The 143,624-nt window shown below is 44.4% G+C and overlaps 4 protein-coding genes and 2 pseudogenes across 8 annotated transcripts in view; 4 read left to right on the top strand and 2 right to left on the bottom strand.

Annotated features, from left to right (window-relative positions):
* The window catches only part of HNRNPH1 (heterogeneous nuclear ribonucleoprotein H1), a 9,170-nt gene extending 5,118 nt beyond the window's left edge, over positions 1-4,052 (bottom strand). The window contains exons 1-4 of one of the 5 annotated variants that reach the window (XM_073221743.1): positions 3,880-4,052; positions 3,272-3,400; positions 1,772-1,927; positions 1,422-1,565 (exon numbers count right to left, since the gene is read on the bottom strand). In XM_073221743.1, the coding sequence (XP_073077844.1) occupies positions 1,422-1,565; positions 1,772-1,927; positions 3,272-3,368 (397 nt within the window). In that variant the 5' untranslated portion in view covers positions 3,369-3,400; positions 3,880-4,052. The other 4 variants (XM_073221744.1, XM_073221747.1, XM_073221746.1 and 1 more) reach the window with 4 other exon arrangements.
* A 34,585-nt stretch (positions 4,053-38,637) lies between these two features.
* On the bottom strand, positions 38,638-41,381 carry CBY3 (chibby family member 3). The gene is given in 3 exon segments (XM_073221522.1): positions 38,638-38,716; positions 38,718-39,320; positions 40,506-41,381. Coding segments are annotated over 3 exon segments (747 nt in total). The 5' UTR covers positions 40,571-41,381.
* A 12,413-nt stretch (positions 41,382-53,794) lies between these two features.
* LOC118969053 (large ribosomal subunit protein uL30-like) lies at positions 53,795-54,402 on the top strand (annotated as a pseudogene).
* Positions 54,403-56,381: 1,979 nt separating this feature from the next.
* On the top strand, positions 56,382-84,729 carry CANX (calnexin). The gene is made up of 15 exons (XM_017666951.3): positions 56,382-56,554; positions 70,087-70,263; positions 70,525-70,598; positions 71,089-71,147; positions 71,596-71,737; positions 72,171-72,252; positions 72,759-72,951; positions 74,350-74,539; positions 76,784-76,897; positions 77,197-77,353; positions 78,460-78,675; positions 79,335-79,454; positions 80,296-80,422; positions 80,561-80,637; positions 82,418-84,729. Exons 2-15 carry the CDS (start codon positions 70,090-70,092, stop codon positions 82,469-82,471), a joined length of 1,779 nt encoding a protein of 592 aa, XP_017522440.1. The 5' UTR covers positions 56,382-56,554; positions 70,087-70,089; the 3' UTR covers positions 82,472-84,729.
* A 1,549-nt stretch (positions 84,730-86,278) lies between these two features.
* Positions 86,279-142,976, top strand: MAML1 (mastermind like transcriptional coactivator 1). The gene is made up of 5 exons (XM_037002010.2): positions 86,279-86,932; positions 133,242-134,651; positions 135,843-136,067; positions 137,495-137,591; positions 139,513-142,976. Exons 1-5 carry the CDS (start codon positions 86,585-86,587, stop codon positions 140,490-140,492), a joined length of 3,060 nt encoding a protein of 1,019 aa, XP_036857905.2. The 5' UTR covers positions 86,279-86,584; the 3' UTR covers positions 140,493-142,976.
* On the top strand, positions 99,373-99,581 carry LOC118969065 (U2 spliceosomal RNA; annotated as a pseudogene).
* Positions 142,977-143,624: the final 648 nt, after the last annotated feature.

Genomic DNA, 143,624 nt, shown 5'->3' with positions numbered 1-143,624 from the left:
GAAATGATTCTTCTTATAGCTTTAAATAAACCAGAATTTTAACTTTAGGTGAACGGTATGCTTTCAACAAGTACTCTTTAAATATGCATTGCAGTAATATGAAGTTCCATTATTACAAAGTATTAATTCTTAACACACCCCATGGCACAGTATATATAAAAAAGAACTTCAACACAGGATGCATTAAGAATTCAACAATTAACACTCTTATCTATGTAACTTAATGTTGAGAATTACAGAAGAATTTAATAAAGTTCAAGCATTAAATACAACAGTTTTACTAAATTCAAAACACCTTTTACCTCATTGTATATTTCAATGTTTTTAGTGGAACTTCAATTAAAAAATAATTTACACATTTAAACATTTTATATACAAATTGAAACAAAGCGTAATGTCATATAATTGACAAACATACAATCTAAACTTTCAACAAATAACTGATCTACACAGCACAATCATGCACTCTTATTCTCTAACAGTAGTTATGATTCACTTCTGGAAATTCCGTCTATGAAAAATCCTTTCCGTGGATACATTCCCAAGCTTACAAAAAGGACTTAAAGCACTTTCCTAGAAGATATGAAATTATGTTCATATTTAACGTTGACAGATAGCATTCAATTCTCACCAATTTAGACAAAAACAATCAAAACAGACGACTTCAAAAATTCTGGCAAATATTTAGGAGTTGATAGTTATCTATTAATGAGGATTTTCATACATACTACACTGAACCATGAAAGGATTTAATTCGTTTATCACATCACAAATATTAATAGTATTTAAATACATGATCTAACATTCTGCTAAACATGCAATTATAGGCTCTTCAGCATAAAAACATTCAAATACTTTAGGCCCAGAACAGTTTCATCCTGTTTCAAATTACTGAAACTATGTTCAACCTACTCTTACAGTAGAATGACTTTCAGAAGTTAATCATTACCTCGCTAAACCACTTGCTTCCGTAATAGTTTTTTTTTTTGCATAAACAGAATTAGACCTTTAGAGACATTTCTGGTCTAATGACCCAGTGTGTCTTACAGCACAGACACTTGTAATAATTAAAGCCACCTAAGTCAAACTAATCTATTATTAAGGGATCTTACCTTTAAACTTGAAGTACTTTAACAGCATTGTGAGGAAAGCAGTTAAGTTGTTGAGGATAATCCTCAAAGACTTACTCTAAACTACAATACTAAATATAGGCAAAGAGTTAACATTTTGGAAGTATTTCATTTCCACCTTTAAGATGGGCTTAAATTATTTGAAGGTCTCCAGGAAGAAGAAAACATTAATTCATGTGCATATACTCAAAACTTGTTTAAATAATCTAACCTACTCCGACTTTGAGGTCTATTAAATGTTGCCAGAAGCTAGCCAGAACTCACTGCTCAGGAATGAACACGACTACATACCTGAGAAGAACTGAACAATTTCTTCCTTGCTACATCCAAAGGGGAGTCCTCTAAGTCGTACAAAGCCATCATTGGCCGTGTCAGGACTATTTGGACCAGTATGCTTCAACACCCAATCCATTTCAACGTTGTTTGACTTGAATACTGAAAGAGGTGCTTAGAATTAGTCAATTTTGGAAAGTTAGAGAAAAAAGTTCAGACTTCCTGGGTCTTTAGATAATCTAGGAAGAGCTGCCATAAACTCCCTTAGATGACCATTTCCATGCGGTCAAATACCTAAAATTCAGAAGGGGTAAAATACATCTCTATGTGTTTAATATTTACTGTTACTAGGGCAATGTAAATCAAACCTTCAACATATCTGTGTCCCATAGTTTCTCTGTCTTTTTTCAGGGCCAATTTGACTTCATCTTCTGATTCAAGTTCAACAAAAGCCTCGCCACTCGGTCTGCCTTCTCTGGTGTAGATGAAACGAATACCTTGAGCCCCATTTTGAATTTTGCAGTCTGAAAAGAAAACAACTGTCAATACATAATAAAATTAAAAATCACCTCTGGTTGATACAGAGGAAATGCTTAATGTCCCCACTACAAAGCAGATCATCTGCAAAGCTCAAAATGACCAAGATATACCAATTCTTAAGGTTTTCTCTGTTAAGTAGGCAATTGTCCTCTCCTGCTCAAACTTTGTTATTCCCCATATTCCCAATCCATCATGAATATCCAGTATTCAAACCAGTCTCTTAAAGTTCTCTCTTAAGTCCTTGCCACCAAAGTGTCTCCAATTAAACATCCTTATTAATTTAGCAAAGTCAAGTGTGGACCTTGTGATTTTCATTAGGTTTTCTAAACGCAATTTCGAATTTTGGTTCTAGGCATTTGACGGTTTTACCTTACTGGCAGCAACGTTACAATTTCTCCTTGGAATCCAAATTGCAGGGCCATTACTCACCTGAAGGGGGTCAGTGTTATCAAGCTAAAATGCTCCCAGTTGCAGTTAAAGTCAAACCCAGTCTTGCCCATTGTCAGGTGGGTTCCAGTGTACTTGGTTCTTGCTTTACAGGTCGTTTTCTGTTCCCAACGCTAAATTCAGGTAAGTCAATGCTACAAATGTCCTTCCAAAACCTGTAATTTCCTCCAAATATTTATCAGTCTAATCTTACCCTAACAATGAGAACAACGACATTTGGGTGCAAATTTTCAGGAAACCTACATACTGGAAAAAAACTACATAGGCAACAAGTAGACTTCCCTGGGCTTCAGTGTCCCCATCTGTTCAGTGAGCCAGTTCAAGAACTAGATGAGCAAGAACTCTTTAATTACCACTCTTGATTAGGAAAACTGTCTGAAATTAATGACATTTTTTAACTTTTGACAACGGTTACACTTTGAAGATTTTGCAAAATGGTTACTTGCCCAGCTACTGGGCAATTTTCTCAAGATGGGGGTCGCATTTATCCTTTCGAAAAGACTTCCAAAACTCGATAATATGGGCGAATGTAGTTACCACATTGGTTTTCTTGTGAAACCTTCCTAAGAGTGTATATTAATAATACCTTTTAAAAATTGTTTAAAAAAACAAAAGACTTCCACAGACAAAACTAGCAATTAAATTATCTGCCCAGAGGCCCGCACTCCCCCAAGAGGGCCGGCGGGCGGGGCTTTCGCAATTTCCATTGCGTAACAGCCGCCGGCCCAGAGCAAGCAGCCCTGTGGGAACGGCTGCCGCCCGCGCTCCGCCAGGGGGCGCCCCGGGCCGGCCCGCCCCGCGCCCGCCGCCTCTCCCCGCCCGCCGGCCTGCCCGCCCCGGAGGCCTCGGCCGAAAAACTCCCGCCTCTGCTTCAAACTCACCAGAAAAAAAACGCTGTACTTCGTCGGCCGAACAAGACCAGGGCAAACCCCGGACCTTCACCACGAACCCTTCTCCGCCTTCCGTGCCCAACATCATCGTCTCCAACTGGTTCCTCGCGTTCAAACAGACTGCAAAGCGGGAATGGGGTCGTCCCCGGGTAATGTTAAAATGAAGCTGCCCTCCGCCCTCGAGACGCCCCGCCGGCCCGCAGCACCCCGGTAATACCGAGACCGTGTCGAGACGCCCAACCCCGGCGACTCCCAACACCCGACACCCCCCTATCCGGCGGTCATGCCCCTGAAGCCTCTCTGGGAACCAGGCCCCGGAGACCCAAGCTTAGAGGGCCCCGGGCTAGCGCCAGCGTGGAGACAAGGAAATGGCGGCGGCCGCTTCCGCTCCTCCTCCGACATCTCACACAATAGAGTCGGCGCGGCCTACAGGCCTCGCGGCCCCGCCACGACTCGGCGAGCCACTCCTGGCTCCGAGCGGCAGCCCACATCTTGCCAAGGACCCCCAGGCTTTGCAGAGGGCTGGGGGTAAGCAATCCTCGCAAAAAATAGCATCCTCGGGGGCCATCGGGCGCCAAAGACAGACGACAAACACCCACCTACACCAACCACTTTGGCGTGGCTGAAAAGAAATGGCCAGTAGGCGCCTGCGCAACCTAAATATGGCCTTTTTGAACAACTTCTGCGCACGCGCAACCAGGTACCCGCACCGCCCACTTGCGTCACACGAAGATCGAACGCATGCGTAACTTTCTGAGCCGGCCTTCCTCCTGCCAGCAAGTTATTATGCGCCCGCGATTTGTGATCAACCTCTTCACCGCCATTAACTCGCCAGGCATTTCTGCGCCTGCGCCTTCCCGCGATTATTAAACGAGCCTTCGCCGGTTAGCATTGTTTCCTGCGCATGCGCCTTCTTCAAACCGTTCTCGCTTTACCCACTAGAGGGGGGAGGGGAATGGCGGCAGTCAGCTCCGCGTAGGGGCAGCTAGCTTGGTAGTCCCAGGCTTTGGGTTGTAAGAAGGTGACTGTTTTCCTATCCCTACCACAGCTTGTTATCCGCGCTCCTAGGCAACTTTAAGGGACAGGCGGTTTCCGCCCTCGCGCCGCGTGTACTCCCTTTCTCCCAAAGCGAGCCTGTCACCCTCGGCCTCCTGGGGGCTGCTGCGGACTTAACATCCCCGAAGGCACCCCCGCGGCTCCTGGAGCACGTCCAGACCGTGTGTGCCTCCACTTGCCCTTACCTGCCGCTGTTGGGCCTTGGGCCCCGACCGCGCAGGGTCCCAGTGCTCGGGTCTCAGTCCTGTACCCCGCTTTTGGCCTAACGTACTCGCACCCTGCGAACCCCGCTGCTGCGCCCCCGGGTCGGCGGGCCCTGAACGCCGTGGGGCGCTCGCACGAGACGGGTAGCGGGATGCCGCGCCTCGAGGGCGCCGGAAGAGTCCCCGGTGCGCGCCGGCCTCGGCCCTCTGGGGCTGTTTCTCGCTTAATTCTCCCAAGACTAAGTAGGTACCGTTACGTCCGTTTCCTGGGCAGAGACACTGGGAAAGGACCCAAGGTCACCCCGTTGTGCGCACAAGGCACAGAGACGGTAGTGTTCACGGTTTCCAGCAGCACTGTGGGAAATTGTGGCCTCCCAGGCGTCCCCTTCTCTGATCTTGCCTGGCCGCCACCTCGGTGTAAATTAACAAGGCAGTGTTGGTCAATGGATGGTTTTAGTGCTACCAGGCAAGATGCGGGCAAAGCACGTCCCTGCCCCCAGTACAATAGTCTGGAAGCCAAGTCCAGTTTTGACAGGTTTCTGAAAAGGAGAAGACATTCAAGGAATAATGGGGGAGGGCGATCCAAGACAAGATCCCAGGGCCGGATCTTGAAATAATCCTAAAAGGCCATGTAGGCCTAGGCAAGGGTGTTCACGCCAAGCTCACCGGAAGGCATTCGGCTGGGAACAACAGGAGGTATTTGTCAGGAAATTTCGGTTGCTGGGAGTGGGGTTTGGGGGACGACACAGATGTAGCAGGCAGAATGAACTGCCTGCCCTCAAGTCTAGAGGGAGCTAGTGAAAATGGAACGCAGCTCTGTCTCTAGATGATTCAAAAGCAAGGAAAACAATTCTTGGTCTTGATACTCTCTCCAAGCCATCAGAAAGCCACCTCCCAGAGGGAAAAACCCTTATTCCCTGTAAAAAAAAAAATTATGTTACCTTCCAACAATGTGCCACACTTCTAAAATGTTTATTTTACCTTATTTTTCCCAAAATTGCCTGGGATTTTCTTTGATAAGTGTAAATGTAATACATAATCATCATAAAAAGATTAGATTTCCTTAGGGTAGATTTCTAAAAGTAAAATTATTCATGAAAGGATTCGAGTGTTTTAGGGCTACTAATAATAAAGGTTATAGAACTTGACAACCCTCTGTGGTGTGCAAGGGTTCCATATCCCCCAGTTTGCCTGGCACTGAAATTTCCTTTCCTCTAATCTGCTAATTGAATACTAAGAAAAACCGTATCTTTATTTGCATCTGCTTGATTACTACTGAGGAAGAATAAATTTTCTACATTCATAGCTAATTCCCTCATATAATCGTCAGTTCTACTTCTTTCTCCAATGATCTTTTGGTCTTTTGGTCTTTATTAAGGCTATTAACCCTTGGCAATAGTTGTCCCATTTTTCTGTTCACTTGCTTTTAGTTGTTGTTTGTTTAATGTTTGACAGAAGCTTTTAATTTTGATGAAGCCAAGCCGTAGATACTTTTGAATTTATGCTTAGAGAGCCCTTCCCCATACAGAGATGAAGCACATATGTGTTCATCTAACTTTTTCTTCAATTCCAAAGCACTTTTTCACAGTTTAACTTCTCTAAATTAGGGATGTGTCTTAAAAATCAGTGGCATGTTGTAGTTTAACTGGCAGCATTTTTTTCTTAGTAATACATAAAATAATGGTGGGTCTTAAAATTGATGACATCTTAGACTTGGTGGTATCTGGTATGTTCTACTTTTTATTTAATTTTTGTGATAGCCATTAAAATTGTTTTCATCATTTTCTTATGCAGAAATGTTTGTGATATGTAAGGAATAAACAATGCAAAACTAACATATCAACCATGTAGAACCGTGTTACTACTACATTAAAACACTGGCTAAAGAAATGCAAATTAAATAAAATAAGAATCTAATACCTTCTGCCACTAATTTTCCAAGTAATGACCATTAAAAAGAGTCAGCGGGAAAGAATTCAGGGAGGTGCCATGCATGCACTTTGGCTGAAATGTAAATTGGTACACTCTCTCTGAAGGGCTATTGGCAATACATTTAAAGTTTAAAAAACAGACATCCCTTTTGACCCATACATTCCACTTCACTTTTGCACAGATTTAATTACAAGACTGTTCACTGCAGCACGAAATGTAGAGATTTCAGAAAACAACTTAAAAGTGTGTTGACATTGTTTTTAATGTGAAACCTTCATAAGAGTGTATATCAATAATACTTTTTTAAAAAAGTGTGTGTTGAATGAATTTCGGTACGTCTTTATTATGCACTCTCACCTGGGGCAATATCGTGTAACAGACAAAAATTGGTTGTGGGGATGTGGAGTTGAGGGACGAATACATCTGAGCTATGCTTCCTGGCCACAGTACCCTAAAAAGATACACAGCATATCTATGCTATTAACATTTCATGAGGGAGAAATAAGGGAGGAAAGGGTCTAAAAAGGCTCCTTCAGGTGGCGCTCATGAAACAAAAAGTTGTCAGAAACTGATCTATATAAATGGAATACTCCAGTTATTAAAAATGATGCGTAAGTATATTTGCGGGAAGATATTTACAATATTCGTTCAGTAAAAAAAAATTAAACTATTACAGTATGCCTTTTTTCTGAAATGTGTAATTACACACATGCAGAGAAAAAAAAAATATATATATATATATATACATATTATGTATCTGGAAAACATAAACCAAAATGTTTATTGGGACTTAACTGTAGGTGGCGGGAGTGTGGCGGTTTATTTTGGTTGTGGTTCTCGGTATTTTCAATTGTCTTTATGCTGGTAATACGTTTTACTAGTAGCTATAAAACTACACTTCCGTGAGTGGTCAGGACCGAGCGCCAGGACGCGCGTTTCTCCCCTCGCTGCGGGCACCGCCGCGCCGGCGGCCCTGGGTCGTGCTCAGGAGCGGGGGCCACATTTTGAAGCTAGAGACTGAAAGCCACGGAGGGTCCCGGTCCGGTGCCGCGTGACTCTGCCCTTCCAAGTGCGACACCAGGGGCTGCGTCCGCCTCGCCCGGGATCCGAAACCGTGTAAACTTCTCGGCGCGAGCGCGGACGCTTGTGCGCTGGAAACAAAGGCGCGTTCAGCCGCGCCCGGCGCGGGAGGCGGAGCGGCCGGGCCCGCCCGCAGGAGGGGGGCCGCCGCGGACGCCGGCCTGGAAACGGGAGCCCAGCGCGCCCTCTTGGGTTGGCTCGGGGCATCTCCTCCAGGCGGCGTGTGACAACCACTGGGCGAGAACCTTCTAGGTAGTGGCCCCGGTTTCCCAAGGCTTCAGCTGGGTCGCTCACCGTGGTTCAGTTCGCCGGTCAAAACGTACTGGTGGCTAATATCAGTCCTTACATTTTTAAATGTTTTATTATAGTAAAATATACATATCCGAAAAGTTTTAACCCTTTTTAAGGTACAATCCAGTGATGTTAAGCACATTCGCCTTGTGAAAATACCACCACTATCCATCTCCAGAACTTTCTCATTTTCTCCAACTGAGACTCTACCATTTTAACACTAACTCCCCAGACTCCATCCCTCAGCCCCCGTTAGCCTCTAATTCTACTGTCTGTCCCTAGGAATTTGCCTGTTCTAGGAATCTAAGTGGAATCCTACAGCTTTTGTCCTTCTGTGTATGCTTTATTTCACTTAACACAATGTTTTCAGGGTCTCTCCATGTTGTAGCGTGTGTCAGAGTTCCCTTACTTTTTAAAACTGAACACTATTCTGTTGTATGTTTACAGTACATTTTGTTTATCCATTAACCCATTAATGGACATTTGGATTGGTTCCACCTTTTAGCTATTACGAATAATGCTGCTCTGAGTTTTTGCTGTACAAGCATATGTTTGAGTCCCTGCTTTCCATTCTTTTCAGGTGAATTGCTAGATCATATGTAATTTTATGTTTAACTTTTTGAAGAATAGCCAAACTTTTCCACAGAGACTAAACTTCACCCTCAATGGATGAGGCTTCCAGTTCCTCCATGTGCTCCCCAACATTGCTATTTTGTTCTGTTTTGTTTATTATAGTAGCCGTCCTAATGAGTGTGAAGTAGTAGCTCACTGTGGTTTTGATTTGCATTTCCCTAATAGTGAATTCGAGCATTTTTTCACGTGCGTGTCAGCTATTTGTATGTCTCCTTTGGAGACATGTCTGTTCAAGTCCTCTATTCAATTGGGTTTTTTGTGGTTATTGAGTTTAGAGGGTTTTATATTTCTGGATATTAATTCCTTATCAGATATATGACTTGCAGATAATTTCTCTCATGACGTGGGTTACTGAGTCTCTGTAATTTTATTCCCTTTTTGGAGGTTCTTTGACACACTGTTTATTAGCATCTTGCATATTCATTCATTCACCCAACAAATGTCCCAGTGCATTCTGTGTGCCATGCTCTGGGCTGAGCACTGCAGGCATGATCACAGAAGAAAAAAGTCCCTGGAGGAGCTTGCCGTTTAGAGCGGGAAATGAACAAAAAATGAATTATGCAATTCAGTCCATGACTACAGATTTTGGCAAGTCTGTGCAGAATAGGGAGACCCCTGAAGTAATTAGGGGATTAGAGAAAGTGATGCCCAAAGTGGGATTCTAACCGGGTCCAGACAGGGCAGAGTGATTTGGAGGAGGGAACTGCACTTTGAGGCTAGGAGGCCCGAATGCAGGAATGGCAGCCTCAGGCCAGACGGGCAGGGAGGGGTGGGCTCTACTCCGCGGCAGGAAACCACGGACAGCTCAGGCTGCCCAGTGAAGGGGTCCGATTTATATCCCCTAAGATTACTCTTGTTGCTGTGCTTCCAATAGTGTAATAAGGAGTCCTCCTTCCTCTCTGCCTACTGCCTCCTACTCAGAGGCACTGCTTGGCCCCGGATGTCATTCCTCCTTCACGTGATGAATGCAGTTGATCTCCCTGGCTGGTCACTCTCACCCAGTCAGACTGATTTTTCCTTTCTTGCAAACAGCTTTATTGGGATATTCACGTACCATACAATTTTTTTTTCATATAGTCACAGAGTTGTGCAATCATCAGCACATTCTAGGTGAGGAACATTTTCATTGCCTAAAAAAAGAACCCCCTTACCTGTTACCAGTCCCAACTGATCTTTCAAAACTGCAAAATCAGACCATGTAACTCCCCTGCTTTAAATCCTTCAGTGGCTCTCATCAAACTTCAGATTGAGTCATTCCTCTGCCCTGGTCCCTCATGATGTAACTCCTATGCATCTGCCCATCTTCTTCTCATTACCCTCCATCCCCTTCTCTACCTGCCAACCATGCTGACCACCTTTCTGCTCTTGTCCAGCCATGGGCCTTTGCAAAGGGGGGTTCCCCCGCCTGCAGCACTCTCTCCCAAATGCTCATTATCACCAGCTCCTTCCCTGGGTCTCTCTCAAATTCCTCTATTCAGTTCCTTCTTAGTATTTTTACACTCTGTGGTTATTTTATTTATGTGATTGCTTTGTCTTGCCTATTCCCCACTAGAATATAGGTGATATGGCTAGCACCAGACGGCGTGCCTGGCATGTAGTCCTGATCAACAAGTAAGGATTGGATGACAGGAGAATTAAGAGAACAGAGAGGACATGTGAAGGTCAAATGTCCTGGAATGGATGAAGGCACAGTTCACGAAGATGGGGAGAGCTCAAGGCAGGCAGAAAGGAAGGAGCATGTCAGTATATTCATTTGAACCTGTTAAATTTGATATGCCTCCAAGACAGCCAAGTGGAGATGCCACATAAGCAGCTGGAGTTTTATGAGTTTCAAGCTAAAAAGAGTAGCCTAGGCCAGATATATATCTGGATCTCACCGACTATAGAGGATATTTAAAATATTCCAGATGCATAAAGGGGCTCACCTTTCATAAAAGGCCCTTCAGGATTCCAACATCAGGCATCACAGACATTTGTTAATGAACTGGGTGGTTGTGTCAATGAAAGAATGAATGAATGAATGGGAGCAACCAGCAGAGGAAACTGAAAAGGAGTGGCTGGAGACATGGACAAAGCCTGAGAAGCACTAGGATGACACAGGAAACAAGAGGACAGGGTTACGGGTGGAAGAGTGTGATCCACAGCATCAAATGCTGGTGAGAGGACTCAAAAGAGAGAGGAACTAAGACCCTGAACTTTGACAATGTAGAGACCACTAGCACCTTTAGCAAGAGCAGTTTAGGTCACACAGAAGGGGTGGGAACCAGAATACAATGCAGAGAAGATTAAGGGCAGGCAAATGCAATACCAGCACAGCCTTCATGGATGTCCTATAATCTGCATTGGTCTAAGCTGTCCCGACCCGCGGGATGAACGTGGGGTGTAGCCGGAGACGCCTGCAGAAATGAAACAAGCAAGGGACACAAAGAACGACCAGCAAGACAGGGTGTCTGATCAAGCTGGCACAGTTTATTGTTTGCAGGCTTAATTTATACAGGTCAGCAAGGAAGGGGTGGGTCAAAAGACAATTGGACCTTGGGTGGCGCCGGCGGGAAGGTGTAGAGGGGTGATTGGGCCTTGGTTGGCGCTGGCGGGAGCAGAGGACCCGGAAAAGAAGCGGGGAGTATGCCATTTTGTGGGTGAGGGCCCTTTGGTCTCCGGCACTAAGCCACTAAGTTTGTGTTAGTAATAACAGTTTTGTGTTAGTTTCCTGTTGCAGCATTAACGGAAAACTAATACAGTCTTTATTCCAGGAAATAAGGTTAGGTCATTTTCCCACAAAGAAGAAAAATCCTGTGACTATATCCATGGGTACTCAAAAAGGCACTTGACCGAATTTCCTACTCCTAATCAAATCACACAGTAAATAGGAATAGAAGGAATATCCTCAGGTATGATAAAGATTATCTACCAAAACTCAGAAGTGTACAGCCACCTGAATGGAGATATTAAGGTTGTTTCCACTGAAATCTGGAGCAGGGATACCCACTACCATTGGAGATTGTGTTGGAGCATCTAGCTAGGCAATGCAGTTAGAACTGGTTTAAATGATTTTGAAGTTCAGTTGGAGGAACAAATGCATTAGTAGATCCCAGAACACAGTACTGTGAATAGAAGAATGTATTGGAGTGGGGCTGGCCAAGAAGTAGATGAGAAGAACACAGAAATAGTTGAAGTTACATACAGGAAATTCAGAGATGGCTAGGAAGGTGTTTCTGTTGAGCGGACAAAGAGATGATTAATTTCATGGATGGTGCTGACATTACTGGCCATGCTTATGGGGAAAAAAGAACAACAAAAGCTGGACTAACCCAGAGGCTATCAACTAGGGGGGATTTTGCCGCCAGCAGACATTGGCAATTTCTGGTGATGTTTTTGGTTCTCACAACAGGGGGCTGCTGCTGGCTAGTGGGTAGAGGCCAGGGGTGGCTGCTACACATCCTATTACACACAGGGCAGTCTCCACAGCAAAGAATTATCTGGCCCCAAATCTCAATAATGCCCTGAAAATCTGAGAAGTCCTATTCTAAAATAACACAAAATGCTAAATATCTTTCCAATATTTGTTCATATAAATATATAAAATATATTTCTGATATATGTTCAAGATTCCAAAATGAATATTTCAGGATAAAACAAAATATTTGAAGAAAAACCAGAAGAATATTTATATACTTCGAGGATGGGAAAAAAACCTCCCTTTAAAAAGTCTGGAAACCAAACAGCCAAAAAGAAAAGATAGGTTTGATTGCACACAAATTTTAAATTTGCCTAGACAAAGAAATAAATAATTCTAATAATAAAATAAGCAAAAAATAGGCTGAGGAAGCATTTATGAAATATATGAAACACAAGGACTCAAAATCCCATATCTGCAATTGTACCTACAAGTTTTTTTTACAGACCAGTAAGAAAACAAGACAAAACCTAAAGCTTCTGGATAGGTTTCAACCACACACATAGTCAGAGGAATGCAAAGTAAAACAGCAGTACGATTGGCTAAGGTTACAAAGTCATTGGAGTCCACAATTTCTTATCCCCAATCCAAAATTCATCAAGTCCTTGTCGGAGTCCAGCTCCAGCGGGGGGGTGCGAAGCCGAAAGGATGAGATGAGTCGGTGCATGGAGAGACAGGACACGGAGTCAGATGGAGGTAGTCTCTCGACAAAGTGTCAATGACAGCTTTATTTATACCATTTTGCACAAGGATATGATTATTTTTTATTTTTCTGATGATTAATTAGTATAGGCAGTTGGTTAATAAGTATAGGCAAGCTTTTTTCTTTCTTTTACTTTCTAATCTATTCATGGCTGGTCAAGCGTTAGACAGGTGATTGTTTTTCTGTTCCTTGACCAAAACTTTTCCTATCAACATGTACTCTATTGTGTTTTACGTATCTATGCAACGCAGTTTCTAAGAAGTGCATGTGACCGTAGGAGCGTGCAGTATGTAGCAATGACTATGGAGTCTATCAGCTCAGGGTGAAATACAGGTCACTTAGTGCCACAGTTAGGTAGGATTCTTTCCCACAAAAATATTCTGAGAGGCTTTAATAAATTTATAATCAATCTAAAATCATAAACTTATATCTTCACCTTATACCCCTTTATAGGGCACAGTAGGCAGCAAACTAAATTTCCCCTTTTTATCTACATTTCTCTTTCTTCTGTGTGGATACCAAAATCTCCCTTACATATGCTACACAGGTCTCCAAGACTCCACTACTGCAGGGACTAAACAAGTTCTTACATAGTGAACAATGCAAGGGCATTCATATCACAGAAACTGTTTCTGTTTTAACTACAAACTTTAAACTATAAACAATCACATCAAATATGATGTATGATTATTCATTTGATTTTTATACTTTATATGTGAATCTAATAAAATGTTAATGTAGTAGGTAAATGCAAGATATAGATAGAAAGCATGATTTAGAACTGTAAGAAAGCAGGTGTAGATGATCAGGTTTGTGCCTACAGACCAGGTCTTAATCCAATCTGAACAAGGGCAACAAAACATCCACAGGTGTAGAAGATTTCTCTCAAAACTGGGGGGGTGAGGTTCTAAGCCTCACCTCTGTTGGCCCCCTTTTTCTCACCTGATGGCCCCCCTGCGACTGTGCCTCTTAGGTTGTTCCTCCTTTGAGGAATCTTACAGGGCCATACAGGGAGATGTAAAGCTGGTAAGTGAGAGAGAAGTAATATTCTTTGAAAAGTTAGTTTTTCACTTCTTTGCAGATTTATGCTCCATGGCTTCTATGCCCAGCACTTGTTTTGAGGTATCTTTACTTTCTGGAAAATTACGGTGCTTGGTAATTTCATGTATGAGGCACAAATTCTAGTAAAGGGCCATAATTAGGAAAGAAGAAAAACAAACTATAGAAGTAGTAGAGGGAAGAAAACATGAGATGATTAATTGTCAACAGGGTTATTCTATTCAATATTTTCTCATGACTCTATTTCTATAAAACTTTCCATCACTAGTTTCACTAGCATTGTAAACAAGGGGGGCATTCTCAGTGGAAATGGGGTGGTCAATGTTTAACCAACAGCAGGTTTCGGTACTTTATGCTAAGATCACCATTTGGCCCCTGCGTGTTCTATTCTTCAGGAGCACTGTCCTGAAAAGCTTTTGGGAAGTTTATGTTCTCATCTTTTCCGTGCTGCTTAGCAAAGGTTAGCTTAGTCTTTGGCAACAATACAAGTAAAAACAAAGCCAATAGTATAATGGAAAATAACAAAATCAAGGTGGGTAATAGAGGGAGCCACCTGCGAAGGCCCCTGATTTGTGGGGTCTTCCTCCAGCCTGAGCTTTGCTACACAGCTTGAGTAGCATGGCTCCCAGCAAGTCCTGAAACCCTGAAAGCTGTTTTGGCTTTGCTAAGATTGAGGCCAATTCATTTAGCAGCAAGATTCACCTGAACTAATACGCGGTTATTTGCAGTCTTGACTCATCTTGCTTGGTGAGGATATTTTCTATAGCCTGCTGCCAAACCCACGAGCCAGTTAGTTAATGTGTTTGATTAGGAGCAGCTGCCTCAGAGCCCACTGGGATGTCATACAATTTCCTAAAATCCAGATGTCTTGCCAATGGGTTCAGCCCCAGGCAAGTTCGCTATGGATTCAATGTGACCAAAGAAATTGACAGCAGAACGTTCTTTGGGGTGAAAGGGTTTATTACCTGGCTTGTTCTCCCAGCGGTAGGTCGAGCACTAGTGTCTCTGCCTCTACACAGAGCACTGGGCCGAGCTCTCTATATAGAAAAATAATGTCTTATTGCCTAAAGGTGTGGAAGCAGTAGCCTAGCAACAGGCCAGTTACATCATCAGGTGGTTTAAGTTCAGTGAGGATCCTGGCCATAGGAACCCCAACTTCCCCGCACCAGAAAACTCCACATTCTGAAACACATGTAAGGATTTTGAATAAGAGTTTATAGATCTGTAATCTCTAGGGCTGGCAAGGATGCAAAGCGAGAGAAGCTTGCATTGACTGCCTTTCAAATATTGAAACAACCTTGCATTCCTGGGATAACTCCTACTCCATCATGATGCATTATCTTTTTACATAACATTGGATTTGACTTGCTAATATTTTATTAGGGTGTTTAAGTCTATATTCACAAGGGCTATTGGTCTGTGATTTCCTTTTTGTCATCTCTTTGCCAGCTATTGTCTGCTTGTGTGAGGTTGGTGTTTATTTCTTCTTGATAAAAATTGACCGGTGAAACCATCTGGGCTTGGATTTTTCTTTTGGGGAAGGTTTGGATAACAAATTCAACTTCTCCATCTGTGTTTCTTTGTAACAGTCTGCCCCAGCAGGCAGGCATCCCCAAAACCTCCAAGGGCAGAGCTTGGTTACATGCTCAGCCCCAGCCAGCCGAGGCCAGGGAGGTGGCTCTGCTGTGTTTGGCTTAGACAAGTGAGGATCTATCCCTGAACCAGGACAGGGGCAGCTTCTCCAAAAGTGGGACCCAGTCACACCTCTGTTAACAAAGAAGTGGGGAATGAACAGGGATTATGTAGGCAACCCAGTGGCTGCTACAGAATGAGACAGGAGAAAGGAAGACAGTTTGACAGACGGAGGAATTACCCCAAGGGGTAAATTAAATCTGGAAAGACTCTCACAAGCCGGTTTGCTGTTTTCCTACAGTAGGAATGGGGCTCCCAGCAGGCATGCTCACAAATTGAAAACAAAGTTTTTCCTATTTAACTCCCAGTGTGTGCCTATCACCCCACTTCCACCCCCTCTGCCTTCCCCTCATATTGGTGCAGACGGCAATGTTCAGTAAAGGCTTGCAACCACTCTTAACTACCATTTGCGATAAGCAACAGAAAAACAAACGGGATGGGGAGAGGCTGGCTTACAGGGCAAGGGGCAGGGTGCCCTCCAAGAGGGAGGAGAGGCTCCCACTACAGCTCTGTGGAGAGGCCTGATGCCCCCAGAGAGCTGCAGCCCCTCCAGGCTGGGGCTCCCAGGGAGGCTATGCAGAGGTGCACCACGGACAGTGACAGGCTAGTTCTAACTGAAGGGCTGTGACCTCGCCCCCGGGCCAGAGTGGGTGGGCTCAAACCATCCTCAGCTCAGTTTGAATGTGAACCAGGACCTTCACCTGCTATCCATCTTTCAGGAGTAAATTCTGGATTCTCAGGACTCACAGTCTCAAGGGAAATCATCTATCTGCTGGTTTGCTAGTTTGCCTGTACCCTGTTTTGTTTCAGGAAAGATCTAGGATGCATTAGAATGGGCTAGGTTAGGCTGCCATAACAACCCCAAATCTCCATGGCCTAACACAACAATGTTGATTTCTCACTGTTCATAGTACCATCCATCCGAGATTGGGCAGATCCTGCTCCATCTCCTTCAAGGGCTGAGGCAGATGGAGCCTCCACCACTGCGACCCTAGGAGGCTTCTGTCCAGAAGTGACATTTGTCCTTCTGCCAACAGCTTATTAACCAAATAAGCCATGTGGCCAAATCTTTTCCTCAAGAGTCCAGGAAACAAAACCTTCCCATGGGCAGGGAAGGAGAAGGACTGGAAACATCAATGAACAATGGGAATGACCACCCTGGGTGGGTCACCTGTGTTCATATACAAAACAGAGCATCTGCTTGGTAGCACCACTAAGTTTCTTAGCCTGTAAACAGTCACCTCAGTCATTACCTGCCCAGTCAATCAATGAATCAGTCAGGAGGTGTGGCAGCGTCCACAGAGAGCCTTGTCAGTCCCACTGCAAGTAACCCCATACCTCACTTACCCTCCAACACCCTCCCTCCAGGTTCTCCCCATTCAGGGCTGACTCTGTCAATGATAAGCCTTGTCTTTTGGTCCTGTAATTTGACAAATAAGTATTTTAGGGTTGCATTATTAAGAAGTCAAATGGGTCTGAGTAATATAAGACTTCCCTTTGGCCCTGGGCTAGCATAAAAGATCAAAGGAAACCCAGGTCAGGCCAAGGGCTGGACAGAGTCACTCAGAGTAGGAAGGAATTGGTTGGGAGTTCTTCCAGCTAGCAGAAGGAACGACGCTGGGAGGGATAGTCACAAGAAGGGGTTAGTAAAGGGAGGAGAGAGGGCTTGCAAGGTAGGCAGTCGGATTCGATGACTACTTCAGAGCCACACCTCCTGGCCTGGTGCTTCACCATCTGTCTCACTAGGGCCTCTCAGCCATTTCAAATCTCCAAGAAACCGGCTCGGAGATGTGTATAGAGATCCAGAGATCTGGGGCACGTCCAAATCCAGTGCACCTTCTCCACTCCAGCAGGTCAAAGAGCCAAGAGGAACACTAGAGCTGCAGGCTCCAGCAAAGAAAGGGGGAGCTGTACTCCAAGGGCCAGCTGGGGGAGAAACTTTGGGCTTCTGGCTAGTGAGGCACCCAGGGGAGAGGAGTCGCCCAGAGTCTCAAAGCAGCCTCAGGAGCAGGAACTTGCGAAACAACCCCAAGCTCTTAGGCGAGCAGGGAAGATGCCGCCCCCCCAGGGCACAACACGCTTCGGGCCGCACGCGTCCAGCAGGGGGCGCGCGACCCCCGCGCTCCCCGCTACGAACCCTGGTGAAGGCAGGCGGGTGCGCAGGGCCTCCGGAGGCGGTAATCGCTTTCCAGGCTCGCTCGCCCATTGAAAATGGTTGAAAACTATTGTCCCTGTGGTTCCCACTGTGGAACTGCATTGGGACGGGGTAAGGATTGTTGCTTTTCATTTTAAACTGCTCTGTAAAGACAAAACATACTGTTGACACCTTTACAAGCTTGTATTCATTTGATGGAGTGTGCTGTCCCGTATCTGATTTGGCCTGGGTTCCCCTCAAAGTGGAGCCTATGAGGAGTTGATTTAGGAGGTGACAGGGAGTGTAAGTGACCAGGAGAGGATAGAGAGCCGACGTAACTCATTCCGAGGTGGCCTTCGTGTTCAGTCCCCCAGGACATTCTGGGCACTCTATGCACCCATTTCAGAACCATCCTCAGGAGGAATTTATCCCTGGGTCCTGACCCCCTCCTCCAGGACAGGCCTGAAGGGAAAGTGTGCAAACCCTGCCCAGCCGGGTCTCCTGGTAAGGGCTGGAATAAAAGGTGAGCGGGAGGGTCTGTGGAGGTGCATATGATCTCAGGAACCCCCCCACCCCACGGGAAAAGGGACCTGAAGGAAACAAGGGGACCTAAGGAAGCCACCTGCAATGACTACCTACCCCTCCACTTCAGGGTCATTTATACTAAGGTGTGTGTTTGAGAGCAATTTGGGGCAGTGGGATTGCTTGATTAAGGGGTAAAGACACATGCAGCTTTGTCACCTGCTGTCAGATTTTCATAGGCAACGGGAGTCTGTCCCGTTTTGCATCCCCCTCTCACCTGCAACCTGAGTGCCTGCTTCCCCACAGCCTTGCCAGCAGTGGATGTTGCAAACTCTTGGTTTTTTGCTGATCTAAGAGATGAGAAATGACCTCTCAGTACATTTTAATTTTGCATTTCTATTATTATGAGCAAGACTGAGCATCCCACTTTATGCATAAAGCTTTTCCTCGCTCTAGGCTTTCCACTGCTTGTTAATTTTGTTAGCAAAAGACAGGAAACACGAAGCCACCATGAGACACCATCTCACACTCATTAGGATGGCTACTATTCAGAAACAAAACAAAATCAGAAAATAACAAGCGACAGAACCCTTGTGCGCTCTGTGGGAATGCAAAATGATGCAGTCACTGTGGAAAATGATGCAGTATGGTGCTTCCTAAAATAATTTGACAGAATACCGTCTGATCCAGCAAATCCATTGGGTATGAACCCTAAGGAATTGGAAGCAGGGTCTCAAAGAGATATTTGTACATTCATGTTTAAAGCAGCACTACTCCTAATAGCCAAAACATCGAAGCAATTTACATGTCCACTGACAGGCGAATGGAGAAACAAAATGTGGTCTATCATACAACAGAATATTATTCAGCCTTAAAAAGCAAGGACATTCTGACATATGCTACAACACAGATGAAACTCGAGGATGTTATGCCAGTCACAAAAGGACACTGTATGATTCCACTTCTATGAGGTTTCCAGAGGAGTTAAAATCATAGACACAGAAAGTAGGATGTTGGTTGCCAGGGACTGCAGAGAGGGTGAAATAGGAAGTTGTTTAATGGGGACAGAGTTGCAGTTTTGCAAGGTGAAAAGAGTTCTGAGATGGATGGTGGTGGGGATGGTTGTGCAATAACGTACATGTTTCTCAATGGCGCTGAACTGTGCCCTTAAAATAATTAAGATGGTAAATTTTACATTATGTAAATTTCACCACAATTTTTTTAAAAGACAAGAAATAAGAAACTATAAATATGAACAACAGACTGTTGTTTACCATTGGGAAGGGGCGAGAGGATGGGTAAACTAGGCGAAGGGAATAAAGAGGTGCAAACTGAAAACTGTAAAATAAGTTAGTCACAGGAATGGAAGTACAACATGTAGAATATAACCAATAATATTGTAATATCTTGGTATGGTGACTACATTTACTGTAACAAGCATCTAGTAATGTATATAATTAATGAGTCCCCCTGTTGTACATTTGAAACCAATCTAATTTTGTATATCAACTTTATTCCAATAAAAAAGAAAATTTCTTCATAAAATAAACAAAATGAACCCCAAAAGATGAGACATTGAATACATAGCAGAATAGATTGTGCTGCACTCACTCAGTAGAACACAGTACAGCTCTAAAAAAGAATGAGACATCTCTGTGTCCTGCTGCCATGTGACCTCCAGGATATGTCACTCAGTGAAGACAGCAAGTGGTTTTACAGGTTTTATAATACACCACAGTAACTAGGAAAAGGTGGAAATACAAATATATAGGCTTATATTTTCAAACAGAAACCATGCAAGGATAAAAAAAATACATAAAAACATTTCCTACAGGGGGAGGAAGGATGAGGGAGAAGAGACAGAGGTACAGCTAGACCTCTTCCCACCTAGCAAGCTTCATAGTTTTGTAACTGAAAACATGTGAATGTGCACACATTAAAAAAAATTTAATCAGTATGGAGTTAGTTGGATTGGTTTCTCTGCAACTTTGATAAATATAGCCTGAGGGGGCATGGCTGGTGATTTTTTAGATTTCTTCCACTAGAATGGGTACAATAAAAAGTTTTTTTTAAATAAAACGGAAAATAACAAGTATTGATGAGAAATCAGAGCCTTCAGACATTGCTAGTAGGAATGTAAAGTGGTATCTGCTTTGGAAAATAGTCTGGCTTCTTCAAAAATTTAAACACAGAGTTAGCATACTCAAGAAAAATGAAAACTCATATCTGCACAAAGACTTGCACTTGGATGTTCATAGCAGCTTTATTTATAATAGCTCCCAAACTGGGAATAACCCAAATTTCCACCAACAGGTGAATGGATAAACAAATTTAGGTATTTCCATGCAACAGAATACTACTGTGTCATAAAAACGAAGACTGATCTGAACAGAAACACAGATGAATCTCTAATTATGCAAAGTAGAGGATAATCGTTTTTTTAAAGTGCATACTGCATTATTCCATGTGCAGAAAATTCTGGAAAGTGAAAACTAATATTATAAAGCAGATCAGTGGTGCCCAGGGGGAAGCATAGGAGGGAAGGAATAGGGGGCATAAGGAATTTGGGGGGATGAGGACAATGTTCATTATCCTGATTGTAGTGATGGCTTCATGGACATATAGATCTTTAAAAATTCATCAAACTCTGCACTTTAAACATGTGCTGTCAATGGTTCATAAAATAGGATGAGATAATAAACAATACTTAAAAATTTTAAAACAACAAATGTTGGATGTTTTGGGTGGGTATCTTCCATCTAGTTAGAAATTCCTTTCTGCTTTTACTTCCTAGTAAGAATTTTTCTTTTAAGTGGAGTACTTACCAAATACTTTTGTGGCATCTATTAAGATTATCATATGGCTTTTCTCATTTAATGTGTTTATATAGCATATTACATGTATAGGTTTTCTGATATTAATTCACCTTTCTATTCCTGGAATAAATTCAACTTGATCATGACACACAATCATTTTAACATACTGTTGATTTTGATTTACTAATAATTTGTGGGGATTTCTGCATTTATCTTTTTCTTAGTAATGTAATTGCTTCTGTCTTCCTGGTGAGAATGGCCAGTGATTTTCTTTTTCACACAGTCCTGGCCTGTCTTTGCTCTCAAGATTATACTGACTTTGAGCTGAGAAAGAGTCTCTTTCTGTTCTCTGGAAGAGTTTGTTCTTTTATGGTTAGAATGATCCGTTCTTTGACAGTTGAGTGTATCTTGCCTATGAAGCCATCTGGGCTTGGTATTTTCTTTGTGGGGAGATTTCTAATTACTAACTAAATTTCTTTAGTGATTATGAAGAAAACTCAGGCTTTCTTTTTTCCCTTCTTTTGAAAAAAAACATATTACAAAATTTTCAACCACATGCAAATTTAGAAAGAAGAGAACCAACCCTCACCCAGCTTCTACAATCAACAACTTATGACCCATCCTTTTTCATCTATACCTCCACACACTTGCCCTCCTTAGGCACATCCTAGACAATTGGGAAACAAATTCCAAACATCTTATCTTTTTTTCTGTAAATATTCCAGTAAGGGTCTCTAAAAGATGAGGATTTTAAAAACACAAAATATAACCTTTGCATATTACACCTACACTAATTTAACAATTCCATAAAAGTGTCAAATAGTCAGTCTATTTTCATCTTTCCCTGATTATCTTATGTTGCCTTTGTTGGTGTTTTTGTTTGTTTTGTTCCATTTGTTTTTAGTTTGTTTGAAAATCAGGGGCCATTATTTGGCTGGTGTGTCTCTTGCTGCTTCATAGGCCTGCTCAGGGCTGGAGGGTCCAGGCCCTCCTATCTGCCTTTCACTTCTCAGGCCACACCCAGACCCTACTCAGGGGTCTCCTGCACCCTAAGCCAACCATTGCAGAGTGTGGGTCTGCTGGTGCAGCCCCAGGACTCAGATCTCGGGTCTCTTTGGGGCGCACAGAGGCCCCAAGACCACACCTCCCTTACTTCAGTTCAGCCCTGGACAAGGACTAGTTGAAAATGGATAATTTGATGGTACTGCAGTTGTGTAAAGTTTTTGTAGGTGCAGCATATTGGGAGGGACCCAAAAGCAGCAGAGAGGCCATAGGTTGTAGCACCCAAAGGCGCAGGGCCAAGCCTCCTGCTCCAGGGCTCCAGGGGCAGCTCATGCCGATTCCAGCCTTAGGCTACTCCTGCTCCCAGGCACCACAGAAACCCCCTCCTTCCCTGTCAGCACTGTTCCTGGTGACCAAGCAGGCTCTGTGGCCTTTGCTCCCTGTGCAGGCCTGTCTGGCTCCCACAGGCTTCCGTGGTAATCTCCTCCCACACGTGTGCAGGCGCACATGGGACACCATGGCACAGACTTCTGAGCAATCTAGCTTCCATTCCAGATGCGTCTGAGAATTGACCCATGCAAGGCCTCCCAGACTGGCCAGGTGAGGGGGCCGTCCTGGTAGGAGCGGTGCCAGGAGCATGAGAGAGAAGACACACATGTGTCAGAGCTGACAGGTGAGGCAGGAACAAGGGTAAAGTGACTGTGGGAAGCTCTTGGGAGCTGAGCTAGATGGGAAAATGGGTCAGGGCTGTGAGCACTTTGCTGCTGGTCAGACACAGGGCAAGCAGGTGGCTTTCCGGCAAACGGCCAGGCCAGCCAAGATCAGACAGCCGGACTCCCCTGGGCACAGCCCACCCCAGCCAGTGCAGGGCTAATGCATTGGTGCTCCCGGGTGCATGACTACCTTCTCCACCTGCTGGCGCTGTACGGACTCTTCGGCCCTCTATCCTACACATGTTCCTACAAGCACTTCTGTTATGGGATTTGCAGGTTTTCTTTCTGGAGAGATACTGATTTTTTCAGATATAGTCTGATTTTCCCTTTTTTTTTTTTTTAACACATGTGTCTTTGAAGAGTGTTTTAAATGCAGATCAGAGTGGTAAACATCTTATTTCACTAAAATAACATGGATCTTACCCACCTGTTCAACTAGCAACTTAGAAACACCTTTCATACATGTGTCTTTAGACATTCTGTCCATTGAAGTTCACAGTGCTGACAATCATTGTTTGAAATAACACAGGATCTGAATCTCACATGCAACTAACATTCTTAGAAACAGCCTTTTTAATACATGCCTTTTTTCTTGAAATATAGTTGATATACGATATCCTATTGATTTCAGATGTACATTGTGACTTGATAATTATATATGTTACAAAATGCTCATAATCAGTATAGTTACCACTGTCAGCATATGAAGAAATTACAAAACGGTTGACTATGTTCTCTATGTGAACTTTCATCTCCATGACTAATTTATTTTCTAATTGGATGTTGGTACATCTTTATCCCCTTCACGTATTTCACCTACCCCACCCCGACCCTAGTTTTCCTTTTAATAGCTGTGCTGATTCTTATGCTCCTCTGGCTAATATTTCATCCTGGACACCAATCTCACCATAAGATCCCCTAACAATTTTTTTCTTTTTTCTAGTGTGGTAAAATGTCATAAAATTGGTGATCTTAACCATTCTTTAGATGTGCAGCTCAGTAGTATTAAATACATTCACTTTGTTGTGCAATCACCCCCACCATCCTTCTCCAAAACCCTTTTCATCCTGCAAAACAGAAACCACTGACCGTGTTTACCGGCCTGTGACAGTCCCAGCTGCTATCTGTTACCTGGCCAGTGGGACAGGCTGAAGGACAGGGTGCTGTGTCTGCAGGTAGAGGTCCTGGTCTTGTCACTGCTGCCTGCTGAGCCTGCTTTGGGTCTGGGATTTGCCCCATTATGGACTGTGTCCTCCCAAATTTGTATGTCAAAACCCTACCTCCCAGTGTGATGGTATCAGGAGGGGGATGCTGGCAGGTGATGAGGTCATGACGTGGAGCCCTCACGGAGAGCTTGCCTCCCACCTCTGCTCCGGGCCATGTGAGGACATGAGAAGCTGGCCATCTGCAGGAGAGCAATCACCTGAGCCTGCTGGCACCCACATCGTGGACTTCCAGCCTCCAGAACCATGAGTTACAAACTTCTGTTGTTTACAAGATACCAAATCTATGACATTTGATGAAAGCAGCCTGAACTAAGATATCCCTAAAGGGTCTGAGTTGGGTCCATCACTGCCACATTTCTCATTGATGCCTACAACCTGGTCTCCTTGTCTTTGCAGCTGGTACAGATCTCACTCCATGCTCTTGGGTATGCAGGAAATACGGTTTTTAAATGTGTTCCTATAATCCAGTTTGTACACCAAACCTTCCACTCTACTGCAGGTAGAACCTTAACTTCAGTTATGTGGCGCTCCCCCCACCTACCTGTCACTAGGATGTATCTAAATGCTGGCCTAACGCTAAGGCATGTTAGCAGCAGGAGTCTCAGATCTCCACCGCCACAGCTCTCAGCCTTGTTCCTCAGCCCTTTCCACCCTGCCTCCCCTAGCTGTATTTATTTTGCCCCTGTGAATACCACTATCTATTGCCATCATTGCCAAAGGTCTCTGAGAAGCAAGGTGCCCGCAGTCACCATTCCAATTTTCTGCAAAGTATGGTAAAGATGCCTTCCTGGCTTCTGGTGGGTAAATATCACTATCCAGAATGGTTAAATGCCATTGTAGAGTCCCGTCATCCCCAAGGACACTAGGGAGCCTGGTTCCATGGCAACATCTCCTGCTGCCAGCCCTTGGCCTGAGGGTCCCAGCCAGCAGCACCTTCCCAGTGCCGCAATGCCCCCGTCACTGTCACATTCTCCTGCCTTCAGGAAGGGAGCAGCTCCTAGATCAAAGGCAAACAGCCAATCTTCTGGTTTCATGTAACAAGCCCTTAGTATACCCACTCCCCTCAGCTTTCAGACCCCTTTAAAACTCAGCCAAGCCAGTCTGGCATCTCCACCTCATGGACTGTTGGCCACCACGGTGTCCCAGCTTCCACAGTCATGTGCTAGCACATAAGGACAAGCTCCAGGTGTTCTTGGCAGGACTTTGAGTTTTCAGTTCTGGGAAATGCTCCCCTATCAACCAACTTTCTGCCCAGTCTTATATATCCCACCCCATCTGGCACCTTGAAGACCCACTCTTAGGTGTGACTCCCCAGCTGCTGTTAGACATGTCATATAACTTTCTGGGTGACAGAGTTACTTCCCCTACAGTAGAGGCTGTGCTTCATTGCTTGGACCATGGTGACAGCCGATCCTGGTTATTGGTCTGGAGGTGATGAGAGGAGGTGATCTTGAGAAGGATTAGCATCATTTTATAAGACAGTCGCCTGAGGTGAGATCTTTGCATTGTCTCCAGGCAAAACATGGCTCTTCTGAAGGGGAAGAGCTGCCGCTGGCCAGGAGGGTTCCAGGGTCCTGGGGACTCAAGGTTCTTAGGAATATCCACCCAGACAGCCCCATGCCAGGCGTTAGGATCCCATCCCTCCCCTTGAAAAGCCCCGACTTCAGTATAGGCCAACCGTTGAGGATGCACAGGTCTTCTCTAGAAGTATTTGGAGCACTAATGAATGTTCAGCCCTTTTCCGCATAGCGATACAGCAGAGAACAGAATACAAAGTCTAATGGAGCTTATAATCCGGTGAGGGAGAGACTGACAATATATAGCAAGTTGAACGGTAACAGATGCTAGAAAACAAAACAGGAGAGGAAGCTAAGTCGTGCTTGTTCAGCTGGGGTGGGGAGAAGGCATGCTCTTTTAAATACCATCACTGGGGAAAACCTCACTGGAAAGGGGCCATTTAAGCAGACAACTGAAGGAAGTGAGTACAATCAGCAAGACCTGAGGAGCAGCCGTGAGGCAGAAGGGAAATCCAAAGGGTGGTGCCCCGGCAGCCAAAGAAAGAGTGTCTCAAGGAGGCGGGGTCGGCTGCATGAAATGCTGCCAATGGCCTGCCGTGAGGATGGAGAGTTGGCCGCAGGATTTAGCAAGGCTGGAGGCCAGTGGCATCCTTGGCAAGAACAGGCTGGGGAGAGCAGGGGTCGGGATGAGAAATCCAAAGTTGGGGGATTTTAAGGTCAAAGAGGGAGAATGTAAGCAGCGTTTTGGAGTTCATTTATAAAGGGAAGCAGAGAAACGGGGCCATAGCTGGAAGGTAATGTAACCACAAGAAAAGATATTTTTCTAAGCGGGAGACCTAGCAGGATCTCTGCTCCCATTTCCCTTCATCTCTCCTCTTGCTGCAGACAAACTACAGCCTTCTCAACCTCCCTCCTCAAGCCCAAAAATACTTTTTGCAAAGCTCTGTTCCCCAGAGGGTTCTGAGCTGTAGGAGACAAAAGCCATAAAGAGTCCTTTATCCCCCACCTTCTGCCCTGTCACTTCCCTCCCTGGGGCAACGAGCTTGGCTTCCTCAGTCAAAGGGTAATATTCTGGAGCTGAAAGAACAAAGTCAGATATCTCAAAATATCATGTTACCCCACTTAATCTAGGCCCTTTATCCGCTTGGATGCCTCCCCACCCCAAACTTAGGGCTGCCTGCCTGCCTGCGGGTGGTCTGGCAGAGCAAATACTTTTCTCTAGACTGCCTGCTTTCAAGTCCCCTGGCCAAAGCACTAGTCTCTAAACTTTAGGCATTCTTGGGTTGCCTTTATGACTTTTGCTATTTCCCCATACCACATAGAGTTTTTACTTCATGTTTTTATGGAAAGCACTTTCCTCCTTTAAAAAATTTTTTTTATTATGGCAAAATTCACACAACATAAAACTCACTTTTAAAGTGCACAGTTCAGTGGCTTTCAGAACATTCACATGTTGTGCAACTGTTCCCATCATAGCTCCAGAACATTTTTCATCTCCCGGAAAGGAAACCCGCACCAGTTAAACAGTCACTCCCTCCCTGACACCCCCGCTCTACCTGTCCCTGGTAACCACCAATCTACTTTCTGTCTTGGGATTTGCCTCTTCTAGATATTTTATATAAACAAATCATGCAATTTGAGGTCCATTGTGTCTGGTTTCTTTCACTTAGAATGGCTTCTCCATTTGTGCCTTCTTATATGTTTGATTTTTTTTTCCTGCTGTATTGTTTGGGTTTCTTCTCATTTCCTTTTCTGTGTATTATTTTAGTTATTTTAAAAGGAAATTTCATTTCACCATTATAATATTTTAAATACTTGTATTTAATCTATTTTAATATAAGTACAGAATTATTAAAATACAGAGGAGCACTGATCAAACATCTTTTCTTTTTTTACAGTCAGTCACCTTTATTCCAGGGCTAGAACAAGGCCACGCACACTGCAGACAGAGGCGCACAGGATAGGGGTTCTCACAGCTGTACAGGGGGCGGGAGTGCTCTGTCCTGCTCTTTCCTAACATACCCCAACGGGAAGGACAGTTCATGCTCATTTCCCCCACTCCCAGTTCTACAGGTGCCTCTCTCTCCTTGAGGGAGAAGTCAGACAGGGCTGGGGAAACTGAGGACAGTCCATTAAGGCCAAACTGGAGTACTCAAGGTGTATGTGTTGAAGACAGGTGTCCACAGCAGTGGCCAGGGGGACAGGCAAGCTGGGTGGGGCTAGCAAGGTGCTCTCCAACCAGTCTGGCTTCTTGCCTCTTTCCAAAGCTCGGCTGCCTCTCCCACTAAAGTTTTTTCCCCACATCTTAAAGGCTCCTAACTTAAAACTTTCCCTAAAAAGTCTCTTGAGATTGAATGTAAATTTAAAGTTAAAAATGAGTTATATATATATTTTTTGACTGTATAGCCGTTTGACTCTGTCCCTCCCTTCACTGTGGCATTCCCCTCCACCCCATCTCTGGCCTAGACAATAAGTTAATGCTAGACACCACAAAAAACTACAGACACAGCAGTGCAGGTTTAATATGCATATACGTAGAATATATAAGCACGCACAGTATGGTCAAGGGCATCTTGGGACAGGCAGGAGGCTGGGCTCACTGGATCCTAGTGATCTGGCTAACAGGTATCCACAAGCCCAAGATGCCAGGATGTTGGGGGAGAGGGGTTCCCATGGCCCCTCCTGGGTGAAACTGGGGATCAGTGCAAAGGAAAAGCCTGTATTTAGCGTTTTCCCTTCTTTCTGGCTTGGGGTGTTTTAGGCGAGGGAGACAGGGAAGGTTGCCTGCAATTTCCATGCTGGGACCCTGTACACGGGGCAGGATTGGAGTTAAAATGAAGGATCTAATTCCCCAACTTCCCTAGTTCAGGGTCAGTATATGCAACAGTCTGAGTAGGGATAAAGGGGCCCTCTCTGCCCTTGCCCCCCTCTCAGGCCCAGTGGGCCATTCATTGTCTTGCAAATGGGTTTCAGCCCCAGGCAAGTTCGCTATGGATTCAATGTGTCCAAAAAAGTTGACAGCAAAACCTTCTTGGGGTGAAAGGGTTATACCCAACTTTATTTCCAGGTGGCAGGTGGCAGGTGAGTCACTAAAATCCCTTTCACTCAGAGCGAGTCTGCATGCAGCAAGCCAGTCTCTGCCTCTGGGCCTCTCTGCACACATAGTCGTTCCGCACAGCCGTCCTCTGGGCCTCTCTCCTCGGCGCTGCCACCACTCCAGCCTCTGCTCAGCTCTCCTGCAGCCTTGCAGCCATGCCACTGTGATGCACCCATAGCACTGGGCGGAGCTCTTTATAGTCAACAGCCATGTATTGCCCACAGGTGTGCAGTGAGCTAGTCAACCAGGTTCAGGTGAGAATCTTGGCTACAGGAACTCTCATTTTATCCACAGCCATGCTCCCAGCACAGGCTCCCCAGAGCAGAGGTGGGGGTGGGTACCCAATACTGGGTGCTCGGTGGGCCTCAAACTGTGGGGCCAGGAAAGGATCCAGTGGTCTCTCTCATTACATCCCTGACTCCACCCATGGCAGGCTCATGAGCACAAAGGGGCCTGCTTGCCCAGGCCCTCCACCCTGAGGGACATCTGGAGGCAACTCCTCAGCCAGGCCAACACGGGGGTGCACACACTGAGCTCAGCTTTCCTCTGCCCCTTTCAGGTGGGCTTGGGTAGCCCCACCTTCCTTCCCAGTGCTTTTCATGAGATCCACCCCCGTCTCCACGTCTCACCCCCACCTCAGCAACCCAATGTAGGAAAATACAGGTGTTTTCTGATCCCACATTTTAGGGATGTGGGGGAACAGGGACAAAAGGGAAGGAGGAGGAATGTACCTTGTCTTGCCAATGGGTTTCAGCCCTGGGCAAGTTCACTATGGATTCAATGTGACCAAAGAAATTTACAGCAAAACATTCTTGGGGTGAAAGGGTTATACCCAACTTTATTTCCAGGTGGCAGGTTAGTCACTAAAATTCTGTTCACTAAAAGCGAGTCTGCAGGCAGCAACCCGGTCTCTGCCTCTGGGCCCCTCTGTCTGCACAGCCGTCCCACACAGCCAGCCTCTGGGCCTCTGCTCTGCTCTCCTGCAGCCTTGCAGCCCTGCCACAGTGACACGCTCAGAGCACTGGGCAGAGCTCTTTATATAGAGTCAACAGCCATGTATTGCCCACAGGTGTGCAGAGAGCTAGTCAACCAGGGCCAGGTGAGAATCCTGGCCACAGGAACTCTCATTTTATCCATATGCCTATTTCTATTTGCATATAAATAGCCTCCATCTTCCCATAGAGCGTGGAAACCAAGCCCCTCCTCCCCAGCCCCTCATAAGGAGAAACTAGATAGACAGAACAGCCCCAGCATGCACACAGTAAGGGGCTTAGGACCAGGTTAGCAAGCGGGTAGATTGGGGTGGGGGAAGGGAATGGTTCAGTGAAGGCCCACCTTCCTCTCCTTCCTACCCCTTGCCTGGGTTTTCTTCCATGGAGGAGCCATTTGATGATCTCTTCCTCAGAGGGCTGCCAGAGAATGTTTTTGTACTTCTTGGCACTGGGGATACAAGTTAGCTTGTTGTCCAGCTCATCCTCCTCAGAGATCTTCAGAACATGGGGTTCTGTAGTCAACCACCATAGGGAGTGTAAGGCTGGAGGCACCAGAGGGAGGGGTGAGCACCTCGGACACTGATGACGTGCCAAAGTCCCCGGCTGCTGCCCCCTCCCAACCTGAAAAATGTACCTTAGGCTAGCCAATCCTCGCACCGCTGTAAATCCAAGCTCTGCCTCCCCCTGCCTTCTTTAAAAACTTGCTGCCTGTCTACTTATGCATGACTTCCCCAGCCTCTATTTCTGTAGACTGGGGAACATCGCCCAGAAACTGAGCTCAAATAAACTACCTGGCCCTTTGTTGCCTCTCTTCACCTGCTTATTTCAGTTAGAATTTATCTTACATTGGAATTTATCTTACATTTGGTGCTGAAAAACCAGGGAAGGAGCGTGAGCGTGGGGCCCTGACCAGCCACCAGTGGCCCCGCCCCCTCCTTCCCTGACCCGGGACCTCAGCCTGCTCTCCTCTGCGTGGACTATTTTCCTGTGAGTCCTCCAGTTCCCCCAGTCTGTTTCCCTTCCTAACTCCATTTCACCTGGTCCATCCAAAATCGTAGCTACGTCCAGGTTTGGGCATCCAGCCCATCTACTGCAGGCATCCGGGATACCTGCCCCTGGCCCTGCGGTGGGGGAGACGTCCCTCACCCAGGCCCCAGGACGTCTGTGGGCATCCGGCCCGCCCCTGGCCCTGCGGTGGGGGAGACGTCCCTCACCCAGGCCCCAGGACGTCTGTGGGCATCTGGCCCGTCCCTGGCCCTGTGGTGAGGGAGACGTCCCTCACCCAGGCCCCAGGATGTCTGTGGGCATCCAGCCCGCCCCTGGCCCTGCGGTGTAGGAGAGGTCCCTCACCCAGGCTCCCAGGACGTCTCCCCTGACTTGGCGCACTTGGGATGCTGGGCGCTCCTCTCAGCAGGATTAGTTGGGAAGTGGCGCAGACATGGGGAACCAGCCCTCAAAAGTGGAGGCTCAGACCCCACTGCGGTGTCTCATTTCTAATTTGGCTACTCTATATTTGTCCTGGGAAGTTCGCAAATAGAAGCCAGTCTTTCTTTGCTCTGAGACTGGGCCTCAGTATCCCTTGGACAACCAATCTCGCTGGCCGCCCGAGGGAACTTTCAATTTTAGCCTCCTCACCAACTTGACTAATTATTACCACCGGAGTGGAAAGTGGGGTGAAATCCCATATGTGCAGGCCTTTTGGACTTTGCACACCCGCCCAGATCTGTGTCTTAAGTGTGCTCCTTCCCAAGTTTTGTTGGCCCAGGCTTCCATCAAGGACCGCCAAGCTCTACCCCTCCTATTACTGGGAGGCTCTTCTCTGGCGGGCTTGGTGGAGGATCTTGGCTACCCCCCTTCCCACTCCTCCAGGCCCACCACGGGGGCCAGTTCCCTTCCTCAATGTTCATGTCCTCACCCCTCCTCCTCTCTCTCTCTCTCTACCATCTTGTTCCCCTTCTCCTCTGGTCTCTCCACCATCTTGTTCCCCTTCTCTTCCAGTTTCTCCATCATCTTGTTCCCCTTCTCTTCTGTTCATGCCACCATCTTGCTCCACAGGTGCCGACTCCCATTTGGATAAAACGGATAAAACTCCCCCATATCCTGGTCCCCAGCTTTCAAGTTCCGCATTGATTCCCAGGTTGTATCCCCCACTACCAGTGTCACCTCCTCCATCCCCTCCTTCAAATCTGCCACTGTCTTACTCACCGCAGCTAGCGCCCAAATGGTCTAGCCCTCCCGTAACCTGCTCTAAGTCACAGCGGTCTCAAGCTCATGTGATGGCTCCTCTGAGGGAGGTGGCAGGGGCTGAAGGGGTGGTGTAGGTTCATGTTCCCTTTTCCCTGGCAGACTTGTCCCAAGTAGAACAATGATTGGGGTCCTTCTCCTCCAACCCCGTAATGTTCACCAAACAGTTTAAATGTCTCACTCAAGCTTACAAGCTCACCTGGCACGATGGACACATAGTCCTCCAATCCACCCTAACTCCAGAAGAATATGACAGTGTCACAGCAGCGGCACAACACTGTGCCAATGAAGCCCACACCACAGATGAACGGGAACCTATGGGCAGAGAAGCTGTTGCTCTACAGGAACCCCTGTGGGATTATAGTTCTCCCGAGGGTGAGGCATGCTGAGATCACATGGTTCACTACTTGTCCGCGGGTATGAACTCAACCGCCCAAAAGGCCATCAATTATGATAAGCTTAGAGAGATTACCCAGAAGCCTGATGAGAACCCATCAGAATTCCTCAAGCACCTCAAGGAAACCCTAGGAGCTTTTACTAAGACTGACCCGCCCTCAGCATTGGGTTCCTCCTGGCCATGCATTTTATAACTCAGTTGGCTCCCGACATCAGGTGCAAGCTTAAAAAGGCTGAGGATGGTCCCCCAGACCCCTCTAGGAGAACTGGTAGATATGGCATTTAAAGTTTTTCATGCCTGACAGGACAAGAGCGAGAGGAGGTCAGCTGCCCGACTGGCAGAACAGACTCGTGCCATAACAGCTGCTCTATGGCCAGCTCATGGAGATCCTCGGGGTGTCCCTGAAAATCGACTTGAACCTCCAGGCCCTTGCTTTCAGTGTGGCGAAGAAGGGCACTGGGCACGGAAGTGCCCCAACCCACGCAGACCGACCAAACCATGCCCCAGCTGCGGTAAGCAAGGTCATTGGAAAGTAGACTGTCCACTAGGAAGTGGTCCTCCTCCGGCGGTGGGGCAAACGCCCTCGAAAGACTACCCTTCAGACCTGCTGGGCATCCTCAAAGATTGAAGACACCTGGACTTGAACACCCCGATCACCCTTGCTGAGCCCAGGGCCAAGCTGTGGGTAGCGGGTAAGCCCATCTCCTTCTTGGTGGACACGGGGGCTACCTACTCTGTTCTCCCCTCCTTTAAAGGGCTTTTATACCCCACCAAAGTCTCCATAGTTGGAGTCATGGGAACCCTCTCCAAGCCTCTAGAGACAGACCTGGGGGCCTGCACTTTTCAAGGTATCCTGTTTACCCATTCCTTTCTAATCATGCCTTCCTGTCCCACCCCTCTGTTAGGACGGGATCTGCTCTATAAGTTAGGAGCCTCTATTTCCCTCCCACCTTTTGAATGCTTAGGTTCCCTCATTGCTTTAGTCGGCGAAGGAGGATTGGACAACAGGGACCTGAGTCTCCCAACTCCCTGGACTGCTGTCAATCTGGTCGTGTGGGACATCTCCACCCCTGTGGTGGCAACCCACCGCACCCCGGTTTTAATACGCCTTAAAGACCCATCCCACTTCCCTTCTCGGCCTCAATTTCCTATTTTGCAGGCTCACTGAAGGGGACTACAGCCTATTGTTAATTGTCTACTCTCACAGGGGCTTTTAGTACTGACTAATTCTCCATGTAATACTCCCATCTTGCTGGTAAAAAAGCCTTCTGGAGCATATCACCTCATTCAAGACCTCCAAATAATTAATGAGGCTGTTATTACCTTACACCCAGTAGTGCCTAACCCATATACTCTTCTGTCTCTGGTCCCTTCCAGTATCTCTCATTTTACTGTACTAGACCTTAAAGATGCCTTTTTCACTATACCTCTCCACTCAGACTCGCAGCCGCTATTTGCCTTCACATGGGAGGACCCTGACAGCTGTCGATCTAGACAACCGACCTGGAAAGTTCTACCTCAAGGTTTTAGAGATAGCCCCCATCTTTTTGGACAGGCCCTGGCAGAGGACCTCTCGTGACATTCAATGGGTGAGAGTACTCTCCTCCAATACGTGGATAATCTTTTACTTTGCAGCCCCTCGAAGGAGGCCTCAGTTCTGGACACCACATCTCTTCTTAATTTCCTGGCAGACCTGGGGTACAGGGTATCCCTGGCCAAAACACAGCTGTCTCTACCCCAAGTTACATACCTCGGGCCAACTCTAACTCCCACCACTAAAGCCCTAATGACAGGCCGAGTGGCTGCGATTAAAGCTCTCTTGCCACCGACTTCAGGAGCTGAGATACTATCCTTTCTAGGACTGGTAGGGTTTTTCAGACACTGGGTGCCTAACTTTGCCCTTCTGGCGAGACCACTTTATGCAGCTGCCACAGAGACTCCTACTGGGCTGCTAACTGCACCCACCGAGGTGGCTTCTGCTTTCAATCAGTTGAGGGATGCATTGCTCTCATCCCCTCCGTTAATGCTCCCCAACTTAACTAAGCCCTTCACCCTATATACAGCAGAGAGGGCAGGGGTGGCAACCGGAGTGCTGGTACAGTCAGTGGGGCCGGGGTACCATCCCATTGCCTTTCTCTCCTAACAGTTGGATACCACCACTAGGGGGTGGCAGCCTTGCTTCTGAGCCCTGGCAGCTGCAGGAAGTCTGACCTGAGAAGCCCTGAAAGTAATGCTCCAACAGCCCATTACTGTGTATTCCTCACACCAGTTACAAGATCTTTTAAGTCATAAGTCCCTGGCCTCCTTGAGTCCTTCAAAGGTACAGGAATTCCATCTTCTGTTCATTGAACATCCACAGGTAACCCTACAAGTCTCTCTACCCCTTAACCTAGCTTCCTTGCTTCCTGTCAGCAATCAGGCAGATCAGCCCACTCATTCCTGTGTAGAGATTGTAGAGGCTCTTGGAAAACCTAGAGAGGGCCTACAAGACGTGCCCCTCAAAGACCCTGACTTGACTTTTTTCATGGACGGAAGCTCGGTGAAGGGGAGTGATGGGGTGCGAAGGGCAGCCTATGCAGTGGTGACTCTGTCACAGGTAATAGAAGCAAACCTACTCCCATCTGGGACCACCTCCCAAAAAAACGAATTAGTGGCTCTTACCTGGACATTACAGCTGGTAGCCGGGAAGAGGGCCACAGTTTATACTGACTCTAAATATGCCTTCCTAATTACACACACTCATGCTGTGATTTGGAAGGAAAGGGGCTTCCTTACCACTAAGGGAACCCCAATCATCAACAGCAGAGCTATCAGCCATCTGCTACAGGCCCTACAGGATCCCAGAGAAGTGGCCATCATGCATTGTAAGGGACATCAGACTGGAAACAATCCAGTAACCAGAGGTAATACTTTGGTAGACGCCACAGCCCAACAGCTGACATCTGAGTCTAGCCAACCCTCTGTGCTGTTTCTTTCCCCCTCTCTATTGCCCCAATACCCCGATGATGAACGGCGACTGCTTCTACATCAAGGGGGGACGTTGGGAGATCAGGGATGGATATACCTCGGAGGATGAATTGCCCTCCCCCAAGCTCAAGGCAGAGATAGCATATCCAAAATTCATCAGTTTCTACACATTGGGCCGGAGGCCATGCACCAGTTTATCTCCCCCATATTTGCCCCTTATGGTCTCCGCAAGGCAATAGATCAGGTGCACCAGACCTGACTACTTGTCAATGCGTCTCGTCTCAGGGTGCTCTGAAGACCCGGATAGCCCTCCACCAGATGAGAGGAACAATCGCCGGACAGGACTGGCAGGTTAATTTCACCCATATACCTAAGCATAAAAAGCTCCAGTATTTACTAGTTCTGGTTGATACTTTTCAGGGTAGATTGAAGCCTTCCCCACCAGCCAGGAAACTGCTTCGGTAGTGGCACAGACATTGGTGGCACATATCATCCCCTGTTTTGGCCTGCCTACCTCACTACAGTAAGACAACGGGCCTGCCTTCATCTCTCGGGTCACTCAGCTAACAACCAAGGCTCTCAATATCACCTGGAACCTCCATATACCCTATCATCCCCAGTCATCCAGTAAGGTCGAAAGGGCTAATGGTCTCCTAAAGGACCAACTAACTAAGCTGTCTCTGGAGGTAAAACTCTCATGGCCTGACCTCCCTGTTGCCCTTGTCCGACTGCATGCAGCCCCCCAGGGGCCCTCCGGGTTGAGTGCATTTGAATTGATGTATGGTAGACCCTTTTGTTTAACACTGATTTGCCTTCTGATCCATCCCCACTAGTATCTCCCATACTTCTCGCTGTTGCGACACTTCCTCAGGGAGCACGCAGACCAGGTCCTACCTCAGCCTGCCTCACTTTCCAGCTCAAAACCTGCTGAAGTCCTCCAACCAGGAGATCAGGTCTTGTTAAAAGAACTCCAACCAAAATCTCTCCAACCTCACTGGACCGGCCAATACACGGTGATACTCACTACGCCCTCGGCAACTAAACTGCTCGGGCATCCTTCTTGGTATCACTTGTCCAGGCTCAAACAGGTGCCCAGACATGATGATTGGGCGTCTTGTGAGGTGGGTCCTCTTAAGCTGCGGGTTAGTCATGTCAAGTGCAACCAGCCAGATGAATAGCCCTGTGGTCTCCAGGCAGAGCTACTCTGCATGGAAGCTTAAGCTCCAACTAGCTCTTCCTCACAGAGCCGAAGCCCAAGAAGTGGGCACCCAAAGTTACCCACGTGTGGGTTGTACTGGTACACACAGACATCTTAAACACTTTCTCAAACCCAACTCTGTGCTTTCTGTATGACCAAATCTCTCATACATGTACTTTCCAGTCCGACATGTATGGGGGATGTCATCCTGAATTAGACACATGTAGAGTTCATGCGGTAGGGGATACAACAAGAGGAGTCTCTGACAACATGTTCACAAGAATACAGGATAGGCTATACATTACCATTAGTGACCCATGAGATCAACGCTGGGAGAAAGGAGCACAGGGCAAGCTATATGATAGTTACCAAGCCTCCCCACAGGGCACAGTTTACTCTTGATTGCTCCATGTGTTTTCAAGTTCCTTCAAACAGCGCATGGCAGAAATATCACACATAAAGGTCAATCAACTGTTGCTGCACAAGTGCTCACCCCTCCTGACTGAGCATCCAGCCGTCAACCAGCCTTAAAACCCCCCACATCACCCCCCCCTCAGCCGGAAGTAGCCAGATTGAGTTGGCATCCATTATAACCAAAAGGCTGGAATGTAAGGCTGGAGGCACTGGAGGGAGGAGTGAGCATGTCCGACACCGATGACGTGCCAAAGTCCCGGCTGCTGCCCTCTCCCATGTCGGACACTGATGACATGCCAAAGTCCCTGGCTGTTGCCCCCCCCCAAACTGAAAAATGTGCCTTGGGCTAGCCAATCCTCACGCCACTGTAAATCTAAGTTCTGCCTCCTCCTACCTTCTTTAAAAACTAGCTGCGTGTCTACTTACGCCTGACTTCCCCAGCCTCTATTTCTGTAGACTGGGAAACATCGCCCCGGGGAACTGCGCTCAAATAAACTACCTGGCCCTTTGTTGCCTCTGTTCGCCTGCTTATTTCATTTGGAATTTAACTTATAGGGAGTAGGTCAGGGCTGCAGATCTCACAGATGTGCTCAGTGTAGGAAAGGCTGTCTTAGTTCAGCTTGTTGCCCTCCAGGAAGGGATGTCCTCCTTGCAGGCCGATCTGAGCTGTTCTAGCTCTTTAAGGGATCAGGTCCTGGAGGAGGCTCCCATACTCAGCCAAGACGCCTCTGTGGCTGAGCGCTCAGGGCAAAGGCACACGGTGTCCCGGGAACGAGCAACATCTGAAGCCTCCTCCTCGGCTCCCGCCATCACTGCTGCCGGGTCAGCCCACCCAAAAGTATTCTTCACCAGAGTGTTTAATGACATATTTGTATTGCTTCGCTGCTTTAATAAACAAGGCTACATTTATATCCGAAGTACCAGTTTAGTAATCCCTAGTCTACTTGTGAAAGCAAGTTAGGCTGAAGCAGAGCATCCACTTCCTCAAAGGTTCACATGGCCCTTGGGAAATGGGTCACAGGTCTAAGGATTCCAGTTTGGGGCAGATGCCAAAATGGCCCATCTACATTCCAAGGGAAAATTCGCAGATTGAAAGGACCTGAACCATCACCCTTGTGGTGTAGCAAATTCACTCACCGACAAAAAACACTCTGTCCAGACCTTTACAAAGTACCCTGCGTGTAGGTGAGCAGGCTCTGCCCATGCCCAAGGGAAGAACACCGATCTGGAACAAGATCCAAATTAGACACCTACAGGAGGAAGGGACCGAGATGACCAGGAGGTGACAGCCACAATTCAGATCAAGGAACTGCTGCTGGGCATGGGCACAGTGATGGTCCAGGGTGGCCAAGTCTTCAAGAGAACACCCGCAGTGCGCACTCTCTGTATTCTTAAACGTTGGCAACAAATTTTAAATGGGTCAAGCAAATCCTATCCGGGTACACAGAGCAGTTGTTTGTACCTAGGTCTGACCCCTCATCCTCTGGAGAGAATGAGGCCTGTAAAAGAGCGTCGCCAAAAGCCGCACAGCCAGGTGGGAAAGGCAGAGCCCAACGGTTCCAGAAAGCTTCTCTCAGGAAACCCCCAGATCATAAAATACACTTACCCTCCACCCAGGCTGAAACCCCTCCAGGAACGCGCCTCGAGGCCAGGCGGGCCAAGAACAAGGTCGCAGTCCCGCCCTTCCCTGCCCACCGCACTGCACCCAAGGTTTCACTGCCTCCAGGACTTCGGCCCCCGAGCCAAGAATGTCACAGCCTGCCACCTCCTGCTATCCCCGCCCCCCGGGCACTGCGGGTTGCAAGCCTGGCGGCTCCCACTCCACGTTCCCAAGGGGCGGCGCACACCCCTTCCTCCACCACCCTATCCAGCCTCCCGTGACCGGCTGCCGGCACTCGGCGCGCCCCAAAGCTGCTGGAGCCTAGCTACGGCCGGCCCCTGCGGGGCGCCACGAACGCGCCGGGACGCCGGAGAGGAGCGAGGCGCGCGTGCGCCGCACGGGCTTTATTGCGTCACCGCGACTCCAGAGCGCGCGGCTCCAGTGGGAGCCCGCAGCTCGCACCTTCGCACTTGCCCATCTTCCCCTGCCAAGCGCTCTGCGGCCGCCGGGCTGGCCTGGTTGTCCGGCCTGCTGCCCCTCAGGTGCAGGCGCGCGGTGGTCTCAGTGAGCATGTCCATGAGCAGTTCCTGTTGCAGCTTCAGGTAGTTGTTCTTCTCCAGCAGCACATGGCTCTTGGCCCGCCGCACCTGCGCCTTCCAGTCCGAGATGGTCGATGAGGACCGCGGCCGCCGCGACCGCACCGGCGGGCCCTCGGCCGTCTACTGGCCGCCGCGGAACACGAAAGCCTCGTTGCTGAGGCGCGTGCGCGGCGCGCCGTAGTTGAGGCCCAGCTCGGTCTGGCTCGTCCGGTGGTCCAGCAGGTAGAAGGTGGACATGGAGGACATGCGGCGCAGCTGCGGGCGCCTCGGCGAGAAGCGCCGTGAAAAGTGGTCGGCCCAGAACTGCCGCAACTGCCCCCGCAAGCGGTTGGCCAGGCCCGAGGCCTTGCGCCCAAAGGTGTCCAGGGCGAGGGGCAGACGGGCCTCGTCCTGCGCACCGGTGCCCGGAGAGGAGCTACCAGGACGCGGGCGACCGGGTCTGCGCCCTTGCCTTCCGAGCCCCAGTGTCCTGAATGATGAAGGCGAGCCAGGGGCGCTGCTGAGGAGCAAGAATCCGGGTAAGCAGCCTGCTCCGGCAGGCTGCCCCCGCACACGGCGAGCCCGGGTGGCCAGGGCTTGACCCTGTGGCTGGCGCTCCGGGCTAACCCGCTGCTGCCACTGAGCCCATCCCTGCACTCTCGCACTAGCAGGGGTCTGAAACAACCTTCTCCAAGAGCCCCTGTGTGTCAAGCCCTGAGGACAGATATGCAGATGAAGGACCACACCCCTGCTCTTGGAGTTCTGGGTCGAGTTCTGGGCGGTTGCTGGGAGGGGTTATGGGCGGGCAGGAGGGAATGATGGCCGGTACTTAAAAGGTGTGCAAGACTGCTACGTGAATTGAGGGTGGGTTAGGGAGAACCTCTAGGCGGAGTGAAGAGCCAGGCAAAGCTTGCATGTTGCAGATGGGAGGAAGAGTTTGGGTGAGGTTGGTGTAGGGTACTCAGCTGGGAATAGAATGAGCTAGACTGGGACATAGACCTGACTGTGGGTACAAAGGCACTGCTGAAGGATTACAAAGCCAGGGCTAGGTCTGGACCTGAAAAGTATTTGGTAGGATATTTAGCATAACCAACTGCATTGCCACGCTCATCATTCAGTTCTTTTACAACCTGGTACTGGCACCTGCTCTGTGCCAGGTCCTGGTCTGGGCAGAGGATCCCAGCACAGCCTGTGCCTGCCCTCAACATACTACTGGTCCAGCTGGGAAGCCAGGTGTGTATGCGAATCACAGTGCAGTGTGCTCAGTGACATCCTGGGGGCATGTGCCATGGACTAGGATCAATGCTTAGGGTGGAGGTAACAGCTTTGTGCAGATTATACATTTTTGTCCCAAGCAGACTACATCCTCAAGGAAGCTGAAGTCCAGATAACAGACAAATCCCATTACCCCCCACAAGAGCTGATTCTATTGTGTGAGAAGAGCACTGTGTGTTCTCTTTTAAATTCCTCCACTCTGCACAAAAGGTGAAAAGAGAAAACTATCATGCCTTAATTAATGAACATACTTATCCTCACATGTAGTGGGGCTGGGGTAGATAGTACTAACCCCTAGATCTGGCACAGGAAGGTGTCTCTGAAAACCCCTGGAGGAACCAAGAGATGAAACGAGGCCCACCCTTGAGGTCGCACCTTCCCGGAGGACCCGTCCCCACAGTAATCCCTGCTGCCCGTTATGCCTTACCTGAAGGACGGGTGGGAGGTGCTGAGCAGCTGCCCTAGGCCTTGCCCCATCTCTGAACCACTCATCTGCTGTCCACCAGCTATGACTCACAATGCCTCCAAGCCAGGCCAGCCCAGCACAGAAGGGGGCTGACAGCCTACCTATAAGATAGACCCTGGGCTCTCCCCTGTATTCATTCAGCTCATTTATTGAGTGCCTCCTGTGCTCCTGACATTGTTCTAGGAAAGTGAAGAAGATTCTCCCTCATGAAGCTATTTTTCTGGGGTGGCAGATTGTCATAAGCAGAGCCCCAAATAGGAATTTGTTCTAGGGGAGTGAAACAAGATAGTCCTCCATGAAGCTTACCTAGGGTGCCATGGGTCAGGTTCCCTGAAAGCAGTCTGAGATGAGAATTCTCATTTGAGTGACTTACTGGGGAAGTGCTCTCAGGAGAAAGGAGTGAGGGAGGCAGGACAGGGTGAAGAAAAAGCTAACATAAGCTAGTGTGGCTTCAAGTGGTGACTAGCTTCAGCTTGGTCCCACTGCATACATTGCACCACTGAGATAGGACTCCTTATCACAGGGCAGCACCCTTTGGTACCCTCCCCTCCTCCTCCCACCCCTTATTTCAGTCAGTTATTGGCAGGGGCAGCTTCAAGTTGTCAACCAACACTTAAAGCATCTATGGGGTACATGCACCACCAGTAAAAGGGATCCGTGGGGCCCCAACTGCATGGAGGACAGAGGAGAAGAATAGATAATAACAATGAAAGGAAAGAAAGAAGAATTTGATCGTGATAACCTTCAATGAAGAAAATAAAATAGAGAAAGAGATTTTAGGACAGATGGAAGGGTAGAATCAAATTTAGACAGTGCTCAGTGACAGTACTTGATGTTCATGCTAGGGCCTGAATGATGAGACCGTAGCTACATGCAGACGGGGCTCAAGGCAGGAAGGAGCCGGGCTTGAGCGATGGACAAGCACCATGTATTGAGACAGTGGAAGGAAATTAAGTCAATCCTCCCCTCACAGCACACCCAGTTGTCATCACCTCTATTTGGCATTCTTGACCCCAAGTGCCTCTTCTTGGTTCTCCCAGTTAACCAGACTCCTGCATGGCCCTACAAAGGGGTACCATATGCTGGGGCAGAGCCACATGGCAACACCACCTCCTGGGAAACTTTTTTCTTGAACATTTTTTTTTCTTGCCTGTACATTTCTTTTTTCTTTTTTTCTTTTTATTATGGTATCCTTGATATACAGTCACATGAGCAACATGTGGTTGCTACATTCCCCCCATTTTGAAGTCTCCATACCCCATTACAGTCACTGTCCATCAGCATAGTAAGATGCTATAGAGTCACTATTTGTCTTCTCTGTGCTATACTGCCTTCCCTGTGACCCCCACATTATGTGTGCTAATCATAGTGCCCCTTAATCCCCTTATCTCTCCCTTCCCACCCATCCTTCCCAGTCCCTTTCCCTTTGGTAACTGTTAGTCCATTCTTCGGTTCTGTGAGTCTGCTTCTGTATTGTTCCTTCAGTTTTTGCTTTTGTTGTTATACTCCACAGATGAGTGAAATCATTTGGTACTTGTCTTTCTCCGGTACTTATTTCACTGAGCATAATACCCTCTAGATCCATCCATGTTGTTGCAAATGGCAGGATTTCTTTTCTTTTTATGGCTGAATGATATTCCATTGTGTATATGTACCACATCTTCTTTATCCATTCATCTACTGATGGACACTTAGGTTGCTTACATATCTTGGCTGTTGTAAATAGTACGACAATAAGTATAGAGGTGCATGAACAGACTCACAGAACCCAAGAATGGACTAACAGTTGCCAAAGGGAAAGGGACTGGGGATGGGGTGCAGAGGGAGGGAGAAGGGGAATAAGGGGCTTACGATTAACACACATAATGTATTGGTGGGGCACAGAGAAGGCAGTATAGCACAGAGAAGACAAGTAGTGATTCTATAACATCTTACTGCACTGGTGGACAGTAACTGTAATGGGGTATGTGGTGGGGAATCTAGTAACCACAATGTTGCTCATGTAATTGTATATTAATGATACCAAAATAAAAATAATAAAAAATGAAAAAAATATATATTGGCATGCATGTATCTTTTTGAATCATTGATTTTGTTTTCTTTGGGTAAAATTCCTAGGAGTGGAGGTCCTGGGTCAAATGGTATTTCTATTTTTAGTGTTTTGAAGAACTTCCATACTACTTTTCACAGTGGTTGCACCAATTTGCAGTCCCACCAACAATGCAGGAGGGTTCCCATTTCTCCGCACTCTCACCAGCATTTGTTTTTTCTTGTCTTTAGGATAGTGGCCATCCTAATTGGTGGGAGATGTCTCATTGTGGTTTTAATTTGCATTTCCCTTATGATTAGCAATGTGGGGCATCTTTTCATGTGTCTGTTGGCCATCTAAATTTCTTCTTTGGTGCTGAACAGTTTTGTTGAGATATAAGTAACAATAAAGGACATATATTTATAATGAACAGCTTGGTATATTTTGATAATTTGACATGTGAAATCACCAAAATCATGATGGAGATATCCATTATCTTCAGAAGCTTCTCTGATCCTATCACTCTAGATTAGTTTACATTTTCTAGAATTTTATATACATGGAATTATTTAGTATGTACTTGTTTTTGCAGTAGCTTCTTGCAGCATTTATTTTGAGACTCATCATGTTATCATACTTATAAACAATTCATTCCTTCTTATTGATGAGTGGTAGTCCATTGTATGGAAAGATCACAGTTTGTTTTCCCATCACCTGTTGATGAAATTTAGGTTGTTTCCAGTTTGGGGGCTATGACAAATAAAGCTGCAATGAACATCTGCATAAAGTCTTGAGTGGCCATAAGCTTTTGTTTCATTTCTAGAATGAATACCTTGGAGAGGAATGGCTGGCTCATGTGGTATGAGCATATTTTCCTCTTTATGAAGCTACCAAACTTTTTCCAAAATGGTTGTACCGAATCCCCACCAGCAGTGAAAGAGTTTCTGTTCCTCCACATGCCAGCACTTGTACAGTAAACCTTTTGTTTTAGCCATTTTAGTGAGTGGGTCTAAATTGTCGTTTTGATTTCATTTCTCTAATGGCTTATGATGTTGAGTGTCTTTTCATGGGCTCATGTTTTACTGTCTTCGGTGGGGTTGTCCAAATCTTTTTCCTTTTTTTTTTTACTGGATTGTTTGTCTTACTGAATATAAGGAGTTCTTTAATGCTGGATAGAAATCTTTTGTCGGATATGTTTTACATTCTCCCAGTCTGTGGCTTGCCTTTTAAAGTTTTAAATTTTGATAAGTCATATTGATCCAATTTTTCTTTTGTAATTGATGCTTTTTTGTCATATTTAAGAACACTTTGGATCGCCCTGCCCAGGCTGTTGTGTCGATCTCGGCTCCAATCCAAGACGGGCCAAACCATGGCGGAGAAGACGCAAAAAAGTGTGAAGATTGCTCCTGGAGCCGTTGTGTGTGTAGAAAGTGAAATCAGGGGTGATGTAACTATAGGGCTAGGTCTTTGGGAGGAGAGTCAGCACTAAGGAACCAGTGTCTCTGCTTGTGAGGCAGATGCCACGGGCCCCTTCCTGCTCCTGTGGCTTTGCAGCTGGAGGCAGAACCTCAGGACCCAGGACAGTGATCCACCCAAAAGCTCGAATTATTGCGGAAGCTGGACCGATAGTGATTGGTGAAGGGAACCTAATAGAAGAACAGGCGCTTATCATAAATGCGTGAGTAAGACTGACAGATCCTCCGAACCAAGTGCTGCAGATACTGCTTTCCTTAATGTCAGCTATCTAGGAATGTTTTACGAGTGACGTCTGGAAAGCTCAATACCTGAGAACTAGAGAAACATGAAGGATCTTTTTTAGCACAAGTGCTCAGTAAACGAGGAAACCAAAGACCAGCTAGATTGCTGCCTCTCCTGTCCTGCACAAGCGTCCCTGAGGACCTCCAGTGTCCACGTGCTGGGCTGATCTGGTTGGATTTATTGGTTCTGGCTGAGAGATTACTGCTCATTCCTGGATTCACGAACTTTACTCTGATTCACCCTGATAATATCACCCCTGATACTGAAGATCCAGAACCCAAACCCATGATCATTGGCACCAATAATGTGTTTGAAGTTGGCTGTTATTCCCAAGCCATGAAAATGGGAGATAATAATGTTATTGAATCAAAAGCGTATGTGGGCAGAAATGTGATCCTGACAAGTGGCTGCATCGTTGGGGCATGCTGCAACCTAAACACCTATGAAGTCATCCCTGAGAACACAGTCGTCTACGGCACAGACTGTCTTCGTCGAGTACAGTCTGAGCAACCACAGCCCCAGACATTACAGCTGGATTTCCTGATGAATATTTTGCCAAAATACCACCACCTAAAGAAGACCATGAAAGGAAGCTCAACTCCAGTTAAGAACTAAGAACAGTGTATGACATGAAGATAACCTTTTGTGCTTGGCCACTGTCTTTCAAAACAGCCACAGTGTTGACGCACTCTTAGCAGTTCACAGGATAATACATGTTGGCTTTCTTTTGTAGAACTTGAGTTAAAGAGGATTTTCATTGTATTTATCCTCTGTAATTTATATAAAATGTATTATTTCCCTATGTCCTTATTCCTTTTCTGATAATTTACAGATGTAGTTTAGTCTTCCTTTGTTATATAAAATGTTGGCCACAAATTTTAGTTATATAAAAGACTACCCATGATAAGAAAGGGCATGTTGTTATGTATTTATATTCAAGAATATAGTAATCCAAATAAAAGTGCTGATGGCAGGACTTTTAGTGAACATACATTAATCAGTTTTTATACTTGAATTCACTTTCCCAAGATAGCTCTTCTAATTTTTATTGTGTACTAGCTGTATATTAAAGCTGATGTATTTACCATATTTTCCTTTTGTGGATTTGTAGCTGTTTAAAGTTTCAGGGGAAATTTCAGTAGTTATTGAATTAACTTAGACTTCATTTTGTTTCCAAGAAAAACCTTTATTTCCTTTTTTGGTAAAACAAAAGTAATCAGGGAAAAAGTAATACAAAAGTAATACAAAGTCAAAAAGAATGGTGTCTGATGAAGATGACAAGTAAATGACCATTGAGTGGCATTCCTGGGTTTCTGAGGACAATGAAACTAAAAGAGATTTTGATGCACTTACAAATTTGCAAAATTATTTTGGCATGTTACTGATCACTAATTATTCATCAGGTTGTAATTCGATTTACCAATTATTGAGGATTTTATTATAGTTCCAAGTTTGTTTAATAATTCAAATATGCACATTTAATGGAACATACTTTTCAACTTCTGAATCAATAGATGTTGATTAAGACATTAAATACTAAAACAGTTTCTCTTGAATAGTTAAAGCTCTTCTTGAATTTCTGAAACTGACAGCTACAAATCATTCTTTGTTCAGATTTTGAATGTATTTGATTTTGGTGAGAATACTCTTGACTCAAAGTGGAAAACTGTACTTCTGCACAGAGCAGATTGAAAAAGGAATACATTACAGTAATGCCCTAAAAAAAAAAAAAAAAAGAACACTTTGCCAAACCAAAGGTCACCAAGATTTTCTCCTCTATTTTCTTCTAGAAGTTTTATGTCTTCAGCTTTCCATTTAGATCTGTGCTCCAGTTTTAGTTAATTTTTGTTTGTAGTGTGAGGTAAGAGTTGATTATTTTTTCATGTAAATGTCAAGTTGCCCAGGTGCCATTTATACAAAGGATAAGCCTTTCCCCCCTAGTTGGCAGTCCTGTCTTTGTCATTCCTTATGTGACTGTGTGTTCATGGCTGTTTCTGGGCACTCCGTTCTCTTCCATTGTTCTGTCTATTCTTGCACCAACACATTTTCTTAATTATTGTCATATATAGTAAGTCTTGATATCTGGTAGTGTAAATCTTCCAACAATATTCTTTTTATATTACTTTGACTTTCTAGGTCTTTTGAACTTCTGTTTAATTTCGATTCCATATCATTGAATTTCCATTCTAATTTTAGAATTAGAATGTCATTTTCCACAAATAAATCTTAATGCTCATTATTCAAAACTCTCTCTTCCTATCATCAGGACACTTGAGAGCTCAAACCAGCCCTCAGAAGATTGTCTGGTGGACATGGAAACAGAGCCCAGGAATATATTACCCAAGCCAGTGATTCATTCTATGCCTCTTCCTCCAAATTGTACCTATGTTATTAAAGCCAGTTTTCATTAATAATCTTGATATTTCAGGCAGGTCATGGGTGACCATGGTATACAGCAACTTTCAATTTCCCTTATTTCTATAAACTACAAAAAGGGAAAAGCCACAAAACTCAAACAAGTCTTTGATGATTTGAACAGGAAAACATTAGTGAGATGAGGAAAAATTCTCACATAACATTTTAACTCCTTTCATAAGCAGACCTTCATCGTGAGGAAATTTAATGAAAACTGCAGAATTTAAAAGATCCATGATAAAAAAAAACAGTGGTTCCTGGTTCCTTTGAGGGACACTTGTTTCAGTGTCTTACCTGAGAAGTGGAGATTTGGAGCCCATGAGGAAAGGAGGGCCAGGTACCCACAGGTCTGAAATTAAGGACGTGAAGTCCACATGGTGATAGCACAGAGGAAAGGGGAAGCGACCTAAATATGAAGTTTCGTTTCCCCAGCACCGCAGGCAAATACCGTGGTGGCTGTGAATGTGAGTGGATTCCTTCTCTTGGCAACCAAGAGGAACACTCCCAAAACCAAGGAAGCAAAATGTTTTCCGCCATGACTATTTCAGCTGGCTTCTGGGATATTCTGTTAGTGACCTTTGCCCTTCCCTGAAACAATGAGGCATTCTCTGTGCTAATATCACTTATAAAGAAAAGAATTGTGCATTTGTATAAAACTTGATAAAAACGGTATTTCAAATGGTACCACGAGATGAATATAGTTACAAGAAATGCACACCCTTCATCCGGCACCTCCATTTCCTGTGTATGGCTTATTCTCCCCGTCTGCAACGTGGCTTTTCAAGAAGAGTAGATTCAGCAGGAAAGGATGCCCACCCCCTCTGTGGTTCATCCTTCTCTTGGGCTTTTTCTTCTTTAGCCCCTCCTTCAGTCTTCCTCTTGGGCTTTGTGGTGGCCACAGTGATGTGGGATGCAGCATTTCAGGGGGCTGTGGTGGTGGTCTTAGGGGTTGCTATTGCTCCCGCCCCTCTTTCCCATGTCGCTCCCAAGCCATTGTGCCTGAAAATCAGTTCCATGCATGTTCTTTAGAATCTGCAAGTGCTCTATGAAAAGCGTATACATTTTCTGTTTTAATAAACATAAATCTGCTCTAGATAACCATCTCACAACCAGGGTGCACCACAGAACCTGGGAGTCTGCATCTGGATTTCAGTGGTAGAGGCAAAGCAGAAAGGCAGGCTCCTAGGAGGCGGGCCTGGGAGCACTGAGCCCCGCTGATGAAGGGATTTCAAAGTCGTCTGAAAAGTGAAAAGTGGAGTGAAAATGTTCATCACCGGGTAACACAGGGCACATGCCCACTGACCTCCAGAATGTCTGCCCTGGAGCACTGGGATCAGATCATAGGGCAAATCGCACTTTTCTTCAGCAGAAAAGCATTTTTTGTTGTCCTATTTAAATAATTTGAATTTCTTTTATAGGTAACTTATAAATTTATTATAGTTTATATTTGTATGAGAGCTGACACAAGTGAGTGTATGCTGATAGGCACTTAACCGAGATGGTGAGGTTGATTAATATTTTGAAATATTAGCCCATGCCTAGTTTGTTGTGAAGAATTCCTTTTAACACAGGTACCTGCTATCATTTAAATCATTAAACTGGCTCCAAATTAGGCTTTCCAAAACTAGCACTCACGTGGTGTATATCAACCAGCCCTCAGCCTTCTACCAGAAGCAAGAAGTCTTCCTTCTTCTCAAGGGGAGGAGATCATGGGAACCTCCCATGTGTAACCAAGTCAGACTGAAGTTGTGAGCAACTTGGGGACCTACTATTTGCAATGAGCATCTGAAGTTGGGGGCAGTCTTGTGGGACTGAATCCTTTACCCATGGGATCTGACACTATCTCCAGGTAGATGGTGTCAGAATTGAGTTAAATTGTAGGACATCCAGCAGCTGTGACCTAATGGAGTGGTATGGAAACCCACCCCACCCCCACCAGCTGGTATCAGAAGTATGAGTGTGATGGTAGTGTGAGCTAAGGAAACACAGGAGAAATGGAGGTTTTTTCTTCACAGGTGTAGACTTTTCTTTCTTTTCATTAAAATTTGTTGACCTTCCCATTTTTCAATGATTTGTTAGTTATTTGGATTCTCAAATGACTGGGCCCTCCCCCAGAAAGTCTGAAGTAATGGTACAGCTTTGGGCACTGGGATTTTAAAAACTTTCCAGATATTTCTAACATGCAGACAAGGCAAACAACCCTTGCAATGTAAAGCATAGAGACCAAGGCAAGCAAACAGAAAAAAAAGCAGCATTTAGAGAAAATGTATATAGAGAAAAAAATCTTTAAGAGTATAATGAACGTAACTGTCTGGCAGAATAAGGAGATCAGCAAATTGTCTTCCCAGAAAATAGTTATAAAACTGGAGAAGAAAAACTTATTTAAAAATGTAGGGCTCTGGAAATTGCCCAGAGGCAAAGGAGAAATTGAGAAAAATGCTCAACTCTGAGAGAGAACAGTGAGAGTCTGTGGCATTCTTGCCCAGGGCTGCTCACTTTCCCCAGCTTAGTCAGCAGGGGCACGTAGCAGGACTGGGCAGGCCACACAAACCAACAGTTTCACTTGCAGAGAAGCCTCACCGGATTTGGAACAAACCACAGTGAAATACATTACATACTACAGAGCAGCTATAATAAAAAAGACAGATGATAGCAAGTGTTGGAAATGATGCAAAGAAACTGAGATGCTCCCACACGGGAATGTAAAAGAGAGGAGCCACTTTGGAAAACAGTTTGTTAGTTTCTTTAAAAGTTAAGCCAGCAATTGTACAACCTTTGTACTACCCAAGAGAAATAGAAACATGTCTGTGTAAAGCCTGTGTACAAATGTTCATAACAGCATTACCTATTACAGCCAAACTGGAAACAATCTAGATGTCCATCAACTATTCAATGGATAAACAAAATGTGATAAAACCATGCAATGGAATATTATTCAACAATTAAAAGGAATGCATTCCTGATACATGCCACACATGAATGAACAGCAAAAATATTATACTAAAAGTGAAAGATACAAAAGACTACATATTGTATGATTCCATTTACACGAAATGCCTAGAAAAGGGAAATCAATACAGGAAGAAAGCAGTGTTTGCCTGGGGTTGTCTGGGAGTTGACAGCAAATGGGCACAAAGGAGCTTTTTGGTGGTGGAGATAATCTAAAATTGCATTATGTAATGGTTGCACAATTCTATACATTAAAAAAATAAAATCATTTACTTAAAATAGGCAAACTATGGTATGAAAATTATATTTCAGTATGGTTTTAAAAAATTTGAGGGTAGAATAAAGACATTTTTAGATGTGCAAAACTGAAAAAAGAAACTTACTATACAGTCTTTCTCAGGAAGCAGTAGGAAGATGTAACTCCCAATTGAAGCAATAAACCAAGAAAAAGGGAAGATATCAGATTATTAAGAGAAAGTTAAAACATACGTTTGTACAAAGAGTTGCACACCATGTCCATAGCAGTTTAATACGATATAGCATAGCCCCCAACTGGAAATAGCCCAGGTGTCTCTTAACTGGTGAATGGATAAACAAACTGTGGCATGCGCATACAATAGAATTAGCAATTAAAAGGAACTGTTAACCAATCTCTCTGTAAATCAGGAAATTAAGGAAAACTTTATTGCTAAAAAAATAACAAACTGGGGAGGCACAGCCCTTGGCTATGAAGCAAAAAGTACGTTCAGAGGAAACTGGGGTTGTTTTTGTAGTAAAAGCTTCTGCCCAGGTTCCTAAGGTGGTCCGGTAATGAGGGATGCAAGCATGTTGCATCCAGATTGGTTGATGTGAGGTGAAGCTGATCGGTATGTCCCATCCAGTCTGTTTTGGCAGTCGCAGCAGGATCATATCAGGGACTGGCTGTACTTTGAAGAACAGACTTCATTTTGCAGTTCTTGCAAGGACACAGACTATGCATACTGTTGACAGGAAGTCTTACCAATAACAAACCATTGATTAACACATGTATTGTATACTGTATTCTTACAATAAAAGTGAGCTAGAGAAAAGTAAATGTTTATTCAAATTGGTGCAAATCTCCAAAAAAATTCCAATATTTTTATTGAAAAAGATTCATATGTAAGTGGACCCATACAGTTCAAATCCATGTTCAAGGGTCAACTATATGCTGTATGATTCCATTTATGTGAAGCTCTAGAAAAGACAAATATTAACTAGAGTAACAGAAAGATCAGCTTTTGCCTAAGGCTGGTGGAACGGATGGACTGGGAATGGGTGTGAGGGAAGGGTGGTATGATAAAAATTGGTCTTTGTTCTGAGTGCCTGGTGCAGAGCTCCTAAAATCCTTGGAATTTCCTGAGTGATAGGAGTGCCTTTTATTATTCATAATGAGCCCTGGTCAACCACACAGAGGTTTATTGCTAACAGAGTGATTGTTGGTGGGCCCCTAGACAGCTTTGGTATAGGGGCCCAGGTGAGGAAGGAACCAAATCAAGTGATTAGAAAGGTGGAACTTTAAGCTTCACCCTTAGTGTCTAGGGAGGGCAGAGGGGTTAGAGCTTGACTGCAATCACCAATGGCCAATGACTTAGTCAATGGAACTAATGGAACTCCACAACAAACCTGAAACCTGGTGTTCTGAGAGCTTCCGAGTCAACGCATCCAGGAGCAGGGAGGCTGGCACACCCAGAAGGAGCTCCTCAGAGAAAGCATGGAAGCTCCTCACGTACACCCCACCCCTTCACACAGTGCCCCATGCCTCTTCCATTCGGCTCTTCCTGAGCGGTATTCTTTTTAATAAACCTGTAATAGTACATAAACTGCTTTCCTGAGTTCTGTGAGATGTTCCAGTGAATTATGAAAACTGGTGGGGGGGTGGGGGTGTTTGCTCAGAACCCCAGAATCTGTAGCCAGACAGGCAGACATGTGGGTAGTCTGGGCAGTGAATTTACAGTTGGCATCTGAAGTGGGAGCGGTCTGTGAGACTAAGACCTTAAACCTGTGGTGTCTGACACTAACCTTGGATCGTTAGTGTCAGATTTGAATTGAAGCAACAGGTGTGGTGTCAGAAAAAAGGCATCACAATTACAGAAGATACCATGTATTTGGTGTCAGGGGAAAAGAAAGAACTTCAGAGGAACCTTTTGGAGTAATGGAAATGTTCTATATCTTCATTATGAGGGTGGTTACATGGTATGTGCTGTACATTTGTCAAAAATCATGGAACTGTACAATAAGGCTGAATTTTTAAAAATGAATTTTCCTAGGGGTTAAGGACACAAGAAAGCCACATCTAGGAGGAGGAGGCAGGGAGGTCCTGGGACAGTGGCTGAGGAGCAGTCGAAGAGAGCCCACTAAAGCAGTACAGGGGCTCTGGGACCTCAGCCAGAACACAGAATGGATAGATTGCCTCCTGTGTTCCAATGGGAGGAGATGCCTCAGCTGAAGGGGTTGGGGACATATTAGTCCCAAGTACATAGAGAATCCAGTTGGTCCAGAATGTAGCGGGGCACTGGGAGGCATGTTAAGCCTAATTAAAAGGCAGTGAGTGGACGTGCCTGATGAGGAAGGGGGCGTATGGTGCAGATGTGCAGAGTCCCAGCGGCTCTGAGAGCCAGGAAGGGTGGCCTCCAGGCCGAGTCCAGCTCCCACGGCGTGAAGCCAGGCTGTACTCCTTTTGCTCTTCCCAGGCTGACATCCATGTGTACTTTCCTTGAGTTACTTTCAGTACATTTCTGTGTTTTATAATCCTAAAGAGCCCCCATACTAAAAGCTCTTAAACATAGGGGGTAGGGGAAGTAATTGTAAAATAAGCCAATATCTAGTACATTTGGTTTTACAAACCAGTGTGAAAAAGACAAAACCTATTATAGGAAAAGGGATAAAGGACATGGATAATTAACAAAGGAAGAAATATGTACGGTTAATGAATGTGAAAAATATTTAACTTTACTGTAATAAGAGAAATGTCAATTAACATAATTCCCTTTTTTGTGTGTGTGTGTGTGTCTGTCAATTTGACAATGCCAGAATTAGTGTGCGTACAGAAAAATGACCATTTTAGGCCTAACAGTAAGAAAGGACTGGCTAGGAACATAGGGCACTCCCTCTGGCTATGTACCCACTTTCTCCTTAAAGCAAAGGAAGGTGGGGATGAGCATATAGGCTGGAGGACAATATAAAAGAAGCAACAGGATATGAACAATGAATTGGTCAAAAATTTGTTTATGGAAGATTTTAAATATATATTTGCCTTTTTTGAAAAACTAAGCACAAAAGCAGAAATTCATTTGATTCTTTATTTAAAAAATAATATACACACATTGTAACAAAATATTTTTCACTTCTAGGGTGTCAGGATACCTCATCAGCATCAACCACTCTTATCAACTTCTCCTGCATCCTTCCAGTAAGCCTGTTTGTTCAAGCTATTATTTTTGAGAACACATTTTCCTTTGAAACATGGAAGGGAAATTACTCAGTGCTTTTTCAACAATAAATGTTGGCAGTTGTTTCATATCAGTACATACATGTGCTCATTGAATGCTTTCCAACAGGGCAGAACCATTATATGGATGACCTATATTTTATTTGGTCAGTTATCTGTGATGGAAGGTTAGGTTGTTTCTAGGATTTGGGTACTACAAAAAATAGTGAATGCACATCATTGTGTGTATTTGTAAACCCAAGTAAAGTATGTGGATATATTCCTAGCTATCATTTATCTATCTAGATATAGACATATTCACAGGGGTGGAATTGTTGGGCCAATATACGTACATTTAAAAAAGGGTATAAACAATTGATGTTGAAAACCATCTTGTAGACCATATCTTAAGGTCAGAATACATTCAACCAAATCTCCCATACCTTCTACATGTAAGAACCATAAGATGATTCTTTCTTTGAGTGAAATACTTTTTAATACCTCAAAGTGCCTTTTGAGTTATCAGGAAACAATCTCTCCCCCTTTTCTGGCTGGAACCATAGAGGGTGTAGAAGAGAAGAAAAAGGCAAACCTTTAGGAAAAAGTAGAGGAATTTCCCGGAGCGGACAATCAAGCACCTGAGGGAAAAAAAAGTTTGCCTAAAAGATGCTTCTAAAGGCAAGGAGGAAGTTTATCTACAAAAAAGCTAGGAACCATCAAAAGAAATATAGGCAGATGGACAGAGAATGATAAGAACAAGGGAAAACTTCTCTGTACCTGTGGGGCCCAAATGGGCATTCTCACCAGGATCGCAGGTATCAATGGTGTGAGGCAAGGATCTGAAAGGTGTTGCAACTTCTTGTCTTCACCAGATCTTCAGTGGCATCTGTGTTAAGCTCAACAAAGCTTCGGCTGATGGGCTGAGGACTGTGGAACCATGTACTGTGTGCGCATATCCCAACCTAAAGTCAGCAAATGAGTGGCTCTACAAGAGTAGTTATGGCAAAATAAACATGCAAATTCCCCTGACAGATAAATTTCCATTGTTCCATCTCTTGTTAAACATGGTGTCATTTGCATAGAGGATCTGATTCTTGAGATCTACAGTGTCAGAAAACATCTCAAAGAAGCAGCTTCCTGTGGCCCTTCAAATTATTATCACGAGGTGAAATGAAAAAAAAGACCACTGTTTTGTCGAAGATGGAGATGCTGGCAACAGGGAAGACCCAGTGGACAGACATATTAGAAGGATGAACTGAGAGGTCTACCGTGATCATTTCTGTAATCTGGTGAGTTAATAAACAGTGGCTTCTTTCAAACTGCAAAAAATAAAATGTCATTCTTAGGGGTTTGTTCTCAAGTTCTTCCTTTGAAGGACATTATGGTTTAGCTGAAAAATCTCTAACAGGATCCTTAGCAGGATCCCCAGTCCTGCTCTGTCTTGGGCCCAGACTGAGGATCCCCAGGATCAGCCAAGCTTAAATTCCCTTTTTGTGGGGAGCTCTACACTTCACCTCCAGTCACCCTGACTCACACTCTGTGTTGGCTTTGGTTCGTCTCTCTCCCTAGTCTCCTGAGTCCGCTGGACCATTCTCCAGCATCAACATTTAATGCTTTTGTTTCTGTACATCCTGCCATTCCTTAATCCTGCCCTTTAATCAATTTCAAGAAGTGGTTTCCTCATGGATTTCATACTTTGTCTCTCTCTTTCAGACTTCCCTGGAATAGTATTAAAATAATGCATCCTAAACATGTAAGTCATGACTCAAACCTAAATCTAAACTATCTCCCTACAAACACCTTGGCTAGCCCTTCAAGGCCTGCTCCCAACTCAGCCCTGCAGCTAACTTCCCATCGCTTTCTCCAGCCAAAATTTTCTTGTACCTGGCATCCCCAAACACAATACCCATTTTCCTGTCTTCACATATGCTGGTCCCTCATCTGAAGACCTCCTCCAACTCTCCACCTATAGAAATCCTGCATATCCTACCAGGTTCTCTCAAGTCTCACCTCTTTCCCTGTCCATTCCAGATGAAAATCTTCCCAACTCAAAACCCCATTGCATCCTCTTTAGTACCACCATCTTTCAACAGTTAGCTTTGCTGGAGTAGCTCTTTTGCTCACACACGCAGTTCCTGTAATTGCATTTGAAGCTCATTGTTTGGAACATATGGCATCCAGCATATTATTCTGCCTTGAATATACACTTCCCAAGGTAAACAGGAAAGCAAAATTCTCTTACACAAAATTGGGTGCTGAGTTGAAGAGCACTAAACTCATGCAAGCACCACACTCCGACTCCTCTTCCCCGTCTAGGTGGCAGGAGGGAGTAAAGATGGCTCCTAGCACAGGTGGTAACACCTACTGATTCTAGACAGAAACCAGGACTATAAAGGTCTGGAAAAAAACAGACCCCTTCCATTTTCTGAGATTCTCAGCATACTGGAAACTGAAGATGCGCTAAAAGTGGATTACAGAAACTCTCATGTTTGACATCTTTCCATTGCACCATCCTTTTCATTCCTGTCGTCAGTGTGTCTCTGTGCCCTTTTAATTTTACCTCAGAGAACATCACAAACTTCAAGTTGAAATAACCTTGGATTATAATATTCTGGACTCTTATATGTTGAGTAACGAGGCGGCCGCAGGCTGCTGGGCCCAGAGCGATGACTCTGCGGGAACCGCGGCGCCTGCTTACACAGCACGGAGCGGCTGACTCCAGGCCGGGTCCAGGGCGCCCGCGTCGGGTTCCGTCGGGCCCGCACTCGCTGCCTTGAGGAAATGACACTTCCCGATGGACATCGGACCTCCCACCCCTTCTGCCCACTGCCATTTGCCCCCTCAGCGAAGGGAACGGGACACGCGTCCCGAGGCCTGGTCCAGGTACCCAAGGGCTCGGACCCGCAGAGGTGGGGATGCAGCGCCGGGCAGCCGGCCCACTAAGGCACCAGCGAAACGCGGCGCGGGAACGCCTGCCAGGCCGGCCTCACCCCAGGGGGCGCGCGCCCGCTGTTCCCGATTCCTCTGCGGCCCGCCTCCTTGCCTCGCGCCCAACCAACAACCACTTCCTGTCCCACTCCCGGCCAATCGCTATACTCCACGAAGAATAGTCCTAGGGGGCGTATGGGAAGGTGCATAGAGAGATGGCAGCACCGACCAACCGCATCCAGGAGCTTGCTCGTGGGGGCGGGACTTGGTCCAGGCTGCAGCTTCTCAGGAGCGAGGGGCGGGCGCGGGGCCGGGCTTCGTGCGGTGGGCTTGCTCGCGCGGCTGTAGCTGTAGCCGAGGCCTCTAGGTTTTGCAGCACGTGACGGTCGGGCCTCCTCAGCCGCTGTCTCCACTGCAGTGCAGGGCCGGGTGTGCTGGCGGGAGGAGGCGCGGGCGCCGCCGGCGGTCCCCCGGAGGCTCGAGGTGAGGAAGGAGGCCCGCGCGTGACCTCGGGCCTGTAAGGACCGTGGGGGTCCTGGGTGCGCGCCGTCGCTGCCGAGGGGACGGGCGTGGCTAGGCGGAAGAGTCGGGGTGGGTTTCGAGGGCCCGGGCCCCGGCGGACGTGCCGGCCGTGAGGGGCGAGGCGTGTGAACCTGGGCCGCATCGGTCGGGTAGCCAGGCCCAGGCCGTACCGCCGAGCCCGGGAGGCGTGGCAGGTGCCCTAGAGCCTTCCATGACCTGGGAAAACCAACTTCTTCCAACGCCTTAGCTTCTAGGGCTTTCTTAGGCCTCCGCTGGCCGCCTTGGACGCCGCGAGGTGGGCTGGAGTAACCGGGTGTAAAGGTCTGGCATGGAGTCGGGCCTAGTGGGTACCCATACCCGTGGAGAAAGGTGACACCGAACCGAGAGGATATTTAGGATTAATGTTACAGGTTCAATATTTAAAAATTAAACCGCAAGGCGCAGACTGGACTCGAGCACCCTGAAGAGTATGGAGAATGTGCTAGAACACGCAGTGGTTGAAAAACTCAAGTCTTAACATTTACATATATTTGGGGGTGTAATATATGTAATCCGGTTGGAAATTCACTGGACGTTAAAATCAGGAAAGGACCCAAAAGCTCAGTGTGAGTAGGTTGTTTTATAGTGGAGAAAACTGAGGCCCAGAGCTAGGAAGTGACTGGCCCAAGGTCATGCCATTAATTTTATGATTACTTTGGGATTATAGCCGAGGGTTGGGCAGTTTTGGTGTAGTGGTTAAGGCCCTGGTTTAAGTCCTTCATTGGCCATTTTGTTAGGTGAGCTTGGCCAATTTACTTACTTACCCTTTGGGCCCTGGTTCTCCCCAGGTAATGGATATAATAATACCTGGTGGAGTTGTTTTTAGAATTAATTTTTTAAGACGTGTTTCAAATAGGACAGGGAAGCCTGCCACATATTAGCTGCTTGATAAATAATGACTGTTGTAAACTGTAGTCTGAATGTTCGTGCTCTACATTGATATCCTAGTTTTTGAGTTGGTTGAGTTCTGGGTTCCAAGACTTGGGAGTCACTAAAAGATGGAAGAAGCTGGACCTGGTGGATTGATTAACTGCTGGGCCTGGTACAAGTGAATGCTGGTTTAGGGAAGTTAAACTGAGCTGAACATTAAAAGCTTGGGAGGACAGAGGTGAGGCACAGTTGAGTCTCTCTACCTCTGCTTTAGGAATTGGGACCTTTTGCTTACTTTTTTAAGAAAGTAGAGTTTTTCTTTTTTTAAAGGGAAGAAATGTATTAATCTTTAAAATCATTATATACCTCAGTTTTCCCCCAGCAGTTTGTAGGTCATGAATAGAATCACTGCCATGTTGTACTTTTGCTGTAATTAGACTCAGCAGCTGACTTAGAGCAGAGGTAGAATTCTGTGGGAGTTCTCCTTTGCACCAGTGAGAGTGCACAAGCAAACAGGCTGGGTAACTGGATCAGGAGACGGCTAGAGTGAACTATGTATTGGTGCGAATGTATCGCAAGACAAACATCTTTTCTGACCTGACCTATCTGAAAAGGGTGTCAGTGTCCCCTCCCCACCTTGCTATCTGATCTCAGCAGTTCATCTAGTACACACTATCTTCCAGGGAGCACCGCGGGTAAACGCTTTGACAGAAGTCGTTGCTGCTGTTTTGGCAAGCACACTGTTGCATCCTTTTAGTGACAGAGTTCACCTTGCCCTGCAAGATAGCCTAAGGGGACAAAGTGGCAGTTGGTAAGCATAAATTCAGGCACAGGAGACTTGAATTTCAGGCCCAGCATGGTAACTGGTTTATGAACCACTTTGGTTTCCACATCTTTAACATGGGGTGAGAAGTCTCCTGAAAAACTTATCGTCAAGGGACTACTGGGAGGGACAGGTACGATGCTGACCATGAAACTACTTTGAATGTGTAAAGAGAACTGTGCAAATAGAAGAATTGGAAGCACATAACTAGGATAATAAAACTGCCAGAACATAGTCATAACCTGTGTAGCTCACTGAACAACTTTGTCAGGGAAGGGCTAGTTTGAATGCTTTGTTAACTGCAACAGATGTACTTTTGAAGTAAGCTTAACTTCGAGCTATGAAAATTATTTGGAGAATTGTTTTTAAAGAATTTAGAGAATCTTCAGCAGTATGTTTTGAGTACTCTCATCTTAGTTTACTGAAAAAAAAAGTGCTGTGGAAAAATTGATTCTGTCAATGAAAAACGAAATTCAAAACTGAACAAGGCAGTATAGATCTATTTTTAAATGGATGAGCTTTTACAATAGAGACCATTTTGAATTTTATGTACTTTCTTTAACCTTTTTTTTTGACTAGCTGCAAGGTGTAGTTAAATCAGAAGATTCAAAAAGTAGTAGTAGTAAAATGTTTATCTGTGACTGGAATCAAATTCCTTTTAACTGGTTCCTTTCCAAATTAAGACTTAAAATTTCTTATTTGACTTAAAACTCCAAGAGTTTTAGAACTTTCAGACTTCAGTGGCATTACTGGATAACACCTAGTAATAATACAAATTACAGCTGATGTCCGGCAGACACTGTAAGCCAAGCACTGTCTCAAGCTCTTCGCATGCATTTTGTTTATACAATGACCCTGAGATGTACTAGTGTTCTCATTTTAGAGATGAAGAAACTGAGGCCCCCAGTTAGTAATTCACCCAGTATGCCAAGTTACTCAGTAGCTAGTGAATGATAGTGATTTCTGTCTTGGTTTTCATCAGTACTACCATGTGTCTCACTGTGACTTGGACTTTTATGTAACTTCTCTTTGCTTTAGTTTCTTCTCGTGTCAGGTGGGCATGATAGAACCTCCAGGGGTTTTTGTGAGGATTAAATTAGATAACCTAAAGTATCTAAACCCCATAACATGTAAATTTAAAAAGGGTATATTAATAGATGAATGGATAACCCACATGAAAGAAAGACTGCAATGTATTTATTTTTAACACCGAGAACATTAGCTAGATTGTTTTTCCTGTTCCTCTTTATGATTTTTCACAGACTAAAGGAATTGGAGTTGAAATGCCCTACTTTCAACAAAGTCCCACAAAGAAAAGCCCAGAAACCAATGGTTCACTGGTGAATTCTACCAAATTCTTAGTGAAGAATTAACCTTAGTGTTTCACAAGTTCTTCCAAAAAACAAAAGGGGAGAATACTTCAACTCACTCTGTGTAACCAATATTGTAACTCTGTGTAACTCTGATACTACAACCAAAGACTTCATAAGAAAAGGAAACTATAGATCAATATCTTTTGTGAAAGTAGATGCAGAAATCCTCAAAATGCAAGCAGACAGAATGTAGCAAAATATAAAAAGCATCCCATGCCTTGACCAACAAGGATTTATCCCAGGAATGCAAGGTTGGTTCAACATACAATAATGAATCTGACATAACCATGTTAAAAAGGACAGAAATCATATGATCATCTCAGTAGACCCAGAAAAGCATTTGACAAAATGCAACACCCTTTCATGATAGAAACATGTAATAGAAAAGAACATTCTCAATTTGGTTTGAGACAAATAATCCTTTCCCTGAGATTTCTTCTGTTCCTCTTTCTAATTTCTCATGGATCAAAGGAATTAGTTGAAGTTTCCCAACTTTGAAGAGACAAAGTCCCACAAAGAAAAGCCTATAACCAATGCCTTTGCACATGAATTCTATGAAATACTTAAGGAAAAATAATATTAATCCTTTACAAATGCTTCCAAAAAATAGGAAAGAAAACCTTAGACCAATAACTTATCTGAAAATAGGTACAAAAATTGACTTAACTGGAAAAGATAAGATGTAAACATTTTAATTTAATGAATTTAGAAACAATTTGAGCTTCTTTAAAAGATTTTTTTCTGAATGGGCCCTTATTGGGGACAAAGTCTTTGCCCTTTTTTTTTGTTGTTGTTATCATTAATCTACAATTACATGAAGAACATTATGTTTACTAGGCTCCCCCCTTCACCAAGTCCCCTCCATACACCCCATTACAGTAAAGTCTTTGCTTTTGACAGGTGACATTTATTATGTCTTGTTTCTGGTAAATACAAAATTTTGTGTTCAATTGAAGGGTCATGTATGTTATTGAATGCATATAGTAAAATAATTTGGACTGTATTTTGGAATGTGTGCTGAGAAGAGAACCATCATTAACCAAAATAAATTAAATTTAGAATTCATATAGAAAAGTAATTGGTAAAAGAGCAGGGGGAAAAAAATCACAGGTAAACATGGACATTTCCATATCCAAATGCTAAAACTTTATATATACCATTGCAAGGAAGATTTAAAGAAGAAAATATAGCTGGAGGAAAGTTTTTCTTGTTAGGTAAAATCATTTAGCTCTGCTAAAATATGTTGGAGGAGTAGGCAGGCATATTAGGCCATTTGGTTTAGTATGAATATTGAAAATGTGTTCATCGTGGTTGTACTAATCTGTATCAGAAAACAAACCATTGCTCATACTATGAGGTGCTGGACTCTGATAGACTTTGTATTATCTTTTTACATTTTCACAGCAAGCCTTTGAGTCAGTAGTACTTTTATCCACACCTGAAAATAGGGAAAGAAGACTCCTAGAAGCTCAGGAGGCTGATCAAGGCCACAAAGCAGAACTGGAGAGTCTGGAACCCAGGTGTCTCTGAATTGACAGGTTATATCACCACATGCACTACTGCCTTGTGAATAAGGAGTTAATTTTCTGAATCATCATCTTTAAAATAAGAAATGTCCATCTCTAGTGTTCAAGATAAATTCATGCTTTTCAGAGTTGCAAAGTTGGATTGAAATATTAAAAGTGGGTGGATTAGGTGTTTTTGAAGAATCCTAACCCTGAGATTTTTGAGAGTTGGGCTTCTGCTCTGTCCTTAGGAAACTAAAGCAAGCCAGAAATAATTTATATTCTGAATATATATTCAAAGTGTGCATGTGTTTGGCTCTTGTTTACTTAGCTTTGTGTACGTTTGTCCATGTGATCCAGAGGGTGGAGCTTCTCTGACCTGTATATGGGCAGATAATTAAATTGGATTACTAAAAACAAAACACTAACTGGAAGGGAGAAAGACTTCCTCATCAAGTTCAAATTTCTAATCCATCACACATTTCTGAGTCTTCCTTTATAATTTTGTGTTTCAGAGAACCAGGTCAGTTTAAAAGGCTGGTTTCTAGACAACTTTGATCAAGTCTAAAGAACCATCTTCATTGATCTAGTAATACATTTAAAAAATATAATTTTGAAATAATTATAGACTCTGCAAGAAGTTGCAGAAACAGTGTGGAGAGGTAGGTCCTGGTACCCATCATGGAGCTTCTTCCAATTGTGGCATCTTACATAACTGTAGTACACTGTCAAATCCAGGAAATTGGCATTGGTACTATCTATCGACCTTACTCAGATTTCACCAGGTTTTACATCCATTTGTGTGTGTGTGTGTAGTTCTATGCAATTTTATCACATCAGTAATTCGTTTTTGAAATTTTTACTTTTTTAGTACTTTTTTTGTAGAAAGAAAACACTAGCATATATGAGTTTATTTTGATAATAACCAAAAAATGCAAAAAACCTGATTTGTGGAACTAACACTGCAGTATAGTCATTAACTCTGAAAACCTGGGCAAATATACACAATGTTATTAAGGTCACCTTATTAAAAAAAAAATTTCTGTCTCCAGGCACCCTGTGTATAGGTTGAGTTCCTGAAGGTCAGAGACCAGTTTTTTATTTGTAACGCTTGTTATCTAGTTGGCACTTGTGAAATTGAATGCAATCAGCAAATACTCCTTTAGTGTCTAACATGTGCCAGGTTCTCTGGTGGGCATCAGATGCATTTTCTGCTTTAACCCCTTTGTAACACAGAATTCCCACTGGCCAAGCTTCAGACTAACAGAAAACAGACTTGAACTCTGCCACAGTGTGCTTTTATCAAAAGTCCAATTGAGAGATTTATTGATGAGGATTTGCAGTCTGCCCCTTTCTCTAGAACTAGATATTCTAAGTTTTATTTTTAGACCACATTCTAGATCAACAGAAATCAGGACTTGGATCATATGTTGGCCCCCTTTAGTATAGCTTTATTGAGCTTTTTTAGTCTTTGCTTGCATTAAGGGTTATGAGACAAAGCCACACAAAACAGATAGTGCATGTAATTTAAGGGTATTTTTGAGAAAAGTTGTCCACTGTCTTGACATACAGATGTTAAAAGATTTCACATTTATGGTGAAACTTGGTTCTCTAAAGTACAGAATTATAAAGGAAGACTCAGAAATGTGTGATGGATTAAAAATTTGAATTTGAACGGGTTATAGGATTTTTAATTGCTGGCTCTCCTGGAGGTCCATGCCTGCAGTAATTTGTAATTTGACCAGGACAGGAATTTAAATGGACCCACTGTGAGACTGCTGTTGTGGCACTGAGCAGCCTCCTTAAAAACATCCACCAGCATTTTTATCCTAGCTCAAAGGGGCTGTGCTGCAGGGTTTAAGGTAACAGTCTTGGAGTGATAAAAATTAGGAAAGAGGGAAAGAAAATGATTCCTAAAAGAAAAATGGAAAACAGGGTGCTCTAAGAAAATGGTGGCTTTTAGGCAAAAAGTAAAAGCATGGGGGAGACTGCTGTGATGGCATTCAGGAGCTGCTCCTTGCCCTACAGGAGCTGAGAGATCTCAGTACAAACTGTGAAAATAGAGTTTCAGGACATATGGTAGATGTTACTTTACTACAGGAAAATGATAGATTAAAGGTACTATCTTCATTCACTTTTATTCCTGCGCATGCCAAGTATAGGAACCGCTTGCTCTGCCTCTGGGGAGGTTGGAAGTAGGGAAGTATGCTGTTCGTTTTTTGAAAGCATTATTGCTTTGTTGTTGAGCTGCTTGTTATTTATTTCCCATTGGTAATCTTAGAAACAGTGGGTGACAACAGAGAAGTATGTCCTCTGCTCAAGATTCAGTAAATGTAAAGACAACTGAAGACTTGAAATTTAAAAGAGAGAAAGGCTTCAGAAATACTCCTAGACATTAAAGTGTTAAAAGTCATTCTCTGTCTTTAAGGCAGAAGCAGTATAGAATTACCAAGTATGGGGCACTGTATTAGGGGGCAGGAGCCTTGGCTTCTGATCCTGATTCTGCCAATAACTGATTTGGGGCAAGTCAATTTCTGGACCTTTCTTCTCAGAAAGGTTGCTATAGTATATTTCAGCCCAAGAATTTTTTTTGGAAGGCCTGGTATAGCAACAATTCGAGGCTTGATAGTGAAGCATCCTTGTCTTTTTTAATAAACTAATTTTTAGAAAAGTTTTAGATTTACAGAAAAATTATGAAGATAGTACAGAGGATTCCAGTATACACTACATCCAGTTTCCCCTGCTGTTAACATGTGGTATATTTATTGCAATTTAATGAACCGATGTAATACATAAATACTACCTAAAGTCCATATTAGACTGCCTATGTTTTTGCCTGCTATCCTCTTTCTGCTCCCAGATGCCATTACTCTGTTGTCATTGTGTCTCCTTAGGCTCCTCTTGGCTGTGACAGTGTTTTGGACTTATTTTTTCTTGATGACCTTGCCATTTTTGAGGACTGTCAATCAGCTTGCTTTGTAGAGTGTTGCTCTGTTGGGATTTGTTGGATGTTTTTCTCATGATTAGACTGAAGCTACACGTTTTGGGGAGGAAGACCACAGATTAAAGTACTGTTTTCATCACATTGTGTCAAGGGTACAGGCTATCAACATGACCTGTCACTGTTAGTATTGACCTTGTCCCCTGGCTGAGGTCTTGTTTGCCAGGCTTCTCCAGTGTAAAGTTCTGCTGTTCCCCTTCCCATACTGCGCTCATTGGAAGGACGTCACTCTGCAGTCCACACACACAGTGGAGTGGGGAATTATGCTCCACCTCCTTGAAGGAAGAGTATCTACATAGATTACATGGAATATTCCTATCTGGGAAATTTGTCTCTCCCTAATTTGTTTATTTACTCAGTCATATATTTGGATCAGTGTCAATTCATGGGCATTCATTTTACACTGTGGGGTGTAATCCAATACCACTTATTTTGTTGTTCATACTGTCCCATCTTTGGCCACACATTTCCGGCTTTACTTAAGTCAGCATATGTTCCCTCCAACCCTTACTAAAAGTGAGGCGGTTTCATATATTTGTAGTAAGTTAGATTGTGTTGGCACATCCTGCATGCTATCCTTGGATTGCTCGACCTCCTAAATGATGTTTTACAAATGTCGTATATAAAGATTCATTCTTTGTGCCATAAAGTTGTATGGGTTTTGACAAATGCATAGAGTCATAGATCTGTAATTACAGCATCATATGTATGGGTTGTGCCATAAAGTTGTATGGGTTTTGACAAATGCATAGAGTCATAGATCTGTAATTACAGCATCATACAGAATAGTTTCACTGCCTTAAAAATCTGCTGTGCTAACCTGACCTTCTCCCCCAAACCTGGAAGCCACAGATCTTTTTACTGTATCTACAGTTCTGCCTTTTTCAGAATGTCGTATAACTGTAATTATATAGCATGTTGCCTCCTCAGACTGGCTCATCCAAGTTTTTGTGGTTTTGATAGCTCTTTTCTTTTAATTGCTGAACAATATTCCACTGTGTGGGTCTCTCACAGTTTATTCATTCACCTGTTGAAGGACATTTTGGTTTCTTCAAGTTTTGGGTGATGAGGGTAGGGATAAAGCTGCTATAAGCATTCACTTGCAGGTTTTTGTACATGTGTCAGTTTTCAGATCAGTTGGGTAAGTACCTCTGAGCATAATTGCCAAATATAAGGCCTCACATAGCTCTGTAAGAAATTACCAATCTTCCAGAGTGCTGTACTATTGCATTTTTACCAGCAATGAATGAGACTTCCTCTTGTCTACATCCTTGTGAGTGTTTTGGATCTTAGCTGTGCTAAACTTTATATGTGTATGGTGGTATCTCAGACAAATGATGCTGAACATCTTTTCATATGCTTGTTTGCCATCTGATTATCTTTGGTGAGACACCTGTTCAGGTATTTGCCCAATTTTTAAATAGGGTGGTTTGTTTTCTTATTGTTGAGTTTGAATTCTTTATATATTTTGGAAACCAGTCTGTTGTCAGATAGGTGTTTTGCAAATATTTTCTTCTAGTCTAGTTTTTAGTTCTCTTTTAAGTCTTTCACAGATTTGAAGTTTTAATTTTAATGAAGTCCAGCTTGCCAATTTCTTCTTTCATGTGTCTTGCTTTGAATGTTGTATGTAAAAACTCCTTGTCAAATTCAAGATCACCTAAATTTTCTTTTATATTTTCTTCTAGCAAGTCTAATAGTGCAGCATCCTTTTTATATACCCATGCAATCAGTGCCACCTTTTGGATTCCATTGGATATAAGGAGTGTGGATAGGGGAACTGAAATAAGATGGGCAATTTTGTTTTTGGTGATGTTGGATTTTCATTAAAGAAACAGAGAATTAAGATCACCTCAAAATATGTTTTTAATTGTAAGCGTGGACAGTTTCTTAACAAAACTTTGAACATTTAAGCTGCATTAACAGTGGTCTAGGAACTAGAACAGACCCATCCAGTGACTGCGGCATTTGGCAAATGACAGTTAAAGCTGCATACATGCAGGTAGCAGTGGCCAAGCCTCAGAAGTGCACAGCTGTGAGAACTGATTTTGTGTTGTTGGGCAGTATTGGTTCCAGCTTTCAAACCCTCTGGATAAGGTGTTACTGATCAGTGCAGATCTCTTACTGAAAAACCAGGGTCTGCAACTCAGGGTCTGGGGGAAATGGTGGGAGAGAATAGACTTTTGTGTTGGTCCTGACAGGGCTAGTAGATTTCTGGTGCCTGAAAACTGTTTTGCTCCCAGTGGGGCCCTTCTGCCTCCCTCACATGGTTCCCTTACCTTCCTCATTAGAGCCTACGTGAGCACCCTATTCCAGACCACTCTCTTCAGTGCTCTTCTGTCCTCTGCCTCTGGTACACACCTTCCCTGTACAGTTACACAGTAACATTTTATCTAGTGGAACAAAAGTAGAGTATTTTTATTGTGATAATTAGTAGGTGATATTAATTTTGCTGAGTCTTAGTTCCTAATGGGTAAAATAAAATGAAAGTAACACCTCATGAGAGGTTTACATGAAACAGGGTATGTGAAGTGCTTTATAAACTGGGAAATAGCACCGTTGGACTGTGCATGAGGCCTAATCAGTGTATCTCAAAGTGGTTCCATAGCTAGCAGCCTCAGCATGCCCTGGACGTTGTTAGAAATGTAGAATCTGGGGCTGGGCCCAGCCAAGGCCTTCTGAGTCAGAAACTCCGGCCGAAGCCCAGCAGTCCTCTGTCACAAGCCCCTGTGTGATGCCAGTGCATGCTCACGTTTGAAAAGGCCTGTTCTACAGTGTTACACTTAACCCTGAGGGTAATTGTGTCAATCTGCTCGGTCCGCCATAACAGAGTACCACAGGCTGGATGGCTTAAAGATCAGGAATTTCTTTTCTGTTCTGTCTGGAGGCCGGAAGTGCAAGGTGCTGGTTGTGTTGGTTTCTGGTGAAGCCTTTCTCCTTGACTTGCAGAGAGCTGCCATCTTGCTGTGTCCATACATGGGCTTTTCCTGGGTGCAGAGCTCTCTTGTTGTCTCCTCATCTTCTAATGTGGACATCTGTCCCGCCAGATTAGGTCTCCACCCTTGTAACTTCTTCTACCCTTAAGTACTTGAAGCCCTATCTCCAAATCCAGTCACACTGGGGTTAGGGCTTCCACACAGATGTTGAGGGAACACAGTTCAGTCTATAACAATACATCAAAAACTAAAAAAAATTAGTCTGTCCTTTTTTAAAGGTAATTAGTTAAGCCCACTAGACTAGCTCCCTGATTAGCTTTTCCTGAGCAACAGTGTCCTAGCACCAATACTTGGTCCTAATTAATCTACTTGGTTTTGTACTTTACTTAATTACTACTATTAAAAAGCTCTAACCGTATATTGCTCTAGCTGTGTTTTGGGCCACTTTAGTTTTGTAGCTCATCCCTGAGAATCCAGCCACCATTTATAGCAGTGTTTCTGAGAACTTGGAAGTTGAAGAGAGTTGATTTAGGTGGAGGTGTTGAATCAGCCTATTTAGTTGTAGGGAAACCCTTATAGTTGTAAATCAAACAAAGAAATATTGCTATGCCATTGTGTCTTATTTTGCCAATAGAGAGTAGAGGTCTTTCCAGTGAATAATGAAAGGTTACTAGTATTTTTTAAGTATATAAGAAACTGTAGCAGAATGTTGACATTGAGAGTTTTTTCTGAAAACCAATACCAGTCCCAGGAAAGGTTATGAATGATTTTATTTAGCACTTACTTTCTGCACTGCCTAAGGTTTTAGGCAGTTCAGTGAACTTGAACGTCTTTCATCTCATGAGCATAATCCCAAGGTGCATAAATAAAAGGAAAATCACCACATTATACATGGTAGTCTAGTTCTGTGTTGAGTTACTCACTATATAACATTACAGAGTTTGTAAGAAATTTGGCATTAATTTCATAATTAGAATGAGTAGGTTTACATTTTTCTAGGAGCATAATTGGTCAAAATTGGCAGCCATGGTTGAGAATTGGGGCCACTGAAACTTATGAAGGAGCAGCCCCTTACTTCAGTTTGTTTATTTGGACTTTGAGAAATAAGGTCTCCATTGTAAACAAGGAACCGAAAACATTAAGCTCTGCTGCCTTTATTTACTTATTTATTTAATTGATTTTTTAAAAAAATTTATAGGTGATGTGCATGTGCTTCTTTGTTTTGTTTTGTTTTGTTTTTTTGGTGTCATTAATCTACAATTACATGAGGAACATTATGTTTACTAGACTCCCCGATCACCAAGTCCCCGCCACATACCGCATTACACTCACTGTCCATCAGCGTAGTAAGATGCTATAGAGTCACTCTGTGTTGCACAGCCCTCCCTGTGCCCCCCCTCATTATACATGCTAATCATAATGCCCCCTTTCTTTTTTCCCCCTCCTTATCCCTCCTTTCCCACCTATCCTCCCTAGTCCCTTTCCCTTTGGTAACTAACTATTAGTCCATTCTTGGGTTCTGTGTGTGAGTCTGCTGCTGTTTTGTTCCTTCAGTTTTTTCTTTGTTCTTATACTCCACAGATAAGTGAAATCATTTGATACTTGTCTTTCTCCGCCTGGCTTATTTCACTGAGCATAATACCCTCTAGCTCCATCCATGTTGTTGCAAATGGTAGGATTTGTTTTCTTCTTATGGCTGAATAATATTCCATTGTGTATATGTACCACATTTTTATCCATTCATCTACTCATGGACACTTATGTGGCTTCCGTTTCTTGGCTATTGTAAATAGTGCTGTGATAAACATAGGGGTGCATATGTCTTTTCCAAACTGGGCTGCTGCATTCTCAGGGTAAATTTCTAGGAGTAGAAATCCTGGGTCAAATGGTATTTCAATTTTGAGTTTTTTTAGGATTCTCCATACTGCTTTCCACAGTAGTTGAACTAATTTACATTCCCACCAGCAGGGTAGGAGGGTTCCCTTTTCTCCACAACCTCGCCAACATTTGTTTGTCTTTTGAATGGTGGCGATCCTTACTAGTGTGAGGTGGTATCTCATTGTGGTTTTAATTTGCATTTCTCTGATGACTAGCAATGTGGAGCATCTTTTTGCCTTTATTTTTAATCTTTTTTATTGTGGTAAAAACAGGTAAGGTTTACCATCTCAACCATTATCAAGTTTACAGACTATTAGTAGTAGGTACATTCACATTGTTGAGCAACAACCATCAACTTGCATCTATCTCTAGAACTCATCTTGCAGAATTGAAACTGTACTATCAAATCATTTTGTGCATGTGTGTCTCACTTTTTATATCTCTAGATTTGTAGTCCTTGGAAAGAGGACTCACTATTGCCCATGACAGTTTAATACAATACACAGAACATGTGTGTTTAGAAAATAAGAGGTAAAAGCTGTTTTTGGTTTAGTATTTTTGTTGTTGAGTTTTAAAACACTGATTTAAAACCATATCTCTACTTGATGGATGATCTTTGAACAACACAAGCAGTATCTTTATATTAAGTCTTTAATATGAGGCTGGTTAGCTCTTTTGTTATCATTTTCTTCTCAGTATTTTAATCAGTACGTGAAAGGGGCTTTTGTCCACTGTCAAGTTCTTGACAAATGCAAGAGTTTAATTTGAAATTGTATTTGAACACCTTAGATTTGTGTAGTAAACATGATATTGTATATGAGGACAATTGTTTATGTTTGAATTTTTTTGAAATTTTTTTGGAATTCAGTCTTTTAAATAACTGATTTTGGGGGAAAAAAATCTATAGTCTCTCTGGGTTTACTTTATCTATAAAATGAAATATTCACAGTAAGTTCCTCTCAGCTCTGATTTAAAACCCGTACTTTTAATAAGTAAAAGGGATTAGTGTTCTTACCAAAACTTTTAAAGAGAGGTGAAATGTTTAACGAGCTTTACTCTCTTTATACATAGATCATGGACGGGAAGTGGTTGCTGTGCATGTTACTGCTCCTTGGAACTGCTGTCATTCAGGCTCACGACGGCCACGACGATGATGTGATTGATATTGAAGATGATCTCGATGATGTCATTGAAGAGGTGGAAGACTCAAAACCAAAACCAGATACCAGCACACCTCCGTCTCCAAAGGTTTGAACTGGTCTTTGAATCTACTTGTTTCACGTCTTGAGATAATTGCAGGGTGAAAGTTAATTTGGGTCCTTTTCCAAGGCGACACAGTTTGCTAAAATACTTAGTGATCACGTTGCCAGAGATACATTACATGGATTGAATTCGAAGAACACCTATAAAAATTTTGAGATAATTGAAAAGCAAACCAAGAGAATAAATCCTAAGAAAGGAATGTTACATAAAATTTATATTTTTAGTTCATTTTTATATTTGACACAGGTTACCTACAAAGCTCCAGTTCCAACAGGGGAAGTGTATTTTGCTGATTCCTTTGACAGAGGAACCCTGTCAGGGTAAGTGTTTCTTAGGTGAAAAAAATAAGATGAAAGAGTGGATTCCTGTTTGGATAGCTATTTTTTTATTTTAGGGTAGTATTTGATACAGTGAAATGTCTTAACTACTTCATAGCCACAGTGTTCAGGCCCACTAAGGAATATTTTGAACTTGCCTGTTTAGAAAATACTTTTAGAACATGTGGTTGGTTCTTGCTTCCTTTTCTCTCTCTCCCTCCACCCTGTATTTTGTTCTTAGATTGAGAAAAATTTTTCTTTTGTGTCTTAAAAAGAAAAAGTGGATTATTTCACGGGTTTGGTATTGTCTTACAGATTTGTGAGTTGAGTACAGTATATTATCACTATGTAACATGTAAAAGTAGAAAGTGGTTAAGTAGGCTAAGAAGATCTTTGCAGTGTTTACTGGGAATCTTAAGAATTTTATTAGTATTTACGTTGTTTCTTTTCACATCATTTGAATCTTAATTGTGGGGTTTGTCTTAATTTACAGGTGGATTTTATCCAAAGCAAAGAAAGATGACACTGATGATGAAATTGCTAAATATGACGGTGAGAGTCCTTTTGATTTAGATAGAGCCGACTGAGGTTTGACATATTTCCCTAGTGTCTCTGAAGGCTAGTTGAAAAGCAGAATGTATACATTTAAAATTTTTTCCATAAAAGTTTTGCTCTCTTGTGTGTGTTCATAGAGTTAGACCTATTTAATGTTTTTCACCATAAAGTGGAGAGATAATTCATCACTTCTAGTGCTGTATGTTGGAAATGGAAAGTCTTTCTAGGCATTGTTAAAATGAATATGTTACAGGTTTTTAAAAACCATATTCTAGTATTTGTAAATATGTATGTGTTTAATGTTAATAGGCCAGTTCTCATAGGTAAATGGAATATGTTAAAAGTTTGTCATATGATGGACTTACATAGCTCGGGGTTTTGTTCGTTCCATGTAAGGATCTTCAGAGGTGTAGTTAAGGAGTGGCACTTTGTTATTGCCTTGCAGGAAAGTGGGAGGTAGATGAAATGAAGGAAACAAAGCTTCCAGGTGATAAAGGACTTGTATTGATGTCTCGGGCCAAGCATCATGCCGTCTCTGCTAAGCTGAACAAGCCCTTCCTGTTCGATACCAAGCCTCTCATTGTTCAGTGAGTGAAACACTTGTTTGGTGGAAGCTTTTTAGGAAGGGTGATATCAGAAAAACTTTTACTCTATGTAAAAAAAAATTATAAGAATAATTGTATGTTACAATAGGGATTTGGAGTGTAGTTAAGCCTCCTGTAGTTTTAACATTTTTTTCCTCCCCAATAAATTATTTTTAAAAAATTAGCTTTGTTTTCTCCTAGCAAATGAACTTCTGGACTTTGCAAAAAGTGTTTACTGGGAATCTGAGTTAAGGATTTACTGTTTTACTAATTTTGGGGGGATTGGGTAGCCATTCAAAAGCAATAGAAGGACTTCCTTAAAGATAAACATACAACCTGTGATGAAATGTGACTGAGATGGGGGAAAAGAGAATATGTTAAGAAATTTGATCTTTCAAAATGCCGTATGGCTTTTTGCTTTTCTCTCTGAAATTAGGTATGAGGTTAATTTCCAAAATGGTATAGAATGTGGTGGTGCCTATGTGAAACTGCTTTCCAAAACCCCAGAACTCAACCTGGTAGGTACTTCGTATTTATTTATATGGCCACCCACAGTTACCTTTTAAAAATCTTAGAGAAAAGAAAAGAAAATTTATGAAACCTGAAAACAAAGGCCTCCTCTTTTGCTGTTTAAATATTTTGGAGGATTGAGAGTGTTGACTTTGATACTTTATATGTTTTTTATTTGAAATGTGAACTTCAAAGCCATTCTATCTTATCCCTGGTTTCTGTTTTGTGTACTTTTTATTTTAGCAAAAACTTCTTTTATGAAAGAAGCAGTAACTATCTAGATGTATGCCTTTACTTCTTTTTTTAAAGCTCTTTCAAATATTCTCATGTAAAGTTCCCTGGTAATTTCTTCCCAGGTATACCTAAGCAAACCTCATAAATGAATCAGCTTTTCCTTTAAGGTGGCACTAATATACTTCGGATTTTATAAGAGGAAGTATATCATCGTGCTTTGAAAGGTTGCTTTCGATCACTGTTATCAAGTTACTTAAAATAATCCATTTTGTTTCTGAAGGATCAGTTCCACGACAAGACCCCTTATACAATTATGTTTGGCCCAGATAAATGTGGAGAGGACTATAAATTGCACTTCATCTTCCGCCACAAAAACCCCAAAACGGGTGTATATGAAGAAAAGCACGCCAAGAGGCCAGATGCAGATCTGAAGACCTACTTTACTGATAAGAAAACACATCTTTATACGTTAAGTAAGAAAAAGCTATTTGGGGTGTCATGGCACTACGCATTTGCCATATAATTAAAAGATTGCACATCTGGAAAAGACCCAAGCCTACAAATAAAAGTCTTTTTTTTACTTAATATCTTACTGCTGAAATGATCTTAAGTTCTCCACACTAAAAGAAGCTTCTCTTTCATATGTTGAATGAGAGCTAGAATTTGAGACAATTCCAATAAGCTTTAATGTCCCTCAGAGAGCCACTTTGCTCATCCCCCTCACTTCCATCCTTTGCTTATTTTTTTGTTGATAAAATGTTAGCTAATAGGAATACAATAGAAATATATGTGCAATTCTTTTTTTCCAGATTAGCTTTCAGCTGGGCTCTTTGGAAGCCCAAATAACCTAGACAATTGAGTTTACTCATTTGGATGTTGGAATGGATATTTTATTTTGGTGAAGCTTTTCCTGCTCATTTAAGATCCTATATAGACATGCCTCTTTTCCTGAAGAATACAATAACCTTTTTTCTTGATAATGAAAGTAATATATATTCAGTATAATTCAAAAGATAGAAATAAGCAAAAGGAAACATTTAAAATGATCTGAAATAACATCATGTTATGTATTTGGTCATATCTGAATAAACATGAAGAGTATGTGTATAAGCACACATGTAATTTTTTATTGAAAGCTGAATATACTTTATTTCACTTGCTCTCTTAACTTGATAAAAGTGTGAGGCTCCTCCTGTGAGAGTCCATATCATTGTAGGTTGCTGATCTTTGTGAACTGATGACAGTGGCACAGTACTCCATCGGTCTGTGGTAGTCTGTGCTGTGACCTAGTCAGTTGCCTGTTAGACATTTAGGTATGCACAAGTCACACTCAAGAGCCTTCTGGGATTTAAAATTGGGTTTTCATTCTTCATTGTACTCCAAAAGTACAACCATAAGTAGACATGTGGTTTAATAAGTAAAAGGTTTGTGTAATTTGAAATTTTGGTAACATGGGTGGTGGTGATATCAACTCAAAAAAATGAGAAAATGAGCTTTTTCTACTGGGGGCAGTTACAGTAAACTTACTGCCTTGACTGGTGTGTAACCATTTGTGTCAGACAGATACTGCAATTTGTAATGTATCTTTGATTTTTTGATGTTTCTAAGTGAAGTCTTTTGATGTTTGCTGTATCTGTCATTTGTTTTAATTTCCAAAAACCTGAGGAACTAGCATTTATGATTTACAGAGAAAGAAAAGAGGGTTGGTTAACTTGCTTAAGGCCCCAAGCACATGTTCTGACTCTAGTGCCCAAGGTCTTTACTCCATGCTTCCACTTTCTATTAGAAATGTTGTCTTATATATGGGGGTAGACAGAGCTTAGGAATAGGTAGATAATTAAACTTTAAAAATTGTGTTTCCTTTTTTTCAGTCTTGAATCCAGATAATAGTTTTGAAATATTAGTGGACCAGTCTGTTGTGAACAGTGGAAATCTGCTAAATGACATGACTCCCCCTGTAAATCCTTCTCGTGAAATTGAGGACCCAGAAGACCAGAAGCCTGAGGATTGGGATGAAAGACCAAAAATACCAGATCCGGACGCTGTCAAACCAGATGATTGGTGAGTCGTGGGCTCCTGTCTTTAGGTGCAGCAGTGCATTGTATATTCCACGTGACTTGAACAACTGAACGTTGGTTGAGGTCTGATGATTTCAGTAATCTATGATGTAGTCTAACTGGTCAGAAAAATATAGACTGCAATAGCTGAAAAGGTCTGATAGGGCCATCTGGATTGGCTCATGCCATTTTACAAGCCACTGAATGATGAAATGGCTAATAGAGTTTACCTCTGGCGACATGAGGGATTTGTGACAGAACCTCAGGTCTTGGCTTGGCCTCTCCAATGCATCTATGAATTTAAACTGGAGTCCTGAAATTTTAAGTTTTATTTAAAAAAAATAACCTTTTCCCTATATAAACCAACAATACTCAAGATCTCTGCTCTGTGCTGGGTAGTGAACTACAAAGCCTAGGACACCAGCTGCCCACACTGCTCCTAGTTCCCGCTGTGAGACAGGCAGGTGAAGTTGGTGCACATGGGGAGTGATCTAAGAGTAGGTGTCACTTGGTTACCTGAGCACCAGGTACGCCTAATCCAGGGGTGGGTTCTTGGATCAGGGCAAGTCAGATTGACAGGTGAATGTAACCCAGTGACAAAGATGGGAAGTGGATTCCTAGCTGAAGAGGGACATCATGTGCAAAAGTGGAGGAGCAGAAGTGAGCTTGTGCGTGAGGGAGATTTGAGTATATACAACCCTTGATGTAGAGGACGCACTGGAGAGCGATGAGAACTGAGAACAGGCTTGGTTGTACTCTTGTGTGTAGCCATGTTTGAACCTCCAGTACAGTGGCTTTCAGAAAGGTCAGCAAGCAAACAAAGAAAGAGTAAAGCCGATCTTCCATTTGTTAAAGAATCCTCTTAGGCTTTAGCGGTTAAATTCTAGTTGGTGTTTTTCCTCCCTTCACATGGGGCATGTGTACCTGAACTTCTGTGTTGTGCTAGTGTCAATGCCAAGCTTGTTTGTATATTTGGTGGACATTACATTTGGACTTAGCCTAGTTCAGTATTGTATTCCCCAACTAACCATTTTGTTTTGAGGGTTGGGTGTGAGTATTCAACTTAAAAGGGTTGGCTGAATGTTATACCTGTTTTACTTAATTTGAAACTAGCATATTTAAAAAATAAGCATAATCCTAACCAAGGATAGATGTATTTGCTTATCAACTAAAGTGACAGTATCTTACAATAACTGCAAACTTCAAAATTAGGCACTTCTTGATGAACTCTTATTTTAGGATTTATAATTCACATACTAAAATCTGCCCTTTTAAAGCACACAATCCAGCGGTTTAACGAGGTCACAGTGTTGTACAACCGTCACCTAGGTCTGATTCTAGAGCGTTTATACCCATTAAGCAACGACTTCCTCTTTCTCCTTTCCACCAGCCCCAGGCAACCACCAATTTATTTGTGTCTCTGGATTTGCCCATTCTGGACACAAAATAAAATAATGTGTGGCCTTTTGTGTCTGGCATCTTTCAGCTAGCAGAATGTTTTCAAGGTCCATCCTTGCTGCCGTCTATCAGTACTTTGTTCCTTTTTATGACCGTATTCCATTGTGTGGATATTACCACATTTTATTAATCTATTCCTTAGTTGATTGATAAGTTGTTTCCCTTTTTTTGCTTGTGGTTATGGATAATACTGTTGTGAACAGTCATATTCAGGTTTTTGGGTGGATATACGTTTTCCTGTTCTCATGTACTCTAGGTGTGGAATTGCTAGGTCATATGATAACTGTTTAATTTTTTGAGGAACTGCCAAACTTTCCCAAAGTGGCTGCTCCATTTTACCTTCCTATCAGTGTATGAAGGTTTTAATTTCTCCACATCTTGGCCAGTGCTTGCTTTTATCAGTCATCTTTATTACAGCCATCCTAGTGGGTATAAAGTGATATCTTACTGTGGTTTTGATTTGCATTTCCCTGATGGCTAATGATGTTGAACATCTTGTCATATGCTTACTGGCCATTCGTATATGTCAATTCAATTGTGTAAGTCAATTGCCAGTTTTTAAATTAGGTTGTCTTTTTATTATTGAGTTGTAAGAGTTCTTTATATATTCTGGATACTAGGCCTTTATCAGATTATAAGAAATATTTTTTATAAGGAATTATTTTAATTTTTGAGATGAAGTAAGACCTTAAATATTTTTAGATTACCCTTTTTCAGGTTCACAGGGTGAGACTATGTTGCCATTCTCTGGCCAGGGCTGTCATAACTAGCTTTTTTGTTTGTGTTTAAGGGATGAAGATGCTCCTGCTAAGATTCCAGATGAAGAAGCCACAAAGCCTGAAGGCTGGTTAGATGATGAACCTGAATATGTACCTGATCCAGATGCAGAGAAGCCAGAGGATTGGTAAGAGCTTTAGTTAACTTTTTTAATTACCTACTTTTTAATTGAATTAATAGTTAATACTTAAATACAGCCAAGTGCCCAAACTTAAGTGTAGAGCTCAATAACTTTGATTACATTTTTGTGTCTTTTTTTAATGAACCTTTCATGAAAAACCCTTGTCACTGGAAATGCAGAGAAAGGATGATACTCTGTGTATGACACTGTGAAAGCATTTGTGCTAGATTTCAGGGGAGCCCCTGGGTGGCTGTTCATAGTCCTGCAGCACAAACCCCATTTGCAATTTGTTTACATCCCCACAGGGATGAAGATATGGATGGAGAATGGGAGGCGCCTCAGATTGCCAACCCGAAGTGTGAGTCGGCCCCTGGGTGTGGTGTCTGGCAGCGACCTATGATTGAAAACCCTAATTATAAGGGCAAATGGAAGCCTCCCATGATTGACAATCCTACCTACCAGGTTTGTGCCTCTGAAGGTTGAGTTGCTACATTGATCTGTCAGTGTTCAGAATGAAGTTTTGTTCGTAGTGAAGCTACCACAATATTCAAACCGTGGAATTGAAAACAAAATGAATTTCAGAATTGGAAGAGAGCTTATATGTTAAGTGTTGAAAAGATAAACCTAGAAACTGGAAAGAAGAGCTTCTAAAATTGCAAAGAAAAAAAAGTGGAAAACTTGTGGTTTGGGTGCCCTGCTATGGTGTAGCAGGGGTGCTGTGGCCACAGGGTCCAAACTGGCCAGTGGTGCCATGGCGCAGTGCAGAGCATTGTCACAAGAATTGGCTCCCAACTATAGGTGGCATGTTGCTTGACTGTAAGATCTTCGACTGTAAAGAGACTGAAGTGCAAAGGAGATGATGATAATGCAGGTAGTGACGTTATAAATGCATCCAGCTTACCGCAGTCATGTAACCACTCAGACCCTGGTCTCTCCTGCTGCTTCTGTCCTAGTCAAGTTGTTAGTAATCATTAATTTCTCCTTTGTCACACTTTGAAGTGTGAGGCATAGGTCTCTGTGCATACACGGTATGCATACTTTTCTGTTTTAAAATGTACTTTGAATTGTTCAAAGAATAAGATAAATTAAGAACTGCCCTTTAGCTATTTTGTTGAAGGCCATTTAGCTGGATTGTCATTTTTGCCTTTAGCGTCCTGGCTCCAGTAATCGTCCTTGGACAGGTCTGGGTGTGTGTGGTAACCATTGCTGTAGGTAGTTATCTAGAAGTGAAATTGCTGGTGGATCATCTTCTACATTGTGAATTATTGCTGAAGGTAGTCTGTACTAACGTCTGCTCCCACTCCCAGTGGCAGTTGATAAAGAGTGGAGGCTACTGGTTTGGATCAATATCATGGACGATCGGAGAAATTTAAACTGGTTGGAGTCCAGACCTTACTTACAGGCACCAATAGTATTTATTGTTTTCTTCCTGTTATTCAGTTAAGTTCCCCAAAGTCAGCACTTACTCTTCCTTGATCATGCAGATTTCATTTTAATTCTCATTCAGATTCATCTTAAATTTGTGTTGAACATTGTCTGAAATGAATTTTTAAAACATTTTTCTTCAGGGAATCTGGAAACCCCAGAAAATACCAAATCCAGATTTCTTTGAAGATCTAGAACCTTTCAGAATGACTCCTTTTAGTGCTATTGGTTTGGAACTGTGGTCCATGACCTCGGACATTTTTTTTGACAACTTTATCATTTGTGGCGATCGAAGAGTAGTTGATGATTGGGCCAATGATGGATGGGGTCTGAAGAAAGCTGCTGACGGAGCTGCTGAGGTTGGTACTTTCTTGTTCCTTGTGCATTTATGTCTTATTGCAAGTAACTAACTGCTGCTGTTGTGATAAGCCATCTTCTAGAATTTGTTTTCCCTTACTTGGGAATGTTTGCATAAAAAGTGACTATTTGCCTGCCAAAGACAAACATGCTGCTCTTTTTGGGCAGGATTTCACGAGTCTAATGTCAAGGCTTTAGATACTGTATTTGTGTTATGTGTCAGGTATTTTTTAAATTACTGTGTTAAAAGTATATTTAACAAAATTTCCAATTTAGGGTATATTTTATTATACTCTTACATGTTGAATCTTGGCTTAGCCAGTATATGGAATTTTCACACAGTTGGTCATATGGCTGAGCTGTGAAACAGAGAGCCAGAGACAAGAAATTCCTTATTTACTGGCCCTGAGGTTAAGGGTGCCTTTGGCAGGTGATTAAGAGGCCCCCTTTCACATGTATGACGGGAAATCACCTTGGAGATGAGGAGAGCGGGAAAATTGAGGCTTTTCTTTCACTTCCTTTTTCCAATGCATACATGTCAGCTTTCACCCTTTAAAAAAGGAGGACCCCAGCGGGGCCATGCCTACCTGAGCTGTGGGCAGTACAGCCAATATTCGGTGTCAGTCGCCAGAATGGGCAGTCCATCTCCCCTTGTTTTCAGCCAGGTGTGGTGGGCCAGATGATTGAAGCAGCCGAGGAGCGCCCGTGGCTCTGGGTGGTCTACATTTTGACTGTAGCTCTGCCTGTGTTTCTTGTCATTCTCTTCTGCTGTTCTGGAAAGGTATGTCTTTTTGTTTGGTGGAAGAACTCTGATGATGTTAAAATAACTAGGATGTATCACCTGAGGTTTTCTTTGTAGCAGCTCAGTAATGATGGGACGGTGTTTGGTATCAGCCTCTGAAACCTTATTTGCTGCTCTCAGTGGCCTTTTGTAGTGCCCGGACAGAAGGATTTATAGCCCCTCCATTTCTAGTAATAAAGCCTGTTGTGTTACTCACCTTAATATTTGGGGGCATTGGGACTCAGATATAAAACCAGCCATCTGGGCACAAACCAGCTTTTTCTTCTGGTATAACTGTTTCTATTCATATACTTTTTATAATTCAGTTTTTGATTTCTCATTGTCCGTTCCTCTCTCAGCATCCCAGTTCTCCCCACCAAAAGTGTGTGTGTGGGAGTAACAACCTCATTTTAAGTTTCTGTTGTTAGCCTTTGTTATAGTGCCATCAAAAACAAACAAACAAACAAAAAACCAGAACATTTGTTTAGGCTCTCTACTTTTCTCTATGGGCATTACATTTCACTTTGCATTCAAGATTTTGTAACCTGATCCCCTGATCAGCCTTATGCCCCCACCACGATTCTGCCTGCCTCAGGCACCTTGACTGTTTAGTCTGTCCTGTTCCTGCCTGACCCCTCTGCTCTTAACTCTTCTTCAACCTTGAGTCATAACATGCTCACCAGAGAAGAAGCTTGGAGGGCAGGAATTACATCTTACTCATGTTGTGTACCTACCCCAGTATATGCCTGATACGAACGTTGCTCATAGGCATTCAGTAACTATGTGACAAAGTGATGCATAAAACCTGGACAAAATTGTTTCACTTGGGGAAATGTTGCAGAAACAGCCCAGTCCTGTGGAGTACAAGAAGACTGATGCCCCCCAGCCAGATGTGAAGGAGGAAGAAGAAGAGAAGGAAGAGGAAAAGGACAAGGGAGACGAGGAGGAGGAAGGTGAAGAGAAGCCTGGTAAGTAGACCCCAAAATACTGTCGTTAGCCAAGGCCTGAGAGGTTTCAGCCTCTGGGGTGTGTTCTGATGCTAATTGTCTTAACTTCCAACAAGTGTAAGGTTTTGCTCATCTGTTCTACTTTGACTCCTGTCTCAGAAGAGAAGCAGAAAAGTGATGCTGAAGAAGATGGCACTGTCAGTCAAGAGGAGGAAGACAGAAAACCTAAAGCAGAGGTAATAGGAAAGGGAGCACATTCTGTATATCATGCAGCTAAGCTGAGGGTACATTCAAGAAGGAGTATTTTCATAGGCTAATTTTCAGTGGCTGTAGTAAAAATTCTGTTTATAAAAGTGGAATTAGTAATGCAGGTCCACATTTTATTTGATGATTTCAAAGTATATCTGAATATCAGAAGCTTTTTTCTGGGCTGAGTGTTTTCTGGAATAAGCAGAAGGTCATGGGGAAGAATGAATAAAATGCTTTCTAAGGTGGCAACTTAAGGCCATAGTTGAACACTGCCGTCTGCTCACACCCCTGTGCTGACTGCTCCCTTGCAGAGTATATCCTGTACAAATCACTGCATTCTAAGAACTTTGTCCCTGATGGTCATGGATCCATCCATCCATTCATCTAACAGATAATTCGGGGAGTGACCATTGTGTGCCACCATTAATAGTGACCAAGACAGGCAAAGACACCTTGCCTCTGAGGATCTTAAATTCTAGTGGGAGGAAATGGCCAGTAAGCAGTAGATATTATGAAGCAGTAAACGAATGGCAGGTTAGAAAGCAACAGCCTTGAAAAGTAAGCGGGCGGGAAGGGGTATGAAATGTGCTTGGGGTGGGATGGGTTGCCATGTTAAAGATGGTGGGCCCCCTCAGAGAGGTGATGTTTGAGCAGGATTCCAGGAGGTAAGTGACTTAGCCATGGAGAGGTTGGTGGAAGAGCATTTCTGACTTGAGAACAAACCAGCACAAAGCCCTGCAGTGGCAGTGCAAGGAGCCAGTGTGGCCAGGCCAGTGAGGGGCAGACAAAGGAGGGTCGGAGGGTTCCAGCATAGATGGGGCCTCCTTAGCCCTTGAGGCCTTGGCTTTTCCTCTTCATGAAATGGGCAGCTAGTGTAGGCTTTAGGGCACAGAATGATAGGGTCTGATTACTCTGTCATGTTTTCTATAGACCAGGGAAAATCAGGAAGACTAGTTAGAAGGCTGCTTTAATTATCCAGGCAAAACATGGAGTCTCTGAGTGGGGTGCTAGGAGAGAAGGGTGGGGGTATTCATTGGGCTTCTGGATATGGGTTTTCTGGTGAATTGGATATGAGGTGTGAGGGAAAGAGAATAGTCCACACCTTCCTTACCACAGTCCATCTTCCAAGCACTTCTGTTTCAGTCTGTTCCTTCCTGGAAAACTCTACCCATTTCCATTGCCAGCTACCACAACTCTGGCCTCCTATTAGTAAAGGCCAATGCTGTTTTTATTTCCCATGGATATATTCTCTCAACTAGAATGTAAAGTTCTTACAGGTAGGACCAGTGTCACATACTTCTTTATATTCTTCAGACTCCCTCACATGGTGGGAAGTTGCTAGGTGGCACAGGAAGAGCGCTGGGGCTTGTAGGCTTGAGTGTTAATACGGGGCTCTTCTGGAATTGTCTTCAGTCCCCATGAAATCTACCCTTCTCAGCCTCAAAAGGGGCCCATGTGTGCACAGGCCAGTAGATTATTCATGAGTAAGCAAGAAAAATGCATGTTAAGGCATGGTGCCTTGTCTTTTTTTAAGAAGAGGATTATGGATCATATTGAGAAAAGTGCATGTTTATAGAAAACAACTAAATTAGAGTGCACATGGTCCCACCACCTCAGAGATAGTCTTTGTAATGGTACATTTTCTTCTGATTATTTTTCTTGTTTATTCCTCAGGTAGGTTACTCTCAGCCTGGCTGATCTTGAAAACTTGATGAACTTCTACTTTTTCAGTATGCTAATTATAGTGAATATTTTGCTTTTTAACAGGAGGATGAAGTTTTGAACAGATCACCGAGAAATAGAAAGCCACGAAGAGAGTGAAACAATCTTAAGAACTTGATCTGTGATTTCCTCTCCCTCCCCTTCCCTTGCAAGTGTGGTCCTAGGAGCGGACCTGGCACACAGGTTGAAACTCAGAAAACCTCCAAATGTCGCCATCAACAGGTTCCAGTTGAATACTAGCCCATGTACTTCTCAACACCTAGCAGTAAATAATTGCAATTGTGACATAAAGGGCCCTGTTTCTGTAGAAAGACAGCATTTAACATTAATAGTTGTGAAATGTAACATGAAGCAACTAACTTCTTTTTTTTTTTAACATCTTTGTTTTTTAAAATAGAGCGATAAAACTTTCAGTCTTTAAAATCTTGACTTAATTTAATATATTAATCTGACCATGCAGAAATAACATCAACTTCCAGAAATGCTAGAGGGATGAATTGCAGTTTTGCAACTAATTTTGTTTTATAAGTTTGGTATTACAAAACATTCAGGTGTCTCTGTCCCTTAAAATTGGTGATCATGTTTAAAGTGCAGTCATTTGTGGTTATAATCTTGTTTTGCTTGCTTCCATTACTCAATTCTTCCTAGGGAAATTGAGGTGGATTGGATGGAAGCCCAAATTTATATAAAGGTTCTGTTTAAGTTATATTAAAAATAGACGTAACAACAAAAAAAAACACCTGTTCCTTGATGTTGGTCAGACTGTAAAGTATGTGTGTTCACTGCCCTTGGAGCAGCTCGGTTCCCAGACAACTTTGTAGTTCTTGGAGGAGGTGGCATAAGGTGGCACTTGAGCATTCATACTTCCTGCAGCGGGGTGTCTGGGTGCCAGCCTTCTTGAGCAGGTGGCCTTTTAAAGATGCTGCCAGGGCGTGTGAGCCCCAAATTAATGCAGATGTGCTCATCACTTCTTCCACTGTGTTGACACTGTTTTCCCTCCCTGTTTCCCAAATTCCCAGCTTTCTCCTCTGCTATGCATTTTCTTCACAGTGCAGCTTGCAGTCCGTTGCTGAAAATGATTATAAGCTCTGCGTAGTGTTAAGCTTTATTGTGATTACCTGTATTTGTCTTCCTTTTTTATGCAGACCCACACCTCTCCAGGGTCAAAGTACAGGATAGAATGCTCTTTAATTTTTATCCATTTCTTTTCCTCTGTTAAGACTTGAGAAGTCTAATCCAGAGGCTAGCCAATTCAGAATTGACTGTAATTGAGCACAGACTAAAAGTATTTATGGGAGGAGTGACATACAGCATGAATTACCTGATTTTTATAGCTGCTAAACCTCTTACATCTTCATTTGCAGTTCATGTAAGTTACATCTTAAATTACATGATAAATCAGTCCTGTTGATTTTTTTTTTTTTTTGGTATATGGCTTGTAGAATTTTTCAAAAAGTAATCTTAGGGTTTTTTTTCCCCCCATGTGGAATGCAGATGGGTGCTATCAGAGCCTCTCCCCAGTCACTATAGTGTAATAATACCATTATTACACCACACTGAAATGTATTCGGACTAGGTGTTGTTTCAGCTTTTATTCTTTCTTCAGATGTGTTTGAAATGTACCGATGATACTGTTCCTTGCACTGAATATATAAACACTCCAGAGTGTTTATATTGGGGAGATAATGGGAGGTATGTATATTCATAAAAGATGAAGGCTGTATCTGCTTATCTTCATTTTTTTACTGGTTCACTTAAATTCTTAGGAGGGTGGGGTGCATTTTTCTTGCTGTTCAGTGCTTTATTCTTTTCATCTGTTGTTCTGTGGTCACAGTGACCTTAGCTATGTAGCAGACTTTCCCAAATGTATTGAGTGCAAATAAACAGTTACTTAGCAAGATCTGAAAATATGTCTGCAGGTTTCTCCTTGAAGCAAATGTGTGGGATCATTGCATTTCTGGAAAGCTGTCTTCTTTCTTCTCCACTCATGTCATATTTCATGCCTCACAGTTTCTTCCAGCTATGTTGTAGAATGAAAGTGTAAATCAGAATGTTCATTAACGTTTCCAGGGTTATTTAACAAAGTCTGTCCAAAACAAAACAAAAAAGTATTTTCTTGGTCTGTTTTCACAAGCTTCCTGATTGATTTGTCTTGACATGTTAATGACCAGCAGTAGTTTTCAACTCTTTAAAAGGAAACTTATGTTACCATTATGCATGCTGGTTATCTGTCCCTTTATTGTGAAATGCCCACTCCCATCAGATGTTTCCTCAGTTTCTCATCCACAAAATAATTATTCTCTCTTCCCAAATTGCCGTGTTACTAAATGGTATTACATTAAACCGTGTTAAGCTTCTGCTTTTGACTGAACTTCTTCATGTTTTACTATTTCAGTAGTGGGTTGATCTTCCTTTCATTGACCACTATATGAGTTTGCTTGTATGCAGAAACTATTCAAGGACAATGGAATACTTCATCTTATTACATGGATATGATCCACTCAATCCAGGTTTTGCCTCCTTTTCCAGCTAGATTGGGGGTCAGTTTCCATTTTATAATAAGGATAACAGCTCAGAGAGGGAGGGATAATTTGCAGATAATAAAAAATTTTATTTTAAGATTTAGCTATTGAACTTATAGAAAATAAATCTTTGTTCAAATCACACTCCACTGTACATACTCTCTTTTTTCAGGGATGCTTTTCAAAGTTAAAGCAAAACTTAAGTGGTAATTGGCTTTTGGATTGTTTACTGTAGAGAAGTACACAAAATGTAGTGCTCCCAAGTTACTGTTCTTTTTCCCATTAGAAAAGAAATGTGTTATTTAATTCTGGTGTAAAATTTTTTTGTTTGAAGACCAGTAAAAAGCCAAGGCCATGTTACTGCATTTGTGAGCCCCAGGCACTTGCCATGGTTTTGTAACTTTTTTTTTTTTTTACTTAATTTGTGTAAAAACAAATACTGTTTGAATAAGTTCATAATTAAAACAAGTTACTGTAACAAATGTTTGAGCTGTTGCTGGTGCCTCTCTAATGTCCAGCCTCCTGGTCTGTCCTGTTTAACTTCTTAGCTATTAGGGAGTGGCTACCTGTTCTTGTAGCTCTTTGCCCAACACAATCTAGCTCCAGTACTATCATTGCTCCTGTTTTTCCCCCAAGTCTCTCACCCCCTTTGCCTACTAGTTAAGATTCTAAAGCATAATTATCTGGTTAGCTTTTGAGTGGCTCAGTTTTTACCTGACAGACCAACTTTTAAAGGTAAAGCAGGCCAGGCTCCCTGTTTTTGACCGCTAATGAGAGCTAGGTTTTCCACAACCTTTTCCTCACATCGAGATGCATTCTTTGTTGTTTTTTTTAAGTGGCGAGTAACTCTGAACTTTAGAAACATGTTCAAAGTTTTATGTAAATGAAACTCGACAGTCCCATGATTCAGATTGTGCAGGAAGAAACCTAGCTCAGGCGTGGACAATCCTGACCAATTAGGAGCCTGGGTATAAAAGCAGAGGAAGAACAGCTGAGGCTGGAACAGCGAGCCCTCTCGTGAGCTCAGCAGAGCCAAACTCAAAAAGGCTGCCGAAAAGAATCGTGAAGCGCTGGGGTGCCGAGAGCCGTCTGGGTCTGGCCAGTTATCCCGCGCCAACCACCCCGCTTTCCCCGACGGACCCGGAAGGGCCTGCCCCCCGGGGCGGTGTTTGGGACCGGCTCCTGTCCGTCACCCTGGGCTCGGGGCCAGAGCCTACCGCCGGCCCGGAGCTTCTCCCCGCCCCACATTCCGAGTTCCTTTTAAACTCCACTCTGGAGTCCCCAGCGCACCTCCTGCGAGCTCGCCCCCGCCCTTGGGGCGGCCCGCTCTTCCCCTCTGATTGGCCGCAGTCCCTGTCCATCAGCCAGGACGCCGCGGTCGCCTGTCGGGGTCCCGCCCTCTTCCGAGAGCCCTGAAAACAATTTTAAGATGGCGGCGGCGGTGGCGCGGAAAACAATGGGGCCGGAGCGGCGGGGAGAGGCCGAAGCCTGAGGTGGGCAGCGAGGGCCGGCTCCGGCCGGGCTGAGCGGGGCCGCAGGAAGACCCGCCGCCGCGCGTGAGCCCGCTCCGCAGCCTGCGGGGCCATGGCGCAGCCGTGAGGCTGCCGAACCGCCGGCGGGGAGCAGAGCCCGCAGTGCCAGCCGACCCCGAGAGGCCCGCCCCGGGCCCGGCCCGTGCAGCCCGCGGCCCATGGTGCTGCCCAACTGCCCCATGGCGGAGTTCGCGCTGCCGCGCCACAGCGCGGTCATGGAGCGCCTCCGCAGGCGCATCGAGCTGTGCCGGCGCCACCACAGCACCTGCGAGGCCCGTTACGAGGCCGTATCGCCCGAGCGCCTGGAGCTCGAGCGCCAGCACACCTTCGCCCTCCACCAGCGCTGCATCCAGGCCAAGGCCAAGCGCGCCGGCAAACACCGGCAGCCACCCGCTCCGGCCCCGGCCGCGGCCCCGGCGCCCGCCTCCGCCCCGGCGCCCGGCGCGCCCGCCTCCGCCCCGCGCCTCGACGCTGCCGAGGGCCCGGAGCACGGCCGCCCGGTCGCGGTGAGTAGTGCGCAAGGAGCAGCCCCTTTCCCGGAGACGCTGCCCCCGACGCCGCCCCGACCGCTTTGAGACTTCCCGGGGCCCGCGGCTCCTCGGATCTGGCTCGGGGAAGGCTGTGACATAGCAGGACTGAGCAGTTGTCATCTGCGGGAAATGGCACTGTGGCGTTACTTTTGGGAAAACGTGACCGTGAGGACCTCACGTTAAGTCCCCGGCTCGGAAGGCTGGGGAACGGTAGCCGAAAGGTTTCTCTTCCAGACTTGATTCCAGAATCTAGAAAGCTTTTGGGGTGGGGGTGGGGGAAGAGACTGGCATTAGAGTTGCCTGTGATGGTGGCTTCATTTATTCTGCCTACGTTTTTTGGGTCCTTCCTCTTTGCAAGGTCAAGGCTTACATATGGAAATAAGTCGGTCTTCAGTTGACCAAATCAAACTGTTGTGAATGGAAAAATCCCCAAATCTTAGGAAACCCTAGTAAAGGCGGAGTATTTCTCATTTAGGCAGCCCTGAAAGTTGTGAACTTGTATTTCCAGCTATGTTGTTGAGAATTCCAGTTTTAATTCATAAGCCAGTTTTAATGATGTTGTTAGTGTGTTGGTAAATCATTAATGCCCTTTGGGTTTTCAGTAGCTATGTGGGAGATAGGTTGGTTGGAGGTTTCCCTCCCTGAAACTGATTTATATAAGGGAAACAAGGTTTTTTGTGTTTGTTTTCTTGGTAATTTAAAACTTAAAACAAATGTTATCAATCCTTGTCCAGTGATTTTTGAATTCACACCCTTGTTACCTCTCTCTCACCCTGGGCTCTTGGACCGCGCCTCCCAGCTAGGCTTCTGGTGCCTAGCTGCTTTGCTCTTTATCTCCAAAATGCCATGTCCCTCGTGGGTCCTAGGCTTAGGTTGAATTATTCTCCTCATTCTCTCCCACACTAGCCTGGGCTGCTGGCCATTCCATTGCTTATTTTTTCCACTTGTCAAGTCTTTTCATCCTTAACTTTTCTTCATAAATTGTGGATGTGCTTAGTTTCTTATTCCCCTGGATTTTTTTTATAAGACTCAAATGAGTGTGGATGTGAAAATATTGATATCAGAAAGGCTGCCTGCAAGACCCTCCTTCCCACCTTGCAGAATCCTGCCATCCTTCAGGCGCAACTCATCTTCCTCGTTGAAGCTAGTTTCTGACCCCAGGAGCCCAGGCAATCAGAATCTCCTTGGTCAAAAGCTATTGTCTGTGCTGTTTCTTTTCAGCACTTGGTCATATGCTATAGGTCATGTCTTGCCGACTAGACAGTAAGGCCTGGGAGGCAGGGAGAGGTTAGGCTCAGCGCCCTGAACACCTTTTAGTCCCTTAGCGTGTGTTTGTTGAGGAACTGAGTTAAACTTGGTAGCTTTCTTCAGCAATCCACTCCTTTCCTGGGCCCCAGCCTCCAAAAGCAAACAACATAACCAGGAGCCGCCTTTTCTAGCAACTCCTGTCTTAAGGAAAGACTTTAAGAACAGTGAGTAGTCATTCCAATTTAAGTAAATAAGAAAAGCTCATGAAAATCTTAGTTTTGCACTCAAATTTTGCCTTGAACACCCCCTGGGAGATACAATAGTAGTGATTCCGGTTTGTTTAAAGGCGGGTGTGAGTTTAGACCCTGTGATACTTCTAGTCCTGAATTACTGGAGAGAAACTGGGCATGCTGTTTGAGGATAAGTTAATTCTGAGTGTGTAAGAAGAACTCGAATCTGGCTTGTCAGTCAGTCCTTCCTTTGGATGTCAGAACCTGATGAGAAGTATTATGTTGAGGTCTTAGCACATGAAACCTTGACCCATGGATTTCGTGAGTTTAAACTTAGTGCACGTGCTCCTCTGCCTTCCTACCAGCAGAGACCTGTCTCACCTCCATGTCCAGGTGATTCTTGCTGAGATCTCCGGCCATGGGTCACAGGAACAGAAGGTCGTTGTCACTAAGAAAACTGGCATTCTCTGTTTTAGTAGCTTGTTCAGTTGGGAGTGGGAAAGAGTCCTTGCCTGGGTAGGCTTTCGGCTTGTTACGAGGGCACTTTGCAGAGAGGTGGAGATGAGAAGGTGCCTCACAGTCATTCTTATTTTTGACAATTCTGTGTCTGTATTCTAACTAATATTCCATACATAAGGAATATTACCATCTTTTTTCCCAGATGTACTGTAGTTGTGTTTGGCAGCTGTTCCATAGCCACAGTTACCATCAGCAAACCACAGAGTTCACCTGCAGGTATTTCATTTCTTAGGCTGGCCCACTGGAGCAGTCTTAACCACCGTGGATTGGAAACTGCTTCAGACCTTTTTCTGTTCTGGTCATCAAGGAATGACCTTATTAGATTTCCTTTATACTGTGTGTCTTCTAAAAACCAAATAATAATAATAGTTTTCTAATGACAGGATGGACTTCTTTTTATTAGGAATGCTAGGTTATAGAGAATTATTCCGCTCATGTTATACAAACATTTATAGTGTAATGAAAACAGTCTTTTACAAATAGCTTCAACGTTTTCTTTTAGTTAAATTCTGTAAGGTTTATGCCACATGCCTTTATCCACCACTGTCACATTTTTGTTGCTTACTCCTTTAGTAGTAGTGACAGTCTACGGAGAAATCTGACAGTTGCACACCAACTATTCATGGGAGTTGCCTTCCCTGCTTAGTTTAGGTGTGCAAAGTTTCTCTCTCTTTTTAACTTTTTATTTATACATAATTTAAAACTCAAAGAAAAGCTGTACAAATGGTACACAGAACATCTGCATATTCTTTGTGTAGATTCTACCCATTGTCACCATTTTGCCTTATTTGCTTTATCATTTGCACACACACTCTTCCTCTCCTCTCTACATCTCACTTTGTTGGTTTCTCTCTCTCACTTTTGTTCTCTGAACCACCAGAGAGTAAGTACACTGCACATCTCATGGCTCTCTACTCCATAACACCCAGGGTGTACCTTCTAAGAATTAAGAGATGTGCAAGATTTTTAATAGTGATTTTTTTAGACCAAACTTATGTAAGGATTATGCAAATAACAGTGTATTTCCAGGGAGTAGATATTTCTGAGCATAAAACAGATATTGTACTGTGATCGTGTGGGCTAGTGTTAGAGAAAAGGATGCCGTTTCTTCCTGTAACATCCGGGACCTTGCCCTAGCCCCTCTTTCCTTTTTTCTCTCATGTATCCCCTTTCCCACAGGGTCCTGCCCTTGAGCCTGAAAACAGGAGCACATATTCCCCTTTCTTTTGTCTTTTCTCACCCTTAAAATAGTATTCCATCTTCTTCCTTCCCTTTGCCCTTCCCAGTTGAACTTCCCATTTGCTCCTTAGCCCATTGTAAGCTGCATTTTTTTATTTTTACCTCTCTACTTTTCTGAAGTTGCCCCCACTAAGGATACCAAAGATGGAATTGCCAAATTCAGTGGCTTCTTAGTCATCATTCTTTACTTCCTCCTTCTTAAGACCTCTTCTCTTAGCCTCTACTCTCTTCTGATTTTCTTTGCAACTTTAACTGTTTTTTCTCAGTCTCCTTCTGGCTTCCCCTCATTAATTCATGCAACAAATATTTGAGTGCCTACTGTGAACCAGAGCATGTATTAGGCACTCTGGAATACAGCAGTGCACAAGACATATTAGAATTCTGCTCCCATGGAGAAAGAGAGCAGTAGTTCTTAATAATTTTAAGCTATAATAAACGCTAAGAAAAAAATTAAAACCGAGTAATGTAATATTGAGTGACTTATAGTGACCTTTATGTAAGACTCCCTCTTGTCTTAATTTGGACCTGAACAACAGGAGGTTATCAGTCAGCTGAGAGTCTCAGAAGAGAGCATTCCAGTTAGAGAAAAATGCTGGCATAAAGTCCCTGAGGCCAGACCCTTCTGAGCTTGCATGAAGAGCAGAAAAGAGGTCAGTGTGGCTGGAGCAGCATGGCAGTTGGGCAGCTGGTCTGAGAAGTAGGTAAGCAAGGATCAGATGAAGCACAGTGGGAAGCAGTTAGGATTTATGTAGAAACTTGATGTGATCTAACTTACTTTTAAAGGCCATTCTGGTGCCAGGTAGAGGATGCCTGGGGTTGGTGTGGGCAAGAGTGGATACAGTTAAGGCTTCACAGTGGTTCTGGCCTGGGCTAGGATAGTAGTAGAGATGGAGAGAAGAGCCTGGACAGCTCCTGAAGGGAGAGGTGACAGGGCTTGATGGTGGACTAGATGGATTGGATGGGGCACAAGAAAGAGGAGAGTTAAGGGGATTTCCAAGTTTTTGCCTTGAGAAACCTTCTTTGCACACTTTATTTTTTTGTATCATTGATCTACAATTACATGAAGAGCATTATGTTTACTAGGCTCCCACCTTCACCAAGTCCCCCACAAACCCCATTACAGTCACTGTCCATTAGCATAGTAAGATGCTGCAGAATCCCTACTCGTCTTTGTGTTGTACAGCCCTCCCCGTGCCCCCCCCCCACTACACATGTTAATCGTAATGCCCCCTTTCTTTTGCCCCGCCCTTATCCCTCCCTTCCCACCATCCTCCTCAGTCACTTTCCCTTTGATAACTGTTAGTCCATTCTTGGGTTCTGTGATTGTGCTGCTATTTTGTTCCTTCAGTTTTTCTTTGTTCTTATACTCCACATATGAGTGAAATCATTTGGTACTTGTCTCTCTCTGCCTGGCTTATTTCACTGAGCATAATACCCTCTAGCTCCATCCACATTGTTGCAAATGGTAGGATTTGTCTTCTTCTTATGGCTGAATAATATTCCATTGTGTATATGTACCACATCTTCTTTATCCATTCATCTACTGATAGACACTTAGGTTGCTTCCATTTCTTGGCTATTGTAAATAGTGCTGCCATAAACATAGGGGTGCATCTGTCTTTTTCAAAATGGGCTGCTGCATTCTTAGGGTAATTCCTAGGAGTGGAATTTCTGGGTCAAATGGCATTTCTATTTTGAGCATTTTGAGGAATTTCCATACTGCTTTCCACAACAGTTGAACTAATTTACATTCCCACCAGCAGTGTAGGAGGGTTCCCCTTTCTCCACAACCTCACCAACATTTGTTGTTGTTTGTCTTTTGGATGGTGGCGATCCTTACTCGTGTGAGGTGGTATCTCAGTGTGGTTTTAATTTGCATTTCTCTGATGACTAGCAATATGGAGCATCTTTTCATGTGTCTGTTGGCCATCTGAATTTCCTCTTTGGAGAACTGTCTGTTTAGCTCCTCTGCCCATTTTTTAATTGAATTATTTGCTTTTTGTTTGTTGAGGTGTGTGAGCTCTTTATATATTTTGGATGTCAACCCTTTATCGGATCTGTCATTTATGAATATAATCTCCCATACTGTAGGGTACCTTTTTGTTCTATTGATGGTGTCCTTTGCTGTACTGAAGCTTTTCAGTTTGATGTAATCCCACTTCTTCATTTTTGCTTTTGTTTCCCTTGCCCGGGCAGATATGTTTATGAAGAAGTCGCTCATGTTTATGTCCAAGAGGTTTTTACCTATGTTTTTTTCTAAGAGTTTTATGGTTTCATGACCTACTTTCAGGTCTTTGATCCATTTCGAATTTACTTTTGTGTATGGGGTTAGACAGTGATCCAGTTTCATTCTCTTACATGTAGCTGTCCAGTTTTACCAGCACCATCTGTTGAAGAGACTGTCATTTCCCCATTGTATGTCCATGGCTCCTTTATCAAATATTAATTGACCATATATGTTTGGGTTAATGTCTAGAGTCTCTCATCTGTTCCACTGGTCTGTGGCTTTGTTCTTGTGCCAGTACCAAATTGTCTTGATTACTGTGGCTTTGTAGTTGAGTTTGAAGTGGGGGGGCAAGATCCCCACCCCCACCACTGTATTCTTCCTTCTCAGGATTGATTTGGCTATTCAGGGTCTTTGGTGTTTCCATATGAATTTTTGAACTATTTGTTCCAGTTTGTTGAAGAATGCTGTTGGTAATTTGATAGGGATTGCATCAAATCTGTATATTGCTTTGGGCAGGATAGCCATTTTGATGATATTAGTTCTTCCTAGCCAAGAACATGGGATGAGTTTCCATTTGTTAGTGTCCTCTTTAATTTCTCTTAAGAGTGTCTTATAGTTTTCAGGGTATAGGTCTTTCACTTCCTTGGTTAGGTTTATTCCTAGGTATTTTATTCTTTTTGATGCAATTGTGAATGGAATTGTTTTCCTGATTTCTCTTTTTATTGGTTCCTTGTTAGTGTATAGGAAAGCCACAGATTTCTGTGTGTTAATTTTGTATCCTGCAACTTAGCTGTATTCCAATATCAGTTCTAGTAGTTTTGGAGTGGAGTCTTTAGGGTTTTTTATGTACAATATCATGTCATCTGCAAATAGTGACAGTTTAACTTCTTCTTTACCAATCTGGATTCCTTGTATTTCTTTGTTTTGTCTAATTGCCGTGGCTAGGACCTCCAGTACTATGTTAAATAACAGTGGGGAGAGTGGGCATCCCTGTCTTGTTCCCGATCTCAGAGGAAAAGCTTTCAGCTTCTCGCTGTTCAGTATGATGTTAGCTGTGGGTTTATCATATATGGCCTTTATTATGTTTAGGTACTTGCCCTCTATACCCATTTTGCTGAGAGTTTTTATCATGAATGGATGTTGAATTTTGTCAAATGCTTTTTCAGCATCTATGGAGATGATCATGTGGTTTTTGTCCTTCTTTTTGTTGATGTGGTCGATGATGTTGATGGATTTTTGACTGTTGTACCATCCTTGCATCCCTGGGATGAATCCCACTTGGTCATGGTGTATGATCCTTTTGATATATTTTTGAATTCGGTTTGCTAATATTTTGTTGAGTATTTTTGCATCTATGTTCATCAGGGATATTGGTCTGTAGGTTTCTTTTTTGGTGGGGTCTTTGTCTGGTTTTGGTATTAGGGTGATGTTGGCTTCATAGAATGAGTTTGGGAGTATTCCCTCCTCTTCTATTTTTTGGAAAACTTTAAGGAGAATGGGTATTATATCTTCTCGGTATGTCTAATAAAATTCCAAGATAAATCCATCTGGCCCAGAGGTTTTGTTCTTGGGTAGTTTTTTGATTACCGCTTCAATTTCTTTGCTCGTAATTGGTTTGTTTAAATTTTGTGTTTCTTCCTTGATCAGTCTTGGAAGGTTGTATTTTTCTAGGAAGTTGTCCATTTCTTCTAGGTTTTTCAGCTTGTTAGCATATAGGTTTTCATAGTATTCTCTAATAATTCTTTGTATTTCTGTGGGGTCTGTCGTGATTTTTCCTTTCTCGTTTCTGATTCTTTTGATGTGTGTTGATTCTCTTTTTCTCAATAAGTTTGGCTAGAGGCTTATTTATTTTGTTTACTTTCTCAAAGAACCAGCTCACTGATTTTTTTCTATTATTTTATTCTTCTCAATTTTATTTCTTCTCTGATCTTCATTATGTCCCTCCTTTTGCTGACTTTAGGCCTCATTTGTTCTTTTTCCAATTTCGATAATTGTGACATTAGACTATTCATTTGGGATTGTTCTTCCTTCTTTAAGTATGCCTGGATTGCTATATACTTTCCTCTTAAGACTGCTTTCGCTACACTCCATAGAAGTTGGGGCTTTGTGTTGTTGTTGTCATTTGATTCCATATATTCCTTGATCTCTATTTTAATTTGTTCATTGATCCATTGATTATTTAGAAGCATGTTGTTAAGCCTCCATGTGTTCATGAGCCTTTTTGTTTTCTTTGTACAATTTCTTTCTAGTTTTATGCCTTTGGTCTGAAAAGTTGGTTGGTAGAATTTCAGTCTTTTGGAATTTACTGTGGCTTTTTTTGTGACCTAGTATGTGGTCTCTTCTGGAGAATATTCCATGTGCACTTGAGAAGAATGTGTATCCTGTTGCTTTTGGATGTAGAGTTCTATAGATGTCTATTAAGTCCATCTGTTCTCGTGTGTTGTTCAGTGCCTCCATGTCCTTACTTATTTTCTGTCTGGTGGATCTACCCTTTGGAGTGAGCAGCATGTTGAAGTCTCCTAAAATGAATGCATTGCATCCTATTTCCTTCTTTAGTTCTGTTAGTATTTGTTTCACATATGTTGGTGCTCCTGTGTTGGGTGCGTATATATTTATAATGGTTATATCCTCTTGTTGGACTGAACCCTTTATCATTATGTAATGTCGTTGGTTATCTCTTGTTACTTTGTTTGTTTTGAAATCTATTTTGTCTGATACTAGTACTGCAACACCTGCTTTTTTCTCCCCGAAATATCTTTTTCCATCCCTTCACTTTTAGTCTGCGCATGTCTTTGGGTTTGAGGTGAGTCTCTTGAAAGCAGCATTTGGATGGTTCTTGCTTTTTTATCCATTCTATTACTCTGTGTCATTTGATTGGTGCATTCAGTCCATTTACATTTAGGGTGATTATGAAAGATATGTGCTTATTGCCATTGTAGGCTTTAGATTCGTGGTTACCAAAGGTTCAAGGTTAGCTTCTTTAGTATCTTACTGTCTAACTTAACTTGCTTATTGAGCTATTATAAAAACTCTGGTGATTCTTTATTTCTCTCCCTTCTTATTCCTCCTCCTCCATTCTTTATATGTTGGTTGTTTTATTCTGTGCTCTTTTGTGTTTCCTTTAACTGCTTTTGTGGGTAGTTGATTTTATTTTTTGCCTTTAGTTAGTATTTGGTTGGTCTGCTTTCTTTGCTATGATTTTGTTTTCTCTGGTGACATCTATTTAGTCTTAGAAGTGCTCCCATCTAGAGCAGTCCCTCTAAAATACCCTGTGGAGGTGGTTTGTGGGAGGCAAATTCCCTCAACTTTTGCTTGTCTGGGAATTGTTTAATCCCTCCTTCATATTTAAATGATAAACGTGCTGGATACAGTATTCTTGGTTCAAGGCCCTTCTGTTTCATTGCATTAAATATATCATGCCATTCTCTTCTTCCTGTAAGATTTCTGTTGAGAAGTCTGATGATAGCCTCATGGGTTTTCCTTTGTAGGTGACTTTTTTCCTTTCTCTAGCTGCCTTTAAAACTCTGTCCTTGTCCTTGATGTTTGCCATTTTAATCATTTTGTGTCTTGGTGTTGTCCTCCTTGGGTCTCTCCTTTTGGGAGTTCTGTGTACTTCCGTGGTCTGATTGATTATTTCCTCCTCCAGTTTGGGGAAATTTTCAGCAATTATTTCTTGAAATATACTTTGTATCCCTTTTTCTCTCTTCTTCTGGTACCCCTATAATGCAGATATTGTTCCTTTTGGATTGGTCACACAGTTCTCTTAGTATTGTTTCATTCCTGGAGATCCTTTTATCTCTCTTTGCGTGAGCTTCTCTGTGTTCCTGTTCTCTGATTTCTATTCCATTAACGGCCTCTTGCACCTCATCCAGTCTGCTCTTAAGTCCTTCCAGAGATTGTTTCATTTCTGTAATCTCCCTCTGGACTTCATCCCTTAGCTCTTGCATATTTTTCTGAAGGTCCATCAGCTTGGTTATGACCTTTATTTTGAATTCTTTTTCAGGGAGATTGGTTAGGTCTATCTCCCCAGATTTCTTCTCAGGGGAGGATGTCTGGGTTAGTCTGGTTTGTATCAAATTATTCTGCCTTTTCATGGCGATAGAGGTAGTTGTGGGGAGCTGGCTGTGTCAGCTGGTAGAACGTCCCTTCTTGCTGGTTTGTGGCCTTCCTCTCCTGGGAGAATAGCAACCTCTAGCAGCTTGTGCTGGGCAGCTGCACACAGACGGGGCCTCTGATTCTTGCCCTGCCACTGTGGAGTTAAGCTCTGTGGTTGCTGTGGGTGTGGCCGGCTCAGTCGGCTGCTTCAGTATGGTGGAGCCACTTCGGAGGGGCAACAGGTGGGAGGCCGTTTATCGCTGTGAGTGGCCTCTGAGCTGCGCTGCTGCCCAGGGGGTTAGGGTGCCTGGAGTTCCCTGGGATTCCCAGCTGCTGGGCTAAGTGTCACGGGATGCTTCCATGCAGCTGTGGGGTCTCTGTCCCTTTAAGACTTTCAATAATCACTCGCTTTTCTTTGTCCCAGGGGTGCCGGCTGCGGGGACCCTCTTGCAGGTCTTACTGTCCTGTTTCCCTAGTATCCAGCACCCCACGCACTGTGTGTCTGCTCTCTGGTGCGGATGGCTAGGGCTGGGTGTTAGCAGTCCTGGGCTCTCTCTCCCTCCCGCCAGGAGCTGGGGTTAGGGGTGCTCGGGTCCCGCCAGGACGGGGCTTGTATCTTACCCCCTTTGCAAGGTGCTGGGTTCTCACAGGTGTAGATGTAGTCTGGCTATTGTCCTGTGTCTTCTGGTCTCTCTTTTAGGAATAGTTGTATTTGTTGTATTTTCAAAAATATATATGGTTTTGGGAGGAGATTTCTGCTGCTTTACTCATGCCGCCATTTTGGCTCCTCCTCCTCCTAAGCTGCATTTTAAGGTGCTTTTCCCAAGGCATGTTCCATGAAACACTAATGGACTGTTAAAAGAGTTCTAGAGTTGAACAAATTTGAGAGAAACTGGGATAAACAGATATAAGCCTTTATTTAGGACTTTTCCAAACCTTATTAATATGCTAATATACACAAAGACTTGAGCTCTGTTCAAGGGATATCTTATAGGATTTTGGTACTTCTGGGAAACTAAGCAAAAGTACAAAGTGATGATAGTGAGTAGTTTTTTGAATTTGTGCCAGAGGCTGAATGATGAAGCTGGAAAGTAGGAGTCCTATCATGAAAAACCATATATCTGCTACTGGGTGTTTGGACTAATAATTTGAAACATTGTGAGCCTCCCTCACACATTTTTTTGTTGATGTCTAAAACTTTTCATCATTTTAAAAGCATTTATTGTGTTAGTCAGTTCTATACTAACTTACCATAACTCAGTTTATTAAGTGAAACATATAAAGTTCAGACATCTGTGTAACACAGAGTCTGATAAATGCTACATAAAAGTCTAATAAATAATGCTATTTATTATGAATCAGCTATTTTGAAGAGAGAAAAAGGGTAATAAATGCTATTTATAGTTTCAGGAGATGTAACTTCCAGAACATTATAAATATTAACACTTAAAAATAAAATAGTTACATCACTTTTTTAAATGTAGCCAGTGGGATATGAATACCTTAGCGATATGCTTTCATCAACCATTTAAAGAATACTTTCTTTAACAGATATTTTCAGTCATTCCCTTTTCTCCTGGAACTGGCATTTCTTTTACACGTGCCCCACATAGCTTTTTATAACATAATACATGCTTTTAAAAAAAAGTCTTTTTACTTGATTACTCTAGCATATTTCTCTGCAACAAAAAAAGTATAAAAATTGAAATAAAAAAATTTTGATTCAGCTTTGACCATAAAGCTCTGTGGATATTTTTGCTCCTTTAAGAGTTGATTTGTACAAAGGAAGAATACATGTAGGATTTATAAGGTTCTGTGTGTTATATATAGCTCTTATTTCACTAAGTTGAATTATTATAATTTAGTAACTAACAAATGCATTATACATTTTTATACATAGTTACGAAGCAAAAAAAGTACAAGTTTATTAGAAATGCTTCCCTTAGTGAGATGGAAGAGGTTTACTTACCCTTCAAATTGTTCACAGTAACCATGGATGAATATTACATATTGCTAGAATGAGAGTTCTCAATTCTGTTCCTGTTTTTTGTTTTTATAAATTTAAGCCCCGGAAGTCCTTGTTCACATAAATAAAAAAGAAAGGAAGAAATTTAGTTAAAGCAATGTTATTCAGTTTTTTTGAAACTTGAGTTATATGCCAAAAATCATATGGTGATGTAACATCAGAAATCACTTTACTAATCAGCTTATAACTTGGTTAGGTAGTCCTTCAGTTTTATTGAAAACAGAATTAGAAACTGTATAGCTTATGAAAGGATTAATATAGTTATTAGTCACTTTCTCAATTACTGAGAAATACAGCAAAAAAGGCTTTATCAAGTCTGATCAATTGATTATACCTTTTTCTCTTTGACTTAGAGGTACCTTGTTTAGCCTAATATACTCAAACTGGTTGGAGAAGTCAGAATACCGTTCATTTCAACACACCTTTGCCAGTACAGTATGTTTGATAAAATACCTCTATTTCCTTTAAATGTATTCTTATAAAAAATTTAGAACTATGAAGCTGGTTTAATGTATGGGAAATGTGCCATGTAACCCAGTTGGCAAAACCAGTCTTCACTGTACAATTAACCAATCAAGTCAGACTCAGCTCTCTGTCGGGAAAGGTTTGCCTTCATTTGTCCAGTCTACACCACAGTGTACCTCCCATGACCACCCTCTCACTGCTAGTTCTGAGGGAGAAGGGTAATGCATAGAGCCTGGTCATGACCTTGGCTGCCTGCATCAGATGGTGGGTCGCCTTCATCGTTCTTACCTGTGCTCGTTCATGGAGTGTTGCTTCAGAGAGCTCTACGTGGTTATGGAAGAGTGATGTGTGTAAAAATGGAAGAGTGATCGCTTCTCGGCCTTTTGGCTGAGATCAAGTGTAGTATCTGTTATTATCAGTTTGATATCTGGTGCGTCCTCTGTCCGAGGACAGTATATTAGATGGATTTTTGGAGCAGGGAAAAAAAAAAAAAAAAAAAAAATGGAAGAGTGAAAAATACCATATGTATTTTTCATTTACTGTTCCTCTGGTATGTCTGAATTCAGAGCATCCCAGCATAGGCCAGACTTTGGCCACTTAAGTGCTCAAGGCCCTGAGATCAGTGGGGAGCTATTGTGCCTGGCAGAGAAGAGCAGCAGGATAGACTAGCTCAGGTGAAAATTTGGAGTAGCATCTGTGCTACAAGGCCTGGTGGAGCAGCACAGCATCTGGCACTGTGCAAATGGAGCCTGCACATGACACTCCAGGACCCCAAAATACTGTGAATCGAGTTCTTTGAAAATGGCCTGCTTATCTCTAAGGTAGATCTCTTTCATGTGTCTCATCATGTCTGACCTCTCCTCACCTTTCAGGACTTAGGCTGCTCATAAGCCATCTTCTCCAGGACCCCTCCCTTAAGTCCCTGCTCAGACTGAGCTGGGTGCTTGCCCTCTGTCAGGACAGCCACAGTGAGCTTTAATTGGAGTATGTGCTGCTCTCTGTTGGACTGAGAGCAAGGGCGAGAGTCCGGCACCGTGCCTGCCATGTGTTCGGCAGTCAGCAAGCTTCTGTTGAATCAACGTCAATGATACTGTGGAAGGAGCTCTGAATTAGCGGTCAGAAGCTTTATGTTTGTAGGCTAGGATCATGTCACAAGTGAAGTTGGTAGGAGTAAAACTGTAGGCCCTGACTGGTACATAGCATTGTTCGTAACAGCAAAGAGGTGTAAGCAACCTAAGTGTCCATCAACAGAGGAGTAGGTGAGGAAATGTCATCTATACATACAATGGAATATTATTCAGCCTTATAAAGGAAGGAAGTCCTGTCATATGCTTAAACATGGATGAACCTTGAGGAGGACATTGTGCTGAGTAAAATATGCCAATTGAAAAAAAATATTCTGCGTGATGACTTACATGAGATGTGTAAAATAGACTCATAAGAGACAGAGTAGAATGGTGGTTGCCAGGGGCTATAGGGAAGGGGAAAGGGGGGTTGTTCAGTGGACGTAGAGTTTCAGTTTTGCAAGATGAAAAAGTTCTAGAGATCTCTTGCATAATCATCTGTGTATTAGTGAACTGTACTGTATACTTTTAAAAAGTAAAGATGGTAGATTTTATGATAAGGTGACTGCAATTTCAAAAAAATAGTTACAAGATAAAAACTAATCTTACAAACCACATGCCCTAAAATTTTTTTAGCAGTTTTAAGGGCTTCTTAATAAAGGCTTATCAGTGAAATGAGAAAAGACTAGAGTCATTTAAAAATAAATCATAAAAGATATGATAGATTTCTGTACCTAAATATTAAACAAAGAAAAGTTTTATATTCACATATCTCTTGCTATATAGTATCTTTTTTATTGCTGTATAGTTATGAACAAAGTCTGTTAATCTACACAATCACAAAGTAGATCCTCTGTGTCATGGAAGGAGGAAGATGCTGCTAATGAGCAGAAGGAAGATAGTTCAAGATTTGCATGCAGAACGGATGAAGCTAGTTATGGGCCAGGAGTCCAGTTAATTATGTGACAAAAATTTCATCTGAATTCTGCCACAGTTTTGTCCTAAAGTGATTTTAGTCATGGCACTAAAGTGACTTTTAGTCGTGGTACTTACTCTTTCTGCTCCAACTTCCTCATCTTTAAAAGGAGTTAAAAAAGAAAAAATTCTAAGAGATCAAAAATTGTAAACTAAATGGGAAATCTTTGCCATTTAGTTTCTACAGATGAGATCATCTGGGAAAATCTTTAAAAATTAGAAGGTTTTTTAGAAATAAATTGCTGTTTAATATATTATTTAGTATAGTAAAGACACCTTCTGTGGCAAAAAAGGACATATGTATCAGAATTATTTGGGGCAGTTTTTAATTACACATCTCCCTGCCTATTGATGCCTGCCTCTTCCACCTGTCCCCTGACTGTTTATCCCTTATTGCTGCTAAAATGAGTTGCTGTTACTGGTGAGAATATGTTGTATCCCTTAGTTATATGTGGATAGGTTAAATGTTTGCTTAGTTCTTCAGTTCTTAGGTTGTACTTTAAACCCACACCCTTGCCATAGCTTCGTAGCAGGTATAGTATACTTCCCTGTCCCTTGATTTGGGGCTTGGACATAGAGCTTGCTTTGGCCAGTGGAATGTAATGAGTGCAATAAGAGGATGTGTTATATTTGGGGAATAAGAATTTTTAAATAACCAGAAAGCAAACATAAGAAATATTTCTAAAATATGAAGTATATGTGAAAACTATACTTAACAAAATATGAGTAGTCTCCCTAAAATGTAAAGAAAAAAAAAAAAACAAGACAGATGGAAAATAGAAAAGAAAATGAGAGGGCCAGTGTAAGAAGAGTTCCAATGTCTGGATAAGAAAGTACAGGAAGAGAGAAAACGGTAGAAAGTGATTAATAAAATACAAACTAAAGGGCTTGAGTTGCCAGATTTCAAAGGGCATACTGTGTGCTCAGTACTAAAGAAAATAGACCCACATCAGTCATGTAATTTCTGAACATTGGGTTTAAAGAAAAGATTCTACAAGCTTCCAGGGTGGGAAGAGTACTAGGTCACTTATCAAGAATCTGAACCACTTTGGACTTAACAGCAGCAACACAGAAAGCAAAAAGACAGTAGGACAGTGCTTCAAAATTCTGCAGGAAAATAACCACCAGCCTAGAATTCTATACCTAGCCAAAGTGTACAACAAGAATGAATATCGAATAGTCATTTTCAGAGATTAAAAATTTTAACATTTTAGCTGTCACATACCCTTTCTCAAGAAGCTACTGCATGATGTCCTCCACCAAATTGAAAGAGTAAATCAAGAAAGAGTAAGACATGAATACATAAAACAGGAGACCCAACACAGAAAAACATGACAAAGGAATCCCTTGGAGGATGGTGAAAAACTGTGCACCAGATGTGGAAGCACCTGAGTTGTACTGCTGCAGGGTGACCTAAGAGATAGGCAGTCATCACCAAGACCCCCATGTCATCGGGCTATCTTCTTAGCCCAAGGACAGAGCACCCAAGAGAATTTGGTTCAGATCCCATCAGTACTTGGCTTGTCATGACCACCTGCTGAGGAGGGTCTCTCCCCTCCTGCTCTGCTGAGGACAGTTGTGTCACTCAAGAAGTTGTCGGTTTTCCTTGGGCTCAGAAGCAGAAAGTAGAGCAGCTGGTCTAACCATACTTATGCATGTCCAGTGCTTGGTCTACACCTCAGTCTTTCCAGGTGCCCAGCTGCGGAGAGCCCTGTGTTTCCCAAGACTCACTCATGACCTTGCTCACAGCTTCCCCAGAGTGGGGGCCTTGTCTACCCCCAGACAAGCAGAAGTCAGACCACGACCTGGAGACTGTTAGGCTCACCTCCTCCTGGAGCCTCCATTTAGCAGGGGCATTGGTGCCCTCTCCTTGCATAGCTGGTTCATGCTTGCCCTCCGTTTTCAAGACCAGGTGGCATATTGTCTGGGGATAAATTACACAAGGGTGATAGAACTATAAATAAAGTCAGTTAACACAAAATCAGGATATGAGTTACCTCCTGGGGTGGGGGTGAAGAGAGGGGATGTGGGGGCTTCTAAGAAGAGCCTCTCAGACTTAGTGTGCATATGAACCACCTGGAGATTCTGAGACAGACGTGGCAGAGGCTGAGATTCAGCATTTTTAATCTTCCAGGAGATGCCAGTTCTACTGGTCCTGGGACCACACTTTTGAGTGACAAGGTTCTAAAGTGCTGGTACTGCGTGGTTTCTTTCTTTTGACATTTGGTACACAGATTTGGTACTCAAGAAGCTACTGCGTGATGTCCTCCACCAAATTGAAAGAGTAAATCAAGAAAGAGTTTCTACAGATGAGATCATCTGGGAAAATCTTTAAAAATTAGAAGGTTTTTTGAAGGAAATAGAATAGATTTCATTCTATTACTGCCCTTGGTACTGTTACATGTGTATACATGTATAATACTTACCACAACAAAAAAAAATTTTAATTGCAAAGGAAAAACAAAATATGAGAAGAATGTTGAGCAAAAAGCCAGGACTTAGGTATGTGAAATCATAAAAGCCTTGCCTACTGTATTAGGGTTTTCCAGAGAAACAGAACCGGAGAGAGAGAGATTGAGGTTGGTTGATTGTAACAAATTGGCTTATGCAGTTATGGAGGCTGACAAGCCCCAAGACCTGTAGTCTGTAAGCTGAAGGAAGACCCAGGAGAGCCAGTGGTGTAGTTGCCATCCAAATACTGGCAGGCTCCAACCTGACGAAGAGCTAGTGTTTCAGTTTCAGTCCAAAAGCAGGACAACACTGATGTCTCAGCTTAGGGCAGGAGGTGTTCCATCTTACTCAGCCTTTTGGTTCTATTCAGGCCCCCAGCCGACTGAATGAGGTGCACCCTCACAGACACACCAGACCAAATAAATGTTGGGAACCTGTGGCCCACTCAAGTTGAGGCACAAAAATCACATGCTGTGTATACCATGGCAAGAAATTTGTGCTTGATTCCCTCTGTGTACTGTAGACAGACAGACAGAGAATTTAAGTAATGGTGAACCAGGAGTAAATGTGTGCCTTAGATGATCTGTGCAGTGTAGAGGATGGGTGGGGTGAGCACAGGTGGTAGAGAAAGGCTGGCAGCAGGGAGACCTGTTGAAATGCTGTTTTATTGACTTAGGCTAGAAATGAGGAGGAGCTAGAAAATGGCAGTGAGGGAACAAAGGCCAGATTCCAGAGATAAGAGGATAAAAGGAACAGGATATGGCCACTTGATCCGGTATCTAGGGAAGAGTTAGTAGAAGGACTTAGGGATGAATCAAGAATTTCTGGTTTTTGAGGTTCCATTTCCTGATCCTGGATCCAGAGAGTCCCTGCAGCTAGGCGTTGCTCAGAAGTTGCATTTAGCCACGTGGGCCTCATTGGTGACCTTTGTCAGGGCAACTGCAGAGGAGGGGCAGGGGACATCAGATGCAGAGCTGATCCACACCTCCGTATGTGCAGAGGTCAGAGCTGCACCCCTTGGGAGCCTTGTCCAGGAGCCCTGTTAATGTGGCACTGATCCATTTACTGTTTCCACCTCCAGTTGCTGCAGATTGCCTATTTATTTCACCTCTGGAGAGTGTTACGTCTCTACACTTTGGTCCCACACATTTTTATTAAAGAAAGTTTAGAATCCATGTCATAAATTGGGCTCTGTGGTATGTGAGCACACACATGCAGCCTGTGTAAGTCACTATGTGGAGAGTCAAAATGTGTGTGTGTCCTGGGTGCTGTACCAGCCTGTAGTGCGGTAGGTGGCTCACACCCCCAGTGTTCCGCTTGCCTCCAAGGGCTGCTAAGTTGTGAGCAGCTGCCCTCCCACATTCACTCCACACTCCCTGACTGCTGCTGAGCTACAGTTACCACTGATGCTCTTTCTCTCCACCCTGCATACCCTTTCCAAACCTTGGTTTCCCTGTGAAATGGTGGTTAACACCTGCTTTGCAGCATTGTTCTGCTTGCACAGATAGGTGCTTAATAAATGGTAGCTCCTACTGGTTTAGGAGATTGCTTTTTAAGTGTTTATTTTGTTGTTTTTGATCCATTGATTATCTCTCTTAATCAGATAAGAGTTTTTGCCAGAAGACCTGGCCAAGCACAGAGTGTTGCAGTTTAACAATCTAGTCAGTCCCAACCAGCAGGTAGAATTTAGTGCTCTGTTTACTGAACAGTGATAATGAGTCGGGTTCCATTCTGGTCCTGAAAAGGCATAGGAAAATGAGGGAGTGCCCCTGCCTTGGAGCTAACAGAGATGCGGAGACTGGCTGACACTGTGCCATATTACACGGACCACACCAGAGGATGGCACAAAAAGCCAGTGGTAAACTTTGCAGTCACCTCCGGGAATTGAGGAAGACTTCAAGGCTGGCACTATGTGCTCTCTGCTCTCTAGTTTAGGGGGATGCCACAAGTTCCCTGTGCTTCTGGCATAACCACATCACCTACCTCCATCCTTAAACCCACACACCCAGGGCCTCCCCCACCACCAGCCTGAGAGTCCTTTAGGACAGCACCAGTGAACCTGTCCTCCCCGCTGCCACCAGCCATCACTATGCTCTAGCCATGCATGAGCCTGCCTGGCATTTTTCCCAGGGGCCCTTGGGCCAAACCCACCAGCGAACCTTGGCAGCTCTGCCTTTAGCATATCCAGATTCAGTCACATCTCACCACCTCTGCCACTACCCCCGGATCTAAGCCACTGTTTATTTTCCCTAGATTATTGCCTCCTAGTAAGTCTCCTGGTTGCCTGAGCCTCTACTCTTCTCTCTGCCCAGCAGCCAGAATGATCCTGTTCCCCTGCTCAGACCTGCTATAGCTTTTGCATCTCACCTGAGGGAAAGGCTGGCCCTGAACTATGGCGCACGGGCCTTGTGCAGTCTGGCACTCCTGCCCTTCCTGCCCTCTTCTGCTTTCACTCTCTCTCTTCCCTGGGCCGCCTCTAGCACCAACTCTGCACGCTTACCTGCACCACCACCTCCACCGTGCATGCCCCCACTCGGCCTCTGCTGCCCTTCCCCCAGCGTGGGCCCTCCTCTGGAGGGGCTGGCATGGCTCACTGGCTCATCTCTTGCAGACTTCAACTCAAACTTCTCACATCCCTGAGGCCTTTCTCTGAATACCTTTTTAAAAAATTTGAGGCCCATAAACTCTCCCTTTTTGTGCTTTATTTTCTTGGGGCACAAGCCAGCTAGATTGTTGGCCCCAGGAGAGCAAGGGGTTTGTTTTGTTCCCTGCCACATCCCGGGCCCAGGCAGTGGCGGCGGCTCAATGAGCTCTCAGTAGATTCTTATTGAATGAGTACACTGAATAAGACTCAAGTTTGGGAGAAGGAGAGGGGAGTGGCAAGATAAGATACCTGTGGTGAGGAAGCTGGCTGAGCAGAGGCATGAAAGGGCCTGGGATGTTGAAGTTCAGCTTTGCTAACCCTGCCTCGGCTGCCAGAGGAGAGCCGGCTGTCAAACGGGGCCTCAGGTGCTGTAGAGACCTGCTGCAGGTTCCGGGGCACTTTGTCTTAGGCTGTCCTGACAACGCAGGTTCTCGGCTAATTTCCAGAGCGGCACTGCCTGGTACTGTAGCCACGCAGCCACCAGCCATGGAGGGCTGTTTAAGTGCTTGAAATGAGCTTCATCCAGACTGAATTCTGCCAAAAGTATAATAAAAACACACTGGAATTTGAAAATCTGGTACCAACAAAGAATGAAAAATCTTTTTTAAAATACTAATTACATTTGAAATGATAATACTGTGGGTTAAATATATTATTAAAATGAGCTTCACCTGTGTTTTTTAAGGTATTATTGATATGCACTCTTATGAAGGTTTCACATGAAAAAACAATGTGGTTACTACATTTACCCATATTATCAAATCCCCACCCATACCCCAATGCAGGCACTGTCCATCAGTGTAGTAAGATACCACAGATTCACTATTTGCCTTCTCTGTGCTACACTGTTTTCCCCATGATCCCCCACACCATGTGTACTAAACATAATACCCCTCAATCTGCTTCTCCCGTCCTCCCACACCCCTCCCCTTTTGTAATCACTAGTTCCTTCTTGGAGTCTGTGAGTCTGCTCCTGTTTTGTTCCTTCAGTTTTGCTTAGTTGTTATACTCCACAAATGAGGGAAATCATTTGGTTCTTGTCTTTCTCCGCCTGGCTTATTTCACTGAGCATAATGTCCTCCAGCTCCATCCATGTTGTTGCAAATGGTAGGATTTGTTTCTTTCTTATGGCTGAATAGTATTCCATTGTGTATATGTACCACATCATTTTTATCCATTCATCTACTGATGGACACTTAAGTTGCTTCCATATCTGGGCTATTGTAAAAAGTGCTGCAGTAAACATAGGTGTGCATATGTCTTTTGGAATCTGAGAAGTTGTATTCTTTGGGTAAATTCCAAGGACTGGGATTCCCGGGTCAAATGGTATTTCTCTTTTTAGTTTTTTGAGGAACCTCCATATTGCTTTCCACAATGGTTGAACTACCTTACATTCCCACCAGCAGTATAGGAGGGTTCTCCTTTCTCTGCATCCTTGCCAGCATTTGTTGTTCTTAGTTTTTTTTGATGCTGGCCATCCTTACTGGTGTGGGGTGATATCTCATTGTGGTTTTAATTTGCATTCACCTGTTTATTTTTACAGTAACTACACCTGGAGGGCTTGTTAAAACTGTTCCCTGGGCCTGACCCCAGGTTTCTGACACAGACTGAGGTAGGGCCTGAAAATTTGCATTTCTAATAGGTTCCCACTTTGAGAACCATAGCTCTAGAAAGAACAGGTTTAAGATACTTTTGAGGTGGGGAGAGAGAGAATTTGAAGGGGAAAAGGCTCAGTGAGGCAGGTCCAAAGGGAAGGAAGTGCAGCTGAAGGGAGTTAATCTGTGCAAGGAGAGAAGCCTCCTTCTTAGAGGGAGAGACTAGTTGATGAATAAAAGACACAACAGATTTTGAGGTGAAAGAGGCACGCTCAAAGGAATCCCATAAATTGGACTTTGGGCAAGAACTTTGAATTAAATAGATCTGTGTTCAGTCCTGGTTCAGGGTTCACTTTCAAGTTGTTTAACTTTGCTAAGTTTCAATGTCTCAGTCTTGAAACTGGAGAGAATACCCAGTACAGTACCAACCTCACAGGTTGTCATGAGGATGAGGTGAACTAGTACTGCCTCCATTATTGGACGCGAAGAGAGCCTGTGAACCTGAAGGACAAGGATCCTCGAGGCTGCAGAAGGGAAGCCATGGGAACAGTGAAGAGCTAATTCTGGAAATGTGCTGTCTACTGACACCTGCCGAGCACTGGACCTGGCACTGGGGATGAGAGGGTGAGGCCCTTGTCCCCTAGAGTGGGGGAGTTGCAGAGAAACAGGCTTGTTAATCTTCATAGCAGGACTCCAGTTCTTTACCATGTTCATGGGAGATAAGCACTATGTACAAAATTTCATTAGGGCAGTGGGATGGGATAAGGAACATGAATTGGCATGGTGTGAGTCTTCAGGGAAAAAAATACTACAAGGAGGTGATGTTTGACCTAAATCTTAAAGGATAGGAGGTCACCAGGCAAGAGGTCTATTCTCAGTCCTAAATGGAGTTCAGTTTAAGTCAGGGCTTCAAGGGGATTAAACAGAGAAGTTCATTGAGATCAGATCAGACAGGCCCTTATGTGCCAGGGTGAGGCATTTGAACTTTATCTGTGGGTAATGGGAAATATGAAGGGATTTTAAATGGTTCAGATGCATGTTTTATAGAGATCACATTGATAACATCATAAAGGGTGTGTTAAAACAGAGAAGAATAGAAACAGATCAGCACAAAGTTATGTCAGTACTCTAGGTAAAAAAATGCTGAGGAGCTGAACCAAGACAGCGGTGGTGTGGTGGGATCTCGGTGCAAAGTGGTTTAGAAGGTAGAGTCAACACAAATCAATGCCCAGCCATACGAGAGGACATGGAGTGAGCCATCCACTGAGTCAGAGCATGAGAGAAGGGGTGGGTTTGGGGAGGAAGGCAAGAAGCCAAGTTTGGAGGACATCCTGTCTGATACTCTTGCAGAGATTTCCAATTGAATGTGAGTTTACAATTGAATGTGCATGTCTAGACCCCAGGAGAGAGGGCTGGGCACAAAGATGAGGATCCAGGAAATATTCACTCAGTAAATATTTGTGTGCCAGGTTGTCAGGCTGGGGTTGAGCCCTGAGTGTGAATGGGTTGCCTGGGAAGTTGACAGCAGGAAAAGGGATGAAGTCGTGCAGTTGGCATCCCTGAAGGAACGGGCATGAGAAGACGCAGCCTGCAAACAGTATGGACCTGGAGGCAGGAGCAGGTCTAGAGAGTGGTGGCTTGGGCCTATGGAGGGGAAGTCTTTTAGAGAAGGGAGGAGTGGTCCCCAGAGCCTAGTGCCTCAGAAAGGTAAAATAGAGTTTGGAAAGTGTCCTTTGGATTTAAGATCAAGGAGGTCACTGTGGTGAGTATGACGAAGTAGAGACCCATCCTCAGAGAAGCTCTGAGGTGCAGGAAGCATTAGCTCAGCAGTATGAGCCTTATCAGCTGCTCAGTAAGTAGTAGTGACCACCTCAGCCCCCCAGGAAGTGGCTCCCGCCCCACCCCTTCTTCTTTAGTTAAGGAACCAGAGTTCTCCAAATGTGTAGTTATCTGCCTGTGACCACACAGTAGTTAGCAACCCAACAGGATTCATACCTGCTCTAGCTGGGCTCTTAACTTGGTGCGGAATGGTAAGTAGAGTGGGCTGGAGGTGAGAACATGGGAGGTCCCTGGTGTTTGTCAGTGCTTAGGGGAGGAAGGAGCTGGTAAAGCGGGAGGCGAATAGGAATAGAGAACAAGGTGGAAACTGAGTGAACAAGGACCACAAAGAGGCTTGCTGGGGACTGACAGGGTGGAGGGTGTGGTTTTGGAAGGGAGGCCACAGCTGTCATATGCAGTCCCTCAGGGTGTCAGCATTTCCTCATAAACAGGAACATTATGGTGTTTATACTTTCAGTAGTTGTCATGGTACCTCTTTTTGTATGCATTTGTGATTGCCTGATTGCATTCATAGAATAACAGAGTTCCTGGGGGTTTTAGGGAGATCTAGTCTAATCAGCAAGTACTTACCTGCTGTTCTTTAAGTGAGCCCAAGTATTACTCCAAAATAACTCTCTAGCTGTCCACCAGTCTCCCCCACTTTTTTTCACTGCTTTATTGAAACAGTTTACATTCCATACAGTTCACCCATTTCAAACGTACAGTTCAGTGGTTTTCAGTTTACTCAAGTCAGCACAATCAATTTGAGGACATTTTCATCACCCCAGAAAGAAACTCTGCATCCCTTAGCTGTCATCCAGCAGTGCCCTTGCTACTAATCTACTCTGTCTCTGTATCTCCCTTTTTAAACTAAACTTACTGTTAACTCCAGGGGGAAAAATCCCAGGGCAAGATACTTTTGAAACTGATATCAGTCAAAGGGAGAAAATAAGTTGGAGAAACCCATTTGTTTCTTACAATCAGTTGTCCACTTCTCTCCTCACAATTGGGCTGCAGAAGAAGAGACTCAACCCAACCTCTCCAGTCCAGATATGCCCTGCTCACCCTTGTAATTACATATTTATATGGAGATGGCCTACTTCTCTCCACCCCTTGGAAACACCTATTGATATGGAGATGCACTAAGGCCAGGCTAGAGATTCTGGAAATATTGCAATTTTACCCACAACCAACCTCTCCAGAAATCCCTCCTTATAATCTACTCATTCCCCATCTTCCACAATGGCCCCTGGACAAGAAAACTGGAACATTGTAACCAGACTAATAACATACGATAGCAACAGCAATAAGATCATGATGATTGTCAAGCTGGAGGATTTAGCTAGGTTCAAAGTCTTAGGCAGATTAAGTCCCTAGCTCGCCCATTCCACAGGTGGTCAGTAGCTGAATAGGTAGGGAGTTAAGAGCAATCATAGTGCTGCCAGCTGCGGCCAGGGGGCAGGTCCAGGCAACAGGGACTGTAAAAGAAAAATAACCTTAAGGGTGATAAGATACATGTTTTAATGATACCAGCATAGGCAAGTCTTGTCCATCAGGTAGGATGCATGCAAGAGAGTGGTCCTGTGATAGGACACTGGCAGGAATGGGATCTTGTCTTGCTCTAGGATACCAGACCTTCACCCCCTTCCCTATGGAAGTTACTGATGGGTCGATATATATGACTATGGGAGGTATATGCACTGGCCATAAAGATAAAACAAAACTTCCCTGTAAGATGCTCTTACCTCCCAGACATTTTGGACACACTACTATGATCTTTGGGGGCCACTCTGCTGTTACTCCAGGAATACACACGAGGCCAGCTTCCAGGCCTTCTCCCCAAAGTGCCAGAAGAGCCAGCCATCGCTGGTCCGTTTGTCGAAATGTCCAGGGTGATGCCCATTCAATAGTCCCCAGGGTTTAATGCAGTATGGGCTGGCAGCAGGATGTTGCTCTGCTGGCCATATCCTGGCTTCAATAACTCCTTGTTGGTTTGCACATACAGTTGAATAGGAGAGGCAGCAATATGTGTTAGCATATCCACAGGGCTCAAGGCTCTTTTTTGGGGCTTCTCATTCAAACACCATAGCACTGTCCATAAGCAAACTGACCAGCCCTGCAGACTGTTGGTGTCCAACTTCAGGCCAGATTTCAACAAACCATTGCACCTCTCTATCATGCCTGCCCTGGTAGGGTTATATGCTACATGAAACTTCCACTTTATTCCTAATTGCTGCACCCATTCTTGTAACCCATGTCCAGTAGAGTGGGTGCCTTGATCACTCAGTCACCTGCAGCCGGCCATAGGCTGCACAGAGATGCTCCAGACCCCTCTTGGTGGTTTGCTGATCTGCATGATGTGCAGGAAAAGCAACCAATAGTCCGGTAGCCGTGTGTGTTCACACAGTTATGGCGTACCGATATCCTTCTGATATGGGCAGAGGCCCAATATAGTCTGTTTGCCACCTGACAAGGGGTATCAGCCCCTTTACTATTGTCCCATGTTGCTGTGGGACTCAGTGTAAGTCCCTCTTAGAGCACAAAAGGCACTCCCTCCAGGCTCTGCTTGATTCTTCAAAGGTCAACGGCAAGCCCCACTGACAGACTACAGCCCACATTGTCTTTTGTCCCGCGTGCAACAAACCCTGATGTAACCATTGGGCTACATCAGAGACAGGCTTTCCTTGTAGCCAACGCACCTGGGACAGTGTGTCTTGCTTCATCATTCCCTGGGGATCCCAAAGGCGAATGGCCAGTCACATGATATACAGTAACTGTCTTAGTCTGACTAGAGGCCCATAGGTCTTGCCACAACTCTTGTCCCCAAAGGGGTTGGTGACCAACCATCCAGTTAGTGTGGTAGCATGTTGGTAGCCACAGGGTCAAGCCCCAAAAGATGGCCCAGTTGTCAGTGCAGACAACTATAGGGGAGGGCTCCTGGGTGATCACGAGCCATACTGCCTGCAACTCTGCCCAGTGGCTGCTCTTCCCCTCTCCATCCTCCATCCATATTGTCTCAGTGTTAGGATGGAAAGCCACAGCCCTCCACTTGTTGGGCTGCCCACGACTGGAGCTGTCTGTATACCAAGCATCTTCATGTATAGGGGCTTTTCTCTTCTGATAAGGACTCTTGGCTACCAATGGCTCCAAAGCAATTTCTCTCTGCTTTCCACTGGTATAGGTCACTGGTCCCAATAAGTGTTGGAGTAATCCACTTAAGGGTTTAGTAGAGACGGTGTTACACTGCTGTAAATATGCACCCCCACTTGGCCAGTGTAGGCATCTGTGCCACACTACTCCATGGCCTTTGGGTCCAGTCTTGCACCCACCCCACAATGGGATAGGTGGTTATTACCTTGGTCGGATGTGTTCCGGTTATGGGCTCCGTAGCCAGCAAGGCACGGTACACAGCAGCCAGTTGCTTCTCTATCAAAGTATACCAGACCTCTGTTCCTTTCTATAGTTGTGGCCATAATCCAATAAGCTAGCTTGTCCGTTCAAGCCACTGCCAAGGGCCCAATCCGTAACCATCTTCAGTTACATGAATGTCTGCCTCACACAGCCTTGTGAGTCCATTACACTCAAGGCCTGTACGACCTTGACTGCTCGCTTAACAGCAGTAAAAGCAACTGCACATGTCTCATCCCAGCCCCACTTGATGCCCTTTCATACCAGCTGGTATAAGGGCTTCAGAATTTGTGCCAAGTGTGGGATAAACATTCTTCACTAGTGCAAAAGACCCAAAAACTCTTGCAAGACTCCCACAGTGGTAGGGGTAGGGAAAGTCTGAACCTTGTCTATGACTGCTTCTGAGATAACTTTAGTTTTACCCGACCAGACAACCCCCAAGAATTTTACAGACAAAGCAGATCCCTGAACCTTGGTGCTGTTCACAGCCCATCCTTTCTCTTATAGATGTTGCAGCAGTCTAGGAGCTGCCCCTTTTAAATCTGCAAGAGAATCAGACGTGAGCACGATATCATAAATATAGTGATACAGGCACACCATTTGCAGTTTCTTCCATGTGGCCAAATTTTGTGCTACAAGTCCATGACAAATGATGAAACTGTGGAGGTATCCCTATGGAAGAACAGTGAATGTCCACTGCCAGACATGTTCACTTCCCACGTGAAGGCAAACTGTTCCTGATTTTCCTGTGCTATGTCAATATAGAAGAAAGCATTAGCAAGGTCTACAACATAATGATATGTCCCTAGTTATGAGGGTGTCCATGAGGGCTGCTATAGAGGGGACAGCGGCATGCAAAGGGGGTGTGACTTTATTCAATTTCCTGTAATCCACAGTCATATACCAGGAACCATCTGACTTTTTCACTGGCCACACTGGGGAATTAAAAGGACTATAAGTGGGCTTTATGATGCCCACCTTCTCCAACTCCTGTAGAGTTTCTCCAATTTTCCTGTGCCCCACAGGCAGTTTATACTGCTTAGTATTTGTCACTCACTGAGGTACAGGGAGAGTTACTGGCAGGTGCTTATTTGGCATGCCCCTTCAGAACTGCCTTTACCACACATACCCTCAATCTGAACTCACCAGCAGTGTAGTCTGTAACCACAGGCCCTGCAGAATATCTACCCCCAAAATATATTCAAGGATGGGAGAAATGCACACAGTATACCCCTTTTGGGGTAACTCCCATCCCAAAGGGGATTTGGGCTTTCTTCACTCTTAATTTACCTTACCCCCATAGCCATCTGTCACAGCAGGGGTCCCAGGAAAACACTCAGGGTTCCCATAAATAAGAGAACACTCAGCTCCTGTGCTCACAAGCATCAGGGCACATACATTCAGAGGGGACCAATGAATTGCTACTTTTACATGTAGTCTCCAGTCCCCACCATGTCCCCCAAGGTGGGGATCTTGACCCCCACCCTGCCAAGTTGAACTGCAATGCCCAATCATCATCCTGTGGGGGTGAGGTCCCAGGCAGAGCCTGAGTATTGTCCCCCAGAAGTCTTGCAGGGACACAAGCCGGACATGGGGCTTTGACTCTGGCTTCCATGTCCTTGACCTCAGCAGTTGGAAGTGCAGCTCTGGTTTTAATTGGTGCCACAGTTCTAACAAGATCCTATTGGGCCACCCATCAAGTTTTTCTTTCACTATCCCAGCCTTTATCAAATCAACCCACATCTGGGTCCTCAAGACCTGCAGGGGGGCCTTGAAGAGACCTCTCAGTTGTAGCCCGTACTTCCTTCTGTGCTCTTATTGTTTCAACCTTCCCCAGATCTGCTAAAGTAGGAGTTGCCCTTTGTGGGGGGCAAGAATAGTCACTAGGGACCCAAAGAGAGATGGGGGAGATGTGTGGGGCACCATATTTCTCATTCCTACAGTGAACAACAACTCATTGGGGCCCTGGGAGTCCATATTATAGATGATATTTTTCATGCCCAGCTCCCATAACACCTGCTGGAGCTCTGCATACGTTTTCCAGCTAGTGAGTAAGGATGGCAAATCACCCTGTTTAGGCCAAACTGCCCTGATGGGAGCTGTCAGCCAACCCAGAGGCACCTGATTCCCTGAGGTGTGATGGGCACTTTGTAACCACTGCCAGAGAGAAGGGTAAGTCTTCAGGGAAGCCAGTCCACTCATTTCAGAACCCAACATAACAATATTTTCTATCCCCATATCCCAGAGATGCAAAAGCCATGTAGGCAGAGGTTCCAATAGCTTCTGCTGATACCAGATGCTCATGTCCACCAGCTCATCCTGCAGATAGGGGTGGAGAATGGAGTGCTCCACAACCTGGGGAGGAGGTGGCTCCTCCCCATGAGGAGCCCAGGGTTGTTGCGTTTTTATTTTCTTAATTACAACCAGGTGTGTGTTTAATATGGGAGAGGCTGGTGCCTCAGACAGTGGCCTCAGCAACATCATCAGCCCTTGGCCCCACTCCCCATCCTTTCCCAACATCTCCTCCACCATCTCCAGGGCTGAAGGCACCACTCTTTCCTCCCTCTCCCCGACAGCCTCCTGCAACACAAATTCTCCTGCTTCCTCCTCTCTTGCTAGCCTATCTTTCAGGAGCACAACCTGCCTTCTCAGTAACTGTCTCTCTTTTATTTATTTGTTTGTTTGTTTGTTTGTTTGTTTGTTTGTTTGTTTGTTTGTTTTGGTATCATTAATCTACAATTACATGAAGAACATTATGATTAATAGGCTCCCCCCTTCACCAAGTCCCCCCCACATACCCCTTCACAGTCACTGTCCATCATCGTAGTAAGATGCTGTAAAATCACTACTTGTCTTCTCTGTGTAGCACAGTCCTCCCCATGCCCCCAACCACACTATACATGCTAATCGTAATGCCCCCTTTCTTTTTTCCCACCCTTGTCCCTCCCTTCCCACCCATTCTCCCCAGTCTCTTTCCCTTTGGTAACTATTAGTCCATTCGTGGGTTCTGTAATTCTGCTGCTGTTTTATTCCTTCAGTTTTCCTTTGTTCTTATACTCCACATATGAGTGAAATCATTTGGTACTTGTCTTTCTCCACCTGGCTTATTTCACTGAGCATAATACCCTCTAGCTCCATCCATGTTGTTGCAAATGGTAGGATCTGTTTTTTTCTTATGGTTGAGTAATATTCCATTGTGTATATGTACCACATCTTCTTTATCCATTCATCTACTGATGGACATTTAGGTTGCTTTCATATCTTGGCTATTGTAAATACTGCAGCGATAAACATAGGGGTGCATCTGTCTTTTTCAAACTGGGCTGCTGCATTCTTAGGGTAAATTCCTAGAAGTAGAATTCCTGGGTCAAATGGTATTTCTATTTTGAGTTTTTTGAGGAACCTCCATACTGCTTTCCACAATGGTTGAACTAATTTACATTCCCACCAGCAGTGTAGGAGGATTCCCCTTTCTCCACAACCTCGCCAACATTTGTTGTTTGTCTTTTCGATGATGGCGATCCTTACTGGTGTGAGGTGATACCTCATTGTGGTTTTAATTTGCATTTCTCTGATGACAAGCGATGTGGAGCATCTTTTCATGTGTCTGTTGGTCATCTGAATTTCTTCTTTGGAGAACTGTTCAGCTCCTCTGCCCATTTTTTAATTGAATTATTTGCTTTTTGTTGAGGTGTGTGAGCTCTTTATATATTTTGGATGTCAACCCTTTATCGGATCTGTCATTTATGATTATATTCTCCCATACTGTAGGATACCTTTTTGTTCTATTGATGGTGTCCTTTACTGTACAGAAGCTTTTTAGCTTGATATAGTCCCACTTGTTCATTTTTGCTTGTTTCCCTTGCCCGGGGAGATATGTTTATGAAGAAGTCGCTCATGTTTATGCCCAAGAGGTTTTTACCTATGTTTTTTTCTAAGAGTTTTATGGTTTCATGACCTACTTTCAGGTCTTTGATCCATTTCGAATTTACTTTTGTGTATGGGGTTAGACAGTGATCCAGTTTCATTCTCTTACATGTAGCTGTCCAGTTTTGCCAGCACCATCTGTTGAAGAGAACTGTCTCTCTTTCTTAAGGGCATCCCATAGGTCATCACCCAGCTACTCCAAGCAATGCTTATGTATGTCTCTCTCCTGCCAAAGTCTCTCTCTCTCCTCAATAACCGTCTCTCCTCCATAATCCTTTCCACTATCCCAAGAAAAAGAGTTCCTACAATGCCAGCTGCTACACAGCCACTCAGGGCCTCTAAGCAGTCTTCTATCTCACAGAGGGTTAATTCCACAGCTTCCAGTGTCTCCATCTTTCCCAGTTCTGGGGAAGGCCCCACCCCTCCAGGAGGTGCTTTTACCTAGACCAATTCCCTACTAGGGGCTCCCCAGTTGGAAGCCTCACAGATAGGGGGCTCCCAGGTAAAGCTGCACCCTCTACCGCTGCAGCCACTGGGGCCTCCCCACCATCCACAGTGGGGGTTCTGGCCATCTCCCCACCATCTCTAGGGGCAGCCCACCCAAGGTTCGCACCCATGTAGTCAGGTGGGTTCAGAGGTCCTCCTGACTACCCCAGATGTTACTCTGGGGGGGAAATCCTAGGGCAAAAAACCTTTGAAATCAAAATCAGTCAAAAGGAGAAATAAAGTGGGAGAAACCCGTTTGTTTCTTATAAGCAGTTGTCTACTGCTCTCCGATGTCTTTTGTGATGCTGCTGCAGAAGAAGAGACCCCACCCAACCTCTCTGGTCCAGATACGCCCTCCTCGACCTTGTAATTACCTGTTGATGTGGAGATGGCCTATTTCTCTCCACCCCTTGGAAACACCCATATTGATATGGAAATGAACGAAGGCCAGGCGAGAGATTCTGGATATGTAATTTTAGCCACAACTTAGAAAAGAACAATTTAGACTCTATTTACTCACCCCCGAGTTACTTCTCAAGTTAAGGGTTTTCTGCTACAGTGGACTTCCTAGAACTGGTCTGGGCAACATCAGTGACTCTTCAGTTAACCAGGCCCAATGGATATATTCAGCCTTTACCTTCCCGGATCTCTTTTGCATTTAACCCTTACTGTCCCTTGTGCTCTGTCTCCATTTCTTCATATGGGCTTTCCATCTGCCCCATGGGTGGCCTCTCACTCTCTCTGAGTGACCAGAACTGCTTGCATTTCAGCTGCATGTGTTGCTGATGGCTGTCATTTCCACTGGATTCACAGTATTATTTACTGCGTCTTGGACATTACCTGGATGGTCCAGTTGTCTGTTCATGTGTAGATGTGAGCTAACCCCTTGTCCCACCAAAACTCTGCTTTGCCTTTGTGCTCTTACCCATGTTCCCAAACTAGACAGAAATTGCTCTTTCTCTCATCTGCAGGATAAAGTCAGTCTCCAAGACCTGCTGAATCTCCTTCCACCCTAACTCTGACATCCTTTCTTCTTTTCCATACCCATCGTTGGGTCCTTGTCTCCTTCATGACCTATGCCTGCAGTTTCCTACTTGGCCACTCTGGCTGTAGACCTTCCTCCCTGAAGTCCCTTCAGCACTTAGTCATAGCTTACAAAAACACACATCTGGCCTCACTTGCTAAGGTTCTGTTGAAATGCCATGTAGCACAACATCACTTACAGGTGTTTATGTAAAAAAAACATCTCAATCTGATCAAGCCCCATAAAAGTGTCGTTAGGAGAAAATGACCTGGTGTTTCCTTTGGCTAAAAGCAATTGGGATTGCAAAAGTGAGTTGTTACTTTGAAACTTGTCTGCAGCTGTTTGCATGTATTCTCTGCAAGCCACACAAAGGAAAAGAGAAGACTATCACAGAATGGTCTGAAATCTGCTACCCCTGTTCCCCACTTTGGAGACACTGTCTAATAGGAATCATCACTGACTTAGAAGTGTGGAGGATACTAACAGGTCTGGAAGCACCACTCCTTGTCACTAAATCCACCAAGGGCATAACAAGAGTGTGAAGTTCTGAGAAGTGCATTTCCAGAAAACTTCACAGTTTGGTGCCCAGATATTTTTGCCATCACCTTTTTTAAGCTTTTTATTTTTAAATAATTATAGATTCATAAGAAGATGCATACGTTTTTCTCGTAATGACACCTTGATGGGGCTCTTTGTGCTTCTCTGCTTACAGTTTGAAACTCTGACTCACTCCTTGCTGCTTGTGTCCATACCAGACTCCTTGTTCAGCCTCTCAGGTGGAAGTGGGATTGATTTGGAGACGGCTTCCTCTGACCAGGGGAGAGGCAGGGCTGTGGGGATCGGCAGCAGACCCTTCCTCAGACCTCTGAGACCTCAGACCTCAGGAAAGCCCTTGTACCCTTCTGACTTCCATCTGCCAGGAAGCAGGACGGGGATCCTGCTCCTCAGGGTGCCTTTGAAGGCTGGGTGAGGTTCTGGAACAACGGGGATAAAAGTGCATGTGCTGAGTGAAGGGCAGAGCAGTAGAGCAGTTACAGACTTGTCCCTGTTACACTTGGCTCAGGCTGTGGCCTTATCATCATTGCTACCTGACATAGATTTCTTGGATATTTCCTCAAATTACTGAAACCTTGAATATTGCCTGAAAATAGATCCACTCAACCTGGAGAGGGTCTTTTCTAGTAACAGCCCAGATTCCTGAGGGCCCTGAGTATTTGCACAGGGTGCTAGAAGAGCTCATGGGGAAAGGAAAAGCAAGCATGGCGTTAGGTGGAAATTGCCAGTATCATTGTTACCTTAAAAGTTAGGATTTTATATGTTTTGTGAGGAGCTTTGAGGCATTCCAGTGAGCTGCAAAACTATCTGGGTGGAGAGTTGGTGGGGAGTCAAGCTAGTGCCAGAGCCTAGAGCATGGTGGAGCCCAGCTCAGGATTACAAAGACCTGAGGGCAGCAAAGTGCCAGGGAAGAGCTTTAAGGAAAAGAGTGACAGGTCAGATTGGCCCTTCAGTGTGATCATTCTGACCATGGCATGGAATATAAATGAGAGTGTGGGTGGCCACAGGGAGTAGGTTTAGACACGGTTAAAATAATTCAAGCAAGATAATTTGGTGTTAGCAAATGGGGAGGAGTGTGTGGGTTTAGGAAATGCTGAGGAGGTGGGCTACTCAGTAGGACTAGGGTACTGACCAGATGCCAGAGTAGAGAAGGGGGGCAAGGTGGCTCTCTGGTTTCTGTGACTGGGTGGGTGGCAGTGACATCCTCTGGGACAGGAACAGAGAAGGGAGAACAGGGGAGAAGCTGCTTCTGAACAGGTATAATCCGAGGTGTGGTGTGCCCTAGGAGAGCACACAGGTGGGTGGATAAACAGGACTTGAGCTCTGTTGCCATGGGTGGGTGAGAGGTGGCACCTTCATTCACATATGTTTGCTGAGTACTGACCACTGACCAGGTTGTGGGGGCCTCTGCTTTTTACTCTACCAGGGGCAGTCAGTGGAATGGCACTCCCTTGAGTACCTCCCTGGGGGAATTAACAAGGAAATGGGATGGAGCAACTGTAGAAGTAGGTGATCAGAGGATGCCTTTGGGGAGAAAGGGGGCCTGGATTATGAGATAAGCCACCCTTGGGAAGATCAGGAGGAAACGTGTTCTGGGCAGAGAAGAGCCAGTGCAGAGGCCTGGGGCAGGAATGAGCACGCGCTTTGGAGGCAAATGTCAGAAGGCTGTGGGACTCAAGCAGGGCACACAGTAGGGAGGGTCTGGGACAGGAGGTTGAGGGGGCAAGGTTCATAGATCAGCACTGGGCATCTGGATTCTTCTGAGTATGATGTACAGTCATAGGAATTTGAAAACATGGGAACGGGTGAGATCACTTGGAGTGGGCAGAGTAAAAAGAAGAGAGGACTCTGATACTCACAAAGGAGAGTCACCATAAAGGAGTCTAGGAGAAACAATCAGGACAGTGGAAGGGCACACATGGTACTGTGGTGAAGAAATGTGAGGAGGGAGAGCTTTAAAGATGGAGGAGGTTAGGGAACTAGCAGATGATGAGGGAGAAGGAAGAAAAGACTGAAAACGTGGGCTGCGTTTAACAGTATAAGACCATAGCCAGCCGGCTTCTCTTCCACTCCCCACTTGCAAATCCAGTCCTCCCCCAGAAGGAGGGGGGCCGTATTGTGATGGACCCAGAAGCTGGCTCCCAGGGACCTGTGGGAGGATGACAGAAGAGGGAGGAAAAGCAACTGCCCAGTGAGGAGCAGGAAGCCTTGGTGGCTGACCCAGTGTGCTGCCTGAGGGTCAGGCTCCCTATGGGAGGCCGTGCCTGTGGTAAGCAGCTATATCTGTTCACTCAGGGTGGAAGAGCATGGATGTCCTCCTTTGGGGGAGTTAGAACACAGAGTACACTGGAATTTCACCACTAAGTGGTGGAAGAGGGAGGAAGTAGAGACAAGGCAGGGACTCCTGTGAGGCTAGTGCATCCATCAAGGGACAGGATGCTGATTTGGTGTGCACAAGTGTGGCAACTCTGTTGGACCCAGAGTCACTCTCACAGAGAAGATGGTGGGCTAGGATGGAGTCTGACCTGCAGGGTGCATGGAGGAAGCTTACCGTCAGTCATGCAGCATCCTTCAGCAAAATCCCCTCACAAAGGAAACCAGCACCAGATCACGTTCTCCCAGGACTGGATCCTCTGGGAAGATTGTACACCACAAGACCATTTGGTAGTTAGGACAAGAACCTCTGAGCCAAGCACCCAGAAGTGCCAGAGGCGCTGAGGCAGGCATGTGTGTATTCCTAGCAGCCAGTCCTGTGTGATATAACTTAAATCTCTTACATTTGCTCTTACATAATTTAAAATCTGTTCAGGCCATTTTACCACTTCTGTTGCAAACTCCTGGAGATGAGGCTCCATGATTCACTCATCTGTGTCTTCCTCTCGAGAGCCCTGCACACATAGGCTCTCCTGCAAATGCTTAAGGCTTAGAAATCTGCCAGGGACACCACATTGCACACTCTCCATCCCTCCTATCTCATTCCAATCAAATTTTGTGAGCAGTTGAGAAAATGACCTGGTGTTTCCTTTGGCTAAAAGCAATTGGGATTGCAAAAGTGAGTTGTTACTTTGGAACTTGTCTGCAGCTGTTTGCATGTAGATATTGAAGGAGGGAGTGGTAGCTTTATAATTGTGAGGGTAAGAAGGATTTTGTTTCTAATTTTGGATAACCAGCTGACTCATCAAGTGCTTTGACCTCCTAAGTTTCTTTCTTCCCCCTCACAAAGAGGGAAAACTGAGCCCCAGGCTTACAGAGAGCGCACATCTGACAAGGAGGAACATATGATTTTCCAAAAAGAAAATAATAGAATAAAAATACAGGAAAAACTAGTAACTCAATTTGATTTCCTACTGCCCAACTAAATGGATATTAATTTACTTTTCCCAAAGGAAAATTTTTAGACAGTGCCTCTTCTCAAGAGGTCCATTTTAGGAGCATAGCTGCCTTCTCCCCTGTGACCCGTAGGTGGCAGCAGGTAGCAGGAGAACCTGCATGGAGGTCCTCTGATGCTGCTGTAGCGGCAGTGTCTGGAGTTGGGTCCTAGGATGGAGTTTTGCTTACACCTCTGCCCTACACTTCCATTTACCCAGCATTCCTAAGTTTTTCTGAGCTGACTTAGGTACCCAGATACGGATTTAAGGAAACATTGACTCATTCAACTATATTCACTAAAAAATTTATTTAAGGATTAAAAAAAAATCCTGGATTCAAGATGGCAGCATGAGAGGTGAAACAGAGAATTCCTCCCAGAACCACATATAATATGAAAATATAGTTAATACAACTAATCCTAAAAGACCAACAGTAAAGAAGGCTGCACCAGACTGCATACACCTTGAGAACAGAGCAGACCTCATGAAACAGGGTAACTACCAAAGCCCCAATCCGGTGGGACCCAAGCCCTTCCCTCACCCCAGCTCACTGGCGGGAGGAAGAGAAACAGAGTGGGGAGGAGGTGGAAGCCCTAGGACTGCTGAACACCCAGTCCTGGAGATCAGCCTTGCAAGCACAAACCTATATTGCATGGTGCCCTGGAGATTAGTGGGGTTGGAAAGCTAAGACAGGCAGAATACTTGAGGGACTGAGATTCCAGCCATTTGTGGAGGACAGGGATCCACATCTGGCCGCTCTGGGACAAAGGAAAGGTAGGCAGTCTGAGAGCTTCCTAGCAGCGAGAGGGCTGCTGAAGGGGCGTGATTTGCACAGTTTGCTGTGCGGGAGAAGGGATAGGTGGACAAGGTTGTCTGGGCACCTCTGCCCAGCAGGTTGTAAACTTTCAGGAGCTTCAGGTGCTCCATCCCCCTGACTGGCTACTCAGCTCCGAGGCCCCCCACAGTGACATGCAGCCTGCGGCACCTTCATCCTGGCCTGCCAGCACCAGCTCACAAACAGGCAGTCACTGCCTTGGTGTCAGGCCAGCCAGAGGGAGGACCTGCCTGCAACAGCTAGAGATGCAAAGCACAGAGGTTTACAACTGTGTGCTCGGCCCACTGGCTCTGACACTGGAGACAGGCATTACAGCCGGGAAGCAGGAAACAGCTCTTTCCTTCCCCCAAGCACCAGCGCTGCTCCCCTGCGACCCCCAACCTCACTGCAGAGGGTAAGCAGCTCCAGAGACTAGAGCTTCTGGGCACTAGAGGGCGCCACATAGAAATATGAAACGTCAAAGGAACCTGGTTCAGACCAAAATCTCACAAACCCCAGAAAAAGGGCCAAATGAAACTGAACTCACCAATCTTCCTGAAAGAGAGTTCAAAATAAAAATCATAAACATGCTCATGAAGGTACAGAAAAATATTCAAGAACTCAGGGATGAATTTAGGACAGAGATTCAATCATTAAGAAATTCCGTATCAAAAAAAAAAGAAGAAATTCCATATCAGAAATGCAGTGGAGAGATTTAAAAGCAGATTAGATATAGTAGAAGAGAAGGTAAATGGAATAGAAATTAGAGAAGAGAAATACAAAGAAGCTGAGGCACAGAGAGAAGAAAGGATCTCTAAGAATGAAAGAATATTGGAAGAACTGTGTGACCAATCCAAATGGAACAATATTCGTATTATAGGGGTACCAGAAGAAGAAGAAGAGAGAGAAAGTAAAACGTGTCATTCAGGAGGTAATTGTTGAAAACTTCTCCAATCTGGGGAAGGAGATAGCCTGTCATGCCATGGAGATTCACAGATCTCCCAACACAAGGAACCCAAGGAAGACAACACCAAGACATATAATAATTAAAATGCCAAAAATCAAGGATAAGGACAAACTTAAAAGCAGCTAGAGAGAGAAAAAAGATCACATACAAAGGAAAACCCATCTGGCTATCATCAGATTTCTCAACAGAAACCTTACAGGCCAGAAGGGAGTGGCATGGTATATTTAATTCAATGAAGCAGAAGGGTCTTGAACCAAGAATACTCTACCTGGCAAGGTTATCACTTAAATTTGAAGGAGGGAATAAACAATTTTCAGATAAGCAAAAGCTGAGAGAATTTACCTCCCACAAACCACTTCTACAGTACATTTTGGAGGGACTGCTATAGATGGAAGTATTCTTAAGGCTAAACAGCTGTCACCAGGGGAAATAAAACCACAGGAAAGTAGAAAAATTAATTATTTACTAAGTAGATGAAAATCAAATCAGCTACCCAAAAGTCAGTCAAGGGATAGACAAAGAGTACAGAATATGATACCTAATATATAAAGAATGGAGAAGGATTAAAGATGGTGGCATGAGAGATGAGACACAGAGGCTTCCTCCTAAAACTGCATATAATGCGAAAATATAATTAATACACAATGAATACTGAAAGAGCACCAGGAAGGAGGACTGCACCAGACTGCATACAACTGGAGAAAAGAGCAGACCTCATAGAACAGGGTAACATACTAAAGCTGTGGCCCGGCGGGATCCAAGCCCTTTCCCCACCCCAGCTCACTGGCTGGAGAAAGAGGAATGGAGTGGGGAGGGAGTGGAGGCCTGGGACTGCTGAATACCTAACTCCGGAGATCCGCTCTGGGAGCACAAACCTACATTTTGTGGTGCTTTCATGATACTGTCATGATTGGGGGATTGGAAAGCTAGGACAGGCAGAATTCCTGGAGAGACTGAGATTCCGGCTGCTTGTGGAAAGCAGGGATCCATATCCGGCTGCTCTGGGACAAAGGAAAGGCAAGTGGTCTGAGAGACTTCCTTACAAGGATGCCCTTAGCAGGAGGGCTGGTAAAGGGGCAAGGATTGCACAGAGCTTACTGCTCAGGAGTAAGGTCAGGTAGACAAAGTGTCCAGGTGCACTCTGCCCAGCAGGTTGGGAGCTTTCACGATTTCCAGGTGCTTAGCTCCCTGGCTGCCTACACAGCTGCAGGGACCCGCTCCGTGATAAGCAGCCTACTACGCCTTTCTCCCAGCCAGCCCCACCTGGCTCGCAAACCTGCAAACCCTACCCTGGCGTTAGGCCAGACAGAGGGGAGATCTGTCTACGGCAACTGCAAACGCAAGGCATAGAGGCTTATGCCTGTGTGCTTGGCCCACTGGTTCAGGCAGTGGAGACAGGCATAGCAGCCGGGAAGCAGGAAACAGCTCTTTCCTCCCCCCGGGCACCAATACCCCTCCCCTGCAACCCCCAACATTGCTTCAGCGGGTGAGCAGCGCCAGAGAGTAGAGCGTCTGGACACTAGAGGGCAGGATACACAAGTATGAAACCCTCAAGAAACCTGGTTCAGAGTAAAATTAATATAACTCCTGAGAAAGATGACATGGACCTTCTGACTCTTCCTGAAAGGGAGTTCAAAATAAAAATCATTAACATGCTAATGGAGGTACGGAAAGATTTTCAAGAACTCAGGAACAAATTCCGATCAGAGATCCAATTGTTGAAGTGCACAATGGAGGGAATAAAAAGCAGATTGGATATGGTGGAGGAGACAATAAATGAAATAGAAACTAGAGGAGGAATACAAAGAAGCTGAGAAACAGAGAGAAAAAAAGATCTCTAAGAATGAAAGAATATTGAGAAAACTGTGTGGCCAATCCAAATGGAACAATGGATTCGCATTACAGGGGTACCAGTAGAAGAAGAGAGAGAGAAAGGGATAGAAAGTGTCTTTGAGGAGGTAATAGCTAAAATCTTCCCCAATCTGGGGAAGGAGATAGTCACGCAAGGCCATGGAGGTACACAGATCTCCCAACACAAGGGACCCAAGGAAGACAACACCAAGACACATAGTAATTAAAATGGCAAAGTTCAAGGATAAGGACAGACTATTAAAAGCAGCCAGAGAGAGAAATAAGATCACATACAAAGGAAAGCCCATCAGGCTAACATCACACTTCTCAGCAGAAACCTTACAGGCCAGAAGGGAGTGGCATGATGTATTTAATGCCATGAAGCAGAAGGGCCTGGAACCAAGATTACCTTATCTGGCAAGATTATCATTTAAATTTGAAGGAGGGATTAAACAATTTCCAGATAAGTAAAAGCTGAGAGAATTTACCTCCCACAGACCATCTCTACAGTCTATTTGGAGGGACTGCTATAGATGGAAGTGTTCCTAAGGTTTAATAGCTGTCACCAGAGGTAATAAAACCACAGTAAAGAAAGTAGAATAGCTAATTACTAAGCAAATGCAAAATTAAATTAAGTATCCCCAAAGTCAATCAAGAAATAGACAAACAGTACAGAATATGATACCTAATATATAAAGAATGGAGGAGGAAGAAAAAGGAGGAGCAAAAGAAAAGAACCTTTAGATTGTGTTTGTAATAGCATATTAAGTGAGTAAAGTTAGACTCTTAGATAGTAAGGAATTTAACCTTGAACCTTTGGTAATCACGAATCTAAAGTCTGCAATGGCAGTAAGTACATACCTATCAATAATCACCCTAAATGTAAATGGACTGAATGCACCAGTCAAAAGCAGAGTCACTGAATGGATAAAAAACACGATCCATCTATATGCTGCCTACAAGAGACTCACTTTAAACCCAAAGACATACACAGACTAAAAGTGAAGGGATGGAAAAAGATATTTTATGCAACTAATAGATTAAAGCGGGAGTTGCAGTACTTATATCAGACAAAATAGACTTCAAAACAAAGAAAGTCACAAGAGATGAAGGACATTACATAATGATAAAGGGGTCAATCTAACAAGAAGATATAACCATTATCAATATCTATGCTCTCAACACAGGAGCACCTACATATGTGAAACAAATACTAACTGAATTGAAAGAGAAATAGAATGCAATGCATACATTCTAGGAGACTTCAACACTCCACTCACTCTGAAGAACAGATCACCAGACAGAAAATAAGTAAGGACACAGAGGCACCGAACAACACATTAGAACAGATGGACCTAACAGACATCTACAGAACTCTACACCCAAAAGCAGCAGAATACACATTCTTCTCAAGTGCACATGGAACATTTTCAAGAATAGATCATATACTAGGCCACAAAAACAGCCTCAGTAAATTCAAAAAGATTGAAACTGTGCCAACCAGTTTCTCAGACCACAAAGGTATGAAAATAGAAATAAATTACCCAAAGAAAATGAAAAATCCCACAAACACATGGAGGCTTCACAACATGCTCCTAAATAACCAGTGGATCAATGACCAAATAAAAAAGCATATCAAGTAATATATGGAGACAAATGACAACAGTAATTCAACACCGCAAAATGTGTGGGATGCAACCAAGACTGTGCTAAGAGGAAAGTATATTGCAATACAGGCCTACCTCAGGAAAGAACAATCCCATATAAGCAGTCTAAAGTCACAATTAATGAAACTAGAAAAAGAAGAACAAATGAGGCCCAAAGTCAGTAGAAGGAGGGACATAATAAAGATTAGAGCAGAAATAAATAAAATTGACAAGAATAAAACAATAGAAAGAATCAATGAAAGCAAGAGCTGGTTCTTTGAGAAAATAAACAAAATAGATAAACCCCTAGCCAAACTTATCAAGAAAAAAAGAGAGTCTATACACATTAACAGAATCAAAAATGAGAAAGGAAAAATTCCTATGGACACCATAGAAATACAAAGAGTTATTATAGAATATGATGAAAAATTATATGCTAACAAACTGGATAACCTAGAAGAAATGGACAACTTTCTAGAAAAATACAACCTTCCAAGGCTGACCAAGGAAGAAACAGAAAATCTGAACAGACCAATCACCAGCAACGAAATTGAACTGGTAATCAAAAAACTCCTAAGAACAAAACTCCTGGTCCAGATGGCTTCACCGCTGAATTTTATCAAATATTTAGTGAAGACCTAATACCCATTCTTCTTAAAGTTTTCCAAACAATAGAAGAGGAGGGAATACATCCAAACTCATTCTGTGAGGCCTGCATCACTCTAATACCAAAACCAGGCAAAGACACCACAAAAAAAGAAAATTACAGGCCAATATCCCTGATGAACATACATGCAAAAATACTCAACAAAATATTAGCAAACCAAATTTTAAAAAAACATCAAAAAGATCACCCAGCATGATCATGTTGGATTATGCCAGAGATGCAAGGATGGTACAACATTCGAAAATCCATCAACGTCATCCACCACATCAACAAAAAGGACAAAAACCACATGATCATCTCCATAGATGCTGAAAAAACATTTGATAAAATTCAATATCTATTCATGGTCAACAAAATGGGTATAGAGGGCAAGTACCTCAAAATAATAAAGGCCATATATGACAAACCCATAGCCAATGCCATACTTAACAGCAAGAAGCTGAAAGCTTTTCCTTTAAGATTGGGAACAAGACAAGGATGCCCACTTTCCCCACTTCTATTCAACATAGTACTGGAGGTCCTAGCCGTGGCAATCAGACAACACAAAGAGATAAAAGGCATCCAGATTGGCAAGGAAGAAGTTAAACTGACCCTGTTTGCAGATGACATGATATTGTACATAAAAAACCCTAAAGAATTCTCTCCAAAACTACTAGATCTAATATCTGAATTCAGCAAAGTTGCAGGATACCAAATTAATACACAGAAGTCTGTGGCATTCCTATACACCAGCAATGAACTAGCAGAGAGAGAAAGCAGGAAAACAATTCCATTCACAGCTGCATCAAAAAGAATAAAATACCTAGGAATAAACCTAACCTAGAAGGTGAAAGACCTATACCCTGAAAACTACAAGACACTCTTAAGAGAAATTAAAGAAGGTACCAATAAATGGAAACTCATCCCATGCTCATGGATAGGAAGAATTAATATTGTCAAAATAGCCATCCTGCCTAAAGCAATCTACAGATTCAATGCAATTCCTATCAAAATACCAACAGCATTCTTCAATGAACTAGAGAAAATCATCCTAAAATTCATATGAACCATAAAAGACCCTGAATAGCCAAAGCAATCCTGAGAAGGAAGAATAAAGCAAGGGGGATTATACTCCCTGACTTCAATCTCTACTACAAAGCCACAGTAATCAAGACAATTTGGTACTGGCACAAGAACAGACCTATAAACCAATGGAACAGAGTAAAGAGCCCTGACATAAACCCAACCATATATGGTCAATTAATATATGATAAAGGTGCCATGGACATACAGTGGGGAAAATCATAGCCTCTTCAACAGCTGGTGTTGGCAAAACTGGACAGCTACATGCAAGAAAATGAAACTGGATTATTGTTTAACCCCATACACAAAAGAAAACTCGAAATGGATTAAAGACTTGAATGTAAGTCATGAAACCATAAATCTCTTAGAAAACAACATAGGCGAACATCTCCTGAATATAAGCATAAGCAACTTCTTCCTGAACACATCTCCTCGAGAAAGGGAAACAAAAGCAAAAATGAACTCATGGGACTACATCAAACTAAAAAGTTTCTGTATGGCAAAGGATACCATCAACAGAACAAAAAGGCATCCTACAGTATGGGAGAATACATTTGTAAATGACATCCGACAAGGGGTTAACATCCAAAATATATAAAGAACTTACACGCCTCAACACCCAAAAAGCAAATAACCTGATTAACAAATGGATAACCTGAGGATATGAAGAGACAGTTCTCCAAAGAAGAGATTCAGATGGCCAACAGACACATGAAAAGATGTTCCATGTCACTAATAATCAGGGAAATGCAAATTAAAACCACAATGAGATATCACCTCACACCAGTAAGGCTGGCCAGCATTAAAAAAACTAAGAACAACAAATGCTGGCGAGGATGCAGATAAAGGGGAACCCTCCTCACTGCTGGTGGGTATGTAAGCTAGTTCAACCACTGTGGAAAGCAATATGGAGGTTCCTCAAAAAACTAAAAATAGAAATACCATTTGACCCCAGAATCCCACTCTTTGGAATTTACCCAAAGAATACAACTTCTCAGATTCCAAAAGACATATGCACCCCTATGTTTATCGCAGCACTTTTTACAATAGCCAAGATATGGAAACAACCTAAGTGTCCATCAGTACATGAATGGATAAAGATGTGGTACATATACACAATGGAATATTATTCAGCCATAAGAAAAACATAAATTCTATCATTTGCATCAACATGGATGGAGCTGGAGGACATTATGCTCAATGAAATAAGCCAGGTGGAGAAAGACATATGCCAAATGATTTCCCTCATTCGTTGAGTATAACAATGAAGCAAAACTGAAGGAACAAAATGGCAGCAGACTCAGAGACTCCAAGAATGAACTAGTGGTTACCAAAGGGGAGGGATGTGGGAGGGCAGTTGGGTAGGGAGGGAGAAGGGTATTGAGGGGCATTATGTTTAGTAGACATGGTGTGGAGGATCATGGGGAGAACAGTGTAGCACAGAGAAGGCACATAGTGAATCTGCAGTATCTTGCTGCACTAATGGGCAGTGACTGCATTGGGGTATGGGTGGGGACCCGATAATATAGGTAAATGTAGTTACCACACTCTTTTTTCATGTGAAACCTTCATAAGAGTGTATATCAATCATATCTTAATCAAAAAAAAAAGAATGGAGGAGGAAGAAAAAGCAGGGGGGAAAAAAGGAACCTTTAGGTTGTGTTTGTAATAGCATATTGACTTCAATTAGATTGTTATATAGTAAGAGAATTACCCTTGAACCTTTGGTGACCACGAATCTAAAGCCTGCAATGGCAATAAGTACATACCTATCGATAATCGCCCTAAATGTAAATGATCTGAATGCACCAATCAAAAGACATAGAGTCACTGAATGGATAAAAAAGAATGGATAAAGAAGATGTGGTACATATATACACAATGGAATATTATTCAGCCATAAGAAGAAAACGAATCCTACCATTTGTAACAGCATGGATGGAGCTAGAGGGTATTATGGTCAGTAAAACTAGCCAGTCAGAGAAAGACAAGTACCAAGTGATTTCACTCATCTGTGGAGCATAAGTACAAAGCAAAAACTGAAGCAATAAAACAGCAGCAGACTCATAGAATCCAAAGGAATGGGGGGTGTGGGTGGGAAGGGAGGGAGAAGGGGAATAAGGGGCAATTACAGTTAGCATATAGTATGATGAGGGGGGATGGGGAAGGCAGTATAACAGAGAAGACAAGTAGTGTCTCTATAGCACCTCACTATGCTGATGGACAGTGACTATAGTGGGGTATGTGGTGGGGATTTGATAACGGGGGGAATTTAGTAACCACAGTTTTGCTCATGTAATTATATATTAATGATACCAAAATATAAATAAATAAATAATGGGGGGGGGGGGATCCTGATACAGCCAAGATTCATAAAGCACTGCTTCAACAGTTAAGAGATAAGGAAATCTTGACATAGGGGTAAGGAAGGGGGAGCGTTAGCACTGAGACTGAGAAAAGTGCCACCTTGTTTTCCCTCTTACTTAACATTTGTGTCTTGCAAGTCCCAGGCTGGTGAGAGCCAGTGCCCATGGAGCTGCCCTGGGCAGGGACCCAGGGCTGAGTCCTCCTGTGCTCAGGCTCCTTTGCAGATGTGGAGGGTCTGTGTGGCCCTTCTCTGCAGCCAGAGGGACGCGTGCTCCTTTCTGACTCTGAAATCTATTTAAAGATAGTACTAAAAGCTGCTACTGGGAACTTTCTAGATGGCACCGTACAGATGCATGGGGTGAATGGGAGGGAGGGATGGGATTGGGGGTGAGGGATGAAGGATGAAAATGTAACAAAAGTAAACATAGCGAAGGAGCAGCATGTGCGAGGCTAAGTGTAGGTGCCTCTGTGTTAGTGGCGGAGTCATGTCCTGATGGCTGAAAACATGGCTGCGGAAAGAAGTAGAAAGATGGCACCTTCTATTCTCCACCCCCATGGTCATGTTCCCCCCGTGAAACTGCCGCCCCTGAGATCTTGGATGCCAACTGCTCTTCTGTGTGCATAGGGCTTTATGTCTGTGTGTCCCCTGGGCTGGAAGGCTGAAAGCCCACAAAGAGCAAGGACTGCTTCATTTTATCTTGATAAGCTCACAGCACCGGCCCTGGCACAAGGCAAACTCTGAATAAGGTTGGCTGAAGGAATCTGGTTGAGGAGGGCGTGGAGAAACGAGAACGCCAGTGTTCAAATAAATGGTCTTGATAAGAAGTGGTGTAGCTCGTGAGGGCTGGGGACTAGGCTCAGGCCTGGCAGGGAGGAGCCTGGGCCAAGTAGGGCATAGGAGGAGACAGCCCAGCCTGGGTGGAGCTGAGCTGGGCTCCTAAACGGCCAGGAAGGGCATGGAAACTGACCTGGGCGCCCCCCTTAGGCCGAGAAAGCCTGCGAAAGCCAGGGCTCCTTCTGAACGCAACAGAAATCCAGCCAGACCAGCTTAAACACCGGGAGGGACTTGCGGGTTCCAGTAAGTGAGAAGTCCAGGAGGTTGGCTGCTTTGGGATGCAACCAGATGCAGGACTCAGATGATGCTCTTAGAATGTATGTGTGTCCTCTGGCTCTTTCTCATGGCTGCGTTCTTAGGCATGCCCTGAGAGCAGGTGTTGGGCAGCATCAGGCTGTGTCAGGCAGGAGGAGAGGCTGCAGCGTCTAGGGGCCGACACATTGGCAGCAGCTGGGTTGCTTCTCTTACAGTAGCTGAGCTAGTTGTCCTTGGCTGAGGCTTCTAAAGCAGGAGGGGGTGCCCTGTGGGGCAGAGAGGCAACTGCTGGGGAGAATGGGGGTATGTTGTCAGAAGTGGGGAGTGAGTGTAGTTTGGGTGAGTACTCAGCAGGAGAGCGCCACAGGGGTACAAGCCCCTGGTTTAAGATGCCCTTGGAGCAGAGGGGCCTCCTGCATGGTGGTGTGTGTGTAAGTCACTCTCCCTTGTTTTCTAGCATCTCCATGATACAGTGAAGAGGAACCTCGACAGTGCCACTTCCCCCCAAAATGTTGATCAACAGAATGGCTATGGAGACCTCTTTCCGGGGCACAAGAAGACCCGCCGGGAGGTCGCTCTGGGAGTAGCTGTCTCCTCCAATGGTCTGCCTCCAGCCTCCCCGCTGGGTCCACCTGACAAGCTGGGGGCAGAGGCCCTGCAGGCCAGTGGGAAGCACCTGCTGGGGCTGGATTCCATCAACAAGAAGTGTCTGGTAGACTCGAGCCTCCACGTGAATGGAGGCAGCAACCCCGGTGAGTCGTTCCCTCTGAGCCTGAATAAGGAACTGAAGCAGGAGCCCATGGATGACCTGCCTTGCATGATCTCAGGGGCTGGGGGCTCCATATCACAAAGCAACCTCATGCCTGACCTCAACCTTAATGAGCAGGAGTGGAAGGAGCTCATCGAGGAACTGAACAGGTCAGTGCCCGATGAAGACATGAAGGATCTGTTTAATGAGGACTTCGAGGAAAAGAAGGACCCAGAGTCTTCTGGTTCTGCCACACAGACCCCCTTGGCCCAGGACATTAATATTAAGACAGAATTTTCTCCAGCAGCCTTTGAACAAGAACACTTGGGCTCTCCACAAGTGAGGGCTGGGTCTGCAGGACAGACCTATATGGGGCCTTCAGCAGGCCCGATGAGCACAGAGTCACCCAGTCTAGGGGGCTCCCAGCCTCTTTTCCACACCCCTGCTCAGCCCGGGGTGGACAATCCCAGTCCCAGTCTGATGCCGGCATCAGCCCAGACCCAGAATGCACAAAGAGCCCTTTCCAGTGTGGTGGTGCCCAGCCAGGGCCCGGGAGGGGCCTCAGAGCTGTCCTCTGCCCACCAGCTCCAGCAGATAGCTGCCAAACAGAAGCGTGAACAGATGCTCCAGAACTCACAGCAGGCAGCCCCTGCTCCAGCCCCAGGCCAGATGTCCACATGGCAGCAGACAGGCCCCTCCCACAGCCCCTTAAATGTCCCTTACCCTATGGAGAAAGCTGCCAGCCCTGCTGGCTACAAGCAAGATTTCACCAGCTCCAAATTGCTCATGATGCCCAGTGTAAATAAGAGTTCCCCTCGGCCTGGAGGTCCCTACCTCCAGCCCAGCCATGTGAACCTGCTGAGTCACCAGCCGTCAAGTAACTTGGCTCAGAATGCTGTGACTAACCAAGGGGCGGTACTGGACTATGGCAATACCAAACCCCTTTCTCATTACAAAGCAGACTGTGGGCAAAACGGCCCTGGGTCTGGCCAGAGCAAGACGGCCCTGTTGGCGTATCTTCCCCAGCAGCTGCCTCTAAGCAGCGAGCAGAACTCCTTGTTTCTTATGAAGCCAAAGCCGGGAAACATGCCTTTCCGATCACTGGTTCCACCTAGCCAGGTGAGCTCAGGGTTCCTCACCCCACAGTGTGTCCTGGACTGCCCCACAGTCTGCATGTGTAGATCTGCCAATGAATGGGTTTTAGCAGTGTAAGAACAGTCATGCAATGTGCAGTTGTGTGGGTGTGCTTCATGGCCACCTGTCTTCACTAGTGTGAACAGGACTGCAGTATTTTGTGTATTTGTAGCAGTACTTTGTGTATTTGTAGCACACACTAAAATTTTAAAAATTATTAGACCCAGTACTGGTATAACTGAGGAAATTGACATGCTCCTACTGGTGACAGTAAGTGGGCATGATGCTTTCAGAAGGTAATTTGGCATTATATATTTTTCATAAGCCATAAAAATGTCCCTAAGCTTTGACACATTATACCCCTGCAAGACATAATGATAAAAGAAAGTTGTAGACACAGTATTCCTTGCATGATTATTTCTAGTAGCCAAAAACTGGAAACAGTTGAGTTGTCTGCCAGCCGGAGAATGCACGTGCCAGTGCTGAAACTCCTGCCTAGTTCAGCCGGGGAAAGTGGCTCTGAGGAGGTGGCCTGGGGCGGCAGTCACTGCAGTGGCCCTTGGCGCCTCACAGGGCCCCCTGGTCACCCAGAAGCTCCTAGTTACTAGGATGAGGAAGTTAGAATCTGTCTGCTCCAAGGTTAGAATTGTGTTAAGATTAAATAAGGACTGGAAAGGAGCTCAAAAAGTTGAACTTACTTAAATAATTGCTTTTTGCCTTTTTCCTGTTTTGAGTTCAATTCTCTCTTTTAAATGTAATGACACTGTGGTAATCGATTCTCACTTTTGGCCCATGTAGTAAAAGAATATCCATCAGAGTTTTCATTGATACTGGGTCCTTTCTGAGCATGAGTATCCAACAGAAGCCAGGCTGTCCCTTCCCGGGAGAGTGCCACACCCAGAGCACGGGCCGCAGTCAGCGGGGCAGCCCCACTGCGGGGTCTGCCTTGCGCCTCTGCCAGTCAGCGCCTCCGGGGGGGCCTCCTGGAGCTTAAATTTGAGAGTCATGCCTTTGCCACTGGTGACTCCCAGGAAGCAAAGCTGACAGAGGCCGTGACTGCCTGGTTGTGCCTGGACGTGCATATGCTTTGAGAGCGAGAGGACAGAGCCCTGGCATGGTTGGGGCCAGGGGGCCTCGGTGCGGCCCCTGACTGGGCCCTCCCTGCTGTGTCCACAGGAGCAGAGCACCACCGGTGGCCCCGCAGCCACCCAGGCGGCAGCGCCTGCCGTGTCTGGGGCTGGCGCACACAGCAGCGCCCCCTACCTGAGAAGCCCGCAGCAGGCGGCCGTTATGAAGCAGCGCCAGCTGCTCCTGGACCCTCAGCAGCAGCAGCAGCAGCAGCACAAGCATCTGCAGCAGCAGCAGTTCCTGCAGCGACAGCAGCACCTTCTGGCAGGACAGGTCTGGGAGTGGGGAGCGGGGGCCTGCGGGGTGGGGGCGGGTCCTGTGGGGTGGGCAGGTCCTACAGAGTGCCACCCTCCAGCAGTGCATGTGTCACTGGTACCTGTGTGGTGGGAGTTACTGCAGGCCTCCTGGAACTAGCTGTGTGTCACCCTGCAGCAGCTGCTGGAGCTCTGGGCTCACTGGGCTCAGGACCCAGCTGCTCAGGACCCAGCTTGCTTGTAGATGCAGAGTGAAGGCCGGGAAGGACAGCATCGCTGGGCTCCAGAACCAGGACGGAAGGTCCCCCCACCTCCACCGCCTGTCTCCCCCAAGTGCAGTGCAGGCACTGAGGTTATAAGACTTGTCAGGGTTTTAACTTATGTCTTTAAGGCATTAGAGAAGATGCTGCCCAGAGAGATTGAAGATGACTTTAAACCCACATCACTGCCTCAGTTCTGCCTTTAAACAGCTTTATTGGGCTGTAATTCACATAATACACAATTTATACATTTAAAGTGTATGATTCAGATTTTTAGTGTATTCACAAGTTGTGCGACCATCACCAGTCAATTTTAGAACATTTCATCATCTGAAAAGAAACCTTCTGCCCACTGAAAGTGGTTTGCCCCTTTCCCCAGGCCGAGGCAACCACTAATCTACTATCTGTCTCTGTAGATTTACCTATTTTAGACATTTCATATGAATGTATTCAAGGTTCAGCCATCTAGCATGTATCATTACTTCCCTTGTTTTTGTGGCTGAATAATATTCCATTGTATGAATATGCTGCCTTTTATTTATCCATTCATCTGTTGGGGGATGTTTGAGTTGTGTCCCCTTTTTGAGGACATAGGTTTTCGGTTATTTGCAAAGTCATATGGTGACTCTTTAACCTTCTGAGTAATTGCCGGACTGTTTTCTGAAGCAGTTGCGCCATCTCGCATTGCCACAGCATGGTGTGCTGGTGATACATGCCCTTGACCACTTGTAGTTCTGGGCTATAAAGAATAGGGTCTCACATCTCCTCTTACCTGCAGCGCCACATGGTGTGTGCCCCTCCTCTCAGTGGCTTTAAGCCCCTGCCCCGCCAACTGTGAAGCACATAATATGTGATATGTTGATAGACCACCACACTGATGGTCGTTCTGATTCTCACTGTCTTCGTGGGTGTAGGTGGTGCAGCACTGTGGCTTCCGTTTGCATTTCCCTGATCTGCCTTCCATTTTTTAGAATTGATACACCACCTTTTTTTTTTTATCGTTGCTTAGATCTGCCCCATCATTCTGTTTCATACTGTTTTTTAAAAAATTCCCAAAAGAAGATCACCAACAGTATCTCTATAGGCATCCATCTGTAAATAACAAACTTGGATACTGTACTTTTCTCTGATCTCTGTCTTGTTATATGTGGGTCTTGTTTTGTTTGTTGTTCTTGGCATTTTCTAGGAGAAGCAGCAGTTTCAGCGCCATCTGACCCGCCCACCACCCCAGTACCAAGACCCAACACAGAGCACCTTCCCACAGCAGGTTGGCCAGTTCACAGGTGAGGGGCATCCCAAGGGGATGGCGGGGCAGGGCAGGCAGGCACTGGACAGAGTTGGGGGGATGTCCCACTCACGCTGAGTCCCTGCTGTCTACCCAGCTTTATGCTAGGTGCTCCATGGATTTATTTGCTTACATAAGCTTCAGTCTGCCTAAGGAGCCTGGCTTTCTGGTTAACCTGCATGCCAGGTGAAGAGGGTCATAGAAGCAAACCACTTTAGCTAAGTGCTTTGGTTAGGTCTCTGGCTGGGCAATCTTTTAAGGTAAAATCATTGCTAGTTGGAGGATATCTTACCAGCAGGAAATGCTCCTTTAAGTCTTAAGAAAGTTCTTTGCTTCTGCTGTACCTGTCTCTTCCGAAAACAACCCTCTCCTATTTTCCAGGTAAGGAGGGGTTTACTGTACTTGTGTGGCCTTTTCTGCTTTCCTTTGGTCCTGTCTGCCTACTCTGGTCGTGTGGATGACAGTAGCAGGAGAGGGCAGGGAGCAAGTCGACATCTCAGCTGTCACATCTCAGATGTGTAAGGGAGCCTGACTGCCATTGCTCAGGCTGTCACTCCAGAAATACATAGAGATTCATTTGAAAGATGCAGTAAAATCTTGACTGTACCTGCCTTCCTAGCTCTTGTAAGAGTCTCCTTAAAACCTATCCTTAGTGTCTCCCAGAGAAACTGGCTACAGCCATGCATCCTGGTGGAGACCAGGTGGGGGTTTATGCATGTTCTAACTTGGGCCGTGGAGTTGGAGTGTGTAGGCATCTGAGAAGCGGGGCTCTCAGCCGGCTTTCCTGCCTCCATTCCATCCAGCATGACTGTGGGCTGTCGGTGGGAGAAATAGACTGGTTCAGCTCCCTGCTTCCTCAGCTGAGACTTGTCTCACTTAATGTTTTCACCATATGTTTAGTGCTGAAGGCAGCACCCCATGCAGCATGCTCCCTGAGGACAAGACCTGTGTCCCATTCTGTGCAGTCTCCCGGCATAGCACCCACCACAGATGAGGCTCATGGTTGGTGTCTGCTGATCTCAGTCAGACTTGTCCCGCTCTTGATCTCTTGTCCTTCTGTGCTATGAAAAGTAGAGTTTCACATCTCCTCTTACCCACAGCGCCACATGGTGTGCACCCCTCCTCTCAGTGGCTTCAAGTCCCTGCCCTCCCAGGTGTGAAGCAGAGTCACTGTCCAGGTACCCTCTGGCTGGGCAGCCCTGTCTGCACATGGCAGCCGCAGCTCCTCTGCACCTGTCTGGGTTGGATCTAACCAGATGGATGTACCCTCCGACCCCAGGCATGGAGCTCCCCACCCAGACTGCCCTACTGAACTCTGTCCTTTGCACACTCTTTTTTCTGCCTAGAATATTGTTTCTCCAAACTGCCAAATTGCTAAACTTTTCCTCTGTTAAAGCCCAATGTATTTCTCACCATCTCTCCAAGCCTTCCCCAAATCTTCCCAGGCATTGAGCCTTCATTGAGCGTGGGGTTCCCTGCACTCCTGTGGCTTGCTGCCCAGCCTTTGTTGTGACCCCTTCACACCACGTGGAGTCTCTGCCTTCCAGTGGCAGATCTGGGGTCAGATCTGTCTTAAGAGTCCACATTGCCCAGCATAGGGCCTACCACAGAGCAGAAATGGGGTGGGCCTTTGAAAGGTGAACTAATGAGTCCACTGGCTTTCCCTCCCAGGGCCTCTCCCCTTTGTCTGTATCTCCTCATTGCCCTAGGCTGGCCTTCATTACACCCACTGGGAAACCTGCTACCTCTCTGGCCGCCAGGGCTCTCTTTGAGGTTCCACGGATGGTGAGAAGTCTAGTGTTCCAGATTTTGCCTTTTTTACCCGTAGGAGAGCGGCTGCATCTTGGGTCTTGGAGTTGTCTCCACAGTGGAGGTCAAAAAATGCCAGCTTGATTGAGAGAATCTTTTCTGACTTCTAGGGTCCTCTGCTGCCGTGTCTGGCATGAACAACTTGGGTCCATCTAACCCCAGCTGTCCACGCGTGTTCCCTCAGGCTGGGAATCTAATGCCAATGGGTCCTGGACACACTTCGGTTTCCACTCTACCCTCGAACTCAGGCCAGCAGGAACGGGGTGTGGCTCAGTTCACTGGCTCTCAGAGTATGCCACAGAGCAGCCTCTATGGGATGGCCTCTGGCGTGACCCAAATGGTTGCCCAGCCCCCACCCCAGGCCACCAATGGACATGCCCATATTCCACGGCAGACCAGCGTGGGCCAGAGCACCTCGGTTTCAGCTGCTTATGGGCAGAACTCTCTGGGGAGCTCTGGCCTCTCCCAGCAGCACAATAAGGGGGCCCTGAACTCTGGGTTAACTAAACCACAGGTCCCGAGGGTGTCAGCAGCCATGGGAAGCCAGAATCCCTCATGGCAACATCAGGGAATGCCAAACCTGAGTGGCCAGGCCCCAGGGAACAGCACAGTGAGCCCCTTCACCGCAGCCTCCAGTTTCCACATGCAGCAGGCCCACCTGAAAATGTCCAGCCCACAGTTCTCCCAGGCAGTGCCCAGCAGGCCCATGGCTCCCATGAGCTCAGCAGCTGCAGCGGGGCCCATGCTGCCCGCTGTGGGCACAGCACAGAGGACCGGTGCCCCTGCTCCCACGCCGCCCCAGGGGGCCCCACAGCAGGGCTTGCCAGGCCTGAGCTCAGCGGGGCCTGAGCTGGGGGCCTTTAGCCAGAGCCCCGCCCCGCCGATGGGTGGCCGGGCAGGGCTGCACTGTGCCCAGCCCTACCCTTTGCGGACCACGGGCCAGGAGCTGCCCTTTGCCTACAGTGGGCAGCCAGGTGGCAGTGGGCTGGCCAGCATGGCTGGAGATGCTGACCTGATTGACTCCCTGCTGAAGAACAGGACTTCAGAAGAGTGGATGAATGACTTGGACGACCTTTTAGGGCCTCAATGACGAGGATTTGTGGTGTTCTCAGTGTTCACACATCCTGTATTTTTGTTCTCAGATTCAAGAAGGACCTACTACTTTGGACCAAAAGCCCATGGTCTGCAGGGCTGGGGAAGTAGAGTCAGAGCCCCGGAGCTGAGGCCTGGTCCTGGCCAGGACCTGCGGGGCATGCGGCTCCAGGCCGGCAGTGTGGTCTGCGGGCTGGCCCAGCCTTCTCTGCTGGCATCGTTCCCCGGTGTAGGGACAGCAGGACAGGGTTTGCAGGTGGTTTTCTGTCCAAATGACCAAAAAACAGCAGTAACAAAAGTGAAACCTGTTTCACTATGTCAGGCTTTTAAAACCTGCACCATCACATTAACTGAATACAATATTTCTCCACTTGCCCCAGTGTTAGCGATGAGTTTTTGTTGCAACTTTATATAGCAGAACTATTTGCAGGTTGTAGCATAGAAAAGATTAAAAATTTTTAAAGGGTTTAAAACAGATTAGGATAGGTGGTGGTTTAAGTTGATTAAGTGGCATTGGAAACGTTGGGTTTCCTTTTGATTTTAAGAGCCTTTTTTACTCCTGATCTTTGTCCACTTTTAGGGGAAAGGGAGGGTCACTGGAAAATCATTTCCGTAAGTTCAGGCTGTGATCACATGTGCCAAAAGGGAACAGGATGCCATGAGATGGCAAAGCTGGTGACACAGATGTGGCCTTCCCAGCTCCTCCCCAAGGCTGTGCTTCCAGGTTGGCATCTGCGCAGCCTGCCAAGGGGTCCCTGTGTCCCATGCAGGTAGCAGGGCCCCGGGCAGCCTACAGGCTAAACACTGACATGGGGTATGTGGGATTCCTGCATCCACTTTTGTTATAACTCCCCACCTCCTGCAGTTTCCGTGAAAACTTGGATTGAATGCATTAGGAAGGTGATCGCTGCTGAGCTGTGCCCGGATGTTTGTCCTGTACCCCTTGCCCTCCGTTCCGTGACCTTTCTCTCTTTCTGCAGCCCAAATAGAAACCCTCTTTAAAGCAATGACTTACTAGATTGGCAGGGAAGAGAAAGAGTCATTAAAATTCCCTAGCAAGTCCTAGCATTGTAGGACAGAGGGCATCCCCTGGCCCGGAGGGCAGGGAACAGGAAAGAGAACAAGAGGTGTGCCCCACTTGGCAGGGAGGCCACAGCCCAGCAGTGGAGGGCATACCACTTCTCGCCACTCCTGCCACTCGCACATCAGATGACTTGCACTTTCTATAGAGCATTGCTTTATAACACTAATACATCCTTTCTAAAGACGCAAGTGGATTTCTCTTTTAAGGTCTATGAGTTAATGGGCTTGACTAAGCCAAGAGTCCACAACACAGTATTTATTACCTGTGGGCTGTTTGTGGAAGATGAAGATGGAGAGAGCACTCAGTGTAAGGAACGCAGGAAGGTACACGCAGGGTGAGACCTGTGTAAACAGAGTGTTGGAGAGAAAATAGTACACTGAAAAGAGTGGCCTGTATCCACAATAGTCTCTGGAGAGACCGCAACCCAGTTTTATTTCCCTGGAGTCTCAAGATGGATAATTCAAGGAGTATGGGAAGAATTGAGCCAAGGAGAGTCCCCACGGAAGCAGCCTATGAGTGGCTCTTGGGTAAAAGGGTTGTACACACCTCTGTAATTGTTTTGCACCAGCAGTGCCTTTAATGGGGGGACTTGGACCCTCAGATCCTCTTCTCTGATAGCCATTTGCCACCATGGGTGGTGTTTGGGCCATTTCCCCTTTAAAAACCCTCCCTGCCTTCCCCAGATGCTGAATTTAGCTCTCGAAGAGGGGAATGAATCATAAAACCAGTGAAGACTCCACCCTCTGAGTGAGTTCCCCAATCTGAAGGGGAAGAGGGTGTCTTCAGCAGGTTTTCTACCAAAAATAGGTGAGGCTGGTGATGGATCCTTGTCCCTCTCCTGGTCTCCTGGCTGCTGCTCGCCTCTGTCCCTCCTGGGGTGGGCTGCCCCTCCTTGTCCTGGGGCTGCCAGTGTCAGAGCAATAAAATGTGATGCTTGGGGTTCCCGGGCCAGGGAGCCACCAGCCATGGCTTTATTTATGAACCTGGTTTGGGTAGTCAGGGAGGAGCCGACTGCTTCAGTGCAAACCCCTCCGCCAGGGGCCATGACTCAAGAAAAGGGTGCTTGGACTTTGGTTATACACATTTGCTTTGTGTAAATAAATGTTTACAATTTTATATTAAAGATGGAGTAAGCGTTAGAGCTTCTGACTGTATATTTTTTACTTTTATAGATTTTAAAGTGATCCTTTATATATGTGTTTGGGGGGAGCTATGATAAGTTTTACGGCAAACAGTTGGTATTATTATCGTTTTATTGTCATCAAAGTACATAAAAGTCCTATTAATCCCTACTTCTTATTATTCTACTTCTTTAACTCTGGTATACACCAAAAAGAGATCTTTACTTTCCTTGTTTTATCATTATAAAATAATAAAAGTATTTTGCTAGTATGGAAACTACCAGTGTATTTGACTTCACCTGGCCATGCGGGCGGGGGAGGAGGTGGACCCGTCTGTGGCGGCTTCATCTGGTTGTTGATTTCCATGTGTGATGTGGCTGTCCTCTTCCTGCTTGGGGTGTGGGGTTTGTCTGGTTTACCTCCCTGTAACTTAGAGTATTTAATGACAGCTAGGAAATGAGAGTTGGCATTGCCCAGGGCCACCCGTCTGTCCCCTCTCGGAACTCATCATGCCCTTGTGTTTAAAGCGCAGACAGCTCAGGGATACTGGTCAGGCCCTTCGCAGTCAGAATGTTTCATGAGAACCCTTGGGTTTCCCCGCAGAGCAGCACTGGGGTCCCCGTGTTCCCCTGCTAGTTGGGCAGCAGGTGCTCTGGCGCGCCCACACCCGCTCGCCCAGCATCAGATGATGGTGGCGGAAGCCTCTGGGGAGCCTGGGAGGCAGGTTGTCTCAGTGACCTCTCACCTCGGCCAAGGGCTAGACACAGGTCTGACCTGGAGAAGCCAGGGTTCTAGAAGGGCAGGGAAGAGCAGCCTTCAGGGAGGCTGGGTGAGGAAACTTGTCCTGTGGTAGAATTTAAGAGGTTTGATTACCCTAATGAAGCCACCATCTCCTTGTGTAGACGGCCCAGGAATGGAAAACACT

The sequence above is a fragment of the Manis javanica genome, chromosome 14 (genome assembly GCF_040802235.1).
Source record: "Manis javanica isolate MJ-LG chromosome 14, MJ_LKY, whole genome shotgun sequence".
Taxonomy (NCBI): domain Eukaryota; kingdom Metazoa; phylum Chordata; class Mammalia; order Pholidota; family Manidae; genus Manis; species Manis javanica.
Note: the sequence above shows the minus strand (reverse complement) of the source record. Positions and strands in the feature narration are given on the sequence as shown.

Excerpts from the sequence above, each read along its gene's own strand:
- CANX (XM_017666951.3), top strand. The coding sequence starts at position 70,090 with ATGGACGGGAAGTGGTTGCTGTGCATGTTACTGCTCCTTGGAACTGCT. Across the intron at positions 70,264-70,524 it reads GCACACCTCCGTCTCCAAAG|GTTACCTACAAAGCTCCAGT; the intron begins GTTTGAACTGGT and ends TATTTGACACAG. Across the intron at positions 80,423-80,560 it reads GGAAGGTGAAGAGAAGCCTG|AAGAGAAGCAGAAAAGTGAT; the intron begins GTAAGTAGACCC and ends CTCCTGTCTCAG.
- MAML1 (XM_037002010.2), top strand. The coding sequence starts at position 86,585 with ATGGTGCTGCCCAACTGCCCCATGGCGGAGTTCGCGCTGCCGCGCCAC. Across the intron at positions 86,933-133,241 it reads AGCACGGCCGCCCGGTCGCG|CATCTCCATGATACAGTGAA; the intron begins GTGAGTAGTGCG and ends CTTGTTTTCTAG. Across the intron at positions 136,068-137,494 it reads AGCACCTTCTGGCAGGACAG|GAGAAGCAGCAGTTTCAGCG; the intron begins GTCTGGGAGTGG and ends GGCATTTTCTAG.